Here is a 117,355-nt window from a genome sequence, read left to right as displayed (position 1 = left end):
TGCTAGGAGAAAGCAGGGCTTTGTTTCTGGACTCCAGTCTGTGCCATCAGGTGCAGTCATGGCTCCAAAGGATGGCCTCGTCCTAAACCCCAGACACTGGGAACGTGTTTGATCACGTGACAAAGGGGAACCGAGCAAAGGCTTAAGAGGGAACTGAGGTTGCTTCAAAACTCCTGCGCTCTCGGGAGCATCACGAGGTGGCCGCGAGTGAGGCATGAGAGGAGCCCAGAAAGACATGAAGGAGGAAGCAGGGTCTGAGAGAGGCGACAAGGCGGCAGCTTTGCAGGCAGAAGGGGCCACGAGCCAGGGGATGAGGGCAAGAAGGGGCGAGGGGCGGCCTTCCCCCAGGCCCCAGGAGGCCCCCGGCCCAGTGGGACCCCTTGGGCACTGCTGACTGGCATGCATGGTAAAGGGGCCATGGTCAGAGGCGGATTAAGGTCAGTGGAGGCCCCGGGCGCAGAAGAAATATTGAGCCCCTTAAAAAAGAGAGACAGGGAAAATAAAAATACATGTTAACCATATTTTATGCAGCGTAGTAATGAAACCAAACTTGGTGTCATTAGAAAAAAGTGTAAAGTTGGGGTTTTGCGGGGCCCTTCGGAGGTCGGGGCCCAGGGCGCATGCCTGGTGCGCCGGCCGTTAAATCTGCCTCTGGCCACGGTTTGATAGAGCGCCCTGGCAAGTGAATACAGCATTGGTAGGGTTCACTTAGCGCAGTGGGCCTCATGGAGAAGGTGTCACTGAGCAAAGACCAGAAGAAGAAGGAGGGAGCCATGGGCAGGTCTGGAGGGAAAGCATTCCAGGCCAAGAGAAGAGCTGGTGCAAAGGCCCTGGGGCAGGCGTACGCCTGATGTGCAGGGAGGAGGGGAGGGTGGAGAGGTGACAAAGGAGGAAGTCGGTGCCCAGGGCAGCAGGGATGTTGAACAGAGCAAGGACAGGCTCCCCTTGGGTATCTTCTCCACATTGTCACCCGATCAGGCCCTGTCCTGGTCTGTGTCCTTCCCCTCAGGGCCTGCTGTCTGTTCCTGCAGCTCCCTCATTCTGTCTGCTTTTCCATTATCTCGCAAGCCCCAGCCCTGGGTCTGCCCTGTGCATCCAGGGGCTTGCCCACCTCCGCTCTCAGGTTGGGAGGAACATGTAAGGGGATAGGAAGACCTCCTGTCCCATTGGGCTTTACCAGGAGTCCCATGGGGCACTTCGGGGGCCACAGGAAGACGAGGAGACCGGGGGAAGCTGGCCATAGAAGGCTGCGTGGCCCTCCAGAGGGCCAGCGGGAGGGGGGGGTGCCTTTCCAGAACTGGCGACAACTCCGCGCCGTGGATCGCTGCGGGCAGCAATGAACCCTGTAGTTATCTGGGGGGTGATGAGAGATGAGGGAGGATCTGGGCCAGGCCTCCAAGGGTGAGCTGGGGGTGGGGGAGCAGGTCAGCCCTGGGTGCAGAGACCCTTCTGGGTTTGCTGGGCAGATTGGAGGCCTGGGAGCCCTGAGGAGGCTAAGGGTCCAGGTGGGAGGGGACAGGCCTGAGCCAGGACCCTGGGGACAGAGAGGAGGTGACAGAACTGTTCTGGGCCTGGCGGGCTCTTGGGTGAGGGAGAGAGGCAGTGAAGAGGGGCCCAGGGGTCTGACCCTGAGACATGGGGGGAAGAGCAGCAGGGTTGGGGGACACCTGCTCAGCGGGAGATAAGGTGTGTGACAGACTGGTTGACATCGGGGAGGGCCTAGGGCCAGGGATTAGGGAGGTGACTTCAGGGGTCCAGGGCCTGTCCTGGGAGGCATGAGTGTGGATGAGCCCAGGGAGGGAAGCGGGTAGAGAGGGGCCTGGGCAAAAGTGGGGTCCCCTGTTAGGGCTGGGCAGAAGTGGGGGACCAGAGGCACAAGGTCACTTGCGGGCTGGGAGAGGCAGGCAGGGCCCAGCTTAGGGTGTGTCTCCCCTAGGTGGCCTTAGGTTGGGCTCCACCCAAGCAGCCAATGCAGCCAGAGCAGACGCCAGCAGGACACACTCGTAAAGGCTGGCCCTGAGGTGGGGCTCGGGCTTGAAGGGTTCCCATCCTTAAGACTCCACAGGTCAAAGGGCAACGTGCAGAAGTCAAACAGCCCATGAGGGAGAAGCGGCTGGGCTCCCAGACACCCCAACTCTGGGGCAGCCCCCACAGCTCACCCTGCCCAGTGGCTTCCTTCTAGGGTCTTCCTGCCTCTGCCTCCCCAGCTGGCGCTCCGATCCCAGGCTGGGTCTCTGCACCCCTATCCCCCGCTTTGTGTCCCGAGAGGCCTCTCTTTCTGGATGTTTCCCTCTGTCTCTCGGCCCGTCTCTCGTGTGTCTCCCTGCACCCTCTGGGGCCCCCACCGCCCTCCGCGCCTGTCGCCTGTCCCACCCGTCCCAGACAGCCCGGTGGAGACGCCCTAAGTGTTTCTATTCTGGGCCTGAGTGACCTCTCCAGGTGCTCCTGCAGCTGTGCCCTAATATGGTCCGAGCGAGGAGCCCGGAGGGGGAGGGGCTTGGGGAGGGGAAGGGTCCAGGCGGACCCCAGCCCCCTCACTCACTGACCACCCCCCCCCTGCGGGGCACAGACCGCCCCACCGGCTGGGCCCCCTCCGCACACGGGAGGCAGCGACTGGGGCGTCCTTTGCCCCAGGGCACCCGGCCATGCTGGTCCCAGGGCAGGTGGGGGCTCTGGTGTGCCGACTGCCCATTGCGGGGTGCCTCGCGCGGACCCGCAGGGGCCTCTCAGCAGGCGGGGCGGGGAGGAGGGTCCCCTGCGGTGTCACAGCAGGTGCAGAGGGGGTGACAGCTGTCCCGTGTCCCGTGGTGCTGACAGCTGAGGCCCGATTTAGCTTGTGGAGCTGGAGGCTGACCAGATAAGGCAGTGGGGGGAACGGCCCCGCCCCCGGGGCGCCCCTTAAATCGCCTGGTCGAGCCGAGGGGGCCACCGACGACGACTCCAGGTGAGAGGGGCGCGTCCTTCCTCCTCGACCTCCGGAGTCAGCGGCTCCAGCCCTCTCCTGTCTGTCGGTCTGTCTGTCTGCCTCTCTCCCTGTCTTTCTGTCTCTTTCTATCTCTGTCCCTCCCACTCCCGTTTCTCAGTCTCTGCGTCTGTCCTTCTTCCCGTCTCACCGCCCACCTGCCCTCCCGTCTCTCTCTCTCTCTCACCTGTTTCTTTCTCTGCGTCTCTCATAGTCTTTCCATTTCCTTCTCTGACCCCGTCTCCCCATCTCTCCCTCCACCTCTGGCTCTTCCTCAGCCCTCTTCCCCTGCCCGCTGTCTGTGTGTCTGTCTCTCCCCCCTTCTCTCTTGGTCTCTCAGTCTCCCTTCTTTCTTCCTCCCTTCCTCCTTTCTTCTTCCTCTTCCTCTTCTCCCCCTCTCCCCTCCTGCCCTCTCTTCCCCTGACTTTCTGTCTGTCTCTCCCTCCCTGACCCCCCGACCCCACCTCTCTCTCCAGCCCTCGGACGAGGCCCCGTCGGGCCCTCTGCTGCGGTTTCTGCTGAATAAAGCTGTTTCTGTCCTCACCTCTCGCTCCTCTGCCTCCTTCTTCCCTTCCTCACTCCTCTGCCTCTGAGCTCAGGGCCCCGATCCCCGGATCCCTGGTGGGTGGGGCGCTGGAACCGGGGCCAGGGCTGGGGTGGGGGGTCCTCCCTCCCAGAGACAGCAAGAAGCAGAGGCTGAGAGACAGACTCAGAGACAGAGAGACAGAGACCAGGCGGTGCCCCAGCCCCGCCCCCCAGACAGCAGACAAGAGCTGGGCAGCCCCCTCCCTCCCTCCTGCCAGGCTGTGCCAGGCCCAGGACAGTGCGCCCTTGTCCTGGTGCCCGTGAGGGCAGCTGGGGGGTGGGCTGGGCCCTGGGGGGTGGGGCGCCACCGGGGGCCTCCACCCTGAGACTCCTGCTCCCCCTCGGGCCTCCCCTCCCGGTCTCCACCTGCTCCCACATGTATGGAGCACCTGCTGCATGCACCGGAAGTGCCCCCTGGCCTCTCCTGGCTCCCCCTGTGCCCTCTGCCTTTCTGCCTGTGCTTTCGGCTCCGTCCCTTGGAGGAAACAGGCATTTAGTAGGTTCCTGGTGTTTGCCAGGCAGTTCCCACACACTGCTTCTGCACCTCCTGCTCTTTCCGCTCCCCTGTCCCTGCCACCACGCCTCCTTTCCCTTCTTCCTGACCTGCCGGGTCGCCCCTGGGAGGAAGTGGGCATTTACAGAGCACCTACTGTGTGCCAGGGAGCTCACGCTGTCTCCTCTCTTTCCTTCCCTCTTATTTCCTCTCCTTGCTGACTTCCTGCCCCTCCCCCGGCCAGGAATGGACACATGCTGAGTGCCTACTGTGTGCCAGGCAGTTTACACACCTCTCCCTTCCTCACACCCTCTTCCTCCCTGCCTCTCCTCTGTCCCCTCCTTTTCTTCCCAGCCTCTCTGCTCTTCCAAGGCAAGGAACACCCATTTATTGAGCGCCCGCGGTATGCCAAGCAATCGCCTGTGCTTCCTCTCCTCTCCTCTCCCCCTCTGGGCTCCACTGACCTGTGGTCTCTGCTGTCTTCTGCTTCTCCCTGCTTCCCGCTAGGGAAGGAAATAGGCATTTATTGAGCACCTACTGTGTGCCAGACCATTTTCTTACACCCTCTCCTCCCCTGTCGATTTTCCCTGTTCCTTCAGCTCCAACTTCTGGCGCTTCTTTCTGCTGCATCTGCTCTTACTTGGAGGAAACAATCCAACTGTGGAGCGCTTGCTGTGTTCCAGGCAGTTAACCCCCACCTCGTCTCCTCCTGCCTCTCTCCCTTGCTGTGTTCTCTGGGTCCTCTCCTGGGGGAGGAGCACAGGCATGTACTGAGCGCCTCCTGTGTGCCCCACGATGGGCCCGCAGCGCTTCCTCCCGGGCGCTCTCTCCTGCGCCTGAGTCCTGGTTACCTGGGCCTCTCTGCTCGACCGCCCAGTCACAGGCTCAGCACGCGCCCCCCCCTCTCCTCCCACCTGTCTCTGGGCCTTCCTTTCCCGTTATCTCTCCTCCCAGGAAGCCAGTGCGCACTCACTGAGCATCCCGTGCCCACGGCCTCCCCCTTTTCTCTCCTCTCCCTGGCTCTTTCTCAGCCCGGCTTCTCCTGCTCCTCCAGGCCCTGCAGGCAATCCCCAGGGCAGGCAGCTGGCAGGTACCGAGCACCTGCTGTGTGCTGCCCGTCCCTCCTATACGCTGCCTGTCCCTCACTGCCGCCTCACAGGCTCCGTTCTCCCTTCTTCCTCCCTCTCTGCTCGCCTCCTCCTCCAGGCGGCCCTCCCTGTGCTTGCTGCCAGGGAGTGGAATGGGCACTTATTAAGTGCCTACTGTGTGCCCACTGCTTTACCACCTAGATTCCTTCCCTCACAGCTTCTTCTCTTCCTCCCTTCTCTGTCTCTCTCCTTCTAGGAAAAGAGCTACACTTAACAAGCACTTGCTGGAGGCCTAACCATGCCCACCCACTGCCCCTCTTCTCAGGCTGTCTTGCCTTCCCTTCTCCCTCTGTGGTGGTCTCTGTGCCTCCTTTCTCTCTTGCTCCTTCTCTCCTGAAGAAGGGAACGGAGCATTTATGGAGGACCTGCGGTGTGCCAGGCTCTTTGCAAGCATGGCACCCCCCCACACTCTCTCCTTTCCCGTTTCCGCCCTGCTGCTGCCTGCACTGCCGCCCTGCCCGCCACCAGGAGAGGGGAGGGGCACTCACTGAGCACCGGCTGTGTGCCGGGTAAGGGACACACGCTGATGCTTCTCCTTCGACCCTCTGGCCTCCCCTGCTTCTCCCACCACTGGCTTCCTCTCTTCTCAGCATTGGAAGCTCTGAGTTTTCACATAGAAGGGTCTAGGGGTCTCAGGTGGCATCGCTGTAGAAGGGGCTGATGAGTGACATGCTGGTGACCACAGACTGGGGCTCCGATTGGATTTCTTCTTTGGGATAATAACAGTCGCTACCCAGTGGGGGAGGGGGGCGGAGAGAGGGGGACTGAATGAGACCATGAGAGGAAGGAAGACAGAAAGTGCTGGAACAGAGCCTGGGAGGCAGCGGTGCCCACCAGGGAGACCCCGGTTCTCCCCTGGTCAGTCTGTCCTGAGTGGCTGATTACCTCTCCCCCCTCCTAGAGAAGCAGACGAGGAGACTGAGGCCCAGACGGGGAGAACTCGCTTGCTGTTCACTGTCTCCCTCTATCTGTCTGTCTACCGGCCCCTCCGTCCAGATGGCCGGCTCTCGCTCTCCCTCCGAACTTCTCTCTCCTCTGCCTCTCTGATTCCCTCCCTGGTTCCCTCTCTATCTCATGATCTCCCCATCCCACTCTTCCTGCACCCTGCTTCCTCCCCCCCGCTCTGCTCCTCTGTCGCCCAGTTCTCCGACACCCACTGCCCTCTGCCTCCTCCTTTGCTGCTCACACCTCCTCAGCCTGTCTCTCCTCTCGCCACTGCTCCTCCCCCATCTGCACCTCACTGTCTCCCTATTGTCTGCCCGTCTGTCCCCCCCGACACAGGTTTTCCTCACTCCTCCCATCCTGTCTTACACCCTGGGCCTCAGTTTACTCTTTTATCTTTTTTAAAGAGATTTTATTTATTTATTTTTAGAGAGAGGGGAAGGGAGGGAGAAAAGAGGGAGAGAAGCATCCATGTGTGGTTGCCTCTCACATGACCCCAACCGGGGACCTGGCCCGCAACCCAGGCACGTGCCCTGACTGGGAATCGAACCGGCGACCCTTTGGTTCACAGGCCGGTGCTTAACCCACTGAGCCATGCCAGCCAGGGCTCCTCATTATTTCGCACACACTCCTCCCCACGGCTCTTCTGTGAACCAGGTTCCCGTCCTTTTCTCACCTTCTTCCACCCACCCTCTCTGGAAGCTTGGTCTCCCCCCCCCCCCCCCGCCAACCCCGTGTGGCAGGTCCTCTGGGCCCTCCCCCCCCCCCCCGCCCCACCTGCACCTGAATCTCTCCTCCTGGCCCTTTGCCACCAGTTCCCTTCCTTCCACTTGCTCCGCCTGCCGGTGCTCAGGGCGCTCAGCTCCACCTGCTGCTGGTCACTTGCCCCTCTGTCCTGTCTGTCCCTCTGTCCCCCACACATCATTCCTCTGTTCCTCTCCCACAGGGCGTCCCCTATTTCCACCCCCATCTGTCCTCACTCCTGTACCTTCTTTCCACTGATTTTTCACTCCCCACGCTTCTCCCCAACACCAGCGTTCGCCGCCCCCTCCTGCGGGCACTGCCCCCCCTGCCACCCTGCCCCAGCCCCTCTCCACGGCCCCTTCTTTCCTGCGCTGCCCTAGTCCTCCATCTCCCTGCTGTTCTCTGCCCTCCATCTTCCCGGAGCGGCTCCCTCGTGCTCTCTCTCATCTCCGCCTCTCAGTCTCTTTCCCTCCCACACCCCGTGTGTGCAGCCGCTGCTTCTCCCCTCCAGGCGGTCACCCCTGCCCACCCCCTCCCTGTCCCCTGTTGCCACTGCAACAGCTGCGGGGCCCAGATAACCAACAGGGCAGCAGGCGGCAGGCACTGCGTGCTGGCGACACCCTCATCCCGCCTCAGAGCGAACAGGCCTGGGATGGATGTGACAGTGTGTGACACTCACTCCACATGCTGCCAGGTCCCAGACCACAGAAGGGCATGCGCCCCGTGGCTGCCCCTTTCCTCAGTCTGCAGCTCCTGCAACTGGGCCGAGGGGCCGAGGGGACACTGCCCCTGACCTGGAAGGGCGATCAGCTTCCCTGCCCTCTTCTTGGTCTTTCTCAGTCTCCCTCTCCCCCTCTCTCCCGCTCCTCCCCCCGTCTCTGTCTCTCCCCCTGTCTCTGTCTCTCCATCTGTCTCTGTCCCCTCTGTCTCTGCCTGTCTCTCTCCGTCTCTCCCCCTTTGCTGCCCCACCTTCCCTTCCCACTGTATTCAGTCGGCTCCGCTCTCGGTCACCCCTTTGGCTTTGTTCAGCCTGTTTTCCCACTTGTCACTTTTTTCTCTCTCGGTCACCAAAATGCCTGCGGGGCGGCTGCCGGGCCGTGGAGATGAGAGAGGCGTGGGCAGCCAGCTGGGCTGTGACTTCCTTAGACAACCGCCCAACGAGTGCCCGCTGCTCCCCGGCCTGGAGCCGCTGCCTGCCCCCGCCCCCTGGGCCTCCCCGATCTACCCTCGGCCTCCCTCGCCCCTCCCCCACTGCGCTCCCTCCACCCGTCCTCTGTCTAGAGCCCCCCCTTCCCAGACTCCGGGGGTGCTCAGTGCAGGTGCCTGCGTGGGGTCTCTTTTCCACACACTCTGTCCCTGCCTCCCTCTCTCCTGGACCCCCGTCCCCTTTTCCTCTCTCCAGACCCCGTCACCCACACCTGCTCTCACTGTATACACTCCACCCCCCTCTCCTCTGCTTACCCCCCCACCCCGTCTCTCCTGTCCCCTCCCTCCCTCCGGGTCCCCACTCTCGCTCCCTCAGGATCCTCTCCTCCTCCAGTTCCCTTCTCTCCTCTCCTTCCTCTGCCTCTCTCTTCCTCTCCCTCCCGTTTCTCTCTCCCCCACCCAGCTCCTGGCTCTCTCCTTTCTCCCCTCTCTCCATACTCCTCTCTTCTTTTTCTTTTTTAATTAAAAATTTTTTATATTTAATTATTGATTCTAGAGAGAGACAAGAGGGGAGGGGGAGAGGGAGGGAGAGAGATCGATTAGTTGTTCCACTTCTTTACGCGTTCATTGGTTGCTTCCTGTGTGTGTCCTGACCGGGACTGAACCCAGAACCTTGGCGTATGGGGATGACGCTCTAACCAGCTGAGCTCCTTGGCCAAGTCTCTTCTCTTTTACTATCCTGTTTTCTGGCCTCTTTCTCTTTTCTACCCCTCCTGTCCTCTCCCTCCTTCAAAACCACTCACCTTTTAACCCCTCTCCCTCCTGTTGGCCTTCCCGTGCTGCTCTCCCCCCCCCCTCCCCTCCCCTCCCCCTCCCCTCCCCCCCTCCTGTCTCACAGCCTCTCTCCTCCTCTTCTTTCTCCCCCCTTTCCCCTCCTTCCCTCTCTGCTCTCTCCTGAGGCCTGACCTCTCCCTCTTCCTCCCCATCTTCCTTGTCCCCCACTTCCGTCTTCTCTCTCACCCCCTCCCTGCCCCCCTCCCTCGCCCTTCTCCTCCCCGGCGCCCCTCAGGCCCTCCCTGGGCGCTGTGTCCTCCTCCTTTTCTCAGAGTGGCCCTCTGCTCCTCTCATTCTGTTTCCTGCATTTTCTCGTCCCCTTTTTCTGCTTTCCCCCTCCCTTCTCACGGCCATTTCTTTTCCCTCCTTTCGCCCTCTTCCTTTGCTTCCTCTTCTCTCTGAATCTCTCTTCTTCTCTTCTCTCCCACTGGCTCCATCTTCTCTCCCCAGTTTCTCTCCTCTCTCCCCTCCCTCCCTTCAACCCCATTCCCTTTTCTCCGCCAGGAGCCTGTCCCCTCTTTTCCCCCACCTGAGGATTCTCCCCCTACCAGCCTCCCTCCCTCTGTGTCCTGGGGGCCCTGCCACGCCGGCCCCCTGCATCCTCACCCAGGGCTCCTCTCTTGCTCTTGGCCTCCCTCTTGTGCACTCAAAGCTCTGAGCAGGAGGCGGGAGTCCATCCAGAGGTCCATCCTGGGGTGGAAGGGCCTCTGTGACACACATTTTTCTCTCTTTCTGTCTGTCCCGGACTCTGGACACTGCCTGGAGGAATCAGACCTGTCCCAGGCCCAGGAAAGAGGAAACAAAGAACAAGCTCGGAGACAGGGAGCAAGTTGCCTAAAGCCACACAGCACGTAAGCGGCAGGCCCGGGCCTGGGCGGGCCTCCCTGGGTTGCCGAGAATTGGCTCCTTCTGGACTCTGCTGATCTCTGGGCTCCTGTCTGAGCTCAGGGAGGAGAGGCCTGCCTCCTGTCAGCTCCATTCCCCTCCCCAGCCCTCCACCATCTCCTCTCCTCAGACAGCACGGAGCACATCAGCAGTGGGAAGGCCGGAGAAAACGGGCTGATCCTGAGGAACAGCATCTGCTAGGACAGAGGCTTCGGGGACCCGACCTTCTCAAAGGACCACCGGTGCCCCCTGCAGGGCACTTCTCTCCACGGAGGGGGACACCTCCATCGCTTGAGGCCTGAGAGACAGTCTCAGTGTGAAATCCTATATCACCACCTAGTGGCAAAGGGTGGGACTGCAACCCAGCTGTATTAGACATGGGACTGGTCCCAGCAAGATTTGGGGCGGGAGGGGTGGCGCTGGTGGGTAAGGTGGGAAGTGGGAGGATTTTCAAAATTCTGTAAAAATAAAATATTTTGTCCTTAGTCAATACATATACTCAGCAAGCTCCTCATACGCCAACTGAAACCTCTGGACTTCACATATAGTCAAGTCATTCTGGGTCAATTCTCTGTGTTGCCATGGAAATGCACATGGGACCCTATGGGAAACAAGGGAAGGTGGGACTTGGCACAGTTTGCCTGGGAGCCTATTTCTAGGAATTGGGCCAAACTGAGTTTGTTTCCTTTGTAGTGACACTGTTATCCCTGACTGAATGAAAGTGGGTCCAAAGGCAAATGACTGCTAAAGGGGCCTGACCAACGGGACCGGATCCTCACCAGGGAGTCTCTCACATGAGTTAAATCAAGAAGCCTATAGAATTTATTCCAAAGCCACATATGCCTATGCACAATTTAGGGTAATAAAGAGGCTTTTTAAAAATACTAAAATTAGCCATATATATTTTCAAAGATTGTCATGCAGTTCTGTGCTAAGGACACCTAAGTGCCAATATGAAACCCTAGGCTGAGAAAGGGGGTTTTGCCAATGCCAAGGGAGCAGGTGACGTTCTGTAGGGCAAAGAGGGGCCCCAAGGGGTCAGGCAGGAAACTGGGAAGTGCGGACAATCACTGAGCATTTACTTGTAAGTGCTCTCCCATCTTAGACCCAAGGTCAGGAGGCAGGTGTGTGTGGGGGCGGGGGTTGGGTCAGAGCTCAGCGGAAGCTGGAAGAGGGGCAGGGCTGTGAGGAGATGGGCCAGGTGAGAATGCTGCCTGCCGTCCCACCTGGTAGTATCTAAGAGACTCATTAATCAAGAATGGGGAGGGAAGAGAGGTAACTAACATGAAATATATCAGAATCTCACAGGCCTCAAAGGCCAGTCTGAGGGACTGGGACTTTGTCCTGAGGGCACTGGGAAGCCACAGGAGGGCTGTGAGCAGGGGAGGAGTGGGGTTGGCTCAGGTGTTAGAAAGGCCCCCAAGATGGGGATGGACTGAAGAGGGGATGGTGGAGGCCAGGAAGAGGCTGGGCCAATGGTCGGGGCAGACAGGATGAGAGCAAGGCCATGGTCAGTGGACAGAGGGACAGGGCAGAGGCGGAGGAGTGGCGAGGGAGGGAGGCTCGATGGGTGGCAGCACCACTCGCTGGGATGAGGAACCCCTACAGAAGCTCTGACTGGGGCGGCAGAGGGCACTGCCTCAGTGGTTCCTGAGGCACTTCCTGGTGCAGCGGCCAGGGTCTGGAGACCATCAGGGGCTGCTGAGCTGGATGTGGGTTTGGAATGTCCAACGTGGACGGGCAGAGAACACGTCCCCCCCAGCAAGATCCCTTCTGGCAGGGTGGCCGGCAACCACACAGGCACATGGGTAAAACGACGCAGGTACCTGGTGCTTCCTGCAGGAAGCCCGAAGGCCCACCGACGGAGACGAGGAAATCAGCTTGGAGCCAACCATGTCACAGAGGAGGAATTTACGCCACAGACGGAAACCTCGCCAACTTATGGCAAGTGGGGGGTAAAAGCAACACACTTTTGCACAACTACTGACATACACAACTGCCTGGCTGCGGAGAGGACACCGCCAGAACAACGCCCCCCAGACTGGAACTCAGGCGGCCCCAGGTGAGGGGACAGTGTTGGCCAGATGAGCAGAAGCTCTTTGCTTTGGGTCCTCTGTACCCTTAGAGGTTTATGCTGTACCCCCAGATACCCTGGCCAATAGGATGAAGCTGTGGACAAGCCCTCCAGGGACAGGCAAGAACTGGAAGAGAAACTTAATAAGGACGGAGCCCTGGGGAGCCTAAACTAGCTCACGCGAGGACTAGATTACAGAATAACTGTGCCAGCTGGAGAGTGATCGAGAAAGTCTTAGAGGAAAAGGATGTCACCAGATAAAGATCTTACATGGCAAGCCATTAAAAACTAACAAAAGGGTGGCAGAATGACTGGAGGTGGTGGGGAGATTGCAGCTGCAAGTCACAAAGGGTTAAGAACTCCAATTCAGAAACACTATCCAAGAAAGCAGGGGGTGCCCGGCTGGTGTGGCTCAGTGGATTGAGTGCTAGCTTGCAAACCAAAGGGTTGCTGGTTCGATTCCCAGTCAGGGCACACGCCTGGGTTGTGGGCCAGGTCTCTAATTGGGGGCAAATGAGAGGCAACCACATCGATGTTTCTCTCCCTGTCTTTCTCCCTTCCTTCCCCTCTCTCTAAAAATAAATATTTTTTTAAAAAAAGAAGGAAAAAGCAACAGAATCCACGTGGAGCTCACTGGGTCGCCGTTTTCTGTACGGAAGCTACAAAAACTGATGAAATGATAATGCTCAATGCTGACAGGTGTGTAACACAATACACACCGAGGAACCATAAATCAGTGAGGCCCTTTGGGACTCTCAGGCCATTTGTCACAGGGCAAGGGCAAGGCGGGTCCCTGGGGGACGCTCAGAGCCTCTGCAGGGCTGCCTGCAGAGGGAGGAGATACGGTTAAGGGAACGGCCACAGCTGACCAAGTCCAAGGGCATCAGAAAACGGGGAACGTTGAGGTCTCATCATAGTCAGACGACTCACAGGAGGATTAAAAAACGTAAACGCTACCATTGAGCAAAAGTGAAGAACAGTTTTCAGAACACTGCAGCCAGGCTTCACCTCGTCCTTTTATTTAATAAAAATTTTAGTTTTATTTATTTTTAGAGAGGGGAAAGGAGGGAGAAAGGGAGGGAGGAAAAGATCCATCTGCTGTCTCTTGCACGCCCCCAGCTGGGAACACAGCCCACAACCCAGGCCTGTGCCCTGACCAGGAATCGAACTGTGGACCTTTGGGTTTGCAGGCCTGGCGCTCAATCCACTGAGCCACACCAGCCAGGGCTCCACCTCACCCTTGAGAGATGCCCAGCCTGTGGGCGAGGCTGTGGGGAAACGGGGACTGGAGTTTGCCCTGTGGGGGCAACTTAGCAACATGGAACCAGTTTGCGAAGACCCTTCAGCCCAGCCGTTCTAGATTCGGGTTTTAGCTTAGCTGCACCTGGCTGACGGAGCTCAGGGGTGGCTTCCTGGGGGAGCAGAGGACCGGGCCCCTCTGGGCACCGGCAAGGAGAACTGCAGGAGCGAAGCCAGTGCCAGACAGCATGCAGGAGTCTCGACGTTTGTGTTACAGAGTGGGGACATTAACAGCGACCGTGTGTTTGTGCTACAAACACACTCTCCAGGAGGAAAATAGACATAAAAGTGACAAGGGGAACAACTTCCCACCACCCCACTTCACGCATCACCTGCTCATAAAAGCGCTTCTACGCTGCCACGGTGACCCGACGTCCAGCCACGTGTCCCCAGGAAGTAACTCAAACTCACACCAAACAGAGGCTGGCCAACAACGCTCAGGGTAGGCCTGTTTATAACCACGCAAAGCAGGAAGCGAGCCAAGTGGTAAGTGTTCGGGGAACAGTTTAATAAACTGCCACATGACACAGAGGGGCGTTACACGGCCATGGTCTGGGGTTTCTGAGAAATTCATCACGTAAACGTCAAAGTTCAGTAACGCCTGCGCACATCTAGCTGTATGTCAAGACCTCCTTGAGCCAGGCCTAACGGGTGCCCTTGGCTGCTGGAAGCTGTAACTCTTCAAACTATGTATTTCAGTACATTCTCATCAATGTTTTTAAATAGACAAATGTGGGGGATAAATAGCGAAGGCCCAGCCACTGTCACCTAGTGCCAGCATCCCAGGGAAGACAGCCCAGGTGGGGTGGGACTCTACTGACACCCCGGGGCCCTGCCCTCCACTACATATGCTGCTAGTTTACTTTGGACTCATTTTGAACATCATTTCCTCAAGCCCAGGAGCCTGTGGAGAGTGTGGCATCCTGGGCAGAGAAAGGGCAGGCCAGGGCCCCGGGCAGGGCTATGGGGGGGCGGAGCCTCCACTGCGAGCCCCGCAGGGAAGGCAGGGCAGGAACAAAGGTAGGGGGCCGGAGAGCAGTGGCCTGCTCCCAGACTACAGGGCTGGGGCTGCTGGGGGTGTCGGGCCTGAGGTCAGAGGGCCCAGGAGCTGGGGCCCCAGCCTGTGGGCCACCATGGAGCCGTGGGGTCACGTGGTCAGGCAGAGTGCCACAGGGCTGGGAACCCAATCGCCCCTCCCCTGGCAGGAACACCGAGGCCCGCGAATCCTTCGTGGGGTGGCCGAGGACACGGCACTCGGCAGGCAGAAGTCCCCGGGGTCGAAGAGGACGGGCGGTGACGGCCCCGGGCCCCTCACCGGCCACTGCCCCCGCCGCCAGCCCCGCCGCCGCCGCCGCCTTGGCCCCCGGCATCCGGCGCTCCTGACATCATGAGGAACAGGACGACAGGAATGATGTACATCCACTGCGGGCCGGACAGGAGGGCAGGACGACACAGACGGACAGACGCAGAGAAACAGAGGAGGGAGGTGAGCACCAGAAGCGCTTCCCCCAGGGCGGGGAAGGTGGGGGCTGGCGTGAGGAGAGGGGCCCAGGTCCCCTACGTCACTACGGGTGGGGGGGGCTGGGGTGCAGGGAGGGCAGAGGCAGGAGGGGGCTCGGTCCTCACTCAGGCCTCCTGCGGCGACGGCACGGGCCCAGGGGCGGCAGGACGCAGGGCTGTGAGCAACACGGCCCCCCCCAGGATGAGGTGCCACTGGGGAGGGAGGGAGCGCGGTCAGGGCCGTGCGGCCTGGGGGCCCGCGGGGGCGGGGCGGGGCGCGGCCAGGGCAGGCAGTTTCCTCGCCACTCGGCCATGTGGGGCTACCCTGAGGGGAGGCCCCACGGGCGGGCACAGCGCCCTCCCACCCAGGCCCCAGCCCTGCCTCAGCGGGGACAGCCTCCTCCAGCCCCAGCGCCCCCAGGTCCCAGGGCCCCGGGCCTCAGCTTCTCCGGCCGCACAGGCCTGGCCCCTCCGCAGCTCCGGACTGGCCTCCTGGGCCTGCGGAGGACCCCACCGGCCCCTCCTCTGCAAACCTCACTGCTCGTTTGAAACCTCTACTGCCCCCCAACGCCAGCCTCACAGCCGGGCCCACGCCCCGCTCAGGCTCTGTGCCCCCAACGGGACACTGGTCCCAGCCCCCTCCGAGCGCTGCCCCCGCCCTCCCCGGGCACTTCTGCCAACAGGCCCCATCAGGGCTGACGCTGTCCCTGCCGCGTCTGCCCCAGCCCGGCACCCGGTTCCCCGCCGCACCCGCCCTGGGCCGGCCGCTCGCTGCGACGGGAGTCCCCGTGACGAGTGCTGTGAGCGCACAGGGGCTCAGCCCTCACGGCTCGGCCCAGGCGTTGTGGGGACCTGCAGAGGCCCCAGAGGACAGCAGCAGGGCCCCCGGGCAGGAGGCCGGAGGCTGAGCAGGGCAGGGGCACTCGGAGCGCAGTGGGGCTCGTCGGGAAGGGGGGCCGGCGGGACCCCACTCACATATTTGGCAAAAAAGGACTTCTGCTCCTGCGGGTTCTTGGCCTTCTGGGCCTGCTCCATCTCCAAGCGCTCAATGAAGGCGGCGGTCTCTGGGCTGGGGCGTGGGAGGGGACAGGACAGGGGACCCAAGTCAGCACCGAGAGTGCCAGCAAAGGCAGGGGAACGGCCACGCCCGCCCCCTGCACCCTCACCCTGGGGCCGTGACCGGCGGCTGCAGCTGCACAGACGTGTTGAACAGCTCCAGGTCCACGTCCTCCACCTCGTGGCCCCGGCAGCCCCCGGGGTGCGTCACCACCGACACGCCCACCACGTTGCCGGCCACGTCCACGTGCAGTGTCAGCTGATCCGAGAGGTGCGACTCCACCAGGGAGCACTAAGGTGGGGAGGGTCAGGAGAGGGGGGAGCAGGGGCTGTTGCCTAGGCCTTGCCCTCACGGGGACTCCGGGGACTCCTGTCCCTCCCACAGCCCCAGAAGCAACTTTCAAAGCCCCCACAGCTGCCTGCAGCCTCACCCAGGCCCATGACGGCCTGAGCTGCCCCGGCCGAGGCCCCACCACATGGACGTAGCTGGGGAGACCTTCAAGGACAAGGTCCTGTCCAAGCCCCACCCCACTGCTCCCGTCCATAAACACTGGGCCATGAATGGTGGAAGCCAGGCTGGGACAGGTGGGAGGAGGGAGGACAGGGGCCGGTCCTCGTCACTGACTCACCGCGGGGACGAAGGAGGAGACATAGCTTCCAACTTCGGGGCCATCAGGGGCCCCAGGCCGCCGCGGGACCCGGACACGGTACAGGCCGTTCATGGCTGCCACGTCCTGCAGGGCAGGAAGAGGAGGCGGCGGTGAGAGGGATGAGGCCCGGACCCTGCCAAGCCTAGACCCGCGGTGGTCCACAGCCAGGGAGGCCCTGCCCCAGTCCTGCCCAGCCCGGCTACACTGAGGATGACCAGGCCTCTTCCCACCAGGGCGGCTCTGCCGGTGGTGATGCCAGGACCCTGGCCGCTACAGCTGGCCAAAGGGATGGAGTGGAAGTGGATTATGGCGACTTTCCCCAGATCTCCCTAAAATATGGCTGTTCCTTCAGCCCCTCCTTCTTGCCCTCATCTGTCCTGCCGCCTGGAGCCCTCCTGGAGCCCCAGCAACTCCCCGCACCATCCTCAGGGAGGACTGCGCCAGCCTGGGAGGAGCCCAGCCTTGGGGAGGCTGTGAAGGAGGGCTGGGGAGAAGCAACGGTCTCCTGTCCCACCACGACTACTGTGGGACTCTTTCTCCTCAAAAGCAAACCTCATCCTACCCAACTGTGAATCACCTTGGCTGAATCTGGGAGGTAAGAGGAGCTGGTTGTGTGAAAACCAGCAGAGGAGAGGGTGTTCTGGGTAGGGGGACGGCACAAGCAAAGGCCCTGAGGCATGTATGTGACACCCTAAGGCCAAGCCCCAGGTCCCCTCCTCACCCGGAGTCGGCCCCGCTCCTCCTCGTTGAGCTGCCGCTGTGACAGGGACAAGGTGTTGTCCTGCTGGTTCCAGAGTATGGAGCCCCGCTTCCGGAAGTGGGTGCTGTCATCTGTGGGGAGCCTGGGCTCAGTGAGCACCCCACCACAGCACCCTTCAACCCTCAGTGATCAGCCCCCATGTCCCCACGTGCGAAGTAGGGACACCCCACCACATCCACACAGAGCAGACCAGGGCAGATGTCTGAACCCCACAGCTCCTAAGCCCTGCTTCTGCTTTGCCAGGCAACCCAGGGACATTCACGGAACCTCTCTGAGCCTCAGTCTTCCCAGCTGCGAAATACAGGGGCTACAGAGCCCAAGCGCTCCCCACTGCCGGGCGTGTGGCCATCAGCACGGTTTCTCAGACAGATGCCAGGGGCTGGCCCAGACGGTCTGCAGAGGGCCCCAGCTTCAGTGTTTGTAACAAGTGCCCCCGGAGTCTGGGGCCCCAGACTGGGTTATCAACACCGGGGCCACGCTGACACCTGTGCTCTGGCAATTGAGGCTGAGCTCCCTAACACCTGCTACCTTGCATGACTGTCGTGAGAATGTTGGCGTTAACACACACGGAGCATCCAACCAGCAGTGCAGGGCATGGGGGGCAGGTCAGCAGAGTCGGCCCTGAGGTATTACTTTACAGGTGTGTAAGAGTTAAAGGCAGAGTTTCTGTTCTCTGGGGCCCGCCCCGCCCCCACCTCCCCAGGGGCGAAGCTGCTAGGAAAGGGATGGTCTCACACTGCACAGCTCGCAAACTGGAGTTCCAAACGGGGCGCTGGGGACGTGTTCAGGCGAAGACATCGCTCAACTCACCGATCTCAAATGAGTGCTCCAGCAGCAGCCCGACGGTGCCACAGCCCTCGGCCTCTCGACCCTCCGCCCCCGCCTGCAGATGACAGAGGGGACCCCAAGTCAGGACCAACAGAGCCCTCAGCAGGGCAGGACCCCTTGACCCCGGGACAGACAGACCGGCAGGCTGAGAGAAGAGCCTTATTTTCATATTCATATCCAAACGCCGACGCTCGCCCACAAGCCCACCCCGAATCTCCCATTTCACGAAAATTCAGGATGTTGGCGGTCCTCAGGAAGCCGGAGCCTGCAGACAAGCAGTAAGCTGGTTTCCAAGGCAACTCTCTCATGGTCCTGTGCACGCCCAGTATCATCAATATTCCTGAGTTAAAGGGCACCCTAGCTTCCTTTCCAAGCTAATAAAATCCAAGTAGCTTCATTTTCACCTTAACTGCCCCAATAGCCACGACGGCACCCCAAGTTCCTCCTCTTATCAAACGCACACAAGGATGCTCGCCCTCCTTTTCTCCACATGGCCTCGTTCCCAGACGTTAATCCCTCATAGCAAGACCCCGCCCTCCTCATGCATATTCAGTCTCAGCTGGCGGAACTCCTCTCCAATCGCTCGCCATCCCCTCCGTCCCCGCTCGTTTCATTTTAGTTGCCCGACGTCTGACTGGCCAGGATTCCACCCGGGCCACACCTCCTCATGCATATTCATGACGCACCCCCCCCCTCCATTAGAACGTTGACAGGACAGTCTGGTCCCAATCTTCTCCTTAGAGCGGAGCTCTGTTTTCACCGCAACGAACGTCCAGGTTCCAAAATCACAAGCTTCCCCCTTGTTTCTCCCAGTATGCGGCCTCTGCAGGTGCAGGACTGAAGACTCGCTTCCCACGGTTCTTTCACCTCGCTTCCCTCTCCGCCCTACTCGGCCCCGTTCCCTCCTTAACCGGCCTCAAAGCCCGAGACTCACGACTTCCGCCGGCTTCGCCCCTGTGCCGAATCAATGAGTACTCACCCCTCGCACAGCGGCCCCGGACCGGCAACCACTGCCCCGCGCCCGGCTGGGGGCTGCAGCCGCCATCAGCAAGAGCAGGAACAGCCGAGTAGCCTCGGCGCCGGCCGCCGCCATTTTGGCCCCTTCCCACCAGCCAGCGCGCGAGAGCCGGGAGCCGCGGAGCACTCCGGGATGCGCCTGCGCCGGCTCCGTGCGTCTGCGCACTACTGCCTGCCTGCTTCCGGGGGTCTAGCCTCAGCAGGGTGGCCAGAGCTTCGCGGGTGACGGCACATTGCCGGGAATCTCCTGGTCCGCCGCATTCTGAAGTTACAGAATCCGCGGCCCCGCCCGGCGATTTGCTCCCTCGGCTTCTCCCTCGGTTCCCCCGAAGGAGCGGAGCGTTGCGATGAAGCGGGGACACGAGCCTAAGCCGGCCCTCAGTGGAGCTGGTGTGGTAGGACCAGGTGGATGGCGGAGCCAGGCCTGGAGGGGTTGGACCAGTGAGGGATGGGGTCTGCGAAGTGGAGACCGGTAGCCCAAAGACCCCTGCTCTCAGCTCCGGGCTGCCTGGGCCCTGCCAGCCGGGGGTGCCCGACCCAGCCTCCTGGAATAGACCCCCGAACTTGTTTCAGCCTGTCCCGCGGGCCGGCCTGGACGTCTCCAACGCCACCTTCTGCGCGGCGAGTTCGACCAGCTACGAGACTTACCCATCTTTGAGAGCAACTTCGTGCAGGTGTGGAGCCCGAGGACTCCCTGAACGGATGCCTGAGTCCCGCCCTCCTGACTGGCAAACCCTGCACCCCCTGCTTCTGACAACTCCCCCATAATGTCTGTCTCCTGGAATTCCTGACTGACGCCTTTCCCCATACCTGCAGACCTTAGCTTCTGTATGAAACGTGGCCTCTGATTCCCCTGCTTCACTGCCCCTGACTTAACAACTGTGTGACTCTTGACCTTTGACCTCAAGGTATCTGACTCCCACTAAGGGTTATAACCCTTAATCCTACCAAGATTCTTGACTCTGATCCCTCCGCAATTCTGCTCCCTTCATCTATCCAGCTTCTAACCCTTCTCCGCCCCCCCACCCTGCCCCAGGTGACCCGGTTAGGAGAAGTTGCCAACAAGGTAACCATGGGAGTGGCAGCCTCCAGTCCAGCCCTGGAACTCCCAGACCTGTTGCTGCTGGCAGGCCCTGCCAAGGAGAACGGACACCTGCAGCTCGCCAGGTGACTGCCCCCAGCCCCACCTAAACCTCCTCCTTACCCAGCTCAGGGCCTCCCAGCCCCCCAGCAGCACCTCCTCTCACCTAGATGCCCCCCAGGGCCAGAAGCCTTGCACGGCTACCAGCCCTCTCTGGGCTGTCGGCCATCCGGGAAAATGAGGACAGGGCAGTCCACAGGGGCACAAAGTCAGGGATAGATAGACATGAGGGGGGACAGTCCTCAGCCACACCCTGGCAGGGGTTAAGAGAATGACCTGCAGCACCTGCTACATGCCAAGCACCCCAGGCTGCTCACAACAGCTCATCTCTGACATCATATTCTTACATGGTGAGGCCCCTTACCCCCATCCTCCAAAGAGATAAACTGGGGCCCAGAGAGGGGAGCCTATTGTCCAGGATCTCACGGGGTCAGGGGTCAGCTGGGATCAGAACCTCAGGCTCCTCATGATTGCTGACCTCATAATGCTCAAACTGTTGTGCCCCTTTGGGTCTTTGTTTTATTCATGGGGAAAAAAAAATGCAGATCCTCCCTGACTGGTGTGGTTCAGTGGGTTGGGCATCATCCTGCAAACCCAGAGGTCACTGGTTCGATTCCCAGTCAGGGCACATCCCTGGGTTGTGGGCCAGGTCCCTGATTGGGGGTGCACAAGAGGCAACAGATAGATGTTTGTCTCCCACAGCAATCTTTCTCTCCCTCTCTTTCTCCCTCCCCCTCCCTCGAAAAATAAATAAATAAAATCTTTAATAAAAAAGGTAATGCAGATCCACTCCAAGGTATAAAACACACACAAACACAAAATATACTTTTCTCCCATCCTAGGCTCCTGCATCTGACTCCAGCTGCAAATATCAAAACCCTTCTATGGGTATAACATAATCACAAAAGTATTCTGCCAGAGGCTTTGACTTCTTTGTAATTCACTTGGTGGCAGACTCTGATTCTGACCTGAACTAACTATAGGCTACTTACGGCCTTTATTCCCCCCCCCCCCATGAGTTTAAATATCTCCCAAAACAGTATTCAGATGTCTTATGCTGCACTGGACAGTTTTCTACAATATTCCTTTCCTTTTTAGTGCTAATTATCTCACCAATTGATCTCACTGCTCCCTGAGTCCAGATCTGCAGTTGTAAGGACGCTAAGGATGGTGCTGAGGGAGGGCTTTGGCCCTCATATAATCTCCTTTACCACTGCCCCCAAATAAACATACCATCGAAGTAAAAACATTGAGCTTGCTGTGCAAACTCAGCCTCAAGACTCACTCCGGCCCCTCCCTGCTAACCAGCTTACAGCCAGAGTTCCTCTGGGCCTCTTCTCATGGGCATCCAGTGTGTGTTGGCCCTTTAAGAGTTGCAGGCACGTGCTGTATGCTGCCTTGCCCTCTGCTCTCTCCCTCAACATGATGTCAATATTCATTTCATACTGACATGCGTGTGGCCACCAGGTCCTTTTGTGGACATACACTATTGAACTGACTGACCCCTGGGACACCACTCTTGCTGTTGCAATGTAGGAAACATCCTTGAACAAAGAACTGCCCCTGGATGACCTAGGTTCAAATCCTGGCTTCACCTCTTCACTGGCTTTGGCCAAGTTCCCTACCTCTCTGGGCCTCAGGTTCCTCATCTGGAACATGGGGATAAGGGGACAGCCCACCTCCAGGGCTGCTGGTGGGTAAACTGAGTAAAAGTGCTTGGAACAGCGCCTGGCACAGAGTAAGCTCTATGTCAAAGTCAGCTGCTATTCTTCCATTTGGGAACATAATAGATGGAGTCCCCCACTGAGGTGTCTAGTGTCTTGGGGTGGCAGGCAGGGGACATCATGTGCACAGGTGTGAGGGTGACTTTAAGATCTATTCCTAGAGGTAGACTTGCTGGGCCAGAGGGAGCATATGTGGCTCCCTAACTGTGGTGAAGGACACCGATGACTAGGGTTCAGATCCTGCTGTGTGACCTAAGCCAAGTTACCTACCCTCTCTGGATTGTTTCCTTCTCTGCCTTGTTGGACTTTGAATCAGGCCGGGGTCCTGAGTAATTTATCCAAATACTCATCAAGTATCCATGATGTGCCTACTATGTGCCAGTCTGGGTACTCGGGAAGCAGCAGTGACGAAAGCAGACAAAATTCTCTGCCCTCAAGCTCACCTCCTAACGCTGGGCAGGCAGACAGAATAAATGGCAGTTTGTCCAATGGGGTAAAAGGTCTGTGGAGACATCAGGCAGGGGACCACGGGGAGATCTGCAAGGGTGGACATGGTTGCAAATGGGCCAAAGCTTGTAAGCAAACTTCCCTGAGAGAAACGAAGGGGCCAAGCCGCGGGGATGGCTGGAGAAAGATCTCAGGCAGAGGGAACAGCCTGTCCAAAGGCCCTGAAGTAGGATCAAGCCTGGCAGGTTTACGGAACAGCGAGGAGGCCAGTGTGGCCGCAGCAGAGGGAGCCAAGGAAGTAGGCGGGAGGTGAGGGGGAGAGGGAGCCAAGGGGGCAGACCCTGCAGGGCGTCCCGCTCAAGGTGAGGACTCGGCCTTTACTCTGAGCCAAGGGAGCGACCTGAGCCGATTCAGGGGGTGACCGGCGCCCTCTGGCGGCCGCGTGCGGAACGGACCGGAGATGGGGCCGGGGCGCGAAATGACGGTGGCTGGACCCGGCGGGAGGCGTCGGAGGGAGTTAGAAGTGGCCGGATTGTGGACACATTTTAACGGAAGAGCCATTAGGATTCGGTGGCAGGACTGCATGAGGGTGTGAGCGAGGGCGCCGGGTCAGGAGGCGCCCCATGTTTCTGACCCAGCAAGTGGGAGGATGTCGTTAAAACTGGGAGGCCCGAGGGGTGGGGATAAGGTCAGGAATTCGGTTGCGGGACAGTTTCTGTGTCCGATGACGATCCAACATCCGAATGGAACTTGGTGTCAAGTAGGCGGCTGTCTGTTCAAGCCTGGGGTTTAGGATAGAGGACCGGCCGCAGACACAAGTGTGCTTTGTGGTGGAAATTGGGGGATGGATGAGATTCGAGAGGCAGAGAAATGAAAAAGGACTCCTACCGGGCAGAGAAAGGGGCGGCGATGGGCCCCGACTCTGAGGGCGCCCGGGCTATATGGCGTCGGGGAGGGTCGGGACCTGAGGTCGCCCCTTACACCCGCCCAGTCTGTTCCCCTTGCAGTTCGTCCAGCTCTTCGTCTACAACGAAAGGCACTGTCAGCTCAAGGTCAAGTTTCACAACGGCCGCGCCTTCTACCTGCAGCTGCAGGGTCCGCACACGACCCGCCACAGCCAGTTCGGCCAGTGGGTGCGGCTGCTCTACCGCCTGCGCGTCCGCTCGGCCCAGGGAGCCGTGCCTTCCACGCGGGAGCGCGCCGCGGACACGTGGGGCCAGGAGGGCGAGGAAGATGAAGGGGATGAAGAGGATCTGACCCAGGGGGAGGAGGTGAGAGGGAGGGGCGGGGCTGCCAGGAGGGAGGAGAATGGGTCAGATTCCTGAGTGGGGCGAGGAGGTGGCTGGGGCCTCAATGCTTGCGTCTGGGAGGGAAGTGACCAAGCGCCCAGACTCCCGATTCCCGAGAGGGCACGAAGTCTGTGCGTCAGGGACAGCAGGCGCTGAGACACGGCCTTGGCTCCTAGCTAAGGTGGCTGTCCTTCCCTCCGTGGGCATCCCCGCCCCCTGCCCACTTCCGGCCTCTCTCCACAGTGAGACCTGGGGAGGGAATGCCTGGGCCTCCAAGGGGTGGGGTCAGCCGGGCAGGATGCCCAGTTCCCTGTCAGGCCTGGGGGGGCGAGGAGCGCCTGTCCTTGAAGTTGGGGCTGCAGGAACCCCCCAGGCCTCTTCCTCTCCCCACGGGCAACCCCTGCCTTCCCGGGGAGTCCAAAGGCCCCCACCCACCCCACCCCACAGCTACGTCTGCAGGCAAGGCCTCTGAGACACTCTCCTGTGCGCAGCCTCGGGCCATGGAAGCCAGACCGGACCCACAGGCCCCGTGACGCTGGGGACTCTGATTCCTCCAGCGCGCTCTGAAGTCCCCAAAGGCCAGAGATCTAAGTATCCTACTTCGGGCCAGACAGATGAATTATTAAAGTTCACAAAGATCGGCCACTTAAGAGCCAACAACCGGGTCATGAGCAGTCTTGCCATCGTCACCAATTTCACATGGCCGCCCGGCAGAAGCGTGGGCTCCGTGGCATCACGTCTGGCTCCCTGGGGCCACCACCCCCCGCGAGCCCTGGCGCCCCCATTCCATCATGGCTACCCCACAGCCTGGCCTTTGGGTCCTCTCTGTTATAGTTGCCACAGCAGCTGGTCTGCCTTCCCCTACGCATAATACTGAATTAAAGAGGGCTCTGGCCAGGCGCCCCACACGTGTAGTTGCCATGGCAACGTGGTTGCCTGACTCAAGCAGCAGTTCCAAGATGGCGGCCTCCCTGTGGTCTGTGGCCTGTCGGTGGGGCCCACTCCAGCCTGCGTGTCCCCATTACCCACCCCAGGTGATCTGCCCCTACAGAAGGCGGGAGGCAGAGCTAAGACTCAAGAAGGACAGACGCGTGCGTTTCTGGACAAGGCTATTATCTTCTCGGCAACACGTCCCCAAAGGGAAACACTGCTCAGGGACGTCCGGTCAGGACTTGGCAGCCAGTTATCTGGGCGCGTCGAAGAGACTCACTGGGGCGCTGTGGACGCAATGAGAAAAGGGTGGCTAAGGGGGGCTGCAGGGACCTGGCTTCCCCAGTGCAAGTGGCCTCGCCAGGCCCCTTTCCGTGCTGGATTCAGTTAACCAGCAGGTGGAGCAAGTTTCCCTTTTACCCCCCTGCTCCCCAACCCCCTTGGGGCTGGGCAGCCACCCAAAGCCGTGGTGGCGCCCCGGAATTGCTGTAGCTTTGAACCCCAAACTGGGAAATTCTGATCAGGGATTTCTGAGCAGCTGCTGGCGGCAGGCTGTCCCTGGAATCCTGAAGTGGGGATGTTTCTGAGCTGATTCAATAGCTGAGACGGGACAGAACATGAGCGACTGGGTCAGCCTGGAGGAACGACAGACAAAAGGCTTGGAATCCGAGCCTTGGTTAAGGGGCTGAGGCCACTTCTGTCTGCTGCGCTGTCCTCAGGGCCAGGGGACATCACAGTCGGGGAGGGACTCCGGAAGCCACCTCTAAGGGACTTGGTTAGCAGCCACCCCCAGAGCCTTAACCAGAGGAAGTTGGGTGGACGCCAGCCCAACGTGGGGAGGTGCGTAAGTGTTCCCGGTAGACAGAAAGGCCAGGAGGAAGCACGGCCTGTTTGTCCAACCACCAGCAGTGTGGTGTGGCTGGAACAGCGTGGTGGAAACCGGGGCACATGAAGCTGGAGAGGGGCGGGGGAGGGAGGCAGATGCAGGACGATGACACCAGGCTGAGGGGCTCTGGGGCTGCTGGGAAGCCCATGGAGGGCAAGTCAGCCCCAGAGAAGAGTCCTCCAGGGCCCTGTGTGGGGCAGACGGGAGATGGGGGGCGGGACAGAGCGGCTGGCCAGATGAGAATTCAGGAGGAAGAAGATGAACAGGAACAAACGCGCTGGGGCTGTGGGGCAGAGTGAGGCAGGGAGGAACAGCTTGGGGACAGGCTGTGCAGGAAGGAGGCATTTTTCTGGGCTCGCACAGCCCCGGATCCTCTGCCATTACCCGTGTTTGCTTCGATGCTGTGTGCACAGGCCCCTCCATTGGAGGCCTTAACTACCCTTTGCCAAGCCCTCCTCAGTCCTCACTCACTTCCTTGCCCTTCAGCTCCTCTGGAAAACCTCGGACTCCTGCCCAGGCCCAGTCAGGGGCTGCTCACCCCCGCCACCCCTCCCACACCTGTGCTGCCCTCATGCCAGCCCGTTACCCCGCGTCCTCCCGTCAGGTGGCACTCTCGTTAGCTCTGCAAAGGGCAGGCGTGCAGGTCAGCCAGGCCCAGGGGCTGCCACTCACCTCGGACCTCCAGCTTGCACTCAGCCAGTGCCTCCCCCAGCTCATTGACAGCCCGGCAGGAGTACGTGCCCCCATCGAAGGGGGTGGGGCGGCGGATGTTCAGTGTCAGGATCCCCTGGAAATTGGTCATCAGGAACTTGGGATCTTCCCGGATTTCCATCTTGTTCTTCATCCAGACCACCTTTGGCTGTTGAGGGGAGCAGGAGAGGGGGCCAGCTAAGAGAGGGTCCCCCAGGCAATGGCAAAATGGGCCCGGGGACGAAGACCTGAACTGTCTTTCTGCCTGTGCCACCTCCTAACTTCAGCTGGATGACCTTGGCCTTGTCACTTTCCTGACACTCAGTCTCCTCTCCCATAAGAGGAAGAGTTCACTCCTCACGTGTTCCGCAGGGCCCAGCATGGTTTGCTGCTCTTGCCTCGCTTTCCTCGGCTCCAGTCACATGGGCCACCTCACTGTTCCTCAGACCAGATAGGCTCCTACCTCAGGGCCTTGGCACTGGCTGTCCCCTCTTCCCATAGGGCTCTTTCCTCCTCTTTCCATCCAGCAGCACCTGCCTATCTCGGGTCTCAGCTCCTGCATCACTCCCCAGCCCCTGGGTTGGGGCCTCAAGGCTGTTTCACACTCATGGCTGCCTTACTTCTCAGGTACATGCACCACCCTTTATAAATTTTGTAGTCGCTTGTGTGAGGTTGAATTAATGCTGTTTCCCCCGGCATATAGGAACTTCTCATCCAATTTACCAGCATATAGAAAGCCTTTGAAATATGTGTGGAAAGAATAAACGAGCCCCAGCTGGGTGGTTCATTTGGTGGGAGCATCATCCCGTACTCCCAAAAAGTTGCAGGTTTGATTCCCAGTCAGGGCACATACCTAGGTTGCAGGTTCGAACCTTGGTCAGGGCATGTGCAGGAGGCAACCTATCAATGTTTCTCTCTCTCCCCGCCCACCTCCCCCAAACCCCCTCTAAAATCTATAAACATATCCTCAGGTGAGGATTAAAAAGAAAAGAATCAACAGAGTGAATCAATGATGTAAATAAGCAAATGCACTGAACGAATGAACTGGGTAAGTGAATGGATCGGGCAGTGGATACGTAAGCGGAGTCAGTGAATGAAGCAGGTGGATGGAGATGGAGGAGGTGAACAATGAGTCCACGGTGTGCCCACAGGGCCAAAGCTACCAACTTAGAAGTCAGACCAGAACTTGGCAAGCTTTGCATATCACGGCCCAGGGCGTTGCTATTTCAGGCCCTGTGGGCCCTGTGGTCTCTGCGGCCACAGACAATACACAAGCAAGTGTGTAGGGCCGTGTTCCAATAAAACTTTATTTAGAGAAACCGGTGGCAGGTGGACTTGACCTGCCAGTTAAAAGGGAGCAAATTTCGTGAACTGAGAAGAGATGCATCAGAGAGGAAGAGGGGGTGTGATGGGAAGGAGCAGGGGCTTCTTGTTGCTGATGATTTCCCTCCAGGATCGCCCCCCTCGCACGCACGCACGCACGCACCTGCGGGTGGCCTCTGACGGCACAGTTGAGAGCAGCAGAGTAACCAGCCACAATCACCCGGTCTGGCAGTGGTGTCAGGAACTTGGGAGGCATGCGGAAGTCATGTTCCTTGTAATCAAGAGGTTTTAAGGTGAGACCTGGGGGAGGGGAGATGAACCTGTAAGGCCGCTGATCCTGGCTGTCCCCCAAACACCTCTTCTCTGTCACCGGGTGCCATCCACTTTGAGTCCAGGGGTGAGGGGTACAGAGGAATCACGGTCAGACCCCAGCTGAGAGAGGGGACTGGATCCCGCAGAGGGAGGTGGCCTTACCAGCCTTGGGGATCCGAGCTGTGTTCTTGGAGACGCCGGGGGAGTCACTGAGTCCACAGATGTTCTCGCTGAAAACTCGGAAATAGTATTCGTTGCCCACGATGAGGTCGGGCACAGTACAATGGGTCTGCCGGTTGTGTTCATACACATTGAACCACTCCTAGCATGGGGACAGGGCAGGGCCGAGAAAGTCAGGGACACAGACACAAGGAGGGCCAGGGTGAGGAAAGCACACCTGGGTGTGCACGGAGCTAAGAAAACCTGCCCTGCACAGCAGCACTGGGCGCAGTGGCCGGCAGATGGGAATCACCCAAATGCCCATCAACGGATGAATGGAGAAGCAAAATGTGGTAGCGGCTGAGCCGTGGAATATTACTCAGTCATGAAAAGGGAGGAAGGAACCACTGAGACCTGGAAAACATGAGGCTGTGTGAAAGAAGCCAGACGCGAAAGGCCACCTATTGTGTGTTTCCATTCATAGGAAATGTCCAGAATAGGCAAACCCATAGAGGCAGGAAGCAGATTGGGGGGCTGCCAGGGGCTGGGTGGGAGGGAGTGGCGGGAGTGTCTGCTTAATGGATACGGGGTATCCTTTTAGGTGATGCCACTGTCTTGGGACTAGGTAGAGGTGATGTTTGTACAACCCTGGGAATGTACTAAATGCCACTTGAAAATCAATGCCTTTGTTATGTGCATTCTACTGCCATAAACAAGGAAAAGAAAATCCATCATGCACGAATCTCAGCCAAAAGCCTGCCCTCCCAGCCCCAGCTCCTTCTCCCAATCTCTCAGCCCCTCAGTTTCCCCAGCTGGGAAGGGGGAGCCGCAGCACCGGCTCTGATGCTCGATGGCCTGCCGTCCTGCCCCCAGCTCCCCCACCCCGCTCTGGGCCCCGCTGGCCTCTCACCATGGTCTTCTTGTCGGCTTTCTGGATGAAATACCCCGTGACCTCGCTGTTCCCGTCATCTTTGGGGGGCTGCCATTCCACCAGCGCGTTACTGCCCCACACTTCCTTCACCGTCACGTCCACTGGTGGCCCTGCCTTTTCTGGAAGTGGGGGTGGTTGCTACATGCCAGCCCAGGTGTCCCTAAGGCCCCACCCCGCCCGCTTTCTGGTCTCCGATATCTCGCAGGCCCCGTTTCTTTCTCCCGACTCACGTTTCCTCGCCTTTTTGTGCCCTTGCCCCTCGCGCCCTGCCTCCCACCCGGCTGTCCACCTCCCACCCTGGTTCCCTCCCCCGCCCCCCAACGCTGCCGCCTCGTCTGGCTCCTCCTCCCCGCGGGTCACCGCGCCCCTCGGCCACGCACCCACGACCTGGATGCGGATGGTGGCCGTGTCCTTCATGTTCTCGATCTGCACGTTCAGCTCGTACTCCCCCGAGTCGGAGCGCGCCGCCTGGCGCACGAAGAACACGGTGTCGGTGTCGCTGGTGCGCACGTTCACGCGGGAAGCGTCCACGGGCGCTCCGCCCTTTGTCCACACCACCTGGGGCCGGGGCTTCCCCTGGGGGGCAGCAGGCGCAGTGGTCAGCGGGGGGCTCTCCGGAGGGAGCCGGCCCCTGACCCCCGGCCTGACCCCAGCCCACGCACCTGGAAGGGGATGAGGAGGTTGATATGCTCCCCCACTTTGCGGATGTAAGTCTGGCGGAGGTGGCGGGGGAGCCGGATCTTGGGTTGCTCTGAGGACACAGACACAAGGGGGGCTCAGCGCTGGGCTGGGGGGCCCTTGAGGGAGGGACAAGGAGACCATGGCTGTGAGGTTTTGGAGGGCGACCCCAATGATGGCCTGGAAAGGGCTGGCCAGAAGACAGGACAGCAGGGTCAGGGGTCAGGGTCACTCACCAACAATCTCCCGGATGGTGACTGGCTGAGCAAGCGTGGCCGGCCCGCTGCGCCCCGCGATGTTGACCCCCACGACTCGGAAGATGATTCTGGCTCCTGTGGGAAGATTCTTGACGGTGAAGCCGCAGCGGTCAATGGGCTCTGCGTTAGCGGGGGTCCAGTCCTCGGCTACGAGAGAGGAGCAACGCTGGGGGTTGTTCTTCTAAAGCTCCCCGCGAGCCCCTCAGCCCGCCGGCCCTTCCCCGGCCTTGAACTAGAAGCAGCTGACGTTTATTTAGCACCTAATGACCAGGCCGGGAAGCTGGGACACGTGTTGGCTCATTATTCCCACCTCAACCCTACACCATTCCCATTTCAGAGACGAGGACACCGAGGCCCAGAGGGTAAGGACCTGGGAAACAGCTCTTTGGTTCCCTGCCTCTGAGATAGGAGCCCTTCCGTCCTGGGTTCTTCGTCACGGGTTGGTGAACCAGTGCAGGTCAGCCCAGCAATAACCGGGGTGAAGCCTAACAAGAGTAGGTTCTGAAACATCGGGGTGGCAGTGATACAGGTCGGGGAGGGGCCGCCAAGGGCAGAAAGGGGGTGAAGAGCCCTGGGAAGAGAAAGAGGGGGGAAGCTGGCCAGAGTCCCATCATCCATCACGTCCACGCGTTACCAAGTGCAGTCCTCACAGTGCCCTGTCAAGATGGGAACCATCCACCATCTTTAGATGAAGAAACTGAGGCTCAGAAACTCACCCAAGGTCCCACGGCTAGAAAGTGTAGGGGCAGGATTGGAACCCACATCTGTCTGACTTTAAGGCCTGGGATACAGTGTCAAGATGATCTCGTCTGGTGGTGGAAGAGACTTGACTTGGGGTGGTGCACACACAACACAACATACAGATGATGTGTTATAGAATTGTACCCCTGAAACCAATATAATTTTTTAAAAATTTAACGTATTGATTGATTTGAGAGAGAGAGGAAGGGAGAGGGAGACAGACAGACAGAACCATTGATTTGCTGTTCCACTTATTGATAAATGCATCGGTTGATTCTTGCACGTGCCCTGGCCAGGGGTCAAACCCACAACCTTGGCGCATTGGGATGATGCTCTAACCAATGGAGCTCCCCGGCCAGGGCTAAATCTATGAAATAAACCTATTTTATTAACCAATGTCACCCCAATAAATTCAATACAAAAGTAAAAAATAAAATTAAAAAAAGATGATCTCGTCTGTCTTCTCCATGAAAGGGCCCTGTGGGAGATGCCCCCGTAGCCACGCGATGCGTGGTTGCTCAGTGGAGGAGGGACAGCTGGATGCATGGAGAGTGGAGTGAGTGGATGGGCAGGTGGGTGGGAGGGTGGACGGATGGACAGATGGATGGAGAGATAATAGATAGACAGATGGATGGTCATACAGATAAATGGATGGAAAGAAGGAAGGAAAGGAAGGGAAGAAAGATGGTGCTGAAGAGAGATTGATGCATAAAAACGTTAGAGGAGACCCCACTTGGTCACCTGGCCTGCAGCTGTGGCCAAGAAGTCATTGGGGCAACAGCATCTGTGGCCACCAGGGCACCTCCCATGTCACACAGCTCAGGCATGCTGTGTGATGGAGGAGCAGGAAGCAGGCACATCTGGGGGGAAAAAAAAAAAAAGGAAAAGAAAAAGAAAGGAAAAAAAAAAACCGTTAGAGGAGAGATGGGTAGCTGAATGGCCCGAAGCGCTTTGGGGCAGATAGAGAGGTGGTTGGGTAGATGGCTAGGGGGCACGTGGAAGAAAAGAAGGAGGGAGGGAGAGGGGGAAGAGCAGAGAAAAGGAAGGGAGGAAGGGAGAAATAAAAGGTGAAAAAAAGGAAGAGAACAAGGAAGGAAAGATGGATGGATGGATGGATGGACGGACGGATAGCTGGATGGGGAATAAATGAACACACGAGATGAAGAAGGAATGTAGCTAGTAGATGAGTACCGGGATGAAAGGAAGGATGGATGGATGAAAAGCCACTGCTGTTGGGAGGATGGGTGTGGGGGAAGGGAAAAGGGGGGAGGGGGAGAGGAGGAAGAGAGGGAGGGGGAGAGGGAGCGCGAGAGGACAAGCTGGTCGGTGGGGGCCTGCTTGACCCGTTCGCATCCCAGGGACTCAGGTAAATACAGGGACCGCAAGGGCAGCTCACTGCCCTGCCCCAGAGAGGGGTCCCTGCGCGGTCCTACTCCCAGTCCCTGGGACCGGACACCCGCTCGGGCCCGGGTGAGCCACTGTCCCCCGCCAGGCCTGACAGGGCCACTCACAGTCCTCCAGGCAGTACTCCACCATGTACCCATCGATGCCGCCGGCCCCGATCCTATCTGGGGGCCTCCACTTGAGGGTGGTGGTGGTGTCCGTCACGTCCTCCACTGTCAGGTGCCGGGGTTCACTCGTGGGTGCTGTAGGGACCCAGGGAAAGGACAGATGTGCGTAAACGAGGGGGCAGGGGCCAGCAGGGGGAGTCAGGGGTCAGAGAGGGGTCAGTATGGTGGGCCGCAGGTCATTGAGCAAGGACATGTCACCAAGGCTCATTAAAACAAGGTAGGAAGGGACAGCGAGGTCTCCAGGGACAGAGCTAGGTGTCCGTCCGCTAGGTGAGGGGTCAGTGAGACATTCGGGCGGCAGCACAGAGTCGGAGACCATAGAGGTCGGCAGCCGGTGTCCTGGGTCAGGACGAGGTCAGGAGGCTGGGTGAGGCTGAGGGCCCAGGTGCCGGGCTGTCGGACGAGAGTGACAGAGGTCAGCAGAGTCCGTGGGGTCATAGGCCAGGGTGCAGGGTCAGAGTGCGACGGTGGATGGGGCGGGGTCAGGGGTAGACAGGGGCTCCGCGCGGGGGCCGGGGCGTCACCAATGGGCATGAAGGGCTTGGTGTTGAGGCTGGGCTGGGACACGCCGATGGCATTGACCGCGAAGACCCGCATCTCGTACAGGACGCCCTCGATCATCTTGGTGGACTCGTAGGTCGTCTCCGTAAAGACCTCGAAGTTCACCTTCATCCAGCGGTGAGAGCCCTTCTTCTTCCGCTCCAGGAGGTACCCTGCGTGCCCCCCAAGCAGAGAGGAGTGGGCGGACATAAGAGGCCAGGGAGGGGGTCACAGGCCAGTCAGGGCAGTGAGAGTCACATCAAAAGGCCATGTGGCCCAGAGAGGCCGGAGGCGGTGAATCTTGGATGGATCTCAAGGTCACCAGCAGTTAGAAGTCATCGGTCATGGGGTCAGGGATCAAGTGGGGTCATAGGTCATGAATCAGGGGGTCAAGTGTCACAGAAAATCCCAGGCTGTGGACCCAGAGGAGGATTCCTAGATCGTCAGAGTCAAGAACCATGCAAAGACCAGAGGGACTGCGAGCTGTCAAAGATGGGAGCCAGGTCTCAGCTGGGGGTCACCGAGGATGCTAAGGACTCTCGGAGGTCGAAGAGGAATCAGGGGTACAGGAGGTCGGAGGTCATGGGAACTCACCAGTGACTGGCTGCCCCCCATCATACTTGGGTGGCTCCCAGACAAGGGTGGCCCGATCCTCTCCGACCGAGGTGACACGCACAGCCTCCGGGGGGTCCGGGACATCTGGGAGGGAGGCAGGAGAGTCAGGGGGCGTCTCGCGGCCTCAGACCACCAGCCCCAAGCTCAGCCCCTTCGGCTCCCCCTGCTCACCCACAACTCGCAGGAAGATGGAGGCCACGTCCTCTCCAGCGGGGTTGGTGACCTTGATGGTGTAGCGGCCCTCGTCTGCCCGCTCAGCGCTCTCGATCACAAAGCTGCTGCGGTCCACGCGCTGCTCAATGTGGATCCTGCCCTCGGTGGCGGAGAACACCTGGACGCAGTCGCCAAATGGCCCCAGTTGGGGGCGCATATGAGGCAACCACACACTGATGTTTCTCTCCCTCTCTTTCTCCCTCCCTTCCCCTCTCTCTAAAAAATAAATAAAATCTTCAAACAAACAAAAATACACCACACTGGCTCATCCCATGCAACACCCTGACCTGGTTCTCTATCCGCTCTACTGTTCCCCATCCTTTAGGACCTGCCCCAAAGTCACCTCTTCCAGGAAGCACTCTTGGATGCTCTCAATGGGAAGTGATGGCCTCATCCTCTGAATTCTCATAGCTTCTGGTAACTCCCTTTATCTCACACCGAGCACCCTGGACTGTGACTATCTGGGCACCTGTCTGCCTCCCTCCCAAAGTGAGGGCTCCAGGAGGGCAGGGGCTGCGTCTGGCGGACGTCTGAAGCCTCAGTGCCTGTACACAGAGTCCAGCACAGGGGGCGTTTGCCGAGTAAAGGGAGGAGTGAACACTGGGTCTCTCCCTTTTACAGAAGAGGAGGCTGAAGCGCAGAGGAGAGAGGAAAAACTGAACTGTCCCAGGGGCTGGAACATACAAGGTGAAAATATTTGCTGGATGGATGGATAACTGGGTTGGCTGATGAATAGTAGATGGACAAATTGATTAAATACTGGATGAGTGGGTGGAGGGATGGATTAATCAATGAACTGATGAATGGGAAAATGGATGGATGAGTGGGTGATGATGGACGGACGACCCCCCATGTGCTAGGACAGCACTGTGTGACGGACAAACATAATCTCCAATCTTCTAAATAACCCTCTGAAGAAGGAATCATAATCCTCATTTTACCATGAAAACGAAGCTCAGAGAGGGAAAGCAACTTGCCTAAAATTGCCCAGCAGGGCTGAGAGGGACGGATGGTGCACAGGGGAAGCCCCGCCCTACCTCATCCCCCTTCAGCCAGGTGGCAACAGGAGGGGGCTCCCCTGTGATGGCTACGTCCAGCCTCAGCTTGTTTCCAGCCACAACCACAATGGAATTGTCTGAGGTCTTCCCCGAGCAGTCCAGGTGGATCTTTGGTGGCTCTGGTGGCAGCGACGAGATTGTGGGGAACTTGGAAGTGGACAGCCAGGCTGTCCCAGTCCCCTCCAGAGGGTCTCCCGGGAAGCTGGACTCCAGCAGCCATAAAGACCCAGAAGCCCCTCCTCCCTCAGACCCAGGGGTCCAGCCCCCCAGCCCCTCCTCCCTCAGACCCAGGGGTCCAGCCCCCCAGCCCCTCCTCCCTCGGACCCTGGAGTCTGGGCCTCAGTTACCAAAGCAGCCCGGTCCTTACCTTGCTTGGGGACGTACTCCACCTTGATTTCTGGGGAAAACAGAAGGCTGGATGGTTAGGTCTAAACCCTGCGGGCCCCTTATCCCACCCAAGGCAGAGGGAAGGGTCTGGCATGACCCTGGCCCCTGGGATGCTGGGCTGAGTTCTGGGCTGTGACCGTCCCATGTGTCCCCCACACGGTCGTGCTGCGGCATAAACAGTGCTGTCCTCTATCTTCTGACTGTCCCCATGACTGGCAGATGCCTGCTGTCCTCCCCCTGCCCCCCCTTGCCCTGGGGTGCTGTCAGGGAAACAATCCTGAGGGGGCACTCAGGCCCTGGGAGAAACGGGGCCTCCTCACCCAGGAAGTTGAGCTTGGCTGAGAGAGACAGGGCATAGCCATCGGGTACGAATGTGTAGTCTCCCTCATCCTCGGGGCGGACATCATCAATCACCAGCTTGTGAATCCTAAGGGAATGGGGGCACAGGGCAGGTGTCAGGCCAGGTCGCCCTGGGGATGGCGACGGAGAAACATCCTCCTCAGTGTAATTTACATGCTCACACCCACCCTTTTCATTCTGGCCTTTGGAATGCTGAGTTCGAATCTCAGCTTTGCCCATTAGCTGTGTGACCTTGGGCAGGTTACTTAACCTCTCTGTGCCTCAGTTGTCCTCTATAAAATACAGATAATGATAACAACCCATGCCAGGGTTGTAAAGCATTTAGAAAAAACTCCCTGACACACTGTGAAGGTCCTACAAGCATTAGGATTTGTTCTTGTAATTATTAAAATCACCAGCAGGGTTCCTACACAGGGAACGTCAAGAGCTACTGTCAGGAAACCCACAGTGATACATTCTATGGGCATCATGGTGGCCCTCTGCAACCTGCAGATGACCAGGCGTTTAGCTCAGGTGTCCATGCGCTACCTGTTGAATTCCAGCCCTGTTTCCTTTTTTCAAAATAAAGATTTTATTTAGAGAGAGGGGAAGGGAGAAAGAGGGAGAGAAACATCCATGCGCAAGGAAAACATCACTGTGTGGTTGTCTCTCATGCGCCCCCAACTGGGGACCCCGCTGCAACCCAGCATGTGCCCTGCCTGGGAATTGAACCTGCAATCTTTCAGTTTGTGGGACGATGCCCAAGCCACTGAGCTACACCAGTCAGGGGCCAGTCCCTTGTTCCCTTAGTTAGACCTGACCCCCTGTAGTAGACTATTTTCAAATATGCCCCTTGCAAGGAGACCCTGCAGCCTTTATCTCCTTTGCCCAAGAGAATACGATGGAAGTAGCATGGGGACCGTTACCAGCCCAGGGTGTGGTCTTGTTCCCTTGCATTCCTTCAGAACCCACTTCTACCATGTGGTGATGCCAGGACTAGCCCTACTAGGAGAGGAGGCATCACAGGGACCAGCGCAGAGGCAGCCCATTCTCCCAGCCGAGGTCCCGATGGAGCCCAGGAAACTGAGCAGAGCCAGCACTCAGCTGACCACAGAGGCATGAACCAGGCCATCGTAGATCAGCCAGCCTCCCACCACCCGACAGTCTCGATTAGAAAGTCCTTATTCTTTGAAATCACTTAAGTCCAGGCAAGGTCATTACGCACCTAGAGCTAGCTGATACACACGCCCCGTCCCTCAGCCACCCCCATGGCCTGCTCCGCACCTTCCCACGTGGGAGATGGTGATCCTCTTGCTGGGCCGCACCTCGACCCCATTCCTGTACCACTTGCCCGTCACCTTATCATCAGACACCTCACACTTGAACACAGCCTGATCCGAGGCCTTCACTGTCAGATCCGCGATGTCCTGCAGGACCTCCAGCTGTTTCTCTGGACGAGGAGAGAAGGAGACCGGGCTGTCACAACTCCAGTCAGTCCACAAATATTTGTGAGCGCTCACTATGTGGCAAGGACTGTTTCAGGCACTGGGGATACAGCCGTGAACCACCCAGAAACAATCGCTGGCCTCGTGGAGTTCACGTTCCAGCTGGGACAGTGAACAAGGAAACATATGAACCCATGACAAGAAGCAGCGATAAAGCCTGAGTCCATGGGAGGATGCGGGAGTCCCCCAGGTAGAGGGAGCGGTATGTGCAAAGGCCCTGCGGAGCAAAGCAGGCTTGTTGGTGTGGAAACAGCAAGCAGGTCACTGCGGACAGACAAGAGAAGCAGCCGCGCGGGGGCGGGGGCGGGAGGCAGATAGGGCCAGAGCCTGGGGCTTGTGGACCGTGGGGAGGATTTCATGTGGAATCTGAGCAAGGCGGGAACCACGCAGGGTGGTGGGAGGACAGCTGGGATCTGACTTACATTTTTAAAATAAAACAATGCTACCCTGACTGGTGTGTCTCACTGGGTCGGGCGTCATCCTGCAAACTGAGAGGTCGCAGGTTCTATTCCCAGTCAGGGCACATGTCAGGGCTGGGGACCAGGTCTCCAGTAGGGGGCGCGGGAGGGGCTACCCATGGAGGATTCTCCTGCACATCGATGTTTCTCTCCCTCCTGTCTCCCTCCCTTCCCCTCTCTCTAAAAATGAATACAATCTTTTAAAAAATAACTAAAAATAAATAAATATAACAATGCATTTACCTAGTTAAAAAAACAAATTAAGAGGAAGATTTAGATGTACAGGGGAAAGTCTCATCCCCACCCACCTCCAAGAATCTAGGTCCTTCTCTGAAGGCGTCATCCATGCAGCCTAAAGCAGATGTGTATATACGTTTTCTTTCCTCCTTTCTTTCTTTCCCTCCTTCTTTCCTTCCCTCCTCTCTTTCCCCCCCATATACAAATAATAACGTATTTGCTTTTTCACCTAATAATAGGTAGCAAGTCTTTGAATAACGTCATTTCTTTCAACACTGTTTTGTTATAACATTGATCAGATGTTGTAGGAACTTATCTCTTGTCACTGTCACTTAGCCTGCGGTTAAACCGGCTTCGTTACATATCACTTCACAACAGTTTTAAGACCCGATTGGCGACCTTACGTAAGGGCTTACTTGGAAATACTTCCACATCAGTACATTGAAAGCTTCCCCTTTTTATGGCTACATATGGATATAATTTATTGGGCCCATAAATGACTCGAGTTTTTTGCATATTTAACAAATTATAGACTCATAGGAGTTTGCAAAAATAGTGCATAGAGTCCCATGTACCCTTCACCCAGCAGTCCCTGGTGGGGACGACTTAGATCGTCACAGTCCAATGTCCCATCTAGGAAGTGAATGTGGGTACAATACTGTCACCTAGAGTACAGGATGTGTTCAATTTTCACCAGCTGACTTACATTTTCTTAAAATCCTCACCCAAGGATATGTTTCTTGATTGATTTTTAGAAAAAGAGGAAGGGAGAGAGAGAGAGAGAGAACCATCAATGTGAGAGAGAAAGATCCATCAGTTGCCTCCCACATGTACCCCGACCAGGGATTGAGCCCGCCACCTAGGTATGTGCCCTGACCGGGAATCGAACCCTCAGCCTTTTGGTTGTACGGGATGACGCTCCAACCAACTGAGCCACCTGACCGGGGCTGACGTGCCTCTGACAAGGATCACTCTGGCTGGCGTGTGTGTAGACGCGGGGCAGGCGTGGAAACAGAACAACCAGTGAGGAGCCTACTGCCCTCCGGGGAGGGCCAGGGAGCTGGGGGCGGGGATCAGAGTCAGGAGCTCCTTTGAGGACTCGCTGGGGAATTGCACGTGGGCTGTGAGGCAAAGAGGGGCATCAGGGACAGTTCCAAAATCTGGGGCCCACGCCACGTGGAGCAGCGAGGAGAAGCTGTGCCCAGCGGCCCCAGTCCCATTCCCACCCCACGGGGAGCCCCGTACCTTCTACGATGAGATCAGCCTCGCACTGACCGCCGTTGGTCATGACCTGGAAGCGACCTGCATCCTCCAGGGTCACTTCTGAGAAGATGATCAAATGCCGCTTCCCATCTTTCTTGAAGCGGTACCGGGCCTTGTAGGAGTCCTCCTTCGTCATCTCCACACCGTCTTTTATCCTGGGCGGAGGGGACGTGAAGGGGCAGCTGAGGGGCCCGCGAAGCCCTGGGTCTGGGTGTCAGGGCAAGTCAGGGGCAAGAGAGACAGTACCCGGCAGGGGTCAGGAGTCTGAAGGGAGGTCACGGGAGGGAGGGGAGATGAAGGTGGCCGAGGCATCTTGAGTGCATGGGTCACAGGTGGGAGTCACAGAGAGAAAAAGAGCAGGAGGTCACAAGCCATTAGGGGATGCCTCAAGGTCTCAGTTGGAGGTCAGGGGTCACAAAAAGAGGTCATGGGGAAAGAGAAGAACATGGAGCACGTCCTGAGGTCAGAGAAATGCCAAATATTGTGACCTCTGTAAATCGTGCTTCCCTGCCTGGGATATTCTTTCCTTCCTTCCTATTTCACGTCTACCTCCTCATCACTCACATCTCAGCTCAAATGTCACCTCCTCAAGGAAGGCTTCCCTGACTTCCCGAGTCCCTTCTTCCTATTAAAAAGTGGTTACAGCATCATTTACAGCTCCCCCGAAACATTCGTCAAAATAGAACTTTTATATTTATTTATGTGATGACTTGACTAATACCTGTCTCCGGCTCTTACACCCACACACTCCAGAAATTTACCACATTGTAAACTCCCTGAGGGCGGGTACCATGCTGACATAGTTTCTTTCCATGACATCGTCAACATGTAGAAGGGTGCCATCCCACCAGAAGTGCTCAATAAATATTTGTCAGATGGGTGAATAGATGTGGGGATACATGAATGGGTCGCTAGGTGGGTGTGGGTGGATGGGTGGGTGGATGGGTGGGCGGGTGATGAATGGGTGGATAAGCAGATAGGTGAATGGATGGATCAATGAAATGGCTGGATAGCTGAATGGATGGAGGGATGGGGGTTGGAGGGGGGATGGATAAATGGGCCAAAGGATGGACTGTTGGTCAAACGGATGAATAATTAATTTAATAAATCTGAAGTAGCAGGGATCAGGAAAAGGGGCTGCAATCGGTGGATGTTCTTCTAGAATTTCTAGGAGGTGAAGGTCAAGAGTTAGAGAGAAAGGCTGAGGTCTCCTGGGGACCACAGGGGAAAGGTCCAAAGTCTCCAAGAGAGTCCACGGACACCGGGGCCGATGCAGAGAAGCTGTGGGCACCTGCGTGTAGGTCACTTACCACTTGACCTGGGCGCCTTCTTCTGACACCTCCACTACCATTTCCACCCTGTCACCCACAAACACCTGCTGGTCCTCAAGGGGGGTCACAATCAGGACTGGAGGTTCTGTGGGCACAGGGGGGACAGGAGGTCAGGTAGTTTCAGACCCCCTCCGGGACCCCACTCCCCGAGCTCAGGCCCAAGTCCCGGCCTCACCTTTGACGAAGAGCTCGGTGAAACACTTCTCGTCGGCGACGGCGACCTCATACGCAGCGTCGTCCGCCATGGTGCACTTGTTGATGGTGAGGATCCGCTTCTTGCCAACATTCTCAAACACGTACCTGGGGCAGAAAAACTCACCTCAATCCGGGCCACGGAGCACATGCTAGCCTGCGGCAGATCCGTCCACCAGCTCTCAGGCAAGTGGCTCCCGCTCAGAGACAAACTGTGCGGGAGGGCCTAGCTGATCCCACCTCTAGTATTTAAATACCCACAGATGAGCCCTGGCTGGTGTGGCTCCGTGGATTGAGTACCTGCCTGCGAACCAAGGGGTCGCCGGTTCAGTTCCCGGTCGGGGCACATGCCTGGGTTGCGGACCAGGTCCCTGGTTGGGGGCATGTGAGAGGCGACCACACACTGATGTTTCTCTCCCTCTCTTTTGCCCTCCCTTCCCCTCTCTCTAAAAATAAATAAATAAAATAATAAAAAAAAATACCCACAGATGAAATACTAACTGTTCACCCCTACCTATCCTCTCCTTCCACTTAGGGGCACACAGCCACCCACCTAAAGAACTACATTTCCCAGCCTCCTTTGCAATTGGGTGGGCTGCACCATGAGCTTGGGCTGATGGACCGCAGGTGGGTATGATGTGCGTAACTGCTAGGTCATCTCCAACTTGGAGCACTTGCTCTGGACGCCTCTCTTCCTCCCTTTCTTGTCCGCCAGACACAGATGTGCCCATGACCCACCTTCCATCATGCAGATGGTGCCACTGGGTCACGGAAAAGTCTCAGAGGAGAGCTGGCCCATCTGCCTCCAGCGACTAGAAATCCACCTTTCTAACTTAAAGGAATGTATTCTAGGGACTCTGTTACAGCGACTGAACCTGCACCTTAACTAATGTAACTCTGTATCTTCTCCCAAATGCTCATGGCAATCACTTGAGAAGACAGAGCCGAAGAACCCATCCATAACTGTCCCCCCAAATGCAAACACTGTGGCCTCTGTCTTTCCAATCTTTTCATCTATACATAGGTAAAGAACATTTTATGAAGCAGAAATGGGAACGTGTACTTCTGCACATAGTAATCTTGAACAGTTTTCCAAGTTGGTATATATTTTAGAATCCCTTTTTTTTAGTGACTGCATGACCCCTGGGTATGGAATTGTACATTTTGGTTGTTTTCCATGTTTTGCTACAGTAGCAAGTGCTTTGGTGAGCAGTCTTGCAGCTAAATGTGAACACCCACAAGAGTTCCCTCACGACAAATACCTAAAATTACACCATTGAAAGGTTGTTTTCTCCCCCCCCCGCTGGCTGGTGTGGCTCAGTGGATTGAGCGTTGGCCTGTGAACCAAAAGGTCACAGGTTCGATTCCCGGTCAGGGCATGTGCCTGGGTTGCGGGCCAGGTTTCCTGTCAGGGGCGTGTGAGAGGCAACCAATTGACGATTCTCTCGCACATTGATATTTCTCCCCCTCCCTTTCTCCCGTTCTTCCCCTTTCTCTAAGAGTAAATAAATAAAATCTTTAAATAAATAAATAAAGGAAAAGCTTTTAAATACATGGCCATTTCGGTGACTTGGCAATTTACATTCCCTCCAGCAGCATTTGGGGACCCATTCCCCTATGGTCTTCTCTGCACCAGGTTTCACCGGGTTTTATCATTTTGTAAGGTCTTTACCCATTTGAAGAGCAGAAAGTCTGTTGGTTTGATTTGCATTGTTATTGTTATTGTTGTTATTATTTGCAAGGTTGAATGTGCGCTTCACAGCATACTGGCCATTTGGGTTTCTTCTCCACTGAACTCCTGGTCTTCAATGAATGCCTTTGCCTATTTTTCTTTTAGATTTTATTTATTGATTTTTAGAGAGAGGGGAAGGGAGGGAGAAAGACAGGGAGAGAAACATCACTGTGTGGTTGCCTCTCACGCGCCCCCAACTGGGGACCTAGTGTGCAACCCAGACACATGCCCTGACTGGGAATTGAACCAGCGACCCTTTGGTTTGCAGGCCAGCACTCAATCCACTGAGCCACACCGGCCAGGGTCCTTTGCCTATTTTTCTACTAAGGTATTTGCAGTGTTTGCATGGCTGAGGGAGTACCCTTTCGGGGTTAAGAGTGGCTAGCCTTATTTCCGGGTGCTCTCTCTAGGCCCCAGGTCTCCCCTGCCCAGGGATTGGCTTACATACATACTTGCTACTTGGTTTGATCTCCTGACCGTTCTTGAACCACTTGAGGGGAAGGTCCGGGTCGCTGATCTCCACCACCAACTTGATCTTGTTGCCCCTGTCCACTTGGTAGGCTGGATCCAGCTTCTTCGTGAAGGCTGAAGGTGGAGAGGTGCGGGGTGGATGAAGCGCAGGGGTTCTCACTGCCCTAGTCATCCCCAAAGCTGCCACGTCCCTCTCCCCAGACCATGGGCTCTCCAGGGTCAAGGTCAAGAAGCCTCCTATGAACTTGGTGGGCCCTGAGAACAGCACTCTATGACATGGGGGCCTCCAAAAGGTAGGTTCAGGGTCCCAACATCAGATACCCACAATGCTGGGGTTCCTATTGGCAGGGCCCATCTCCCTCAGACCAGCGCTGACCTTCACTTTTCTTGACCTCGACCTTGGCCTTCTTGAGCCGCTTCAGCATGCCACGGAGGTCGGTGATGCCATACTGGAAGGCGATCTTCTCGTACTCGCTCTTCTTGGCCCCTTTCAGGAGCTCCCAGATCTCAGGTGGGATGCCCAAGTCATCGTCGTCCTTCTTCTTCTTCTTCTCCTGCTCGACCACCTCCCTGTGGGGGTGGGGGGGACAGAGCCAGCCATGCCACCAGGGTCTCCCTCTGCCTTCTCTGCCCACTGGCTGTGTGACTTGCCCGAGTCACTGTCTGTCTCTGGGCCTGTCATCCTTATTCTCTGCCTCTGGAACCATCGCCCCGGTCTCCTTCCTGGTCTCCTGGCCTCCTGGCCTCCATCCAGTCTCTGCCCCTCCGGTGTGTCCCCCACATTGCCCTAAAGGGATGTTTCTGACCCCACATCAGATGTCATCTCTTTCCTGTTCAGAACCAGGTGGCTGAGTGCCATGGCAGATGGACAGAAGGACAGGTGGGAAGAAGGCAGGCAGATGAATGGACATGTGGGTAGATGGATGGAAAAGTGGGCAGGGAGGTGGAGAGATGGATCAGTTGATGGATAAATAGGTAGCTGGGCCCTGGCTGGTGTGGCTCAGTGGATTGAGTGCTGTCCTGAGAACCAAAGGGTTGCCGGTTCGATTCCCAGTCAGGGCACAAGCCTGGGTTGTGGGCCGGGTACCCAGTAGGGGGCGTGCGAGAAGCAACCACACATTGATGTTTCTCTCCTTTTCTTTCTCTCTCCCTTCCCCTTGCTCTAAAAATAAATTTTAAAAAATATTTTAATAAATAAATAAATAAATAGGTAGCTGATTGGATGGATGGATGGATGGATGAGATTGGTGGGTGGGTGGACAAATGTTTGGTTGGGGGACAGGAAAGTGGGTGCCGGAAGGAAGGGATAAAAGGCAGGTAGGTAGGTGAATTGGTGGGCAGATGGTTGGGTGGATGGGGGAGGTAGGGGGTGGGCAGGGGGTCCATACGTGGCAGTGGGAAGCAACGGGGGCAGTGGGGCCTCGCCCACCACCCTTCTCCTCCTGGAGCCTCCACCTTCTTCTGTGCCAGGGGGGTGGGCTCACCTCTTCTTCAACAGGCCGCTGAAATCCAGCTCACCCGCATCTTCAGGCTTCCCTTCGCCCCTGCCACCATGAGAGGGGGTGTGAACTCCACTGAGGACGCCCCAGACTCACCCCGGGTCCCCACATCTTGCCTTCCCCGATTTTCCCTTCTCCCTCGGGAGACCCCTCTCCTCAGGGTCCAGGGTCACTTACGAACGCTTGAAATCTTCCAGATTCTGTCCGGAGGAGTCCTGCCGGGGCACTGGGGAGAGCGATGGGGGGGAAGGCGAGCTGGAGGCAGGTCCCTACGGAGGACCAGGAGCGCCCTCCAGGCCCGCGCGGCCTCTTCTCCCACCTCTTGGGCCAGCACACCCTCCCTCTGAGGCCCAGACACCCTCTGCTCCTAGATGGGCATCCGGATGCCATGCGCCGCCCTCTGTCCGCAGCCCACACCCCTCGTGCCCAGGCCTGAGCAAGCTCACTCCCTTTGCCCCCCGGGTCTAAGCCCCCTCACACCCTGAGCTACAGAACCCCTGTGCCTGTACACCCCCAGGGCTCCATACACATGCCCCCAAATCTGTGTGACCTCCCGGGAGCCCTGTACACCCTCACCCTAAACCCACCACCTTAGCCTCTAACCCTGCACACCCTCAGTCCCCCACCCCTGCGGCTTCTTTCTCAAGCCTGCACGCGGAGACCCCGGCAGTGACAAACTCACTCGTCTCCTGGGCCTTTCCCAGCGCACCTGAGAGCCCCAAACCCTTCAGCGCCCTACGCTCTCAGCATGTTGGCTGTCTCCCCAGTTTGGAATACCCTGCCCCCCGCCTCTGTACCCTCTCCTCTAAAACCCTGCACCTGCCTGCCCCCCTCATCCGTATGCTCTCCCCCACCTGTCCCCAGACCCACAACCCCTGTCCCCGCCCCCAGCACACCCTCCACATCGATGTTGAAGCCACAGCTGTCGCAGGTGTCCTTGGCTTTGACCTCGAGGCGGTAATCACCGCGGTCCTCCTGTACCACCTTCCCGATTTGCAGCTCCACACTGTACACCTGGCGGCCGGGCAAGAGCGTTGGTCACATGACCGCCCCCCGCGCCTCGCCACGTCCCCCAGAGCCCACCCACACCTCGCCCTCCAATCCTCCCCACTCCCTGCAGCTGTCTCTTCCCACAACAAGACCATCCCGACCCCGGGGCCCAGCCCCTGACCCCCTGAGACTTTTCTAGGAACGCACACACGGAGGCCAAGAGCAACCTGCCTCACCCCAACATTCTCCCCTTCCGCCCCGCACGGCCCCCACCCAGCAGCCCCCAGCAACCTCCATCCCCGCAGGACCCAGGCCCACGATTACACCGCAGACGCTCACAGGCCTCGGGAAAAGCAGGGCCTGCACAGCCCGCAGCCCCAGCCCCCACTCCCTCGTGTCCCCCTGGCTCCTCACGTTGTTGGCGGAGTCATGGGTCTCCTTGAAGGTGAAGCGGGCCCCGCTCTTGATGTCCAGCTCCATCCATTTCCCCTTGAACCACTTGATGGTCGGTTTGCCCGGGAGCTCCTTCCCGTTCACCTTGGCCACAATCACCACATCCTTTCCTGGGTGGGGGGGTGAAGGGGGTGGGGATGAGAGGGAGTGGTCAGGCAGGTGCGGTGAGACTCTATAGAGAGGACTGTGAAGCTGAGAACCCCCACCCCGCCCCCCTAGGACCCTGGATTCTGGACCCCCAGCCCCTCCTCCCTCAGACCCAGGGATCCGGGCCCCCGGCCCCCCTCACCTTTCTCCACCGACACAGACTCTGGCCTCTTCAGGAAAATGCCAGTGGGCTCTTCAGCAACTGGGGACTGTTCCTCAGATGGAACCTCTGCTGGGGACAGGATTAGGGTCTGAGACGGCTGGGAGGGGCAGTAGGCTGCTTTGGGGACAGGACTTAGAGCCAGTGAGAGACCCTCTCTGCTCGGGACGCCAAAAGCCATGGCATAAAGTGGTTTTTCCTAACCTGGGAATGATCACGTGACACCCAGGAAGCTGCAGGACCTTGGCCAGGCCCCTCCACCCCTTTGGGCCTCAGTTGCCCCATCTGTGAACTGGAGGGTGGGGGACTGGAGGGCCTTGAGTGGGGCTGTGGGGGAGGAGAGGTGTAAAGATGGATGGAACCCTGGCTGGTGTGGCTCAGTGGACTGAGCGCTGGCCTGCAAACCAAAGGATCTCCAGTTCGATTCCCAGTCAGGGCACACGCCTGGGCTGTGGGCTGGGTCCCCCAATGGGGGACAGGTGAGAGGCAACCACACCACACACATTGATGTTTCTCTCCCTCTCTTTCTCCCTTCCTCTCTCTCTAAAAATAAATAAATAAAATCTTTAAAGATGGATGGGGCATTCCAAACTGGCAGGACTCAGTGAGGAATCAGCCAAGTGTTGGATGGGGGCTTGAAGACCAGGGCGAGCAGCTGGGCTCTGTCCTGGGGACCCTGGGGAGTCATGGGCGGCTGGAGAGGGCAGGTCAGCTGTGGGGCAATACAGAGGGCAGAGAGGGTGCGGAGGGGCAAGGGGAGCCTGGGGGATGAGGTCCAGGTTCTGCTGAGCCCACCACACACCATCTCACCTTTGGGGGACTCTGGGGGTGTCTCCACTGGGGGGGCTTCCTTGGGAGCAGCCTCCTCGGGAGCAGCCTGCTCTGGAGCAGCTTCCTTGGGAGCTGGTTTGGCCGCATCTTTGCCTTTGGGGGCCTTTTTGGCCGCTGTGAGGGAGGCGTTCACAATGGAGCACAGCTCAGCACCCCCTGCTTGCAGAACTCAGGAGTCCGGCCCACAGCTCCCTCCTCCCTCACACCCGGCAGTCCTGCGCGTCCAGACATTAAATTTATCTCTAATCCCGAGCCGGTGAGATCAGGTTTCCCCCTTGTCCCGGCACGCTCTGCAGCATCCTTCCAGGCCACAGGCCCTGACCTTTTGGGTCATGGGGGTAAAATTAGCTCTCCCCCAGGCTGGAAACTGGACACCTGGTGCTGACCACAGCTTCCCTGCCCTGCCTGCCTGCCCCACCTGCTGGCTCCTGGCCCACTGGGGCCCCCACTGCCGTGAGGGGCTGGACCCCTACCCCGCAGCCTGCTTGGCCTGGTGCCAGGGACCTGGACACCCCGGGAGGACGGCCCTCCCTGGGGTCTTATCTCTTCTGTTTGTTTCCCCATAGAGAGAAAGCTCCCCTCACCCCGACCCCATCCCCATATCAAGAAGTGCCACCCAGGCCCATTCAGAGAAGGGCCCCCAGTCTGCACATAAAGAAAGGCTCTCGGCCTTTGGTGAAGGTCCCGTCACTCCTGTGTAGGAAGCCCTGACTCCCGTAGGAAGGAGGCCCTTCACCTTCATACAGAGCGCCCCTCACCGCGCAGACAGGAGCCCTTAGTCTGTCAACACGAGGACCTCACACCCGTGCAGAGAAGGGCCAGACCCTCACTCAGACACATGGCCCAATCCCAGCCCAGAACACTCCCCAATCTACACACACATGCACACACATGCACACACACCACCCCCATCCCCACCCAGAAAAAGGACTCAAGGTCACAATCAGACTCTCCATCCGCACCCAGAGACTGGCCCCCTAACTCCTTAACAAAGAAATCCCCTCACCACACAGGGAAGGGGACCCTCCACCCAACACAGACATGGAACCCCCATCCCCACACAGAGGAGACGCCCCATTACCCAACATCACACAAAAAGGAGCCCCCAGACCCCATCCAGGAAGGAGGCCCCATGTCCACACAGCGGGAGTGCGGAAAGCCACCTGGCTTTGCCTCAGGCATGACTGCAAGCCTCCTCCGGCTCCGCGGCCGCGCCGTGTCCCTCCGGGCCCTAGGGAGGACAGGTGGGCCTCCAAGGGGAGCCCTTTAAAAAGTGCAGTGACTCCCAGGAGGCTCCGGGAGGCATCCGTGGCCTCCCCACCCTCCCCTGCCACCCCGCAGTCCGCCTGTCCTACTGGGCAAACAAGGGACAGCCCATCAAGGAGAGGTGGCTGACCGCCAGGTCCCCAGGGAGGAGGGGGATGTCTTCGGGCTCCTGGGTCCGCGGGAGGAGGGGCCGGGGACCCGGGCTCCTGTGTCCGGGGGAGGAGGGGCTGGGGGCGCGGACGCCTGCGTCCGAGGGCAGAAGGGTCCTGGGGTGCAGATTCTCCGGTGCGGGGGGCAAGAAGGATGAGGGCCTGGACTCCTGGGTGGGGGTGGGAAGAAGCCGGTCTAGAAAGCCATTCTTAGTATCTGCAAGTCAGTCGTTTTCGGGAAACCAGAGCCCGGGGGGCGGGTCGGTTTCCCAGAGGAGGCAGGTCGGCTGCGGGGGGCGGGGGGGGAGGTCTCTGTGCCGAAAGCCGCCCCGGACGTGAGCGCCAGCCGAGGCTTGGGGACCCGGCCACCCGGGACCCCGGACTGGCCGCTGTGCCTCCTGGGACCGCGCGCGGCCCGCGCCCCGGGACGATTCCCGGAGCAGGCGCGGGGGCACCGGACGAGGGTGCCGCCAGTGGGGGACGGCGCAGGGGCGTGGGGGGCGGCCAGGCCGGGAAGGCCCTGGAGGGGTGCCCGGACGCTGGCGCCCTTCCCAGCAGGGGGACCTGTGGCTTTCAGCATGGGCTGGTGGTGGCCGAGAGCCGGGTTGGAGAAGCTGATTGGGGGAGGAGAGGGTCTCGGGGACCCCGGGTTTTATGGGAAGAAGGCAAGGTGGGGACGAGGGACGGGAAGGGTGTGGGGGCTCGGGGTTAAGGTGACGGACAGGGGTGGCAGAGAGGTGCTGTCGCAGGGAGAGGGACCCAATGTGAAAAGAAACAGCGCCTTCCTGGTTCGCCTCCTGCCCATCTTTCCCCTCCCCCTTTTCCAAAACCCCCTCGGAGCCCGAAACGTCCCCGCCTCCTGGGAGCGCCAAGCCAACCCGGCGGCAGCCTTCGCGTGCGTCACGCGTTGCCAGGCAGACTTCCGCAGCGCCCCTGCGGCCCGCCGGCAGGTGGAACCGGGCGAGCCAGCGGGGCGCCCTGCCCCGCCGCCCCGGGGCTGTAACCAGAGAGACGGGACGGAGATTCAGAGAGGCAGGACAAAAATCCAGGGAAGGGCAGAGACCAGAAAGGGGCTGGGGGTGGGGGGCAGAGACCCTGACAGAAAGGGAAGCAGGGAGAGGGCGGGGATGAACCCCAATGGTGAGGACGAGCCGCTTACCCGGGCCTTCTAGGCTCAGCCTGGCGTGGCTCTAACGGCCTCTTCCACCTCCCCGCTCACTGTCCCGGTGTCCCTGAGGGCCCGCAGGCCCAGCGGACCGCAGCATAGCAGCTGCTGACTAAGGGTCCTAAAAGGCCTACCTTGCTTTGTATATTTTATTTTATTTTATTTTACTTTACTTTATTTATTCCACACTTGGGGTGATAATAGGTTTTGCAAAAGGTACCTCATTTGCAAGAGGAGGCCATGGGGAGGACATTTTGTCCTCCACACACCCCTGCCGCCCACACTGGTTCCCTCCCTTGGGGAGGGGTGCCGTCCTTGAGGGCAGGTCCCAGCCTGGGCTCTGCTACCAGCCACCTTGTGCCCCTGCGAGGACCTCATCCCTCTCTGGGTCCCTGTTTCCCCTCCCTCGTCCTCCTGGCCAGCAGTGGGTGGTGGAGCGGATTTCAGAAGACGTCCACAGGCTTGTGGACAGGCTTGTCCACAGGCTTGCAAGGGACTTTCACGATCTTTCTCCCTTTCCTCTCCCATTTCACAGCAGGGACACGGAAGGCCCAGAAGCAGCAAGTCTTTGACCCTAGTCCCCCAGCCACCCAGGCTCCAGGACCTGGACTCTGGGCTCGCCACAGCCTCTGACACCCGGGGGTGGGGGTGGGGGTGCAATCAGAGCTCGCATGGTCCAGCCAGGCTTCACCTCCAGCTGGGTTCACACCAGGGATCAACATGCAAATGCTTAAGGGCCAAGGCAACTGCAGGAGCCACCAGGGCATGACCAGCAAGGGCCTTGGGGTCCAGGACAGACTGGGGAACAGAGGCCCACGGGTAGGGGACACGGCCTTGGTGCTGCCTCTTTCCACACCACAAAGCCGGTCCCTGGATTGTGCAAAGTTTTAAGTAAAAGATTTTGCAAAAATCTCCCTCTATTGAAATGTCAACTAAGTTGGGTCCCCCATCCAAAAGAAACAAAAACAGACAAAACTGCTAAGGTGAACTAAAGAAAACCCCCTCTGTGAGGGGTAGGGCGTGGGGAGGGGAGTCACCAGTGTGAGACCTCTGGTTAGAAATGACAGTGGGGGGGGGGCTGCCAAGATCACCCAGAAATTAGCTGAGTGGCCAGAATGATCCCCAGCATGGGCCTACAGAGGACACTCTGGCAGAGGGGTTTCCCATGACAGCTCAGGGCTGCTGGTGGAGCCCCCAAAGGGGCATATCAGGTGGAAATCCTGGGGTGGGGGCACAGATGTGACTGGAGACTCTCAGACAGACAAGGGGATGCCAGAGGTGCCAAGCCAGGACAAGGTTCAATGCGGTTCCTTCACCCCAGAGCTGACAGGTGTTTTCAGACATGACCAAAGGAACCCAGAGCCTCCCTCATTGTGACTGGAGAATTCCAGACACACACCAAAAAAAAAAGTAGCAGAGCGGTTCCAGAGATTTAGGGGATCTCAAAAATGACTGAGGAACTTGGAGGGACAGATAGGACTAGAGTCACAGCTGGGCACAGAGAGCTGAGACTTGATAAAGGGGTCCCAGAGGGCCCGGTCATAACCAGCAGATCTCAGATCTGACTGGAGGGACTCACGCGTAAGCAGGGAACCCAGAGACCCTGGACAGGGCTTAGGGTTGCTGGCAGTGACCCCTCCTGATGTGAAAAACTGTGACCTCCCCTTCCCCAGGGGGACTAGGGATCACAGATACACAAGCGGTCTCAGAGAGGTCTCCAGTCTGGCTGGGAGACCTCAGACATCACAAGGGGATCCCAGAGAAGCTCTTGGGGTTCTGGAAGCACTGGCCCGCCCCACTCCACACAGACACCTAGTCTAGTTGTCTATGGGTCCTGTGACCCAAGCCGTTGAGATCCTGGGGACCCTGAACGTAACAAGGGAGTCCCAGAGGGGCCCTGGGCAGGGCTTAGGGATCACGGCAGTCCCCCACCCCCACAGCGTGGGGGATCCACGGGTCCTATGACCTAGGGCGAGGGGACCCCAGCGTGACACCGGCGTGGGGCCCGAGAGCCCCGCGGGGCTCAGGCCCGGCGGGCGGCCGGCAGCAGCGCAATGTCAAACTGGTAGGTGAGCTTGCGCTTGACCTTGCGGATCTCGCCGGTCTTGGCGTAGTTGCGCAGGGCGCGGGCCAGCTTCTGGTAGGTCATGCGCTTGCGGTTGCCCTTCTGCTGGCCCCAGCGGCGCGCCAGGAGCTCCTTGTGCTTGGAGGAGAACTGGAAGACCCCGGCGCCGGGCTCCACCCACCACACGCACTCGCGCATGTCGCCGCGCGTCAGCAGCCCCAGCAGGAACTGGTACAGGCGCAGCTTCTTGCGGGCCCCTGCGGGGGTGGGGGTGGGGGTGAGGGGTGGGCACGGTAGGGTAAGTGTTCTGCGAACCCTGCCCGCGCGTCCACCCCGCCCCGCCCCCGTCCCCGCCCAGCCTCAGTCTCCCTTGGAGAGAACCGGGGTGTGGGAGATGGCTGCTAGATACACCTGCCTGGCTCTGTCCGTTCCCCCCAATCCGGGGCAAGTGGCTTCCCTGCCCTATAGCTGTTACCCCAGAACACCCATGGCCCTGGCCCCTCCTTGCTTTCTTTTTCAGAGTTTGCTTCCATCCTGTGCTCTGCTTGGTGGCCGGCACCTAGGAAGATGCAATTGTTGAGCCCTGGATGAGAGACTCTGTGAAACCGGTTGGCAGTACTCCCTCCTCAAAGGCTTGCAGGGGGCGGCTGGCCAGTGGTGCAGAGACCTGGGGCGGCTCTAAACCGGCCTGGTCATTCTGCGGCTCCCGGTGTCCCGGCCTCTCAGCCCCAGAGGGACTGAGATCCTGGGAGAGGCCAGGGGTGCGGACTGCTGGGCTCCCACAGCAGCAAGGGTCCCACCTCTGTCATTTCCCAGCTGTGCGGCCTTGGGTAGTGACTTAACCTCTCTGAGCTGATATCTTCTTGGCTATAAGTGAGGCTTACGTGTGTGTATTTTACCTTCACAAACTTTGTGCCAGGTGCTTTACAATTATGAGCTCAGTCCGTCTTCCTCATAACCCCATGAGATCGGGGGTGGGGGTAGTGACGACTCATTTTACAGACTGGAAACTGAGGCCCACATAGAGAAAGCTGCTACTGACCCAGCTTCCCAGACAGTGTGCATGTGGGCTGACTAGATGGGAGCTGATACCGTGATTATTTTCGTTACTCCCGTGTCGATAATAATGGTGAAGACTTACTGGGTGCTCACTCGGTGCCAAGCGCTGCTATCCCATTTACAATATCCTGCCACTTAATCCTCCCAACTGCCAGTAATAGTCACTGTTACTGTCTTCCCCACGCAGATGGAAAAGCATGGCACAGAGAGGTGGAGACCCCTACCCAAGGTCACACAGCAACCTGGGAACTGCCCTCAGTGCTGGACTGTACAGCAGGTGCTTGGGGAACCATGGTTCTTCGGCCCCCCATCTCCAGTGAGGGCCCCCCACCCCACTTGCTCCCACATACCTGCCTCGGATGCCCTCCCCTCGGGGCCAGCCATGAGGGCATCATCGGACTCGCTATCTGAGACCTCCAGGGGAGGGCTATCCAGCAGGATTTCCTCCTCTTCTGACAGCACGGGGCTGGGGTACGGGGCGTAGGCCGGGGGGCCCAGGGTCTGCGAGAAATGAGGGTCACCTGCAGCCAGGGGTCCCCTTCTCTCTCTCCTTCAGCTCCCTCCCCCTGGGCCCAGACTGTGCCCCACGCCCACTCTGTTTACAGCCGAGCACCCTGGCCTCAGCTCAGACCTCCATGGCGTGCTCGGGGGACGCCCAGACACCTCCACAGACGCCTGGTACGCAGCCGACAGCCACCGCGCCTGTGCCTCTGTGGCTGCCTTGTGCAGCGCAGCAGTGACAGTGCTCAGCCTCAGGTGGTCGTGCCTGGCACCGAGCAGACTTCCACCACATGACAGAGACTCCGTGACCTCCCTGCCCCTCACCTGGCCAGTGAAGTCCTCCGTGGGGTACACTGGGAAGCCGGGCCCTGGGGCCTCCAGGCTGGTGGCGGCTGGGTCAAGGCTCCCCACAGGGTTGTAGGTCGAGGAGGGTCCATAACAGAGCTGGACATCCTGGGGGTGGCCGAAGGTGACCACAGCTGGGTCGAAGACCTCGTAGGAGGTGGCAGGGACAGCGGGGGCCTCGGCCCAGCCCCACAGGGAGTCTGGGGGAAGGGCACTGAATCAGAAGCCAGGCGGTCTGGCCTTGGCCCCCTCCCACTGGAAGCCCCCGGCACAGAGGGGCCATTGTGGGCCATGCAAATCTCTGACCCCAGGATTTGCATGGGCGAGCGGTGGAGTGGGCGGGGGGGGGGGGGGTCAGGGATGAGGCAAGGACTGGGCTCACCCTGCCCTGCTCTGCAATGGGACACCCTCCCCTGGGCCTCGGCCCCCCGCCTGTGAACTGGGCCCCAGGGGCATGTGGGGAGTGGTCTGGGCCAGGGTCGCTCACCAGGAGTCCCCTCTGAGTCGGGGTAGCCAGCGTGCTTGCAGCTGTCCAAGTCGTAGAAGACTCCATCTGGGTACTGACAGGTGGGGGCAAAGAGGGGTCGTCGGGGCTGCAAGGAGCCCTGGTCCCCCCCACCCCGGACCCGCAGGGAGACCCCAACAGGGGCGGGGAGAGGGAGAGAAAGAGGCTCAGGGACCCAGAGGCAGAGACGAGGCACCAGAGGTACAGAGAGAGGAGGCAGAGACATCCCCGGAAACCCACGGACACCCAGCGGGACACACACAGAAAGTGAGAGACTTGGGGGAAAAATGGGACAACTGTAATTGAAAAACCAAAAAATAAAATTAAAAAAAAAAAAAAGAGACAGCAGCCAGCTCCTGCTAAGACAGAAACACAGCCACCACTTAGTAAAATTCTCCCCAGCCTTGCTTGCCCTGGAGGCGGCGGGGGGGGGGGGCAGGTTGAAGGGCGGAAGTTCTCCTTCAGAGGCAGAGCCTCAGGGCTGCCCTGAGCCCCCTCGTCTTGCTTTAGCGATTAGGTCTTGGTCTTGTAAAGACTAAAGCTGGAGATGGACCATCCCGATAAACCCAACCCTCTCGCCCCGAGGTGTGCAGCAGAGAGAACTGAAAATGCAGGTCCACAGAAGAGTTCAAGAGAAACCAGAGCAGCCTGACGAAAAGCGCCGAAGGGGAAGCGGCCCCAGGGCTGAGGCCCGGTGGCGGAGTTCTATACAGCAAGGAAAAAGAGCCAGCGCCTGGCACCCACCTGATGTCGAGCAAAGGAGGCCAGACCCAAAAGGGGACACTGCAAGATTCACTTCATGGAAAGTTCAAAACCGGGCAAAACGAATTCACGGTGGAAATAAGTCAGAGTGGGTGTCGATGGACAAGGCACGTAACGGGACATTCCTGAGAGACGGAATGCTCCGCACCTGGGTCTGGTTAGTGGTTGGTAGCACAGGTGTGCGTGCCTGAGGTCAGACCTCGCGGAGCTGAGCGCACGGTGTGTCCTGTTACTGACTTATAATAAATTGTGCCTCAGTTTTCTTAAAAAAAGAACAAAACCGGTCATGTGGAGCAGGGTGGGACACCCGGAGGGGGTGTCTTTCAAGGCCACAAGCAAGGTTTTATTTCTCAGCCCGGACTGTGGGTTTTAGGTACAGTTTGCGTGTCTGATCTATTCCAGGCCATAGTTTTGCAAACGGAAAGCAACGAAGAGAGGGAAAGAAGAAGGAATAGATTTGCTGAATGTGGGATGGACAGAGAACAAGACAGAAAGGCAAAGATACAAAGAACTCTCCCCCCCACCTCACCCCTGACAACCCCAAGGAAGTGGACCTAGAGCCTAAGAGCAGGAAACATCAGAAAAACATCTGTGATGGAGATGGGGGGAGGGGGGGAGGGGGGAGGGCAGTGGTGGAAGTCACCGAGGGAGAGTTAGGAAGACAAAGTGACAGGAAGGAGCAGAGAGGGACACTGAGGCAGGGAGGTCCTGGTGGGCCCTGTGGGTCCCCCCCACCCTTCCTGGCCCCAGGGCCCCAACTCACCAGACAGCTGAAGTGCGGCCCATCAAGCCTGGAGGGGGAGAGACACGAGGGCATGTCAGGGCCGCCTTCCGCCACCTGAGTCTCCAGCGGTTGGGGGTCGGCGGCGGAGCAGCGGCTGCAGCTGTGACCGCTGCAGCCTGTCTGCTCCGTGCTTGTGTGTGAGACCAGCCCCACCACGCACCCCCACTACCCCGCTGGGACAGGAAGTAGGGGGCCGGAGCCAGGCAAATGTCCCCCCTCCCCTGGGATTTGCATAGGCAGAGGCTGGTGGGGGTAGGGAAAGTGAGGGAGAGAAAGTCCCCAGAGATGTGGGTGCCAGCGGGCGAGTGGGGGCAGGAGGGGTCAGTCTGTCTAATGGGTCCACCTGGGCTCAGGAGGGGGCCGGAGAGGCGCCCGGGCAGAGATGGGCAGAGACTGGGGTGAGGGCGAGCGGAAAGGGCAGGGAAGGGTGTGGAGACCTTCATGCATGGAGGCAGAGTATTTACTGAGTGAGCCCCAGAGACAGACGGATGGGGCGGGGGGAGGCGGGAGACAGGACAGATAAGACAGGTGGACAGAGGACTGGAAAGAGGCTGAGACAGACAGACGGAACCACAGGGGAAGGGGAGAGACAGAAGGATGAGGCAGGAAACAGAGAGCAGACACAGGGAGTGGGACCCAGAAGGACCCAGGGAGGGAGGGACAGACAGACGGAGGCCCGGGGAGACATCAGCAGGGGGGAGACAAACCTCCCGTGGAGAGGCCTGTGGGGTCAGGGGCGAGACAGGGAAGGGGTGGAGGAAAGAATCAGGTGGGAAGGGGAGACCCAGAGGGGGAGGAGTGAGTGTGGACCCGCCACCCGCAGGGCTGATGCTGAAACCACCGCTGGGGGAGGCCTGGCAGAGGGGCTGGGGGCCCCCCAGGCGGGCCGCGGGGCTCACTCACTGTGCAGCCTCCAGGGCGAGCATGGCGGTGCTGGGCCGGGCTCACTGCTAGTAGCAGCCACCACCCCTATTTATACCTTGGCCCGGCCCCTGGCGGGCAGGGTGCTGTGAGCTTGGCCCTCCTCAAAATTCCCCTCAGGGAGGGGGTCAGGGGAGGGGGCTGGATTGCACAACCTCTGGGTCACATGGTCGGGCGGGCGGGCCCGGGAACCCTCTGGATTTGGGGATCCCCATGATTGGAAGCGGGAGGGTGGCCCTGGGGGTTGCTGATAGCAGAGTAGCTGGATTTGGAAGACCCTGAAGGGTAATGGAGGGGCCTGGGGTCCTTGGCCAGTGAAGTGGGGGCCACAGACAGGTTGGGGGCTGGCCCTGAAGAAAGCCTAGGCCCAAGCGGATGAGGACCCTAAAGTGGAAACATCGTGGGTGTGACACGCGGGGGGGGGGGTCCCCTGGGTCGTGTGCAGAGTGGGAGCCTCCATGCCAGGGGCTGCCCCAGGCCCGGAGGAAATGGGTTAGCACCTGGAGGGCCAGCTGGCCCCCGGGGAGGGTGGGCTGGGCGGAGGAGCTGTGCCCGCGGGTGCTCGCTTGGGCCCCGGGGGGGGGGGGCACAGGCAGCTTAGCCTGCACGGGCTGGCAGCAGGTGTGGGAGCCCAGGGGTCCTGCACGGAGCGGAGGAGGTCCAGTGGGGGCATCCTGGGGGTCAGGGCACCCCAGTGAGTGGAGATGACCCACCCGGGCTGAGGCCTGACAGTGGACCTTGTCCCCCCAGACACCAACCACAAAGCACCAGGTAACAAAAGTCCAAACTTTATTAATTCTCCACCAGTCCCACTCCCCAAAGCCCTCAAGGGAAGCCTGCAGAGGTGACAGGTCACCAGGCCTCGGGGCCAGGGGGCCCAAAGCGTCTCAGAAGCTGCTCCTGGTCCTCCAGGTCCTTCCGCACCTTCTTGCGCATGTAGAAGATGGGGCAGTCCCGGCTGTGGGCAGGGTCAGGGGTCAGGGTCAGGGTCAGGGTCAGGGCTGGCCGCCTGGTGCTGCACCAGTCCGGATGCCCAGCCCAGTGATGGAGCGGGGACCGTTCCCAGGACTTTGGCCCCGGCCCGCTGCCCACCCACCCCCCGCCCCTGGCAGGCTGTTTGCTCAGCGGGCATGGGGGGAGCAGTTAACAGCGGGTGCCCGCTGAGGCGCTGGGCCACCAGCCGTATATCACCTGTCACCTGGCGTGGGAACCCGCCCCGCCCACCCGTTCCCTGGGGAAAGCCCGGCCCCACCCTGGGGGAGGGGGTCAGTGCAGCCATTTCCCAGGCAGCTACCAGGTGCCGGACCCTGCCCCACTCAGTAGCCCCCACCCTCCTGGGAGGGCTGGGGTGAACATTGGCCCCTTTTGCAGCCAGGACGCTGAGGGCCAGTGAGACCCTGCAGCCAGAAGGGGACATGGTGTGGGGGAGCCGCTGCCTGAGACCCTGGAGCTGGGGCTGAGCTCCACGGGCCCCGGGAGCAGGGGGGGTCCGGGCAGCCGCCGGGCGCGCGCACCTGGTGCAGATGACGTCTTCGTGCAGGCTGCCCTGGCAGCGCTGGCATTGGGTCCACAGACGGGAGAAGCGCTCCTCCAGGGCGTTCAGGTGGGACACCTGCGGGTGCTGGGTCTGAGCGTCGGTCGTGGCCTCGCCCCACTGCCCCCCCCAAGGCCCGCGCCGGCCCCCTCACCTCCTTCTGGTACAGCTCCGACTCCCGGGACTTGCAGAACTTGCACACGGCCCCTGGGGGACGGGAGTGGTCAGCACAGGCGAGCGGGGACTGGGATGGGGCCCCGCCAGGCCCGGCCACTCCATCCCTGCCCCTTCTCCTCCGCTCCCCATCCCGACTTCTGAAAGTCCCCAAGGACAGAGAACAAGGGACTGAGTGTGTGGGGAAAACTCCCCGGGGAATTCCCAGGGTGGGGGGCCCAGGACCCTCCTGGGGTAACTGCAGAGGAGACCCCCACCCAGGCGCAGGGCCCTTGGGCAAAGGCGGGCGGGCGGTGGGGGCCCGTCAGGGTCCGGGCTGGGGTTGGGCTCACCTTGGTGGCTGAGGACGGTGCGGCAGCCGATGCAGCAGCTCTGGCGCTTGGTGAAGGCCAGCAGGCCGCCCACCTTGCTGGTGAGCACGGTCTTGCAGCGTGTGTGGTCGCCGCCTGCAGGGCAGGGGTGAGGGCAGGCATGGGCCGCTGCACCCTCCCTTCCCACAGCCCGCCGGGCACCCGCCCGCTCCGGGCACCCCCCTTACGCAGCAGCACAGCCTCGGCGCGGCCCTCGCCCAGGATGGGCTCGAAGATGCGCAGCAGCGGCTTTGCGAGCTGCTGCTCCAGGTAATACTGCGTGTCAATGGGCAGGCTGTGCTCGAGCACGAACAGGGGGTCCTGCGGGCAGGGCAGCGGCAGGTCACGCCAGGGCCAGAGCAGTGGGGGGACGGGAGGGCGGTGACTGCAGGACGCTGGGGTGAAGGGCGCCGAGACCCCTGATTATGGGCCCCTGGGTCATGATTGGGGACCACAGTGTGGGGCGGTCACTGAGCATGGTGCTGTCCTGTGGGGAGTGGCATTGAGAGGGGGAGGAGAGGGGTCTGGGGTGGGGTCGCAGGCCATGGGGCGGGGGGTCCCTGGCCACGGGCTCTGTGATCCATGCTGTGCTCCTCAGGTGTGGCCCTCAGGTCACCAGGGAAGGATCGAGTTGACAGTGACGAAGGATGAAAGGGGACAAGGACTGGAGTCGGAGGCTGGACAAGAACTAGGGGCTGAGCAAGGAGTGTGGGAGTCAGAGGTCACAGGACAGCTGGGCAGAATGGGGGAGGGCGCGGATCTAAGGGAATCTGAGGTTGGAAAACGAGGGGCAAGGAGACAGAGGGACCTAGAAACAGAGATGGAGGGACGCCGCGTGCAGCGAGGCGGGGCCCCTTTGAAGGGGGAGCAAGGGAGGGGTCAGAAGAATGGGGGGCAGGGGGACCCTCCAGAAGGCCCAGGGGGGCCTGGGGGCAGAGCATCACGGAGCCAACTCCCAGTGTGCCGGGGCGGCTGTCGGGCCCCGTGGGAGGTACAGAGGGAAGCGCCCTCCCAGCCGCTGGGAAAGCAGAAGTGAGAGCGGGGTGGGCGGGGCGGGCGTGGGCAGCCCAGGTGGGCCTGACCTCGGACTTCATGTAGGCGGCCACGCCCTTGGCGGCGCTGATGATCACGTAGGGGACCCGGTCTCCCAGGCTGGGCGCGCTCCCGGGGTCCCGCTTCCTCATCCTGCGGGGAGACGGGCGGGTGAGGGCAGGTGGGGCGGCGGGGCGGGCAGGCAGGCGGGGCTGTTTCTGGCCGGTCCAGACCCCCAGGGACGCACCGCTCCGCCAGCTCCACGTGGGCCTGCTTGCCGGCGTAGTCGGCGGCCGCGCGGGTCAGCTCCTTGGTGATGACCAGCTGCGAGATGTCGATCCGGTTGCACAGCAGGTCTGAGATGACGTCCTGCGCGTGGGCGACAGCGCCCTGGGGGTCCCTGTGGGCCATCGCAAGTGGCTGTTGAGGGCAGGGCGGGAGGAGTCCGGCCCCACAGCTGCCCGACCCACTCTCCCCGCCGCTTCTCCACGGAGGAGAAGCTGGCCTGACACCTGTGGCCCCCGGGGAGGAGGGGCTGGGGCTCCAGGGCCGCGCACACACCGGTCAATGAGCAGGCGGCGAAGCGAGGAGGTGATGAGGTTGGCCACTAGGGGGCAGTTGTCCCTGCGCACGGCCTCCAGGCCCTTGCAGTCCATGCGGTCGTGGCTGTCGGGCCGGGAGGAGAAGAGCAGGCCGGCGTAGCGCTTCTTGCTGATGAGCAGGTAGGGGAAGTAGACCTGCGGGGCACCCGCGGCTGAGACCCCTGCGGCGGTAGGCGCTGGTGTCCAACCTTGGCACGCCCCCCCAAACTGACAGACAGGTGTGGTTCCTGTGACCTGGGATTGGGGTGCTTGGGTGACCAGACCTTGAGACCCTAACACCTGAGCCCGGGAACAGCCTCAGCATTCCAGGGACTCCGAGACCAGGGCCCCCAAATCCGAAACAGAGACTGGGACAAACCTAGAAATAGACCCTAAACATGAGATCCAGACGCTGGGGTGAAGGCTGGAGAACCCCAAATCTGGGACAGAACCTGAGGCAGATGGGGGCACCCCCAAAGAGAGGAGACTAAGGCCTGGAGTGAGCCCTGAGGCAGAGACCTCCCCCAAATGGGAGGTTCTGAATCCCAGAGCAGTTGCAGCCCATGGCCTGACCCTGGGGACCCTGGGGACCCTAGGGGTCAAGTCTGGTGTGAGACTTCCCAACCCAAGTCTGCCACACACCAGGAGCATGGAGCCCCAAAGTCTGCCACACACCAGGAGCATGGAGCCCCAAAGTCTGCCACACACCAGGAGCATGGAGCCCCAAAGTCTGCCACACACCAGGAGCATGGAGCCCCAAAGTCTGCCACACACCAGGAGCATGGAGCCCCAAAGTCTGTCACACACCAAGAGCATGGAGCCCCAAAGTCTGCCACACACCAGGAGCATGGAGCCCCAAAGTCTGCCACACACCAGGAGCGGGGAGCCCCAAAGTCTGCCACACACCAGGAGCGGGGAGCCCCAGACAATGGCCCCCTGGCCCGGGACTTGCCTAGCAGAGTCCCTGCCTCCCAGGACAGACCCCACACTGACAGGTATTGGGAAGCTCCAAACCAGAGACGCTCCAAGACTGACAAGGCTGTCAGAACAGACACCATGCCGTGTGCAAAGCCCAGGCTTTGGAGGTTTCAGAAACCAAGGCCCCCACCGCAGAAGACTCCACACAGCAAAATACCTTGAAACTGGGGCTCACGAACCCAAAGAATGGGACACCCAGGGAACCTGGATCAGGGCGCCCCCAAAACAGACACCCTGAAAACATCGGGGTTTCCCGCATGCTGACATACCAGACAAGCCCCATGTGAAGGCTTTGCAGGCACCACAAGACACAGAGGCTGCCGACCCTGGCCAGACCCACACTTGTCCGCTCCAAGCGCAGAGGAGGGGGCACTTACCTTCTCAAACTCGAGCCGGATGGGTGGGGGGAAGTGCCCTGACACCCAGTCCGCAGCCTCCCGCCCCAGAGCCATCGCTTCAGCCACAGACGAGACGCCAAACCGGCACATGACAGAGTCGGTGTCACCGTATACCACCTGGGGGGGAGGGGCCGTGTGACTGAGAGGCGCCCTGCAGCGCCCCCACCAGGCACGCCCCCAGGTGCATTCTGGGCAGCAGCGCTGGCGCCGACCTTGGCACTGGTGCTGTAGCCGTTCTCCACCGTGTACTTGGACTCCACCAGCTGCTTCGTTTTCTCAATCATCTGGCGCCCGAACCCAGTGACACTCTGTTGGGAGAACCACGCGGTGAGGGCCCCGGGCCGTCTCAGGAGGCACAGGCTTGGGGACCTACCCCCACTGCTTCCTGGAGGTGTGGGCTTGGGCAGTCATTTTGCCTCTTTGGAGATCGGTTTCCAAATCCGCCAAATGGGGCTGTGAAGCTGCCCCTTCACAGTCTGCAGCCAAGAGCGGGCTCCTGGCACCGAGGAACTGACGGCGGCAAACGAGGGCCGGCAACGCCGGAGCCAGAAGAGGCCACGGGCTCTGTTTCTCCCACAGAGGTGCCATGACATCTGGTGACATCGCTGGCAGCTCTTTATGGTGCAAGACTGACCACTCATGGCCCCTTCCCTGGAAGCCAGCAGTGCCACCCCGTCCTTGGGCAACTGGGAATGACACTACATACTGTCACATGCAGCAGGGAGGGGGCACCCCTGCCCCACGGAGAAATCACTCCTTTCCAACAGCCTTATTTTGCAAATAAGGGAACAGAGGCTGGGGCGTGAGGAGGGGCACACACAACCGGAGAGGAGTGTGGCTCCTGTTTTTGTTTGGGTCTAGTCGGAAAATCTTTGCATTAAAAAAAAAAAGATTTTATTAATTTTTATAATGAGAGGGGGAGGGAGGGAGAAAGAGAGGGAAACATTGATCGGCTGCCTCTCACGCGCCCCTGACCAGGGGTCTGGCCCACAACCCAGGCCTGTGCTCTGACTGGAAACCGAACCAGAGACCCTTCAGTTTGGGGGATGAAGCCCAACCCACTGAGCCACACCAGTCAGGGCAGAAAACCCTTGAATTTTAACTATATTTAGGCCACTTACATTTAGTGGATTTACTCATTAGATCTGGGCTTAACCCACGGCTTTACTACCTGCCTGTTGTTTGTCCCACCTGCTCTGTGTTCCTCTTTCTTCCCTATCTTTTTCTGGAGTGATTCAGGATTGAATTGTTCCACCCTCTGCTCCCAAAAGGCTGAGAGCCAGAAATAAGAAGGAGAAGAGACACACACAGAACAGAGGGAAAGGACTGAGAGGAAAGACAGAGGCAAGGCCAGGAAGCCACAGCCCCTGCTGAGGGGGCCCCGGGGGAGCAAAGCTGCATCCTTTCACCTGGCCTTGCTAGGGACTAAGACAGCCTGGTGGCCCAGCATCCCAGGTGGCTGCAGGAGGCCCCTGGGGGCTGTGAGTGGCCAGCGACAGCGTGGCATGCATTAAGGGGTTGACCTTGCCCAGAAAGAGGCCTGGCTTTTGACTGGCCCCTGAGAGTGAACTTCTGAGCCTTGGAACGTCCTGCCTGACAATAGTCTTTGTTCACTTGGGGCCACGCTCGTATCAGCTTGACCTCTCCACCGGCTTGGGGGTCAAGGTCAGCCACACAGCGCTCAGCCACACCTACGCGACCAACCTCCAATAACAGCACTGGCTGGGGCGAGCTTCCCTGGGGGGCCACACCCTGTGTGTTTTGTCACGCGCCACAGACAGGAGGAATCAGCTCTGTCCCCACAGCTCCACCCCGGGACCCAAGTGGCAGCTGGTGCCTGGTCTGTCCTGAACCAGCCCCGTGTGCCTCTCCCTCTGGCTGATCTCAACCTCTCTCCACTCACTGTGCCAAATCGTAACTGTGAGTGTAGCAGCTTTTCTGAGTTCTCTGAGGCCGTCGAGTCAATCACTGGATCTGAGGGTGGCCTAGGGGCTGCCATGGAACTGCAGGTGGGGTGGGGATGCCCGGCCACTCCCACTGGCAGTTCTTCCAGGCCTTTCGCCCACAGCCACAAGAGGAGTGACACAATGGCCGGGGAGGGAGGGAGCTCCCCATGGATGGAGGTAACCAAGGCTGGGATGCACTGGGGCCCAAACCCCAGGGGACAAGGCTGGACAGGAAGGCCTTTCTGAGGCCCCAAGGCCGCGCTGAGGCATGGCCCCCAGCTGGGCAGAACCTCAAGCCCTCTGCGGCCGCACTATGGATCTGCTTTCCTGTCCCAGCAGCACAGCTGCCTCTGGTAACCAGGCCTGGGATGCTGCTGGGGGCGGGGAGGGCGGCCCCGGGCCCAGCTCCTTCCTCAGTGGGGTCGCCATACCCGAGGCAGGAGAGCGGACCCTCCTACCTGATCTTACAGTGATCCTACACACAGCAAATCAAGCGCCAGAGCCCGGCTATGCCATTGGGGGACAACCCCCCGCACCCTGGCCCCCGCAGCCTGCCAACAGAGACTGGCCTTGCTCTCCTGTGAGCAGAGGATGTGGGCTGGGCTGTAGCCGCGGGTTGTGGGGCTTGCGGGTGACTGTGGCAGAAGGGGGAACGAGTAAAACAGCTGCTCACCCACGTCCCTGGCGCTGCCGCCCTGCCTGCCCCTGCCTGGTCCCTCCCCCGCTGACCTGTCCGCAAAGCCCCTGGTGACAAAAAGCCTTCACACATACATGTACATCTGGCATCTGCGTCGCCACGGGCTGGGCTCTGCAGGAGGGCGGGAACTCTCCTCCGCTTCGTCACCAGCTGGACCCACAGGGCAAAGTCCCACCCCCGGCAAAGGCTGGCGGCGTTTGCTGAGCTGAATGCACGGGTCGCTCAGGCACCCTCTCTAAACGGCCGGCGCGCTGGGGCGTGCTGGGCCCTGAGCCCCGTACGCGGGACACCGCACGGAGCCCTTGCTCGCCCCGAGGGTGCTGGCTGTGCCCAGCGGCCCGCCGTGGGACGGAGCACTCACCTGGGAGATCTCCAGGCACGGCAGCTTGCCCACCTGGGCGCCAGTGAAGCCGTACACGGAGTTGGCGCTCACTTTCAGCGCGAGCTGCCGCCCGTCCAAGACCTGCCGCCGCAGGGGGTCCGTCTCCTTGGCCAGCTCCGCCTTGGCCCTGGGAGGAGGGGGAGCACAGGCCACTGAGGCGGCGCCCCAGGTCTCGGGGAGACAAGAGGCCCGGGGCTGGGCACAGGGGGTACAAGGTGCAGTTATGTGCGCCGCCTACCGCGCAGAGGGGCCGGCACTGGGGGTGAAAGGGAGCAGCCTGGAGGGGGCGACTCTTCTAATTCACACGCAGCACAGCTAAGGGTGGCGCAGCCGCGCTGGGGGGCACCCACGAGGCAAAGGGATTGCCAGGAGCCTCAGCAAGTCCGAGCTCTGCGCAGGGGCGGGCGGGGCCCACCTCTTCCGGGCGCTGAGCAGGTTCTCCAGGATCTGGGGCAGCAGCCCCTTCCGCACCGACGTCTTCACAAACTCGTCCCCGGTGGGCGTCTTGATGAACTGGTCCTCAGTCAGGCTGGGTCAGGGGGCGGCGAGGGGGTGACGCCAGGCCTCCCATCTAACCCGCCACTCTTGCCAGATATCTCCTTGCCCCTCCCCGCCCCTCCCCACCACCTGGGCTCCCGAGCCCCACCCTGCCTGAGCCCGGCCCCCATGGGGCGTGGGGGCCCTCACGGGGCAGGAGGGCACCGTACCCGAGTTTCTGGGCGGCCCCGGGCCGCAGCAGCGTGGTATAGCACAGGTTGTGTGCCATCATGATGGATGGGTACAGCGAGGAAAAGTCCAGGGTGGCGATGGGCACATCGTAGTACCTGGGAGGGCAGGAGTCAGGGCCAGAGCCCCGCCCCCGGCCCGCCCCGCCCCCCCCGCCCCCCCCCCCCCGGGTCTCACCCTTTGAGGGGCTCGATGACTGTGGCTCCTGTGTAGTCCTCGCCGCCCTCCGTCTTCACCACGGGCATCAGCAGCCCCTCGCGCATAGCCTGGGCGGGGAGGAGAAAGGAGCTGGAGGGTGGGTGCCGCCATGAAGGGGGCGGGGAAGCCCGCTCTGGGCTCTGCCCACTGACCTGCCGCAGCAGCTGGGACACCACCTTGACCTGCTGGCCACGGGTGAGCAGGTAGCCGAGCGGCACGCCCGTGACGCGCGCCATCTCCATGGCATTCACCAGCACCATGAGCCGCTCCAGCAGCCGCAGCGGCAGGAAGGCGTCCTTGAGGCAGTACACGGCCAGGCGGCGGCGCGTCTGGTCATTCCCGTTCTGGGGACAGGCGCCGACGGCGTCAGGGGGGCGAGGAGAGGGCGAGGGTCTGGGTGGGGAGCACGCAGAGGCCCGGGAGTGGACAGGGTTGGAGGGAGGAGGGAGCGGTGTGAAGGGCTGGTGTGGGTGACAGCAGAGTCAAGGTCATGATGCTAGAGATCATGTGAGTGAGCAGAACAGTTACGGCCGCAGGGTGAGGTCAGAGGTTGGGGGCAAGAGGTTAAGGCGAAGGTCGGGAGCACAAGTGTGAGGCTGAAGTCCAAGGTCAGGAAGGCCTGTGGAAGGCTGAGGTCAGAGGAGTAGGTGGAAGTGTGGGGTCAGAGGTCAGAGGTCAGGGGTCACAGCTGGGGGCACCTGCAGATCGGTGATGATGCTGTGCTGCACGTCCTCCTTCTGCTCACCCAGGAAGTGGAAGCTCACGGCATTGAGCGTGTAGGAGCGGAGCTTGTACTCCCGCAGCAGCACCTGGGGCGGAGGCGCAGGGTGGGCCGCGGCCCCACCAGGACAAGGCCGACCCACCCACCTGACCCGGCCCGGCCTGGCCCCGCACCTGCAGCATGTCCATCTGCACGCGGCCCACCATGCTGACCACCTTGCTGTCCCGCCGGCCCGTCTGCTTCGACTGGAAGGAGGAGTCCCGGATGGTGGAGCGGAGGTTGGCCACGCGGCCCAGGAAGGGGAAATCACGCACCTGGGGGCACAGCAGGTGGGCAGCTGCGGAGGGGGACTGGTGGCCCTGACCAGGGATCCCCAGCGCTGTGCCAGAGGAACGGAGCCCAGACCACCCACGACACTCCCGACAATGCAGCGCTCTTCTGGCTGGGCGGGGGGCTGGGCAGGGGGCTGGGCGGCGTGGCCTCGAACAGAGGCCGGGAGGCCGGATAGGGAGAGTCAGTGGCCCGCCAGCTGTAATGGTGACGGGGACAAGGACGGACGGCGCCCACTGGCCAGAGTGCTGTACCCAGAGGGGAGCTGAGGAGCAGATGGGACAATGCGGAGCTCAGTGGGAAAGGGGCAGGTGCACAGGGTGGGGGCCCTGGGGAATGGCCAGGTGGGTGTGCATGCAGGGTCAGTGTAGAGAGCTGGGCCTGGGGTCAAGACAGGCATCTGCCTTGGAGCCAGCGACCTGGGAGGGACCAGGCAGAGAGGAGGGCCCGAGCTGGGCTGCAGCAATGGGGCAGAGGGGAGGAGGGGTCCTGACCCAATGTGGCCATGTCCTCAGAACAAGGGGCAATGAGTGGCCAGGCTCGGCGCAAGGATGCAGGCGAGACAGGGGGGACACCTTCTAACCCCCAGGAGCCTCAAGGCTACCAGCAGTGGACAGGCCTCAGAAGGAACCAAGCCCCTGTGACACCCTAGAGAACTAACACCGCGAACGCCGTGCCCAGATCCAACGGGCACCCAGGGTTGCCACACACTCCAGGGAAGCCCCATTTCCTTCCTTCTTCCTGACAGATTTTACAGCCTAGGAGACAGGGCCTCGCACCCCTGCCCACTCAGCCTGCACCTCGGAATGCACACACTTTTTCTTAATTAACCATAAACACCCCCTGCATCGGCAAGCGCCCCAGTAACCTTCAGGACTTGGAGCAGGGCGGGGACAAGACAGCGGGGTTTTCGATGAGGCCTCTGGAGCTGCTGGGGGTGGCAGGCTGCAGGTGCAGGGCCAGGAGGACCACCGCAGGGACAGAACCACAAGGGAGAGGGTGGGAGGAGGGGAAGGGTAGCCGCCCACACCCGGAGCCTGCAGGGTGGTGTCTGAAGCCAAGCCTCCCCCACCATCTGTGCTACCTTGAGGTGCTGGGCCCGGGAGATGAGGTAGGGCAGGTCGAAGTTCTGGATGTTGTAGCCGGTGATCACGTCGGGGTCCATGGTGCAGATAAAGGTTGACCAGGCCTGCCGGGGGCACGGGCACACGCCCTGCTTGTCATCCTGGTCACCCCCCGCCACAAATCCTTCCCACCCCTGGAATGTTCTGGAAGCCCCCAAGAGCAGTCCTAGATCCCTCCTGCCTGTGGTAGAAAGACCAGGCAGTTACTTCTGGAAATAACACAGAATCCAGAGGGAAAACGCTCACCCCTCGAGGCAAAGGGATCTGAACCCGTGGCAGGATCAGGATTGGGGAGTTCAGAAAGTAGCCACGCGCCTGCGGTATGAGGGTTGGGGCGGAAGGCTGCTAAGAAAAATTGGGGGACTTGGAATGAGAGTCACCTGGAGCAGGTCTTCCTCCCGCTCGTAGCTCTGCACCTTGGCGCCCAGAATAGGGGCGCAGGGCCGCAGGGTGAGCGCCAGGCGCAGGAAAGGCTCCGGCTCACCCCAGCGCAGACCCAGCGAGCAGATCTGGATCACAGGGTCCCGCTCAGGCTCGGGGAAGATGCCTGTGCAGGGAAGGAGGCAGATGAAGGGGACCAGACACACCAGGGTGGCTGCACCAAGCCTCCCCGCGCCTGCCCACTCCTCTGTCCCCACTGGCCACAGTCCCCGCAAGATCCATCCTGGCTCCCCTCCGCCTTCATCTCCTGCCCTCTCTCCCACACACGGATGGGAATGGTGCTGCCCCAGGGCCTTTGCAGGTGCTGTTCTGTGGGGAATGCTCTCCCCACCCTGCCCATTCACAAGGCTTGTCCCGCACCCGAGGCTGTCCTTGCCCACCTGTCTGAAGCTGCCCCCTCACACCTGCACCACCCTCAAGTCTTACAATAACCTTAACACCTGCATGTTTACTCCCTTCTCCCCAAGAAGTACAGGGGCTCCCAGGGCGAGACTGGCATGTCGCTCATGTCCAAGGGGAGGGAGCAGCCCCAAGCCCTGGGGACAGACCTTTGCGGCCAGCGCACTCGATGTCAAAGCTGAGCACACGCAGGGGTGCGATCCGCTGCCACTGCCCTTCCGGCGGGTGACTGACCACGTCCGACCACAGCACGTCTGCCTCCAGCTGACACAGTGTGGCCTGTGGGACAGGGCGGGTCAGTGGCTGCTGCGTCCCGGCTCTGGGTCCCCCACCCCGGCAGGGTCTCGCACCTTCCCCTCTGGCCTCAGAAGGTATTTCCCAGCAGGGAGTTCCAGCCAATTGCAGCCCACGATGTCAGCATCCACCATGAACCTGGAGGGAGATGAGGTCAGCGGGGAGAGGCCGGTCGGGGAGAGTTGGGGGGAGGGTGAAGGAGCGAGGTGGGGGCCCATCCATACCGGATCTCAAAGTCAACGTTGGCCTCGTAGGGCGCAAAGCTGGGGGTGCCCAGGCCTGCCACACGGACCCCCTGCTCCAGGAGGCGGCGGGCAGGGGCCACCAGGCGGGGCAGTGCCAGGATGATGCGCAGGAATGGGGAGGGGCCGTGCCCATGGTACCCGAACATGCCTGCAGAGGACAGAGGAGGTTGGCACTGGCCGGAGGGCCCCCACCCACCTGGCCCTGGGGGGCACTCACTCTCCCGGGAGCACAGCTCCACAGCCAGCACGGCCGGCCCCTTGAGCTCCTTGCCCGCGCGCTGGTCCCGGCTGATGGCCCCGTTCAGCTCCCGCTGCAGGTCATCCAGGTGCTCGGGCCCAAAACCTAGGGGCGGGAGGGCTGGTCAGAAGTACAGGCGCCACCAGGTGGTCAGGGGTGAGGAGGGGTCTTCTGGGTCAGGGCTACTCACCAGGCGGTGCGGGGGTGTAGAAATAGGGCGCAAAGCCATGGATGTGGCAGCAGACGGAGACACCATCATCAGTGACCCCAAAGGCACGGAGGACAGGCACGGAGCCATGTGATGGCGGAGGCGCCCCAGGGAGGGGCCGTGCTGGGCCTGGGGGCATGACGGGGTAAGGCAGGGGTGCCCCCAGGCTCCTCCAAGGCTCCCCTCCTCCGCCCCTCCTGTGCTGGGAACACAGACCCCCATTCCTGTCGCTTGAGGTGCTTCTGCCCACATCGGCCACAGGGCCTCGTCTCAGCCCTTCCATTTCCAGCCCGCCCCCTGCGGTCCACTTTCCACCCCACTGCTAGAGGGAGCCCCTGCCTGTTTTTGCAGGAAAAGAAAAAAATCTTTGAAAAAGTAAAATCAACTTGGTGTGTGTAGGGTTACGAACTTGAACCTGCGTATAGGTTCACTCAGCAACACCAAAATTGGGCTACAGGACAACACTGTCCCTGAACAGCGGCCCCTCCGCAGTCACACCCCTCCCACCCCAGCCCCCTGTACCTGCACCCTGACCCCCTTGCCAGGCTTCTCCCCGGGCTACCTGGGTCAGGGCTGCCTGCGATGATCTGCCGCACCTAGAGCCAGAGGAGCAGACCCCAGGAGCCCAGGCACCCCCACCTGCCACCCACTGCTTCTCTGTCCCCCAAACTCACCCACATAATGATCGATCTCCAACTGCTGGAAGATGAGAGGCTCTGTCTGGGGGTCCAGGGCGGGCGGGGGGGGCCGGAGCCAGCGGGCGTTTGCTGCCGTCAGGGAAAACTGCCCTGCGGGGGGGACGAGGCCATGTGGAGTTGTGGTCCTGCCTCGGACACAAGTAACTGCCCTCCCTGTCCAGCCCGGCGAAAGGCAAGTCAGGTGGGGATGGTGGTCTGGATCAGGCAGGAAACTCAGGACAGATTGACGGGTCAAGGGCAGAGTAGAAGCAAGAGGCAGCATACTGGCATGGGGTCAAAGGTCAACCCTTTGAGGTGCTCAAAGTAGGCCAAGAGGTCACAGGTGAGCTCTGTGGCTGACTCAGTTTGGAGGCAAGGTGGGGCGGGGGGATGGGGGGCATGCAGGGGGTTCCCACTCCAGGTCTCACTGTTTGCAGCCCCATCCATGGCCGGCTGCAGCTCCTCCTCCTCCTGCTCCTGCAGCCTGTGCTCCGCCTCCATCTCCTCCATGAGCGCCAGCTCCTCCTCAAACTGGGAGGCCCGGGGAGCCTCATCCTCATCCCAGAGGCGTCCCCGGGCACGCTTCGGGGGCACCCCGGGCCCCGGGCCTGCCCGCCGCTTTTCATACATCCTGCTGGGCAAGTCGGGGCTGGGTGAGGATTCCCGTCCTCTCCATGGCCCCCGTGCACCCGCCATGACTGCGCGCCTGGGAGCGCTCCGTGGGCCTGAGGAGCGCCCCCCTCCCCAGGCTCACAGGGGCCGGCGCATCTCAGATGCTCAGCAATCATTACCCCAACATAGCTAAGCCCACTCCCCACCACAGTCTACCCTTGCCTCCCATGTCCGAGCCCCCCACATCCCTTTATCCCCGTGTACCTGCCCCTTGCAGACCCCTCATCATGGGCCGCACACACCCTGTCCCCGCCTCGGTCAGACTTAGTCCCCAGCAAGCCCCTTTCCTACAAACTCCTGTTCTCCATGCCCTCACGTACCCATCAGCCCGGCAACCCAGGCCTTTACTGGGCGACCCGCAGGGAGGCACCTCCTCCAGGCTGGCCACTGTGCTGGGTGCCAGGGAGTGGCCTGAAACACAGATCTGCCCAGGTCCCTTCCCAGCCAAAAACGCTCAGGGCTTCCCATCCCATTTGAAAACAAAAACAAAAGCCCTCTTTATTTTGACCGTACCCCCTTCCCCCAGACTATGCAAACATCGGTGTGCTGCCACCTCTGCTCCCACTCCCTCTGCCGCCATAGCTAACAGGCCCACAGCACGTCATTATTCACACGTGTTTATGTTTTCTTGTAACCTGCCAGAAATTATTCTGGGGGTGTATTTTGACAAGATACATTGATATAATGGTACATATCCTCTGGTAATTAGACCAAAGGCTGTACTCAGGTTAAGCCTATTTGAGCTGGTAGCTTCACTGTGGTTTGGTAAGAGAATCTCCTAAGGAACTACAGTGATCCCTCACTTATCGCGGGTATTACGTTCTAGACCTCCCCGCGATAGGTAAAAATCTGCGAAGTAGGAACCTTACATTTATTTTGGTATTTATATATATTTTAAGGCTTTATAAACCCCTCCCACACACTTATAAACCATTCCCAGTCCCTTAACCTTTTTCACTTTTATAAACACTGCTTATGTTCTTAAACATACTCTACACTCTTAAACCTACGTAACTTTAACAACATACGCAAACAGTACCCCAAAATCCCGCGATATAGCGAAAAATCCATGATAAATAATTAAATACAATATTTTTAAAAATCCTGCAATACAGTGAGGCCGCGATATAGAGGGGGACTGCTGTACACACTCAAGTATTCCAAAGTAAATGGCCATGATGTATGCAAGCGACTCTGAAAACATGTTTTTAAAGGTTTTATTTTTAGAGAGAGGAAGGGAGAGAGAAAAGAGGGAGAGAAGCATCCATGTGTGGTTGCCTCTCACACACCCCAACTGGGGACTGGCCGCAACCCAGGCGTGTGCCCTGACTGGGACTCGAACCGGCGACCCTTTGGTTTGCAGGCCAGTGCTCAATCCACCGAACCACACCAGCCAGGGCTGAAAACATGTTTTTAAAGTGTGCATGCAAATCATAATAAACAAGGTAAAACATGAAAACCAGTGAATCTGAGTTTGCTTGTTTTTTCTTTTTTATTCTTTCAACCTTCCTGTGCATTTGAAATTATGAAAAAAAGGAAAAGTTTTAAAATCGTACACGTCTCAGCAGCAGGCTGAGCCAGCTAGAACGGAGAAGGGGTTAGGGATTAGGGACAGGCCAGCTGTCCGGAATTCAAGGAAATACCTGTGGGTCCCCTAACTATCCCCCCAGATACAGTTTCCCTTTGGTCCTTTTTGCAAGAGATCCCTCACCCTGGAGCCGCCCATAGGCAGCTACATCTCTGAGTCTGTACAGCTAGGCGACGGTCACAAGGCCAAGTTCTAGCTCAGGGACCAAGGGCAACTGGACAGGACAGCCTGAAGAGAAAGCCTGCCCTCCAGCCTCTTAGCCCTGCTGGGTGGCTGGAGCATAAATGTGGTGGCAATGAGCCAACCGTGACCACCAGGACAAGGACGACACTGCAGGGACACGAGCTGCCCAAGGGAAGGAACCGGGGCCCGGGCAAGCTCCTGGAGCAGAGCAGCCTGCCCGCCTAGCACACCTGCCTACCTTTGGATGGTTGTGTTAGGAAACAGATTCGTATCCTGGCTGGGTCTCTGTGCTCTGGTCTCTGGGACCTCTTTGTTATAGCAGCTTAGCCTAGACCTTGACAGCACAGAAAAATTCGGGACTGGGAGGTGTCACAGCAAATGTTGGTCCACGACAGCCTATTTCTCAGCACTGAAAAGGAGGCCACTCCTGACGAACACATAGGGTGGACACAACGCAAACATGTGTAAAAGAAGACAGACACAGGAGTACACGCTGGGGGAGTGCGGAGGGACCGCACAGACTGCAATGGCCCAGACACCACTGACTGCACACTTTAAAGGGGTTCCTTTCACCCCAATTTAAAGAGTATATATCGTATGGTGCTGTGTACACAGAGCTCTAGAAGCGACTCATCGCTGGGGCTAAAAATTGCTCATAGCTGCTTCTGGAGTGGGAGAGACTGAATGGGAGGGGGATGGGGGGCTTTTCTGGGGTGATGGACATGTACTGTGCATCCAGTTGTACCCCTGGGACTGTCAATGTCACTCTGCAAATTAGACCTCAGTTAAGAACATAAAAGTGGCGAGGCCACAATTCCATATCCAGGGGTTTATGCTACATATATACCACCTATGATTTTTAAAAAAAGTTGCATTTACAAGGTTATTTCCGGCAGCACCGTTTGCAATCACAAAAGACTGGAAACCACCTAAATGTTCTCCCCTGGGGGACGGTTTAAAGAAGTCACGTTAACTCCATCCCATGGAGTATTATGCAGCTGGATAAAGGCATGAGGAAGTGTTCTGTGTACTGATATGGAGGGCTCTGAAAGGCACATTGTTAAGGAGAGAAAGCAAGGTGAATAATGGTGTGCTTAAGAATGTTATCTTTTGTATTAAAAAAAAAAAACCCCGTTTTAGAAAATGTGGCGCAGCCATGACAGGTGTGGCTAGGCTGATAGAGCATCAGCTCTCAAAGTGAAAGGTCACTGGTTCGATTCCCAGTCAGGGCACAACCTAGGCTGGGTTTGGTCCTTGGTTGGGGCCCATACGAGAGGCACCCAATCGGTGTTTCCCTCACACTGATATTCTCTCCCTTCCCCTCTAAAAAATAAATAAAAAATTTTTTTTAATGTGGGGCATAGGAAGCTGAGGGGCTTACAGGAGTCCAGAGAAGTGGCCAGGCCTGGCCTGGCCGGGGTGCAGCACAAGGGGGCCCACTGGCTGCCCTGGGTCAATGGGCTGTGGCTGAGTGGGTGTGGTGGGAGGCAAGGTGTCACCAGCAGCCAATCTAGGTCCCTTTGCCAGTTCCTGATCCCAGGCACCATCGTTAACGCACAGTCAGGCAAGGCAGCACTGGAAGGAGGAGGCCCGGGTACCCCTCGGTTGCCCTGGCACCAGATAGGAAGGAGCCTGGCAGACACTGCGCACCGCCCCTTCTCGCCCCTTGGTAGCAGATCCTGCCCAGCGCCCGCAGCGGTAACACAACGCAAGTGCCCATCCGGATGCTGGTTTCTCTGTGACCCGCACTCCCTCAGGGTGCTCATCCCAGCCTCACAGTTTTCTGTGCTGCCACCACGCCCATCACTCCTGCCTCTGTCTCTCCCCGGGCTCCCGGCGGAGCAGGTCCCGCTGCCCACGCTGAGAGGATGTCTCCTCAGGCATCACAGACTCCAAAGCTGGCTCCTGATCTTCCCCAAAACCTGCTCCTTGCACCCCAATTCAATAAACAGTAGCTCCCATCAGGCCCAAAAACATGGCGTCACCCCAACTTCTCTCTTCCCCTCAGACCCCAAGCTCACTCTTATCTGCAAATCCCACTAGCTCTGCCTCCCAATGGAAGTCCCACGGCTTCCCGGCCCCTGCCCAGCTTCCCGCCTGGGCCCTCGGCTCTCCAAGGCTGTTTGCGTCTCTGTTTTGAGCACCGCTGTTTGTCTGTCTCCCCCTGCTGGAAGATGAGCTTGTGGAGGGCCAGGATCCTCAGTTTTGTTTACTGAAGGATGGTCCGAGTCTACAACAGTGAGGGACAGAGCGGGTGCCTGAGAAATATCTGCTGAATGAATGAAGAGCTTCTCCCGGCTGTCCCTCATTCCACCCTGCCCCCCTCGGTGTATTCGCCACACAGCAGTCAGAAGGATCCTGTACATATACGGCAGGTCAGCCCATCCCCCCTCTGCTCAGAGCCAGTCCCTGGGGCCCCTCTCGTGCTGAGTCGAAGTCAAGTCCTCATCGTGGCCCTCAAGACCCTGCACAATCGCCCCCATTTGGACACCACCTCCCCCACTCTCCCCACTGCTCACTCGGCTCCAGCCACTTGCCTCCTCTCTGCTCTATTTTAAACACTCCAGGCTTGGTCCTACCTCAGGACCTTTGCACAGGCTATTCCCTCTGCCCAGCCAAGTGTCCTTCCCCAGACGGCACTATGGCTCCTTCCCTCCCGTCCTTCAAGTCTTTTTTCAAATGTCACCTTTTCAGTGAGGCCTGTTTAAAAGTGCAGCCCTGCAGTCGCATCCTGATGCTAATGCCTTTCCCTGTTTTATCTTTCTTGATGCCGCCCATCACGGTCTGGGGCACAGTATCAGTTCTTAAGAGTTCTCAAAGCGTGGCCTCCAGACCCACGGCTTGAGTTTTGGGTGGGAACTCGTTGGAATGCTAATTGTCAAGCCCCTGCCCAGACCCACTGAGTTGGGTCCTCGGGAGCGGGGTCTGGCACTCTGCACTTAAATGAGGACCACAGCTTAGCACCTTGTTTCTTGTCTGTCCCCACAGGGAGAACGGGAGCTGAGAGAGCATGGATTTCTCTCTTTTGTTTCCTTTTACATCTCATGCACCCAGAAGAGCGCCTGTGACAGGGGACACGCTCAATAAACATCATCTGGAAGAATGAAGGAGGGAACTCATGGAATTGTCACAAAAACTTTGGAGGCAGGTGTTGCTAATTACCTTCCGATATATACAGTTACTGGTGCCGAGGCCCAGAGAGGCGCCGCTATCCGCCCAAGGTGGCACAGACAGGTCTCAGGGACACGGCCAGGGCGCAATCCCAGGCAGGCTGGCCTACTGCTAACCAGCAGCCCTGACCCGGCCTCCAGCGAGTCAGGTGAGTGCCCTGTGCTCAGCAGGGCAGACAGACCGGGCCTCCCCGACTCCTGCTGCCCCTGTCACAGGCCTCGGGCCATCTGGGCCTCTGTGTCCCTCACCAAACAGGGACCCCTCGAGGGCAGGGCAGGGTCTGGCACTTCTGAGTCCCGAGCATCACCCAGCACAGGGCACGGCCTCACGAAGTGTTTTCTGAACGAAACCCTCCTGTTTTCACAACCCTGAGTCTCCCCTGAGCCCCCAGCTTCTCTTGGCTGCAAAGACTGGCACTGCCTCTGAGATTTCCTGTCTTCCTCCCACAGAACTGAATTATCCCAAGTTCCCTTGTGCCCAGCAAAGGGCCTGCCCTGGAACAGCTGACAGAAGGACTGAAGAGAGGGAGGAGCATCCGGGAGGAGGGGAGGGGGTAGCCAAGGCCCTGCCTGGGGAAGGAACCTCTCTAGGCCTGAGTGGGGAAGTGTGGGAAGGAAGGGGAGACCAGGCGACCACAGGTTCCTGGACTGGGTGCGGCTACAAAGCCAGGACTCTGACATCACCCCCCTGGACCTTGCCCGTCACTCTATATGAGCCGGACCCACAGAGCGGCACCCCAAAGCTGCTCTCCCTCAGCCTGCTCCATCCAGTCTGTCGCTCAGACCACAAACCCCAGCCATCCTGCTGGCTCACACCCCAACGCCAACCTGAGCCCGACAGATTCCTTCCACCTGCACTGCAGGAGGAGCCGCCCTCTTGCCTGCTAACTGGTCTCCCTGCTTCCCGCGCCCGTTCCTGCCGTCTCCACTCAGCAGGCGAGGCTCCCGACACACAGGGCGGGTCATGTTGCTCCAAATGCTCAAACACTCCCCTGGCTCCCTACGGAACCCAGAAAAAAGGCCCAACGGTACAGCGAGGCTTACCAGGCCCTGCGGGCTGGGGTTCCCTATCTCATCTCCACCCTCAGCTGTTTCCTCGGCACCCACTACAAACAGGACACTCTCCTTCCTCCCTCAGGGCCTTTGCACCTCATGGCCCCTCGGCCCGGATTTTTCTTTACCTGGCTGACCCCGCTCCAGTGTCACTTCTCCAGAGGGGCGATTCCTGGCCAGTCCACCCATAGAAGCAGGATACCCTGCTGTTTCCCTTCGGGTAACGTACCAGAGCCTAAGAGCACTGCTTTGTCATTATTACTTATTACTTGGCTACTGTCAGTTTTGGCCTGAGGCACAAACCTCCTCTGACTAGTTCGTGCTGCAGGCCCTGCTTCTACAGCGGTGCCTGGCGCAGAGCACTCAGTACTTGGTAAGCAAAGGATGACATCATGCCCCCACGCGTACAGTTCAGTCCCCCATGCCACCGGGATTTGGTGGCCCCAAAGACCCTCCAGAATGCGTCCCTCACCTCGTCCCGGGGCCGGGCGGCCAACGATGAACAGGCCGAGGGACCCCCGCTTCCCCGTCACATCCCCGCGCGCCCCCGCCCTGGCCCCTGCCCAACTTCCGCGTGCCCCCGAGCCCAGGGGGTCCTCCCACCGCCAAGCCCAAGCGACCCCCCACAACCCTCCCTCGGGCCTACGCGCCCGGCTCCTCAAGCCCCGGTCCCTGCCAGGCGGAGTCCCTTGCAAGACCCCCTCTTCCTTTACTCACCCGCTTCAAACAGCGTTTCCCGCCACAGCCTACGCCGCCGTGACCCCCGACTCCAGCGCGCGCAGGCCCAGAACCGCGGCGCGCCAAGCTAGGCCGCGCCCCTCCCGCCCAAGCGGGGCTAGGCCACGCCCACCACGACCCTGATCCACACTCCGTCCTTCCAATTGGGGAACAGGCCACGCCCCCTCCTCCCAATTTAGGATGTGGCCTTGCTCCCTTATGGACAAACCCCGCCCCCGATTGACTTCGGCGGCCCAAAGCCACGCCCCTCCTGGCGGCCGCTCAGTGGCTTCCAGTAGGCCGCTCACGCAGCCGCCGTGGGACACGCTGCGCACCCCACCAGCCCTCCAGCGCTGCGCGCGCGTATTCTCCGCAACCCCGCCAGCCCGCCGCCCGAGGCCGCTTCCAGGCGACCACTTAGAACTTCGCGTTTATCCCTGCACTTGCAGCCTGACGTCTGCCCTGCCTACAGATGCTGGGCCATACGCGCTCAGATCCCAGCCTGGTTTGTTCTCCCGTCTCACGGCCTCAGTTTCCCCATCTGTAAACTAGACTTGGCGCGGAGCGGGCACATCTGTGCGGCGCCCGGCTCACCGTTTATAACTACTCTGATTTCTGCCGTCCCCTCACCCCTGTCCTATAAAAAACACACCTTTCAGTACCTAGCCCATCTCTCCAAGCAAAACCCCCTTCCTCCTCGGCCAGCACGTCCATCCCGCTCACCCCACTGTCACCCTGAGGACCTGGCAAAGCGGAAGGAGGAATTGAGAGAACTCCATTGTGGCCTCCTTATTCTGAACTCAACAGGGCGTCTGACATGTGCCCTTCAACTTGGGGGCCCAGGTCCTTTGTTCTCATGGTTTAGGTCTCAGCTAGGACACGATCTTTGTGAAGCCCGGCCTGACTCTCCTCCAGCATTACAGCCCCTATTCCCTTACAGTCTAGCTGTCCCCATTCATCCCGCAGACTGCCAGCCCTCATTGTAACCACCTCTGAGGAACTTTGTCTTGTCCACTGATGTTTCCAGTGTCTAAAATGGTGTTTAGCACATGGGAGATGCTCCATACATACTTGTCGGATGACATGTGTCCCCAGAATGGCCACAAGCAGCTTCAGTATGTATTTGTTGACTGAGCGAGCACCCTAGTCCCTCATCACTTAAATTCTCGTCTTTCATAAACTGGCTCCAACTCTCCTTGTATGGGGAGGTGACCCTGAGACCATCAGGTGCCTCTCCTGGACCCCCCTACCCCAACCACCGATGCCCTGTCACTGTGAACCACCCTACCCCCACCACCACCACCACAGGCCTAGTGCCTGCCTAGGGGCCAGTGTAGGTGAAGACCTGGCAGCCCATTTCCTGTCCATCTCAGATTCACTCTGGCTTCAGGGCAGGTTTCTATTCATATTTTATTTTCCTGTTTTTTGTGTGTGGTTTTTTTTTTAGTTTTTATTAAATAAAAGGAGCAGAGGAAGATGGGGCCACAGGCCCTCTCCTCCTTCTGTTCAAGGTGCACTGCGCAGTGGGCTTGAGGTGTAAGCTGGGCAGGGAGGGCAGCTGGGAGTGCTTGGAGAGGTCAGAGGTCAGGACCTATGACCCATCCACACCTCCCAGGAAGACTCAGTGGGCAGAGGTGAAGCCTCCTGGACCCTGATTGGGGCTTATCCTGAGGGCTAAGGGCCGGCAGGGCCAGGGCCTGTGCTCCAAGCCACAAGGTGGGTCCCCAGGCCCCGCTCCTTCCAACCCCAGGAGGAGGAAGGGGTGACCATGTCCATTTGCTGGAGAGTACAGGGCTGTGGGGCAGGGTGGCCGGGCCCCTCACTCATGGACATCCCAGATCTCAGACAGCAGAGGCGGCAGCTTCTTGTCCTGGAGCCGCAGGGCGAAGACCTGCTCTGAGTGCACGGAGCTCAGTGTGCGCAGGCTCACAAGCTTCATCAGCATTCGAGGGAAGCGCAGCTGGTCCTGCAGGGGACAGGAGAGAGGTGGGCGCCAGCCAGGCTCTGTACTGGGAGGCTCTGGTCAGCCCACCAGGACTACCAGGAGGGCCTCCGCCCCCAGGCTGAGCCAGAGGAGTCAAGTGTGGGCAGAAGCTAGCAAGGGCCTGGGGACCCCACCCTGGCTCCGTGGTGAGGGCACAGGGCCCCGAGGACAGGCTTTGCTGAGAGGACATGAGCCGGAGCTCAGCATGCTGCCAGTGGGCTCCAACAGGAACGCGCGACCCCAGCCCCAGGCTGACCTAACGTGGGTCTGGGACCACAGGATGGTGTCTACTCTGCCAGGATGGCTGAGCTCTGTACCTGTGGCCTCTTGATGCGCGTGTAGGAGAGCAGCGCCTCCACGTATGGCTGCTGCAGGGCCTCCACGCGGCTTGGCTCCTGCACGTTGGGCCGGTCGGCTGAGAAGATGTTGATGGCGATGAGCAGCGCGTACTCCGCGTCGTCCAGGCCCAGCCGCCGCATGGCCCGTGAGAACTCGAAGATGGGGTTGATGAACTCCACCTGCAGGCCTGCAGGGTGGGAGACCCACCTACTGAACACGCCCCCCCACAGCCGGCCCCTGCACCTGGTCCCCGACACTGCCCAGCGCGCTGAGGGAAACAGCAGCTACTCCGTGTCCCCACTGCCTTTACTAACAGTGCCCGGCACGGAGTAGGTGGGCTGTACATCCTGCCTGAGTGGGGGTGGGTAATGAGGGCGACCATCTATTCCGTATTTTCTACACTATCACCACTTCACTTCTTCCTGGCTTCTCCGTGCCTCTCTTCAGGAAAAGGAGAGGTTTCTAAGCCTAGGTCACACTGTGTCACCCCTGGTGGCAGCTTCCACTGCTCTGGGTAAAACCCAAACTCATTCATCCATTCATCAGACTTCACTGGGCACCATGACGTGCCAGGCCCCAGGAGGAGACATTTACAAGATGAAGTCCACACTCTGTGGAGCTCACATTTGGGGGCGAGGCAACAGTTCATAGACCAACACGTAACATATCCAGCCTGTGAGAGAGATGAGGGCAACAGATCAAGGGAACACAGGGAAGGGAAATGGGGATCGCTGAGAATCATATCAGCATCTTAGACACGGTGGTCCCTGGAGGGTGACATTGTAGGAAGGCCTTGCTGTAGGGTGACCTTTGAGCAAGGACTGAAGGAGGGGCAGGAGAAAGGTATGAAGATGGGTACTACCATCAGTTCTGCCCGGGCCTGGGGGGCCTTCTGGGCCTCAAGACATTCAGTGTTAAAACTGGGAAGGGCCCTGGCAGACCAGCAGGGCGCTGGTTCGATCCCCAGTCAGGGCACATGCCTGGGATGTGGGCCAGGTCCCTAGTCAGGGGCGTGCGAGAGGCAACCACACACTGATGTTTCTCTCCCTCTCTTCCTCCCTCCTTTCCTCTCTCTCTAAAAATAAATACATAAAATATTTTTTTAAAAAGGTGCCCCAGGGAGAGAGCAAGACTTACTGAGAAAGGAGGGAAAAGGAGAGAGAGAGACACATCTGCACATGCAGTTTCCGGTGGGCAATGCTACCTCCCGCCTCCCTTCCCCTAGGTGATGCCTCTCGCCTCTCACCCCTCAGGCCTCAGCTCAGCGGCACTTCCTCCAGAAGTCACAACCTAGGTCACATCCCCCAGCGAAGTGCTCTCAGAGCGCAAGGGTTAGGGCTGCCCTACATAGCTGGGTAGGCTGCATGCTCCACAGCGGGCTGAGACCCAGTCTCCCTCGGGTGAGACCTGGTTGTGGGAGAAGGGAGCCTCTTTTCTTAGTTCCCACCAAGACACTTGGGTGATAGCAGAGACCTCTCTGTCTCCTGTGGCACTGCGTCCCCCTGTGCAGAGTCAGCCCTCAATGAATGTACTCTTACCTTACTGCGAGAGTGACTCCACCATCACCCCGCCTTACAGATGAGGACGGGGAGACCCAGGAGGCAGCCCACTGTCTCCCAGGCCAGCAGGGGCCTGGCAGGGGTGCCTCCCCTGCCCCTCCCCACCCCAGCCTTCTCTCAGCCATACCTGCGCGGTGGAAGTCGTCCTTGCTGTAGGTGAAGTCCTTCAGGAAAGTGATGCACTCCGTCTCGTGGTTGTAGCGTCTGGCTGTCTCCAACAGCATGATCTGAGGGCAGCAGGGGTGTGAGGAATCCCTGTGGCTCCTTTGGCCACCAGTCCCCCGCCTCTCCTGGCCTGAGTGGGGGCCCAATCTCACTGGCATCTTCCCTGGTCCCTCTGCCCCCCACTCCCTTGTTCTATCAGCCACAGCAGCCTGCGGTCAGCACACTGGACACTCCAAGGTCTCCCCTCCTCCAGTTTCAGCACACCCAGCACCTGCCACTAGGACACTCGCCCCACGTGGTTTGGAGGCCCAGGGGAAGGGGTTTCTGTCTTGTTCAATGACATATGTCCAGCACTTGGAAAGGGGCCTAGCACACACTAGGTACTCAGTCCTTATTTGTTACCATTGTTTGGGTTCAAATGCCAACCTCTCGGAATAGCCTTTATGGCACATTCTCTAAAGTGTGTCCCTCCAGCCCGATCCTCAATTATTCTCAGCTTCAGCTAGTTTCCTCTCTGTCTTGGACCCATGGGAACTTTGATGATCTTGTTTAGGACTGACATGCCCCCACAGACTATCACCCTCACAGAGGCAAGGACGGGAGCGGTCCTGCTCATCGTTGCGCTGCGTCTCTAGCATCTGTCCTAGGGCTCATCTCTGGGGTTGCTTGCAGGCGGGTGGGGGAAGGGCTGTGCTGAAGACAGGTGGGCTGGCTGTTACCTCAATGGTAGATGCCTTTAGGAGGGCGATCTGGTCCTCGCGGCCCAGCTGCAGGAAGCCGGGCACCTGCTTGGCAAAGTCCACGATCTCCTGGACTGAGATGATAGCCAGCTCCGTGAAGTGGGCGAAACGCTGCTGGCGGGCATCGCGGGACTGGGGGTCTGCACCCAGAGGCCAGGGCTGGGACACGGTGTGGGGCAGCGGGGGGAAGAGAGTTATCTTTAGGGCTCATCCAAAGAGCCCAAGGCCATAGGGGCACCCCAAGGCAAGGCCTGTACCCTGGGAGGCCCTCTCCTCCAGGCCCCTGCCCTCTGTAGCCTTTCCCTTCCCACGCCAGGCCGGTTGCCCCTCAAGGCTGCAGAAGGGGCCATACCGTGACTTTGGGCTGATCAGAGAAGGAGCGTTTGTTGCATTGCAGCTGGGCTGCCACCAACTGCTGGATCATGAGTTCCTGAGCAGCGGTTAGCTGGACACCCTCGCCTTCCGCAGAGGCCTGGGCACCGCCGTCAGATCCTCCAGGGGAGGCCCCAGGCCCAGAGGCCACGCTGCTGCTGACACCCGGCCCTACGGGCGGCTGTTGCTGCTGCTGCTGCTGCTTCCGTATCTTCTTCTTCCGGATCTGTTCTTCGGAGAGGACGCCTGTTGGGGAGAGGCGGGCCTCAGCAGAGGCCCCAGGGCTGGGCAGCGGCCAGGCCGGTGCTGCTCCTTCCCCGGCACTCACACTGCTCCCTCATCCCAGCCTCCTTGCACTTGCGTAGCCGGCATTGCTGGCACTTGCGTCGCATGAAGGCATCCATCTGACAGGTTCCACCACCCCGGCAGGCGTAGCGCCCGGCCCCGCCTCGGACCACACTGCGCCGGAAGAAGCCCTTGCAGCCTTCACAGCTGAGCACATTGTAGTGGAAGCCAGAGGCCTTGTCCCCACACACACGGCACAACTCGTGGCCCAGCATCTTCGGAGCCGGGCCCTTCTTTCGCTTGCGCTCTGGCTCCTCTGCTGGGTCTGTGATGACCGGGGTGGGTAGAGAGAAGCCATGAGAGAGCCGCAGAGAGAAACCAGCCAGAGAGACAGGCCCGTAAGAGATCAGAGGCAAAGAGCCGGAGAACAGAGGGTGACCCAGGCAGACAGCAATTCAGAGGGAAAGATGTGTATGTCCACGAACCCCAAAGAATGAATCAAAATGAGTAGCATGAAGGAGGAACAGAAGAAAAACAATCAACAAGAAATCAGAGTCTCCTATCCTCATTTCCAATCCCTCCCCCAGCCTCCCATGCCAACTCCCAGCCCCTATCTCTGGGCCCCAGCTCACCCACGCTGCAGGCTGAGCCGGCCCCATCAGTGCCTGGGACATCGGGGTCCGGACCCCCAGGCCACGGTTCAGGGCGCTCCTCTTTTACAAGGGGCTTAGAAGAGGGGGCACTGGGCTGAGGGGTGTCATTTCCTGAGAGAGGGAGATACAGTGAGTTTCTCCCGACAAGTGTGTGATGGGGCAGTGGGATGGGCTGGGAAGTGGCGGTCACTCACCAGACAAGGGGGTATTCTGGGAACTAGAGGTAGGGGTGGACATGGTGGGGTCACGGAGCAGCCTGCAAAATACAGGGGCACTGAGAGTCTTGTGGGGCCAGGGAGATTCAGGTTAGGTCGGCCACAGGTCTTGAGGGGAACACTTTTCTTCCATCGCTCCCAGAATCCTTCCTTACTGCATACAGAGCCCAAACCTAGCTCTTGCCAGTCTACTAAGCCTCCCCTCCAATTTAACAGGCCCCGCCCCTTCTGCTCCCGGACAGCCTGAGCTTAGCTTCAAGCCACACCCTCCTCTTATCCCCCCCGAAGGCTCCGCCCACACGCTCTCTCCCAGGTACTGCCCCTTCTACTACAGTCCTGCTCCGCACTCACTTTCTCTTTCCCAACTTTCACCCACCTCCTCTTCCCTGCTCCATCCCACCTCTACTGAAGAAGCAAACCCATCTCTCCTCCAGTTCCCACCTCCTCCTGTTATGCTCCGCCCCTTTCCTACTTAGGTCCCTCCCAGTCCTTCCAGGTTCCACCCTCACTCCTCCCATAAATCGCCTTCCGACCGCTTCGCCCCTCTACATCGGTACCCTTCCCCCCAGGTCCCGCCCCATCTCCTCCCATTATGCCCCGCCTCCACCTCCTCCCATCATGCTCCGCCCCCACACCTCGCTCCAGGTCCCGCCCCTCTCCGAACACCAGTGGGGGGCGGGGCTCATGGCTGCGCGCGAGGGTCTCGTGGGCGGTCTCTCGCGGGGTCTCCTACTCCCGTTGCCCTGGAAACAGCCGGGGGCGACGCGAGCTACGGAAAGGAGGGAGAAGGAGAGAAGGGGCTGAGCAACAGAGCGCGGGGAACTCCGAGGAGCCCCAGGCTTGGGGTTTCTCCCACGTCTCCCCACACTTGCATGCACCTGGCGTCTGTCCCCTTGCTCTGCTTCTCTTTCTCCTCCTCTGTATCCCCTGGCACGCCGCCGCCGCTCCGGTCCTCTCAAAAGTAACTTCGCCACTTCTTCCGGCAACCCCACTGTGCGTCACTTCCGGAAACGGGAGGGGAGTCAGGGGTGACGGACTTCCGGTCCTCTTAGGACCCGCCAAATAGGTTGCCCCGCAGGGAAGTCGTGTACCCCGCCAGTTAACTCCACGGGGGACTCGCCGAAGAGTTCTGGGCCCATTCAGTCAAACGTGGCCAGTGCCAAAGCTTCTCGCCCGGCGCTGAGTGCTTCTTCTAGGCCCGGGGCAGATTTACTTGGCATAAATCTCCCCAGCTATATCTTCTCGCATAAGGCTGAATTAAAGCACGTTTGTTCTTTCTTGGTTAAGTTTTCTGATTTTGGAGATAGGCTGCGTATTGGTTTTAAATAAGTTAATTACAAACCTAGACCCAGAATAAAAATATTTTAAAAGTAACCGGGTAATGGGAAGAATTAAAGAAAAAAGTTCGTTTGGGTTTTTTCTGTTAGATGGCTCTAGCAGCGCTTAGTTGTTTTTAACTTCATTCAAAACAGTTTTGTTACATTGTATTGTGACAGCTGTCATATTAGCGTGCATTTTTTAAAAAGTATCAAAATTGGTGAATTTTTATGTAGCCATTTTAATATTGAATATGGAAGAAAATATGCAACATTTTTGGCATATTATGCTTTATTATTTCAAGAAAGGTAAAAAGGCACCCTGGCTGGTGTGGCTCAGTGCACTGAGTGCTGGGCCTGTGAACCAAACTGTTGCCATTTCGATTCCCAGTCAGGGCACATGCCTGGGTTGCAGGCCAGGTCCCCAGTTGGGGTCATCGGGGAGGCAGCCACACATTGATGTTTCTCTTCCTCTCTTTCTTCCTCCCTTCCCCTCTCTCCAAAAAATAAATTATTTAATTTGAAAAGGAAGAAAGGTTAAAAAATGCAACTGAAATGCAAAATAATATTTGTGCAGTGTATGGAAAAGGTGCTGTGACTGATCGAACCTGTCAAAAGTGAATTGTGAAGTTTCCTGCTGGAGATTTCTCGCTGGATGATGCTCCACGGTCTGGTAGACCAGCTGATATAGATGAAATCAAGACATTAATTAAGAACAATCAACATACCACATGGTAGATAGCCAACGTACAATATCCAAATCAATAAAGCTATTAGTGAAAATGAAAAAAAAAATGTCTTTTTTTTTTTTTTTTATGGAAAAGACTAAACAGAATTTTTGGCTGACCCAGTGTTGAGCATATATGAATTTTTCAACAATGATGACCCGTGATTTTTGCAGCTTGTTTGGTCAGTTCTGACATGGTCTGGAAGCTGTGGAATTTTTCATCTGAAGATGTTACCATTAAAACGACTGGTTAAGGTGGGTGTCGGGGGGCAGCTGACCTGGTGTCTACCACTTCCTCAGTGTGTAATGTTGAGCCAGGCTATTTACCCTCCTGTGCCTTAGTTTTTTTCATCTATAAATTGGGAATGAGAGTGCATTGTATTGTCGTTATGATTAAGGGAAGTAAAAAGCATAGACTGGGCCAGGCTCAAATATGGAGCCTGGTATGTGGGAGCCATGTTTATTCTTGCAGATGTTAAAGTCGTTTTTAACTTTTCACTGTCGAGGGCTGAAGTAGACTGAAGATGAATTGCAACAGTTTTGGTGCAAGTGACCTCACCCTCAGTTACAGTTGACCTATCTGTAAAGTAGGGACAATTATTTGTACTTTTTAAAATTTTATTTATTTATTTTTAGAGAGGGGAAGGGAGGGAGAAAGAGAGGGAGAGAAACGTCAATATGTGGTTGTCTCTGGCTCGTTCCCAGCCAGAGACAAGGCCTGCAACCCAGACATGTGCCCTGACTGGGAATTGAACTGGCAACCCTTTGGTTTGTAGGCCGGCGCTCAATCTACTGAGCCACAGCAGCCAGGGGTAGTTGGACTTTCCCTTGAGGCAGGATAGTAAGAAGCTAGGAAAATTCCTTGGCAAGTGGAGTGGGGAGACAGATAACTGTACACACTGACCAAGAAATTTACAGCCAGATACAGAAGGTCATCAGTGCTAAAAGCGCTGGGTTCCTAGCAATGGGCAAAACTAGCGCCTGAACTCCTCCCCAAAGTGGCCTTTCCTCCCCTGACATATCGCTGGCCATGCAGTTTAGACCCCTGACCTTTCATATCACTGGTCATGCAGTTTAGACCCCCCACCCCCGATCTTTCTTCCCTAGAGATAACACCTAGGCATTACTTGTATTTCAGCTCCAGGCCCAGAAAAGCAGCAAAACCAGGCAAGCGCCACCAAGACCAGCTGTAATAACTAATTAACCCCTGCCCTGATACTGACCCATCAGTGAAGATCAGGACCTGGAAAGGATACACCTGTAAAAGCTGATGAATATTCTGTTGAGATCTTTTCTTAAGACCTCCCCTGAAATCCCAGAATTTAAAACCCTCAAGATGGAGGACCAGTGCCCACTCTCCCTCCTAGGAGCATGCTCTCACCTTTCCCTCTCCACCCATTCTTCCCCCACAGGTGTGTCTTTGCTAAAGTCCAAGGGACCCCATAAGACTTGCAACCAGAGAAGCAGTGGACAGTGGCAGCTCATCCCAGGCTAACCCCCTCCAAGGGTCCCTTTTCTCTGACTCTCCTTTGAGCTGACAGCAGCTCTACCTTGGTTCACTTTCCCATTTTGTTTCTCTCCTGCTGCCTCTTCTGTCCTAGGCCCTTCCTTGTTTCACCATCCCCAGCTTTAATTAATGTCCTCTCAAAATCTGGACTCGTGTTGTGAGGTCCTTCCTGCACAAAGTCAGGAACGCACACGCTACAGGCGGGCCCAAGACAGACCCGTTCTGGCCAGGTCCCTGTCCAGTGACATTATAAAGGGTGTGAAGATTCAGGAAGGGCAGTACCTGGCATATCTAAGCATCTAGTCAGTTTTATCTGAATCTAATTTGATGGTTTAGTATATTCATGGAATTGTTGCAACCATCACCACAATTTATAACACTTTTGTTCTCACCCAAAAAGAAACCTCATACCCACTAACAGTCACTCTCAATGATCCCATCCCCAGCCCTAGGCAACCATTAACCTATTTTCTGCCTCTATGGATTTGTTTATCATGGCACATTCCACTTCCTACAAAGGGAATCTTAAAATATGTGTCCTTCAGTGACTACACTTCCCAGACTCCCTTGCAGCTAAGCAAGACCACATGACTGGGTTTTGGCCAATGAAACGGAGATTGACAGTAATAAGCACCATCAAGGTTGAAAGCAAGGTATCTGGATGGACTCTGAGGTGTTTGGAGCAAGACCTGGGCTCAAATACTCACCAAGTACAAGAGTGCTGTCTCTGTCCCTGCATGTTAGCCACCCCCACCCCATAAAATGTGAACAATAATCCCTCTCTTAAATAAAATGATGGATTGAAAAAAATCTAGAGCCCTGGCTGGTGTGGCTCAGTGGACTGAGCGCCAGCCTGCAAAAACTGAAAGGTTACTGGTTTGATTCCTAGCAAGGGCACGTGCCATAGGTTGTGGGTTTGGTCCTTTGTCCAGGGGTGTGCGAGAGGCAACTGATTGATGTTTCTCTCCATCTTTTTCTCCCTTCCTTCCCCTGTCTCTAAAAATGAATAAATAAAATATTTAAAAGAAAGAAAGAAAAATACTTGTCGAATGACAGGAAATTATGTTGAATTAAGAAACTAGTTCTTTGTTAAAAAAAAGCTCATCAAATATTATTGCCAATGTAAAAACGTTGTGTATAGAATCAAGCAGTTTTATAGTGAGTATACTAATTTTTAAAAGGTTTTCAGAAATTTTACTGTTGAAATTTACATTAAAAAGACAAATGTAACTATTATTAGAATTCATGTAAAATAAGCTATCAGAAAATATTTACCCCGTACTGAATAGGGAATAATCACAAATCTTCACATTTCTAGCTATCAGGAATATGGTTCGTAAAGTTTGAAAAAGTCATAAACTAGGACTCAAGAAGACTAGGAGGGCCGGCGCCGAAGAGCGATTCTTGGCTGAAAAAATATGCCCACAGCACCACCATGTGGCCATTTAGAAATTTGCAGGCTGGGACCGCATGATGCAGAATCCAGGTGGGTGGATTCTGAAAAGTAGGATGGGAGTATTTCGCCCTGGCGGGGTAGTTCAGTTGATTAGAGCGCCATCCTGATTCGCCAAGGTTGCAGGTTGGGTATCTGATCAGGACACATACAAGAAGCAGCTAATGAATAGATAAATAAGTGAAATACATAAATAAATATAAATCGATGTTTCTTGAGTCAATAAATTAAGAACTAAAGATGGGAGTATTACAAATGTTGAGACAGAGGGGAAGATGAGGTGAAAGTTATGCTAAGAAACTGATTCTGTGTCTGCTGTGTCAGGGAAACCCCCCACTGGTGCTGAAAGTGGGCCGTTAAAAGTATCAAGCATTTACTGGATGCCAGGCACTGGCCTAGGTGCTGGGAATAGGGGCAAATGAAAGGGACCAAGACCTCTGCCCTTGTTGCGATTAGTTTCTCGAGGGAAACAGGCATGAAAGCAAGTAAATTACCAGTAGAGACACTGATTCTAATGTGCAGGTGGCTTACAATTGATGACAACTTAGAGTTAATAAAATGTTAGAAAGCATTGAGTCTATGAAAAAAATAGATTTAAGAACAATAACAACAACAATAAAAACAGGCCAGGGTAACCCTGGCTGGTGTGACTCAGTGGCTTGGGTGTCATCCTGCAAACCAAAAGATCGTCGGTTCGATTCCCAGTCAGGGCACATGCCTGGGTTGTGGGCCAGGTCCCCAGTTGGAGGCGCATGAGAGGCAACCACACATTGATGTTTCTCTCCCTCTCTTTCTCCCTCCCTTCCCCTCTCTCTAAAAATAAACAAATAAAATCATTTTTTTAAAGAATGCTTTTTCATTTCCCTGATTATTTATGTTTTGAAAATTTTCTCTTTTGCCATTTGTATTTCTTCCTTCAGGAATCTTTTATCTTTTGTGTGCATAACCACACACAAAGACAAACACACTCTGAGACTCTTTTAAAACTAAAATAATTCCACAGGACTTACGATAAAGAAATCCTACAGACTCCCTTCCCCATTTTCCCCTCTAAGGAGGCAGTCACGTTCATCCCTCTGAGTTGAAAATCTCAGCTCCGCCTCCACGTCTCTAAAGAGCATATTTGTACCGCTGCTTGATTCATCAGTTTCAGACATGATCTCTGCCCTCCCACTATGGAAAATAAGGATTTAACACCCCCCCACCCATCTTCTTCTTCTTCTTTTTAAAAGATTTTATTTATTTTTAGAGAGAGGGGAAGGGAGAAAGAGAGGGAGAGACACATTAATATGTGATTGCCTCTCTCATGCCCCCAACTGGGGACCCGGCCCGCAACCCAGGCATGTGCCCTGGCTAGGAATCAAACCAGCGACCCTTGGGTTCGCAGGCCGGTGCTCAATCCACTTGCCCATGCTTCTTACACACAGTCTCCCCTTACCTCTTTAGTGTCCATATGTGGGAATTGGGGTTAGATCAAAACTCAGCATTTATTATCATTTCTCATCACGGAAATGTCTGTTACGGTAAATTACAGTGTGAGACCGCTACACTCTCCCCAGAATGACAAGTGCTGGTGAGGATGCGGAGCGACTGAACCCTGAGACATTGCAGGTAGGAACACACAATCGATATTGTATAACCATTTTTGGGAAAATGGGTGGCAGTGTCTACTAAAGCTGAACACTGCGTACCCCGTGACCCAGCAATGCTGCTCCTGCGTGTGCCCACGAGAAATAAGTACTTCTGTCACCAAAAGATATACAGAAGATGTTTATAGCAACGTCACTCATGACAGCCCCAAACTGGAAACAACCTGTATGTCCATCAGCATAAGAATAGACATACCAGCCCTGGCCAGTGTGGCTCAGGTTGGCTGGAGCGCTGTCCCATAGCTCTAAAGGTCATGGGCTTGATTCCTAGTCAGGGCACATACCCTGGTCGTGGGTTTGAACCCCGGTCATGGCGCATGTGAGAAGGCAACCAATCAATGGTTCTCTCTCACATTGGCGTTTCTCTCTCTCTCTCTCTCTCAAGGCAATGAAAAAATGTCCTCAAGTGAGAATAAAGAAATTAAGACTAAACATGCTGTCGTGTAAATTCATTCAATGGATTACTTTTCAGGAATAAGAAGGAATGAACCGGTAATTCAGGCAACAACATGGTAACTTTCACAGACATGACGATAAAAACACAGATACAAGAATACACCCTGTTGGCTATAGCCTGAAGGTGTGTGTCTGCTTCCAAATACATATTTTGAATTTCAACACCCCAGTCCCCAACAGGATGGTGTTCGAAGGGGCCTTTGGGAGGTGATTTGGTCGTGAAGGTGGAGCCTTATGAATGGCATTAGTGCCCCTATGAAATTCACCCCAAAGAGTCCCCTTATGCCTCTGCCATGTATAGACCACGGTCTATTAACTAGGAGCGGTCTCTCACCTGACAGCTAATCAATCGACCAGTGCCTGGACCTTGAACTTCCCAGCCTCCAGAACTGGGAGAAGTAAGTTTCTCTTATTCACGAGCCACCCAGTCTATGATATTTTGTGGATTTTGTATTGTTTCATTTTGTTTTATGGTATTTTTCTATAGCAGCCCAAATAGATTAAAACACTTGTGGATTCCATTCATTTTAAGTTCAAGAGCAGGAAAAATGCATCTACAGTTATAGAATCTGGAACAGTGGTGATCCTTTGGGGAGGGTATTGACTAGGAGGGGGCACAAGGGAGTTTTCAGGGTCACTCCGAGTGGCGGGTTACATAGGTGTGTGCATCATAAAAATTCATTGAGCTGTAAAATTTCACATTTTACTTTCTTTAAGTTTTACCACTGGGAAAAAATGTTAGATAAGTATAGAGGTGATTGCCAGAAAAGTAATTGAGAGCTTACCTTATTACAACTCTGTAAATGCTATTACCATTTACAAGAATTGGAAAGACCTAGAGAAAAAGCAGACTTGGGAGGATGTACTAGTCAGCTAATGCTGTGTAACAAATCCCCCCCAAACTGAAGTGTGTAAGACAGAAATAATCACTTAGCATCTTTTGTGAGCTCTCTGAGTTAGAAATTTGAAAGCAGCTTGGCCACACAGTTGCAGACAGATGTCAGGAGGTTGTCCTCAGCTGAAGGCGTCACTAAGGCCGGAAGATTTGCTTTCGAGATGGTCGGGGCCCCAACTCTTGAACTTATTTTTTTGTTCAGGATGATGTAGCAGGAAAGTCCCTTAGATGGACCCTGGAGGAAAAGGGATCTTCAAGGATGAAGTTCCAAGGTGGGACGGGGAAGTCCCAGGCAGAGAGGTAGGTCTAAGATTCCCCAATTTCAGGAGGCTTTCTCAGCAATGCCATGAGGAAGGGTGGACATTCAGGGAAACCCTAAAGGAACAGAGGCCCAGGTGTTGTACAAACAATGACACAAGAGAGAGAGGAAATATTGCCAAAGGGGAAGTTTTGAGTAGGGAGAGGAGAAGGGAGTCAGTGCCTGAGTGAAGGGGTGGCCTCTCAGGGCTGGTCCCAGCATGGCCTTGGGAGGAGCGGCGGTGTTTGGGCCCTTCTGCAGGTGGGGTACGAGTGTCCCTGGGGTAAGCACAGACGAGTTTCCTTCTGGTAGCGTTTTTTTTTTTCCCCTCAGCAAAAGAGGAAGTGAGAATGAAAAGGAGAAGAGGTGCTGGAGGTTTAGAGACAGAAAGTGAAAAGATGATTCTCAGAGCCCTGATCAAGGTGGCCCAGTTATCTGTGTGTGTGTCGTCCTGCAAAGCAAAAGGTTGGAGGTTCCATTCCCAGTCAGGGCACACGCCTGGGTTGTGGGTTCAGTCCCAGTCGGGGTGTGTTTGAGAGGCCACTGATTGATGCTTCTCTCTTACATCCATGTTTCTCTCCTTCTCTTTCTCCCTCCCTTCCCCTCTCTCTGAAAATAAATAAACCCATAAAATTTATTTATTTTTTAAAGCTTTTATTTATTTTTAGAGAGAAGGGAAGGGATGGAGAAGAGAGGGAGAGAAACATCAATGTGCAGTTGCCTCTCACGCGCCCCCAACTGGGGACCTGGCCCACAACCCAGGCACGTGCCCTGACTGGGAATCGAACCGGCAACCCTTTGGTTCACAGGCCGGCGCTCAGTTCACTGAGACACACCAGCCAGGGCTCATAAAATTTATTTTGTTAAATGATTTCTTAGGGACTAGAGAAGAAACCTGTGGCTTGGTTCTTAGTGTCCGTTTGATTGTTGTAGTCACACATCTAAGGCGCATCGTCCCCTCACAAGCTGAGCAGGTGAAGAACAGGCACAGAGAAGGCAGAGGGTTCATTTTTGCCAGGGTTGGGGATTTGCCCAGCAGGTAAGATCGAGGGAGAAAGAGCCAGGAAGTTAACATTATGTGCACAAGGACAGGATTAGGGTAGTTGACCATAGAATCTATGCTTCTGCCTTGGCTGGTGTGGCTCAGTGGATGGAGCGTCGGCCTGCAAAGCAAGGGGTTGCCCATTCAATGCCCAGTCACGGCACAGGCCTGGGTTGCAGGCCAGGTCCCCAGTTGGGGGCGCACAAGAGGCAACCATACGTTGATGCTTCTCTCCCTCTCTTTCTCCCTCCCTTCCCCTCTCTTTAAAAATAAATAAGTAAAACCTTAAAAAAAAAAATCTATGCTTCTAAAGGAGGCAGAGAGGACAGGAGAGGAGGCGAAGGAAACAGAAAAAAAATGGGTTGGATCACAGAGTCACTGTGAGTTATTTTTATGCTTTTTAATTTTTATTTGTGCATTTTACAGAAAGGAGAGAGAGAGGGATTTGTTGTTCCACTTATTTATGCATTCATCGGCTGCTTTTTGTATGTGCCCTGACGGGGGATCGAACCCACAACCGTGGTGTATGGAGAGGATACTCTAATCAACTGAGCTAACCAGTCAGGGCTGTGCTTTTTGGTGGTGGTGGGGCTATGGGTGATTTCTATTTGCGTCTCAGTATTTCCCAAATAAAACCCAGAGTCGCGGCCCTGACACTTGAGAAGCCCCTTAACACAGGAAGGATTGCGTCTGGCCTGGCCCTCTCTCCCTTCCCCAGCCCTTGCACTAACACCCCTCCCAACCCTTGGCTTGCTCAAGATACCCTTGTGGTTAATGAGTCTGAGAAAAAGGAAGTGAAAGTTTTCAGTAAAAGCAATAACAGCTAAAAGATGGGGGCTTGGGGTCCCGGAGACCCCCACCGTCCCCACCACCGAGGTCAGGAGGGCGGCGTGACAGTGACATGGATACTTCTGCAACCCTCTAAAAATACTCGGTACATCCGCTCAAAAATACTACCTGCTCCCCCCACCCCCATCTGTGTGCCACCCACCAAGAGACTTGGGAGGTAGGTGGTGAACAGGGCGGAGTCTTGGAGAGGGGAGAAAACGGAGCTGCGGAACTCCCGCACCCACACCCGGGTCCCCAGAGATGTCTCTGCCACCTCTGCTGCTGCTGCTGCTGCTGCCGCTTCTGACGATGGAGCCCGCTGGGGCCACGCTGATCCGGTACTGGGGACCCCTGACCTTCCTAACCTGGGACCCACTCTCCCCTTCTTGTCCTTCAGGTCTGGGGCTCTCAGCTCAGTTACTGTCAGCCCTGGCGCCCCAGGACCCACGGTTGCCACCTCTTGGCTTCTGGGGACTCCAAACTGGATTCTCGGCCCTCAGGGGTCGACCCTGTGGTCTCCTAAGACCAAAAGCCTTTTAGTCCAAGATCCTGCAGCCCCAAAACCCTTGATCGGGGACCCCTCCTCTCAGTTTATGATTTCTGATGAACCATGAGCTCTGATGAACTGGTGCTGGGATCTCCAGACCAGTGACACCCCTCCCCCTGTCAACAGATCGTGGAGACCCAGGTCTGTGACACAGAAACTGGGACTCCTCTAGATTCGCAACTTCCAAACTGTCTCAGTCTCAATATGTCCAGTTTTGGGGATGGACCCCAATGACCCTCCCCTCATCTGGCCAGTGCCTCCCCCAATCTCTCCCTTCCTCTCCTCTCTTCTCCCCACTGGCTGAGACTCTAGATGGGGAAAAAGGGGCACAGTCTTCCAGGAACATTGTCCCCACTTCACATTCCTGAGCCTCTCAATGACCGAGTCACGGAAGGGCGGAGAGGAAGCGGGTAACACTGTGAGTGGCAGGCAGGGCTCCAAGGAGTGACTACAGGCAGGAACAAAAATTATCACTGCACATGGTTTGCCGATCCGCTTGTGTTACCTAATAGATCGTGGCCATTATTTCCCAAGTCTGTAAGGAGTGTTATCCCAGGTCTGACAGCAACACAGAACAGGGAACTCGTGAGAAATGCACATTCTCAGGCTGCAGGTCCCACCCTCCCCTCCATCCCCCCAGATCTACTCCATCAGACACTAAGCGTTGGGAACAAACACTCAGCTCAAGGGTCAAATCCAACCTGCCACCTATTTTTCTTTTTTACTTAACTTTTTAAATGATTGATGTTTAGAGAGAGGAAATGAGAAACATTGATTTCATTGATTTGCTCTTCCATTTATTGATGCACTCATTGGTTGATTCCTTTATGTGCCCTGACCAGGGATGGAACGCGCTACCTTGGCAAATCGGGACGATGCTCTAACCGACGGGGCTACCCAGCCAGGCCAGCCTGGCACCTGTTTTTGCAACTCGTGGACATGTTGTGTCTATAGCTGCTCTCGGGCTCGGCTGGCAAAACTGAGGGGCAGCATCAGAGACAGCAGGCCTGAAAAGCCTTTATAGAAAGGCTGCCATCCCCCGCCCCTCTCCAGGCGCTTCTGCTTCCCACGAAAGTTTGAGAGCACTGACTTGGTGCTCCCTCTTTCTCAGTGGTCGCTCGATTCCGCGTTACACGTGTTCCTTAGCAGAGCAGAGCCGTGCCCAGCGGCGGTCTCCAGCTCCCAGAATTAGACACATCCTCCTAAGGGCATCTCTGCACACTTGTGCCGTGATCTCCTGTAGATGAAATACCTAGCACTGAAATGGAGTTGGATGAAACGGTGTGTCAAGGTTAAGGCCCGTGATACATATTTAACCAAGCCATGCTCCCGAAAGTCTGTGTCCCTCTACAGCCCCTAGCCAGCAGCGAGCATGTGTAGTCCTTTGCCAATCTGCACGGTGAAAAGGCGTTTTTCACTCTTGTTATTTGTATTTTTCTTTGACGACTGTTGGGGTTGAACAGCTTTCCACATGTTTACAAGCTGTTTATACTTATTTTGTAAATTACCTGCTTATGGCCTTTGCCAGGTTTTCCTACGGAATGTCCAGAACTGTGAAGTTAGCTTGCTACAGTTTCACAGCTGCCTGTATAAGACAGAAGACTCCCAAACCATTGTGTGCTGGCGGGTGTGGCTCAGTGGATTGAGTGCCGGCCTGCAAACCGAAGGGTCACTGGTTTGATTCCCAGTCAGGGCACGTGCCTGGGTTGCAGGCCAGGTCCCCAGTTGGGGGCTTGTGAGAGGCAACCACACATTGATGTTTCCCTCCTTCTCTTTCTCCCTCCCTTCCTCTCTCTAAAAATAAATAAATCTTATTAAAAGAAAAAAAAAATAAAGACAATTCCCAAGTCAGAGACAAGACTGTTAATCCCACCACAAAGGCAGGCAGAACATCAGCCTTTGTGTCAGTCTTCTGAGCCCCAGTTCCCACAGGACAAAGTGAAGAGCCAAATGATAGCTCCACATGCAGGGAGGTGCACCAGAGGAGAGGAAGCCTAAGCTCAGGGAACTTGAATTTTTATTTAATTTGTTTATTTTTAGGGAAAGGGGAAGGGAGGAAGAGAGAGGGGAGAGAAACATCAATGTGTGGTTGTCTCTCGTGCACCCCCAATGGGGACCTGGCCCACAACCCAGGCTTGTGCCCTGACTGGGAATTGAACCCGTGACCCTTTGGTTTGCAGGCCGATGCTTAATCCACTGGGCAACACCAGCCAGGGCGCTTCTTGCACCTTAAAGTATTTACATTCTATTTGGGAAAGACTGTGATAGAGGGTCTAAAGGAAGGTAGCTTCCTAGCTGTCAGTATCCTCCTTTCCACAGGATCCCACTTCGCCGAGTGTACACTGGAAGCGGGACTCTGAACCCACTGAGGGGATGGGGGAACTCAGAAGAGCCCCTCAGGTTGGGCGCCTCACCTCCTGCGGGCAAGACCGCCTTCGTGCCTCTCTCCAATTACATGAACGTGAGTCACAGCCCACACTGCCCTGCCCTCCTGCCCTCAGGTTAAGTTCTCCATTCACCCCCCTCTCCTTTTTTTGCTTCAGGCCCAGTATTACGGGAAAATTGGGCTGGGGACGCCCCCACAAAACTTCTCTGTCGTCTTTGACACTGGCTCCTCCAACCTCTGGGTCCCGTCCAAGAGATGCCACTTCTTCAGTGTGCCCTGCTGTGAGCTTTCATGGGGGACAATAAGGCTGAATGGAGTTGAAGGGAGAAGGGGGGTGCTAGGCCTTAACTTCCAAGGGATTCTGAGGTGCCCAAGGGAGACTCTGCTCCCTTAGTGACTGCTCCCTGACCTTCTGACCTAGGGTTCCACCATCGCTTCGACTCCAAAGCCTCCAGCTCCTTCAAGCCCAACGGGACTAAGTTTGCCATTCAGTACGGAAGCGGGCGGCTCAGTGGCATCCTGAGTGAAGACAAGCTGACTGTGGGTGACCTCTGACCCCAAGATGGCTAAATCTTGGGAGAACCTCGATGTCTAAGATGATCTGGTTCAGGAAGGGGCTTGAGGAGGCTGAGCATCCTGGGCAAATGGGCACGGAGGCAGGTTTCCTGGGTAGAGGGGCTGGCACCCTGAGGTGCAGAGGTGAAGCTTCCTGGCAGCTGGAGTTGTTTTCAATGTCCCCAGACCTGGGACTTAAGCCTTGGTTGGGGACCTCTCAGGGATATGCAGGAAATGTCCTCCCAGAAGTAATTGACCCCATTTGAATCTTCCCCTAGATTGGGGGAATCACGGGCACATCGTTGATATTCGGGGAGGCTTTGTGGGAGCCCAGCCTGGTCTTCATTTTTGCCCACTTTGACGGGATATTGGGACTCGGTTTTCCCGTTCTGGCTGTGGGCGGAGTTCGGCCCCCACTGGATGCCCTGGTGGACCAAGGTCTACTGGAGAAGCCTATCTTCTCCTTCTACCTCAACAGGTAAGGGGGGAGGGTCTACCTCCCTGTGAGCCCTAACCCCAAGGAGGAGCTCTGCCAGCTGTCAGGAAGTCCCACCCTCCATTCAGGAGGTCACTGAGCTTTTCTCTACTTAGGAAGTCATCCACCCAACACAGAAAGTTCACTCTCCCAATATACAAACACCTGAACCCTATTATAAGTCCCACTCACTAAGCAACGCCTTCGGATATACTAAGGAAACTCACCATCAGTTAAAAAACTCTGTTTCCAACTCCCATCAAGAAATCCCATGCTCTACCCAATCACATATTCGTTAAAAATCCCCCTTCATCATAAAGAAAGCCCAAATTCCATTTGAGAAAACACACCAGAAGTCAGGAATTGCCCATTTTAATCCAATATCCACTCACCTTTTAGGAAGCTCAGCTTTATGCTCAGTCCCACTAACCCCGCGTCCAGGAAGTCCCCACCTTCCCTCCCGAGGCCCATCCCCCACGGGCAGAAAATCCTATGCGAACTCATTTATTCTGCCGTCCAGCCTACTCAGGAAGTCCCACCCACTTCTTAGTAGATTCTGCCCACCCCAGTATCTCCAGGAGGTCCTGCCCCCTTTTCCCACCTCTCTCGGCCAATCAGGAAGCCCAAAGCCTTTGAATTGCAAGACATGTTAATTCAAAAAGTCTCCTTATCCACTAGGGAGCCACTCCACTCCTACACAACCCCAACTTCCAGAGCCAAGTCAGAAACCCCAATGCTCCACCTAAATTTCCCCCCCAAAAGGAACATTTGAGATCTTGCTCCCTGGCCTATTTCATCAGTTTTGGCTGAAGTGATCTCTTATTAAAATTTACCCCCCAAAGTTCTACCTTCCACAGCCAAATCAGGAAGTCCCACTCCCACTCCAGGAAGCCTCCAAGACCATAAAATCCTAATCTCCAGCCAGAGAAGCTGCATTTCTTTGCACTTCTTGCCCTGCTTCCAGTCCCAATATCTAGGCACTGCCTGTATCTTACTACCCCTTCTAGAACACAGGAACCAACCCCTTGGCAGGAAGTCCCTTCCTTAGCCACTCCCGGGGCTGACAGGGCAAACTCCAGTGACATTGACAGCACTGTCTCTGCAGGGACCCTGCAGTGGTCGATGGAGGAGAGCTGGTTCTGGGTGGCTCAGACCCAGCACACTACATCCCACCCCTCACCTATGTGCCAGTCACGGTCCCTGCCTATTGGCAGATCCACATGGAGCGGTGAGGGACCTGGCCTCCTAGGTCTGCAGGAGGGGGCTGGAGACTTATCTCCAGTGTCCTGGCAGGAGGGGAGTTGGGGTCCCAAACCCCTGCGTCTGAGGGAGGAGGGAGCTGAGGACCTAGATTCCTGGGTGTGGGGGAGGAGGGAGCTGGGGGCCCAGACCCCTGAGTCTGAGAGAGGAGGGAGCTGAGGACCTGGACTCCTGGGTGTGGGAGAGGAGGGACTGGGGCCTTGGACTCCTGGGTGTGGGGGAGGAGGGGCTGGGGTCCTGGGACTCCTGGGTCTGAGGATGTGTTGGGAGTCCCAACTCCTGGGTCTGAGGGACGAGTGGCTGGGGACCCAGACTCCTAGGACTCTGGCTCTAATGACTGCTCCCATCTAAATCAGTGTGAAGGTGGGCACAGGACTGACTCTTTGTGCCCAGGGCTGTGCTGCCATTCTGGACACAGGCACATCTCTCATCACGGGACCCAGTGAGGAGATCCATGCCCTGCAGATAGCCATCGGGGGATTACCCCTGTTGCTGGGGAAGGTGAGGACCCAGTGTCTCGTGGGGATAGGCCGAGAAGGCTGATGGGAGTTTAATGGCAGAATTTGGGCAGGATGCTGGGGTCTGAGGGTGGGAATCAGGTGGCCAGGAGGTATTCCAGGGCAGAAGGCACTGGACCTTGTGAGTGGCTGGGGGAAGTGGGAGGAAGCAAGGACACCTCCGAAGTGTTTACACTGAGCAGCTCAGTGGACAGAAAGAGAAGATGACACAGGGTCTTTCCAGGTCTGAATCTCTGTAACTCCATCAGTGTCTTTTGGCGCCTCTGACGGAGTGGAGTAACTCAGTTCCTGAGGTCCTAAGTCCAATGACCAAGACGTATGTAGGTCTGCCATGGGCCGAAGGGACCAGGCAGATCGGAGTGGTTACGACCGTGGGTTGCCTAGGTAGAATCCAGCTCGGCCATTGACTGGCTAGCTCTCTTGGACCAGTCGCTTAACCTTCCTTGGCCTCACTTTCCTAATCTCTAAAACAGGGTCACTAATACCTCTTAGGTGTGTTGTGAGGATGGCATCAATTAATCCATTTAAGGCGCTTACAGCAGCGCTTTGATGCCTGTCCGTGGTTGCTGTTGTCATTTCCTGGCCAGTGTCGTACACTCTCTAAAGCAGCCTTGTTCTCACCATTCCTTGCCTTCCTGACAAGGTCACGACTATTGGTTTTTCAGGAAGAGAGACTTCTCGGGTTGTTAATAATAGCCTAATATTTGTATTGCTAGGACCTTGGGAGAGGTGGGAATTAAGGTAAACTGGGGAGCACATATCCCATCAATCTGAAAAGGGTAGCTCTCAGCTACTCAGCTCCAGCCAAGTATTGCTATGTGAGGAAAGCCAGATCTTCTGGTTTGTTAGAGAAACCTGAAAACAGTATTTGAAAGCCCCTGATTTGTAAATAATAATAGCACTTACTATGTGTCAGCCATTTTCCCAAGCTAACTCATTTCTTTCTCACACAACATCCCTATATAGTATTATTATCTACTTTTTCAGATAGGAAACTGAGGCAGAGAGAGGTTAAGTAACTGGTATAAGGTTGCACAGCAGCAGACTCCACAGGATACAACCTAGACCACCATGGCATACAGTTGGTAACAAATTTTCCAAACATTTTAGACACAGTGTAAGACAAGTTAAATACACCTAGGGGCCCCAAAACGACCCCGCCCCCAGTTTTTTTGATCTCCAATTAGAGGAAAAGAAAGTTTGATCAAATGGGAGTCAAAGGGAAGTGGCGACAATTATATAAGGTGAAAGGCCAGACGTGAAGGCTAGAGATGAAGGCTAGAAAAGGTAGCAGGGCCTGACACATCAAGGCTCTGAACATCTATCTAACTGCTCAGTAAGGTATGGCACTGGGGAGCCACGGAAAGAATTTGAGCAGGGCAGGAATCCCTCATCTCCACTCATTCCTCTTCTCCCTCAGTACCTGATCCTGTGCTCAAAACTCGAAACGCTCCCTCCAGTCTCCTTTAACCTTGGGGGCGTCTGGTTTAACCTCACAGCCCAGGACTACGTCATCCAGGTAAGTAGCTCTCACAAAGAGGTCACAGTGACGCGGTAAGTGGGGATTCGAGAGGCCGGAGTTGGGAGTGAGAACTCGGACTCACAGGGACCAAGCAGAGGCCGCAGAAACAATTTTGTGCCCGGGGTGGTGGGCGAGGCGAAGCTTAGGCTCCAGGGAAGAAGCGAGCTCGGTGGGCCTGACACCCACTGGCCCGGCTTGTCACACTGCAGATTGTTCGGGATGGCGTCCGCCTCTGCCTGTCTGGCTTCCAGGGTCTGGACATTCCTCCGCCCGCAGGGCCTCTCTGGATCCTCGGCGACGTCTTCTTGCGCAGCTATGTGGCGGTCTTCGACCGCGGGAACCTGAAACAGGGTGCCCGAGTAGGGCTGGCTCGCACTCGCTCTCCTGGGGCCGGAAAGCGAGGGGCTGGGTCCGCGCAGGCGCCGTTCTCTGGTTGAGGCCCTGGTTAGACGCATGCATACCGGATGATAGCCGAGGCTCCCACTACTCAATAAAAATTCGCTATTTCCATTGAACCTACCGGGGTAGCTTCTTTTTTCCTTTTTACGTGGATGATTTTTGGAGAGAAAAACTACTGTCTGGCCCTCTGTAGTTAAGGAATGGAAGGATGATGGCATCGCTCCTTCACGGCTCACACTGCCGAGTGTCTTGTACTACAAATCCCATGAAGCCCTGCGCCTCCACTACTTCTCGTCAAAGGCACCCGGCCCGCGGAGCATCACGGACGTTGTAGTCTAGGCCGTGTTCACGGCCTCCCGGGGGCGGGCGCAGACATAACAAGGTGGGAGGCGACATGTCGCGACGGCGGCGACAGGTGGCAATGGTGGTTGGCTGAAAATGTAAAGGGTTTTCCAATTCCTGTTCTAAGGTGAGGCGATATCATTCCCGCAGACTTCATCTCCTGTTCTTCCACTCTCCTCTTGGGTTCCGGGACCCCTGGGTCCGCCATAAAGGCGGGGCTTGAACCCCCCGGGTTGGGGGGAGCTGTGCTGCTCCTCCTCCGGCGATGATGTCACTCCCCTCGTCCGCAGCCTTTTGCTGCCCAGAGCTGGGTCACCCCTCCCCCCAGCGCCAGCCCTGGATTCCCCCATCCCCGCCCCGCTTCGACTAGGGGTGAGTACAGGGGAGGGGCAGAAGGCTCAGGGAACCAGGGCGGTAAGACAGCCCAAATTCCAGTTGTGGAGGCGGGGTACTCGGGAAACGGGGACTCAAAGATTACAGTGGAGATATTCTCCCTCAATAACAATCTTTGAGGGCCAACGTGTTTGGAGGACCAAGATCGTGGGCAGAGTCCCTACATTTTCAGCATTAGTGTCTGGGAGACCCTCTTTACTGGATTTGGAACTGACAGGAACTGGGCGGAAGAACAAGATCCTAGAAGTCAGGAAGGGAAAGACCCCCCAATTCCAGGGCCTTCGGGAATGGGGGAGGGAGAGTCAGGAGGGGGCGCCGAGGATGACAGAGATGGGAGTTAGGAGCTTTCAGGAATTTTGTGCCTTGAGGACCTGGGAAAGGATAGACAGGGAAGGAGGAGGGAGGGATGGGGAAATGATCTTAAGACGTGCACAGACATTGGCCTTCCCGCTCCTGGTATCAGTCGCCAAAAATCGAGTCCCCTTGCGCTGGTCTGTCTGAGGGGCTGGGTGACCCCTCACCGGAGCCCTCATTATGCCTCCAGAAGCCCCCCAACCACTCGCTCCTGCATGGGTGGAGAACCCAGGCCCACCAATCCTCCACATACCCTGGTGGGGACTGGGGACAGCCATAAGGGAATGATGGCATCCAATTTCCCAGGGCCCGATGGAGTCTGGACCATCCTATTACTCCTTGCTCCCACCTCCTTCTGCCTCCCATGGCCTCTAATCCAGGGTCTCATTCCATACTCTCCCCTACCCAGCCCCCCTTACCCCCCCAGCCTGCACCTTCTTCCACACCTGACCTTTGCAAAAACGCTGATTTGGTAACTTGATCCCGTGCCTGGCTGCTGTCAAAAGCAGAAAAGTAGGGGCGGAGGTGAGGATAAGCGTACATGGCTGACTAAGGTCCTTACCCTAGCCCCTACTGTCTACCAAATCCCTACTCCAGCCTCCACCCCTCCCCCACCCCTGACTTGCCCAGAGCCTCATTCAACCCAAGCCCTCACCTCAGGATTCACTGCTTTTGCCTGGCGATACACCAGAATTCGGGACAAAGAGGAGTAGGAAGCCCCGATGTTTTTTCTGTCCTCCTGGGTCCCGTCGGGGCCTTGAGGACTACCAGAGGATCCTGAATCAGGGACACTGGGGAGCCCAGGCTCTGAGGGGTGACAGAAACTACTGTCTGGTCTGCAGGACAACTAACTCTGCAGTGACGCAGCCTGGAGTTCTGGCCAGGATGGGGGTTAGAGGGGACGATGGGGGCGGGGTAGGGGTAGAGTCAGAGAAAGGGACAGAGATCCAGAGATCCAGAGATCCAGAAACAGGGGCAGAGAGTGAAGGACAGCGGGACATAGTCCCAAAAAAGTGCGAGCAGACATCCAGAGAGAGGGAGGCAGACTCAGAAGGGGGTGAAAATGCCGGGGGGCGGAGGAGGATAGAGACTCGTGGAGGGGACAGACAGAAAAAGAGCAGAAAAAGAAAAGGCGGCGTGGAGTGAGGGGGTGCAGAGGAGGGGGAAAAGATACAGGTAGGGAGATCGGATAACAAGAGTGAGGGGAACAGACTCAGATGAATGGGCAGAGATCCAGAGAGTGGGAGAACAAAGCCTGGGGGGCGGGGGCAGTGTCGGACAGAGCCACAAAGAGGAGGGACAGAGACCCAGAGAGAAGGGGACAGAGACCCAGAGAGAAAGGCAAATCCCCGAGGAAAAGGTACAAAGACCAAGAAAAAGAGACTGGGGGTGGCAGTATCGAGACACGAGGCAAAGACTCAGAAGGAGGAACACAGATTCAGAGGACTATGGGACAGTGACCCAGAGAGAGGGAGACTCAGAAAAGAGGGGCCAGAGTCTCACAGGAGTGAGGGCAGAGACGGCAGGACAAATTCTCAGAGAAAGGGGACAAAAAGAGACACGGAAACGGTAGCAGGGGTGGGTGGGAAGGCAATACAAACCACACGCCGCGCCTGCAGAGGGAGGCGGCGGGCCAGGGACGGAGCCTCGAGAGAAAGCCCGCAGCCCCTGACCCGCCCCCTCCGCTCCCACAGGCACTGCCTCCTCCCGCCGCAGCCCCAGCCGCAGCCGCTGGCCCCGCCCCAGCCTATGCGCCTGCGCCCTGCCACCCAGCCAAAAGGCCAGCCTAGGGGACGCGGCTGGGCCCGCTCCGGGGCAGTCAGCCTGGCTCTGGCCCCGCCCTCCGTTAGCCCCGCCCCACCCTCTACCTCTCCCTTCTGACACCTCATCCCGCCCTGTTTCCCATGGGCCCCGCCTATTGCCTCAGCCTAGGCTGTGCTTCTGGGCGCGCTTTGGTTTCTCCTCTCTTCCTTCCATAGGGCTTGTTCATCAGTCCTCATCCATCCTTTGTATCTGCTCTCTGCAGTCGGCCCTTATCTAGACCTCGTCCCCTTTCCCACATCAGTTGGAAGTTCTAGCCCCAGCCCTTAAGTCCTCATTGACCCTTAAGACTCTCCCAGATTCTCTGGTTCCCAAGACTCCCCGTTCCAGGTCCCCTCGTCCAGCCTGGTAGCTTTGTACTCTTTACAGGTCCCTTAGCATCCCCTTCTCCCGTTCCTTATCCTCTCTTAGCCCTAGCCCGCCCCAGCCTAGCCTGGTTGCTTTCAGGGCCCTTAAAGCCTCGATCCTCCCTTTGTCTCGCCCTCACACAGCCCATTCTAGGCTTTTTCTACCATTTGTAGACCCCACCCACCTCCCTCAGTCCCGCCCCATTCATCCTGACACTAATTATACCAGTCCAGCCCCGTCTAATTAGGCCAAGCGTGAAGCCCTGGCCCCACCCCCTCTTTACCTTGTCCCAACCGGTATTCCTAGCCAGACGCTCTCAGGTTCCCAGGCCTCGCTTATCTCCTTCCCTTCTTACTGGGTCTCAGTCCCTGTAACTTTTGCCTTGTCGCTTTCAGTCTAGCAGCCTAGTACCATTTCGCGTGAGAGTACTCTCCACTCTTGATTTCCAGCTCCCGCCCTCGTTTAGTCCCGCCCCCTCACTTTCCAAGACCAATCAAGAAGTCTCTATTACTTTTCTCGATCCCGCCTCTTTTTAACATCCGCCCATCCCTGTCTGAGCAATGTTAGGAGCCCAACCCCGGAGTCTCCATCTGCCCTTCCCCACCAGGTTCTGTTTATCCGCTCTTTAAGTCCGGGCCCGCGATCATTCTCTGTCCACTCAGAACAGTCTCCACCATTGTGGCACCGCCTCCTCGCTCCGCCCTTCACTGCCAGTCATGCCTCTTTAAATAGCTTGGACTTGTCCCTTTTATCTGCCCCGTCCTATCCTTTTTTCATTTTAATCTGATCTCTTTCTTATATCTAACCCCGCCTCCTCCGTTCTCTGTGCTGCCCACCCAGCCAATTTTAGAGGCGCGTTCCACCTCCTGCAACACCTCGTCCCGCCCCTGTTCTCGGAAACATCCAATCGGTGTGTTTTATCTGCTGCCCCGCCCAATTCTGCTTGGCCCGGTTAGAATCTCGGCCCTGCTCTCCGCTTCAACTCCGCCTCACTACCCCCCAGGCCAATCACTTCTGTTAATCTCTTACTTGGGATCCGCCCCCTTATTTATTGATTTTATTCACCAATCACGTCTATCTCTCCCCTGAGGCCCCGCCCCTAAAGGCCCGCCCCCTCCAGCCCCGCCCCCCTGTCCAATGTTGAGCTCAGTCTGCGTCTCCTCCTTCCGCCGGCGCCAGGGGGCAAGCAAACAGCAGCAGCCGGCACCGTCGCCGCAGCCTCCCGACTCCCCGCCGCCGCCAGCGCCGCCGCTGCAGCAGCAGCAGCAGCCTGCGCAGCCCGGCCCGGCCGCGTCCCCGGCGGGCCCCCAGGCATCCCGCGGGCTCGGGGACCGGCGCGCCAAGCCATGCCCCGGGCTGCCGGCGGCGGCCATGGGGCGGCACGGCGGCGGCGGTGGCGACAGCGGCAAGATCGTGATCAACGTGGGCGGCGTGCGCCATGAGACGTACCGCTCGACGCTGCGCACCCTGCCGGGGACGCGGCTGGCCGGCCTGACGGAGCCTGAGGCGGCGGCGCGCTTCGACTACGACCCTGGCACTGACGAGTTCTTCTTCGATCGGCACCCGGGCGTCTTCGCCTACGTGCTCAACTACTACCGCACCGGCAAGCTGCACTGCCCGGCCGACGTGTGCGGGCCGCTCTTCGAGGAGGAGCTCGGCTTCTGGGGCATCGACGAGACCGACGTGGAGGCCTGCTGCTGGATGACCTACCGGCAGCACCGCGATGCTGAAGAGGCGCTCGACTCCTTCGAGGCGCCCGACTCTTCGGGCGCCGCCAACTCTGCCAACGCCGGGGGCGCCCACGATGCGGGCCTGGACGACGAGGCGGGCGCAGGCGGCGGTGGCCTGGACGGCGCAGGCGGCGAGCTCAAGCGCCTCTGCTTCCAGGACGCGGGCGGCGGTGCCGGGGGGCCGCCAGGGGGCGCGGGCGGCGCAGGCGGCACGTGGTGGCGCCGCTGGCAGCCTCGCGTGTGGGCGCTCTTCGAGGACCCCTACTCGTCACGGGCAGCCAGGGTGAGCGCGTTGTCGGAGTCCCCATCCCTCTCCCCTCCCCACGCACTCCCAGACCCTCGGGAGCGCCCCATTCCAGCCCTCAGAATCCCATGGCCGGGCCCAGCCCCTGCTGGTCTCTCTCAGCCTCTTAGAAGCCTCGGACCCCCACCCTGAGTCTCCCGCACTCCTCGGAACACACCCCTCTCTCCTCGCCATCCTCAGAACCTCAGAGGATGGTTCTCCAACCTTCAGAGTCCCCCAGGTCCCTTCGAACACCACCTCGCTTCTGTAGGTCACCCTAGACCCTTAGGAACTTTCTCCTGGTCTCCTCTGGACACCTCACCCCCACCGTTCCTGGGCCCCTCGGAGACCCTCAGAAGACCTTTCCCCAACCCTAAGTCACTGGAACCTCCCTAAACTCCTCACTTCTCTTGGCCACTCCTCAGACCCTCTGAAGACCTCCTCCTCAGCCCTCAGTTTCTTGGACCAGCCCCAGACCCTCCGAAGACATCCTTTCCTAAACCTCAAAGTATTTCAAGTCCTGTGAAAACTGCCTCCCTTTCCTTGCCCCCTGCAGACCCCGCGACCCGCACCCCCCTCTCCAGCCCGCAGTTCCTCAGTTCTCCCCAAAGCTCCCTGATTCCTTTTATCTTTGCCCCTCTCCCTGACCCCCGCCCTCCAAGTTTGAGTCTCCTGGCTATTTTTGAAATGCCCCCCCCCCCCCGCATCTTCTGCGTTCAAAGCCTCAGAAGACTCCTCACCCTAATTTCAGAGCCTCCTGGACCCCTCTGAACCTCCAAACCACTTGCTCTGGCTAGGACACTTCCCCCTCCCCCCTCACTGCAACAATAAGTCTTGGGATGTCGTTCCTCCTGGGACCCTCCCGACCTCTGTGTTCAAGTCCCTTCATCACGCCGGCTCCCACCCCAGGGACTTCCCCATGCAGCTCCAGACGTCCCCGGGAGCCTTTCACAGCCCTCAGCTCCTCCTGGGCCCCCATTGCTGTGCCGGCCCTCTTCAGAGCCGCCCTGTGCTTGCAGAACTGCTTCCTCCTCACCCATAGGTTCTCCCAGCGTCTTCCTTCCATCCTTCCCGCTCCCTCTCTCTAGGACAACCCCCCCTCACCGCCCCCCCGGCCCGCAGCCCCTTTCCTAGTGGATAAAGGACTTTTTCTCCTGCTCCAGAACTTTACCTAACCTTAATCCTTGGGACCTCCCTCCCTCAACTTATCAGCCCCAAAACTTCCCTCTCAAAATAGCTCCCAGTTCTTCCTACCCTGCCTCGGTATCTTTCCACCGCCCTCCAGCCCTGCTTGCTCCCCCTTTCCCAACTTCCCCCTCCCACCCCCACTCAGTCCAGAGCCCTGGACGGAGCTGCTCAGCTTCTCCCCCCCCCCCCAAGGTGAACCAGAGAGCACACCCCCTCCAGCCTTATCTTCCCGCCACCCTTATGTCCACTGAATTTCAGGTTTTCCCCGAGCTCCCTTCATCCCCCGCAAAAAAACTTCTATAACTTCAAACATTTGTAACTTCCCAGGCTAACTAGCTACCCTTCCCCCTAGTTCTCCCTGGAACCTCTTCCTCCTCCTCACTTCCTCCCCGTGTTGCAAGAGAGGAGGGCCGTTCAAAATGGGGGGAATTAGAAAGAGGGAAAGAGCGACTCCAGGGACCCCCTCCGAGGCTCCTGGGGACTGAAACACCCTGAGGTACCAGCTCGGCCCCCTCCCCCCACCGTGCCGCGTCCTGAGCTGGGAAGGACGCGGAGCCGCAGTGCCGCATTCATGCTGGGGGAGGGAGCCACGGGGAGGGGGGCCCGGAGGCTCCGCAGAAAGTTTGGTCCCCGGGAAGCGCTGACTTGGCGAGATTTGGGGTTGGGTGGGGGGAGGTGGGAAGGACGAGGTACAGAAGGGACGTGGCCCTAGATGCCCCGTCAGGTTTCTACGTGGTCCCTTCCCCCCGTGGCCTGGGGCGCCCTTCCTCCTTGCGACCCCATTGAAGGGTGCTGAGGTGAGGCTAGAGGTCCGGGACAGCTAAGGGGGACACTCAGAGTGTCCATGGCGTGCCGGTCGCTTTCTAGCCTCCGAGGCACATAGCTTGGTAGAGTTGGGAGCTGAGGCCAATGAGAAGTGAAGGGTCCGGCCCTACCTACTCCCTTTCCCCCTTTCCTGGTAATCTCTCCTTTCCTTCTTACAGGGGCTTTATGCCCTCCTACCCCTACTGCTTTGGAGCCGCCTCGGGACTAGGCGTTAAACCAGTCCCGACGCTGTCCAGCGTCTAAGCCTCGCACTGCGGCTAAGCCCACCTTCCCGTCTAAGTCCTGGGAGGGAAGGAGTTAATATAGCTCCGGGCCCACGGCCTCCCGCTGTGAAGCTGCAGCACTGCGGCTGCGCAAGGCCGGCTCCGTAGCAGCCCCGAAAGGGTTAAGACGGCTCCCTGCCGCTGCGGCTGCGCACTGCGGCGGGGGAACTGTCCGCGGTGCTGGCCGCCGCGCGCCCCGCCCCCCGGCCCGGCCGGCCCGCCCCCACTGCGGTGCCGCATCCTGCGCCGCGCGCCCGCCTCGGAGCAGGCGCGGGGGAGCTCCGGGCATGCGCTCTGCCGCGGCCTCTGGCCTCGTAAACCACTGCGGAGAAACAGAGAGGGGGGCGGGGCAGAAAGGGCCCGCCCCAAGGCTTAGGGTCCTCTCTGCAGCCCGACCCCGGCCCTCCTCTCTCCTCTGCACCCCAGGCCCTTCCGCCTCCTCTGCCCGTCTGATTAGAGCCCCCTCTTTGCCCCAACATCGATTCCCTTCCGTACCCAAGACTAACCTTACTCCCTCGCCCTCCGTGCCTGACAGAGCCCACTCTCGTCTCTAGGGGCCTGACCATCACCTTCTCCAAGTTCTTGACTCCGCCCCCTCCGTTTCTCCCCGCTTTCATCAAGCCCCGTAACACAGTTTGGCAGGACTCTGGTCATCCCGCATCCTGAAACGGCCAAGCACGCCCCCACCCCCAATTCTCTGCGCCTCCGAAAAGCCCCATCTCCTCCTTTGGCCCTACGTTCTGTGCTCTCTTCCAGGTCTAGGCCCCTGACCCTTCTTTCTTCTTGAGAGCCAAGCCCCACCTCTCCTCATCTCTGCCCCCCTCTCTTTTTGCTGACTTGACAGTCCACTTCCTTCCCCTGTCAGGGTCCTCCCTCTGTGCTCTCACTCCTGCCCTGTCTCCTCTGGGTGAGGGCCTCATCCCGCCTTCTCGCTTTTCTGGGGCTCAGACATTGGCACCAAGGCCCTTAAACCCTGGCTCCTCTCTGAGGCCTTGACCTTGCCCCCCAAACTGATGCCCCCGTACCCGTATAAAAGCTCAGACGTGACTGCATTCCAAGCACTGTTTTTCAGCCAGGGCCTTTGTCTGCTTACCTAACGTAATTCTCACAATAACCCTGTAAAAACTTGAGGTTTTGAAAACTTAATCTCCTTGCCTGAGTTAGGCAGGGGAAAAGCTGGATTCAAACGTAAGATTTTACTGTTAGCCACCTCGCGATTCTGCCTCCTCACCCACCCTCTCCCTCTCCCCTTCCTTCAGCTCCAAGCACACCCCCAAACCCTCTGAGACATGGGGTATGTGATCTTAAGTCTCCCTTCCCACACCTGGGTCCCATAGCAGAACCCAGAGATAGGATGCAGGGAACAGGATTAAGGGGAGGTGGCCTGGGAGGCAGAGCATGGGGCCAGAAACGGCTGTTTCCAGAACAGAAGTTGCGCATGTGCTTTGGCCACTGGGGCCAGCTCCTCTCCGGAGCCTCGGGGAGAGCTGCCTCTGATCCTCTACCTTCCCTTTTACCAGCGTTAGTGGGGAGAGAATCAGAGGGAAGCATTTGGGGCTGGGAAAGGAGCCACTGGGAAGGTCTTGTGGAGACGGCTAGTTGACCAGATGCCCGGGTCACCTTTTGCCTTCTCTCCTGCCCTACCCCGCAGTATGTGGCCTTCGCCTCCCTCTTCTTCATCCTCATCTCCATCACCACCTTTTGCCTGGAGACCCACGAGGGCTTCATCCACATCAGCAACAAGACGGTGACGCAGGCCTCCCCGATCCCCGGGGCCCCACCGGAGAACATCACCAACGTGGAGGTGGAGACGGAGCCCTTCCTGACTTACGTGGAGGGCGTGTGCGTCATCTGGTTCACCTTTGAGTTCCTCATGCGCATCACCTTCTGCCCGGACAAGGTGGAATTTCTCAAGAGCAGCCTCAACATCATCGACTGTGTGGCCATCCTGCCCTTCTATCTTGAGGTTGGCCTCTCAGGCCTCAGCTCCAAGGCCGCCAAGGACGTGCTGGGCTTCCTGCGGGTGGTGCGCTTCGTGCGCATCCTGCGCATCTTCAAGCTCACGCGCCACTTCGTGGGGCTGCGCGTGCTGGGCCACACGCTCCGCGCCAGCACCAACGAGTTCCTGCTGCTCATCATCTTCCTGGCGCTGGGCGTGCTCATCTTCGCCACCATGATCTACTACGCCGAGCGCATTGGCGCCGACCCCGATGACATTCTGGGCTCCAACCACACCTACTTCAAGAACATCCCCATCGGCTTCTGGTGGGCCGTGGTCACCATGACCACCCTGGGCTATGGAGACATGTACCCCAAGACGTGGTCGGGGATGCTGGTCGGGGCGCTGTGTGCCCTGGCCGGGGTGCTCACCATCGCCATGCCCGTGCCTGTCATTGTCAACAACTTTGGCATGTACTATTCGCTGGCCATGGCCAAGCAGAAGCTGCCCAAGAAGAAGAATAAACACATCCCCCGGCCCCCGCAGCCCGGCTCGCCCAACTACTGCAAGCCTGACCCGCCCCCGCCGCCCCCGCCCCACCCTCACCATGGCAGTGGTGGTATCAGCCCCCCGCCACCCATCACCCCGCCCTCCATGGGGGTGACTATGGCCGGGGCCTACCCACCGGGGCCCCACACGCACCCCGGGCTGCTCAGGGGGGGAGCGGGTGGGCTCGGGATCATGGGGCTGCCCCCTCTGCCAGCCCCTGGGGAGCCTTGCCCGTTGGCTCAGGAGGAAGTAATTGAGATCAACCGGGCAGGTGAGGAGGGGGCATGACGGGGGTACGGGGGGGGCACAGGCAGAGTTGCATGGGAGGAGGTGGGAGGTTTGGTGGGGGGCAGGAGGTAGATGCTGAGGTTTGGATAGACGGGGTGGTCCGCAACAGAGCAGGGAGAGAAAAGTGGGTGGCAATTGCTGAGGCCAGAGAAGTGGCAGGGATATAGACCGTGGCAGAGTCAGAGATTTCATGTGAAAGAGACAGTTTTTCAGAGACAGACTTGCAGCTTCAGGGGGACCAGGGAGAGAGGGTCTCCCACGTGAATCATGGGCCAGCTGGAGACTGGAGGCCAGGAGGTGGTTGCAGCATTAGAGTTTCCTGGAGGACACCCCCCAAAAAAGAGTCTGAAACCAAGCGATTGTCACTGAGAAAGGGGAGAGGACCAAGACGGAGGGAGGGGTGGGGGGTTCAGCAGCAGAGAGTTCAGGTTTGAATAACAGTGAGACCAAGGGGGAAAACAGGACTTTAAGAGTCAGAGAGTGGCTAGGGGAGACAGGCCAGTGGGGAGACAGGCCACAGGACAGGACAGTGACCTGGGACCCAGGGCCCAGTCTCCGGCTCTGCAGAGAGGGGTCTGAGAGAGTCAGAGAGATGTTGCCAAGACGAAGAGATGGAACCAGGGAGGAAGAAGAGTTGATGGCGCCTGTGCGTGTCCCTCTCCCCGGGGAGCCTGTACCTCAGAGGCAGTGATTGGGGTGCTGGTCTGGCAGGAGGGAGAGGCCAGTGGGCCCCACCCCCATGTCTTAAGTAGGTCAAGAAAGGGAGCTGGGCCGCCCGGCCCCCAGCTTGCTCCCTCAGCCGCTGGCCCAGTTTCACACCAATTAAAAATAGCTCAAGTCAGAGCCTGGGGGACCCCCACTTCCCCCTCCCTCATCTGTCACCTTCTAACCCTTCCTCACTGTGTCCTTTCCAGCACCCAGCACCCCTCCCTAAAAAAGCGCCTCCCAGCCCCCTACATTCCTACCAACCATCTACGCCAACCCAGTAGCCCACGAACTCAACGCCCTGCCCCAGCCCTGCCCTGCTCAGCTCACCCAACTTCCCACCTGTGCCTTCCCCAAGTCCCCCTCCACCCACCCCTGCAAACGCTCAACGCCCTGCCCAGCCCTGCCCTTCCCAGCACCTGACACCTGGCATGACAACGTCTTAGCACTCAGCGCCCTCCCCTGCCCACCTCCACCCAGCACGGCCCCCTAACCACACTCCCCTACCCCGCCGTCCTTCCCCACACTCAACCCTTCCCCAGTGACCCACTCCCCAAACCCACCGGCCATGCTCCCCATGCCCTGCTCTCGGTTGAGCCCACCCATCACCTCCTCCCGCACCCTGCCCTTCAGTCATCTGCTTCCAGCACCCAAGTCCACCAGCACCCTCTCCCTGCTAGTGTTGCCCCCACCGTGAGTTTCCACACCTCACTCTTTCCTTTGTGTCTCTGTCGGACCCTGGGGACGCAGATCCCCGCCCCAACGGGGACCCAGCAGCAGCTGCGCTTGCCCATGAGGACTGCCCGGCCATTGACCAGCCTGCCATGTCACCGGAAGACAAGAGCCCCATCACCCCCGGGAGCCGGGGCCGCTACAGCCGGGACCGAGCCTGCTTCCTCCTCACTGACTACGCTCCTTCCCCTGATGGCTCCATCCGGAAAGGTGAGGTGCCCTCCACGGGGTTCCTGGGACCCTCCCTCTCTCGCCTCCCACAGGGGAGGGGGGAGAGGGGGATGGGGGAGGAGGTGCTGGACTTCCCTTCCCCCATCCCCTGGCCCCAAACCTCCTCCCTCCCAGAGCCCCCCACCCCAGGTTTCCTCACCTCTGACCCTTCACCTGTCTTTATTCCATCTCCATTTCCCCCACCCCGACCCTCTGACCTCTTCCCCCACCCCCAGCCACCGGTGCTCCCCCACTGCCCCCCCCAGACTGGCGTAAGCCAGGCCCCCCAAGCTTCTTGCCCGACCTCAACGCCAACGCTGCAGCCTGGATATCCCCCTAGTGGACGAACCCCCTCCCCCCCGGGGTAAGTAGCCCCCGCCCTCTGAATCCCCGTCTCCTGACTAACCCCTCTGAGAACATGCAGCTCCCACTGACCGAAACCCCCACCCCCTCACCACGAAGAGCTCCATCCAATTAACCTTCAGTTCTGACACTGACCCCACACCCACCTGCCCAGGACTTGCCCTGCCGCTCACTGACCCCCCTAGAACTAACCCAACCCTCCCCCCATGTGCCTCACCTCCCCCCCATCCCCTCACGACTGACCACCCCCATCCTCACCCCCATTGACATCTCTCCCTGTGCCCCCTTTTGGTTTTCTAAAAATTGAACCAAGAAAACAGAGTGCACACCCAGGACACTCTTTGGGGGGCGTGATGGGATGCGACTCAGCCACCCTTTTAGTCACCCGTGAATAGCCAGTTCATAAGGCACCTCTCGGTGCCCCCCACAGGGACTTCATCTGTAAACAGAATCGTCCCTCCCCTCCCCAGGGCCTCTCAGTTTGGTGGGAGAGGCAGACAGAGACAGAGAAAGTGACTACTTGAGACGCCCTGTGCAGATGTGGAGGTGGCACAGGGTCACACAGTAAGAGGAACACACACACCCCTTTCTCCGGGGAAGGAGGAAGCGACAGGAAAGGCTTCCTGGAGGAACTGATAACTGACTGCCAGCGACAGAAAGGGGTCACAGTGGACAGCGGTGGTCAGTGTGCGAGTGACGAGCGCAAGCAAGGCCAGGAAGCCGTGAGGCAGCGGAGCAGGCCAGCCTCACGGGCTGGGCCCCTGGCCAGGGGCCTGGGGAGAGCAGGTCGGCCCGGGCCCTTGGGGATGGACTGGAGGAGGAGACTGGGACAAGCGTCCAGGGGCAGAGGATGAGTCCTGAGCCTGGGTCAGGGCTGTGGGGATGCAGAGGAAGGAAGGAGGCAGAGAGAGTCAGGGAACAGGAGGGAAAGGGCTGGGGACTGGCCCTGGGGAGGTGAGGGGACAGAGCGAGGAGAGAGTAGTTAGTGAGTCATTCAGCAAACAAAACCAAGAACTCAGCATGTGCCGGAACCTAACGCCCACCCCAGCAAACCCCTCACTCCGTCCATCCATATACCCATCCAGCAGCTAATTATTGAGGGCACAGTTGCAGGCACCAGCGGCCTGGCATTGCACAAAGCAAGAACCTGCCATCGCGGCTTGTACTCTAGACCGTGGATGGCACCCTCCAGCCCAGGGGCCAGCTCTGTCAGCCAGCAGTTCTGTAAGTAAAGCTATACTGGAACAGCCACTGCTAGGCTACGACAGTAGAACAGAGTAGTTGCGACAGAGACTGTGTGGCCCGCATAGGCAAAAAGACTTTACTACTGGGCCCTTTACAGGAAAAGTTTGATGCCCCCTGATTGGAGGAAGTAGAAAATAAACAAGTAGGAAAAAGGTACTCTTGCCACTTCAGATGAGAGGATCTGTGGAAGAGCTTTCTGGGGTGACAGGAAACCTGAAAGGTGAAAGGGGCCAGCCAGGCAGCCGAACAGCAAGTGCAAAGGTCCTGAGGTCCCGAGGTGGGATGAGCATGGTTTTTTAAAGGAACAGCAAGGAGGGAAGTGTGACCAGAGCTGAGCAGCTGAAGGGAGAGGGGTGCCAGACAGAGTCTTCAGAAGGATCAAGAGGGTATTTTTGGCCACAGTGAGAGGCTGGATTGATCTTAAAAGTGATGAAGAGCCACCTGAAGGAATCTGATCCATCACTTGCTCACTCAACAAACATCTGTGGAATCCTCCTTAGAAATACAGAGAGAGATGTCCTAGATCGCTGCCCACAGGCTAAGGAGGTGCTGTGGCAGGACTTGGGGAGCCTCCCGAGGCGGCCTCGTCTCAGCTCCCTGGTTTCACAGAAGTTCAGGGAGGGCCGTGGCTGCCCCAGGTCACACAGAGGCGACTGTGTGGCTTTTTGTCCCTCCACCTCTCCTTTTTGCAACCCACCCCCACACCACCTTCCATTTTCATCTCATTACCAGCCCCCCCCATCTCACCCCTATCCCTGCTTGAGCCCAGCCCTGTTCCCACCCTTTGTCCCCCCATCCCAGGTCTGGGTGGGCCCCTTGGAAATGAGGGGCAGAGGGAGCGGGGAGGAATTTGGGAATGTGGTGGTGGGGGGAGGGCTGGAGATGGGGTGGGAGGTCTCTGCTTTTCTTGCCTCTGATGCCAAAATCCATTCATTGAACTCAAATAATGGCTGGAGCTGATGGGGCTGACTGAACCTGGACCCCCCCCCCTCACTTTTCCCTTCCTCTCCTTCCTCCCAAGACCCCTCCTCCTGGGTTGTCCTCCACCTGGTGCCCCATGACCTCTCCCTTCTCCCTCTTCCCTCACCAGCCACCTGAGTCTAACACCTGACACATGTTCCCCCTTCCTCCCCAGCCTTCTCCCTCCTCCCTTCCCCCCTCCTTCTCTTCTCCCTCCTCCCCCCCCAACCCCAGCCACCCCGGACGCTCCTTCCATATTTGATGTCTCTGGCCGCCCCCCCATTTCACTGCTCCCCTTCCCCGGAAAACACCAGAGAGGAGGAAGAGATCCGGCGTTTCTCCGACCCCCAACAGTGAAGCTGTGTTGGGGGGGTTCCCCGTGACCACCCCCCGGCCCCGCCATGACTCTGTGTATTTCTGTCCCCAGCTCTTGTCACCGCCTGAGACCTCGCAAGACCCTCGGTCCCCCCCTGCCCCTTCCCCCCAGGTTAGCAACGGGAAATGGCTGGGAAGGGGTGTCCCCCAGGTAGTGGGTTTCCAACCCCTCAGGCTCTCTCTCCTGTGGTCAAGACACCGTGGTCCAGACAGACCCTCGGCACCGCTCAGAAAAGCCCCAGACGCTGGCAGGACTCTTAAGACATCCCTAAGTTTCCAGGAACCACACACATGCTCCTCGATCTCAGGATCCCTGGGGCTGTCAAGACACTGGGAGAACCTTCCCATCAGGAGGTTCCCTGACCCCTTAAGGAGGCCCCGCCAGGACCTTCAGGGTCTGCCCGGGAGCTCTTCTCCACCCCCGGGGGCACCGCGGGCTCTGGCTCCGTCCCTTCAGCCCCTCACGGCCCCCGCTCCTCCGTTCTCTACATCTAGGTTAGCCCCCCACCCCCTACAGCCCTGCCAGCTCCCTCCCGAGCCCTCCCCACGCTGCTGCCCTACATGCCTCCCACCCGAGCTCCCGCGGGTGCCCCTGCTGCCACCATCCGCCTTGCTGCCCCCCACCTTTTTGCCTCAGATGAGGGGGCCTATGCGGGGAGGGGCGGGGAGGGAGGCCGGCCGCGCGGGGATGGGCGGGGGAGGCTCGGTGGGCACCACCCTGCCTCCTAACCTGGAGTCTCTCCCCCCTCCCCATGTCTGAACCTTCCTCCGTGATGCGACTGACTGTCCGATTTGTTCACTTCTCTCTCTCTCCGTCTCCTTGGTCCGCCTCCGTCCGCCTCTGCCTCTTCCCCTCTGTCCGCTCGTGTCTTGGCCCCTCTCTCTCTCTTCTCTCTGTCTCTTGCTTTTCCTGGTTCTCTCCTCCGTCTGGTATCTGTCTGTTTCTCTCCTGCCTCCCTCCCTCTGTCTTGGGGTCTCTCTGTCTGTGGGACCCTCCCCCTGCACCCCTGCTCCATGCTTCCTCCCCGTGTTTCCGCCCCTCCCCCCAGGTTACGAGAAATCCCGCAGCCTGAGCAGCATCGCGGGCCTGAGCGGGGTGTCTCTGCGCCTCGCGCCCCTTGCCACTCCCCCTGGCTCTCCCAGGGCCGCCCGCCGCGCTCCCCCAACCCTGCCCTCCATCCTCTAGCGCTCCCCTCCCCCCCGTGGGGGGACTCGGGGGTGACAGGGAAGAAGGTCAAAGGAGCTGGGGGTGGGGGGCTGGGGAAAAGGGTTTTTTTAAAAATCAAAAAGTCATTA

The 117,355-nt window shown here is 58.1% G+C and overlaps 8 protein-coding genes and 1 long non-coding RNA gene across 12 annotated transcripts in view; 4 read left to right on the top strand and 5 right to left on the bottom strand.

Moving 5' to 3' along the window:
• The first annotated feature begins 8,910 nt into the window (after window positions 1–8,910).
• On the top strand, window positions 8,911–10,231 carry LOC149995137 (uncharacterized). Its single transcript, XR_016507720.1, has 2 exons — window positions 8,911–9,705; window positions 9,870–10,231. It is a non-coding gene; the product is annotated as an uncharacterized LOC149995137 (long non-coding RNA).
• A 4,014-nt stretch (window positions 10,232–14,245) lies between these two features.
• Window positions 14,246–19,040, bottom strand: EMC10 (ER membrane protein complex subunit 10). 2 transcript variants are annotated; one of them, XM_090258993.1, is made up of 8 exons: window positions 18,886–19,040; window positions 17,889–17,961; window positions 17,040–17,149; window positions 16,298–16,402; window positions 15,779–15,960; window positions 15,588–15,681; window positions 14,739–14,825; window positions 14,472–14,534 (listed from the first exon to the last, which is right to left on the bottom strand). In XM_090258993.1, exons 1-7 carry the CDS (start codon window positions 18,997–18,999, stop codon window positions 14,739–14,741), a joined length of 765 nt encoding a protein of 254 aa, XP_090115119.1. In that variant the 5' UTR covers window positions 19,000–19,040; the 3' UTR covers window positions 14,472–14,534. The 2 variants fall into 2 exon arrangements, with proteins under 2 accessions (XP_090115120.1, XP_090115119.1); XM_090258994.1 differs by lacking the exon at window positions 14,739–14,825 and having other exon boundaries at window positions 14,246–14,534; window positions 18,886–19,039.
• Window positions 18,732–24,556, top strand: GARIN5A (golgi associated RAB2 interactor 5A). The gene is made up of 5 exons (XM_090258995.1): window positions 18,732–19,328; window positions 19,497–19,597; window positions 19,960–20,090; window positions 23,227–23,506; window positions 23,972–24,556. The coding sequence occupies exons 1-5, from the start codon at window positions 19,271–19,273 to the stop codon at window positions 24,089–24,091; spliced, it is 690 nt and encodes a 229-aa protein (XP_090115121.1). The 5' UTR covers window positions 18,732–19,270; the 3' UTR covers window positions 24,092–24,556.
• A 64-nt stretch (window positions 24,557–24,620) lies between these two features.
• Window positions 24,621–49,676, bottom strand: MYBPC2 (myosin binding protein C2). The gene is made up of 30 exons (XM_090259128.1): window positions 49,608–49,676; window positions 48,717–48,835; window positions 48,157–48,452; window positions 46,403–46,537; window positions 45,575–45,664; window positions 45,247–45,395; window positions 44,739–44,856; window positions 44,020–44,068; window positions 43,828–43,887; window positions 42,720–42,913; window positions 42,325–42,457; window positions 40,124–40,248; window positions 39,928–40,033; window positions 38,600–38,772; window positions 36,439–36,604; window positions 35,136–35,242; window positions 34,796–34,825; window positions 34,408–34,547; window positions 33,329–33,488; window positions 33,137–33,241; window positions 32,527–32,715; window positions 31,943–32,077; window positions 29,670–29,837; window positions 29,418–29,506; window positions 29,136–29,331; window positions 28,735–28,874; window positions 27,828–27,987; window positions 27,517–27,653; window positions 26,013–26,199; window positions 24,621–24,741 (listed from the first exon to the last, which is right to left on the bottom strand). Exons 1-30 carry the CDS (start codon window positions 49,674–49,676, stop codon window positions 24,731–24,733), a joined length of 3,936 nt encoding a protein of 1,311 aa, XP_090115254.1. The 3' UTR covers window positions 24,621–24,730.
• A 606-nt stretch (window positions 49,677–50,282) lies between these two features.
• SPIB (Spi-B transcription factor) lies at window positions 50,283–55,191 on the bottom strand. Its single transcript, XM_090260357.1, has 5 exons — window positions 55,004–55,191; window positions 53,461–53,533; window positions 52,953–53,173; window positions 52,478–52,628; window positions 50,283–51,325 (listed from the first exon to the last, which is right to left on the bottom strand). Exons 1-5 carry the CDS (start codon window positions 55,055–55,057, stop codon window positions 51,027–51,029), a joined length of 798 nt encoding a protein of 265 aa, XP_090116483.1. The 5' UTR covers window positions 55,058–55,191; the 3' UTR covers window positions 50,283–51,026.
• Window positions 55,192–56,717: 1,526 nt separating this feature from the next.
• POLD1 (DNA polymerase delta 1, catalytic subunit) lies at window positions 56,718–77,087 on the bottom strand. Its single transcript, XM_090261350.1, has 27 exons — window positions 77,002–77,087; window positions 70,047–70,249; window positions 69,616–69,729; window positions 68,924–69,070; window positions 68,713–68,838; window positions 68,475–68,643; window positions 68,307–68,388; window positions 68,106–68,235; window positions 67,497–67,663; window positions 67,077–67,181; window positions 65,836–65,976; window positions 65,640–65,750; window positions 65,094–65,285; window positions 64,921–65,009; window positions 64,725–64,841; window positions 64,433–64,546; window positions 63,997–64,144; window positions 61,205–61,300; window positions 60,972–61,109; window positions 59,597–59,772; window positions 59,283–59,435; window positions 59,086–59,188; window positions 58,192–58,324; window positions 57,986–58,099; window positions 57,634–57,686; window positions 57,460–57,557; window positions 56,718–56,903 (listed from the first exon to the last, which is right to left on the bottom strand). The coding sequence occupies exons 2-27, from the start codon at window positions 70,246–70,248 to the stop codon at window positions 56,798–56,800; spliced, it is 3,324 nt and encodes a 1,107-aa protein (XP_090117476.1). The 5' UTR covers window position 70,249; window positions 77,002–77,087; the 3' UTR covers window positions 56,718–56,797.
• A 1,306-nt stretch (window positions 77,088–78,393) lies between these two features.
• NR1H2 (nuclear receptor subfamily 1 group H member 2) lies at window positions 78,394–84,315 on the bottom strand. The gene is made up of 9 exons (XM_090260057.1): window positions 83,949–84,315; window positions 83,293–83,354; window positions 83,078–83,209; window positions 82,489–82,770; window positions 82,141–82,406; window positions 81,768–81,947; window positions 81,011–81,110; window positions 79,303–79,511; window positions 78,394–78,967 (listed from the first exon to the last, which is right to left on the bottom strand). Exons 2-9 carry the CDS (start codon window positions 83,333–83,335, stop codon window positions 78,821–78,823), a joined length of 1,359 nt encoding a protein of 452 aa, XP_090116183.1. The 5' UTR covers window positions 83,336–83,354; window positions 83,949–84,315; the 3' UTR covers window positions 78,394–78,820.
• A 9,391-nt stretch (window positions 84,316–93,706) lies between these two features.
• On the top strand, window positions 93,707–101,262 carry NAPSA (napsin A aspartic peptidase). Its single transcript, XM_090259969.1, has 9 exons — window positions 93,707–93,822; window positions 96,351–96,492; window positions 96,575–96,698; window positions 96,839–96,957; window positions 97,251–97,450; window positions 98,553–98,675; window positions 99,064–99,208; window positions 100,646–100,744; window positions 100,957–101,262. Exons 1-9 carry the CDS (start codon window positions 93,746–93,748, stop codon window positions 101,182–101,184), a joined length of 1,257 nt encoding a protein of 418 aa, XP_090116095.1. The 5' UTR covers window positions 93,707–93,745; the 3' UTR covers window positions 101,185–101,262.
• A 4,279-nt stretch (window positions 101,263–105,541) lies between these two features.
• KCNC3 (potassium voltage-gated channel subfamily C member 3) overlaps window positions 105,542–117,355 on the top strand; it is an 11,968-nt gene continuing 154 nt past the window's right edge. The window contains exons 1-5 of one of the 3 annotated variants that reach the window (XM_090261198.1): window positions 105,542–106,417; window positions 110,345–111,452; window positions 112,925–113,116; window positions 116,112–116,171; window positions 117,109–117,166. In XM_090261198.1, the coding sequence (XP_090117324.1) occupies window positions 105,542–106,417; window positions 110,345–111,452; window positions 112,925–113,116; window positions 116,112–116,128 (2,193 nt within the window). In that variant the 3' untranslated portion in view covers window positions 116,129–116,171; window positions 117,109–117,166. Of the gene's footprint in view, window positions 106,418–110,344; window positions 111,453–112,924; window positions 113,117–113,352; window positions 113,481–116,111; window positions 116,173–117,108 lie in introns of those variants that run through there. The other 2 variants (XM_090261197.1, XM_090261196.1) reach the window with 2 other exon arrangements.

Source organism: Furipterus horrens, unplaced genomic scaffold, assembly GCF_987537825.1.
Source record: "Furipterus horrens unplaced genomic scaffold, mFurHor1.1.pri manual_scaffold_13, whole genome shotgun sequence".
Lineage (NCBI taxonomy): Eukaryota > Metazoa > Chordata > Mammalia > Chiroptera > Furipteridae > Furipterus > Furipterus horrens.
Note: the sequence above shows the minus strand (reverse complement) of the source record. Positions and strands in the feature narration are given on the sequence as shown.

Coding starts and splice junctions, on each gene's coding strand:
- EMC10 (XM_090258994.1), bottom strand. CDS start 18,999: ATGGCGGCGGCCGGCGCCGAGGCTACTCGGCTGTTCCTGCTCTTGCTG. Junction 17,962..18,885: donor CCGGGGCCGCTGTGCGAGGG/GTGAGTACTCAT, acceptor TGTCATCTGCAG/GCGGGGGCGGAGGGTCGAGA. Junction 16,403..17,039: donor AGGAGCGGGGCCGACTCCGG/GTGAGGAGGGGA, acceptor CCTGCCCTGCAG/GACGTGGCAGCCATGAACGG.
- GARIN5A (XM_090258995.1), top strand. CDS start 19,271: ATGAAGCGGGGACACGAGCCTAAGCCGGCCCTCAGTGGAGCTGGTGTG. Junction 19,598..19,959: donor TTGAGAGCAACTTCGTGCAG/GTGTGGAGCCCG, acceptor ACCCTGCCCCAG/GTGACCCGGTTAGGAGAAGT. Junction 23,507..23,971: donor ATCTGACCCAGGGGGAGGAG/GTGAGAGGGAGG, acceptor CCCACCCCACAG/CTACGTCTGCAGGCAAGGCC.
- MYBPC2 (XM_090259128.1), bottom strand. CDS start 49,676: ATGCGAGCTCTGATTGCACCCCCACCCCCACCCCCGGGTGTCAGAGGC. Junction 48,453..48,716: donor CACGCGAAGGCTGCCGCCGG/GTTGGCTTGGCG, acceptor TCCCCCAATCAG/CTTCTCCAACCCGGCTCTCG. Junction 29,838..31,942: donor GGAGTACTGCCTGGAGGACT/GTGAGTGGCCCT, acceptor CCTCTCTCGTAG/CCGAGGACTGGACCCCCGCT.
- SPIB (XM_090260357.1), bottom strand. CDS start 55,057: ATGCCCTCGTGTCTCTCCCCCTCCAGGCTTGATGGGCCGCACTTCAGC. Junction 53,174..53,460: donor CGACTCAGAGGGGACTCCTG/GTGAGCGACCCT, acceptor CCCTTCCCCCAG/ACTCCCTGTGGGGCTGGGCC. Junction 52,629..52,952: donor CGGAGGACTTCACTGGCCAG/GTGAGGGGCAGG, acceptor CATTTCTCGCAG/ACCCTGGGCCCCCCGGCCTA.
- POLD1 (XM_090261350.1), bottom strand. CDS start 70,248: ATGTATGAAAAGCGGCGGGCAGGCCCGGGGCCCGGGGTGCCCCCGAAG. Junction 65,751..65,835: donor TGCAGATGGACATGCTGCAG/GTGCGGGGCCAG, acceptor CCTCCGCCCCAG/GTGCTGCTGCGGGAGTACAA. Junction 64,842..64,920: donor GTCATCGAGCCCCTCAAAGG/GTGAGACCCGGG, acceptor CTGCCCTCCCAG/GTACTACGATGTGCCCATCG.
- NR1H2 (XM_090260057.1), bottom strand. CDS start 83,335: ATGTCCACCCCTACCTCTAGTTCCCAGAATACCCCCTTGTCTG. Junction 82,771..83,077: donor CGGCTCAGCCTGCAGCGTGG/GTGAGCTGGGGC, acceptor CGGTCATCACAG/ACCCAGCAGAGGAGCCAGAG. Junction 81,111..81,767: donor TAAAGGCATCTACCATTGAG/GTAACAGCCAGC, acceptor TGCTGCCCTCAG/ATCATGCTGTTGGAGACAGC.
- NAPSA (XM_090259969.1), top strand. CDS start 93,746: ATGTCTCTGCCACCTCTGCTGCTGCTGCTGCTGCTGCCGCTTCTGACG. Junction 97,451..98,552: donor TTCTCCTTCTACCTCAACAG/GTAAGGGGGGAG, acceptor CTGTCTCTGCAG/GGACCCTGCAGTGGTCGATG. Junction 100,745..100,956: donor CCCAGGACTACGTCATCCAG/GTAAGTAGCTCT, acceptor GTCACACTGCAG/ATTGTTCGGGATGGCGTCCG.